The following is a 121,896-nucleotide window of genomic DNA, read 5'->3' as shown; positions in this document are numbered from 1 at the left end:
CTTTGCCATATGAATCGGTGGGGGGGAAACCAGAGCCAAGAGCTTTCTAACCACACCTCCAGGTCCATGGTTTGGGACTCTGCAAACTCTTATGGATGACACTTTCCTTTCCCCCAAACAAGGGATTCCTCTGCCTCTAAGTTCGAGTCCAATGCGGGGGCAACTTCCCTTCTACCTGGAAGAGGCAAGTCCATACAGCCTGGCTTAGAGATGCCACCTCTTTATTGACTGGGGCTGGCAGCAGAGGGAGCCAGTGAGCCAAGAGGAGCGCTCACTCCCGCTCCCCGGGGCTCTCAGCCTGGTGATGGCTGCGCTGGTGAACGAGTAGGAGGCGTCTCTGGCCAAACGCCTGGCCACAGCTGGAGCAGCGGTGCCGCGCGGTGGCCTGGCTGCCCGGCGCAGTCGGGGGGTCATGGCACAGGCGATGGGCCGCCAGTTTGGAGGGGAATGAAAAAGCCTTGGGGCAGTGAGGGCAAGGATAGGGGCGGGCGTCGGTAGCATGGTGCGTGTGGCGGTGGGCCGCCAGCTTGGAGGGGTAGCAGAAGGACTTGGGGCAGTCGGGGCACGGGTAGGGGCGGGCGGGAGCGTGGGTCCAGAGGTGGGCTGCCAGCTTGGAGCGGTGGCCAAAGGCCTTTGGGCAGTGCGGGCACGGGTGCGGGCGGGCGCCACTGTGCGTGAGGCGGTGGGCGGCCAGCTTGGAGGGGTAGGAGAAAGCTTTGGGGCAGTCGGGGCACGGGTGGGGGCGGGCGCCGCCGTGTGCCAACCGGTGCGTGGCCAGCTTGGACGGGTACGAGAAGGCCTTGTCACAGTCGGGGCAGCGGTGCGGGCGCTGGGGCGGGGGTCTCCGGCGGGGTCGGGAAGGCGCCCCCGTGGAGGCAGCGGGCCCTGGAACAGACTGGCTGGGCTTCTGCGGCGGGCCCTGGTCGGGAGCTAGGGGACAGGAGGATTGGTGGGCTCCAGAAAGCAGCCAACACCCTGAATCTAGACCAGACTCCCCCTCGTCCTTGACATTCTAGTGTATCTGGACAACTCCAGGGTCATACTGAGGTTCCCCAAATGGCTTGATCCTGCTCCTCACCCACTGCCATGCATCCTCCTAAGGCAGGCTCCAAAAAGTTACGTCGCTGGAACCTCAGACCTAAGCTTTCCCAAAGCCAGTAAAGTGTCCGTTTCCAGTATCCTCCCAAATGATAACCCTGAAATCCTTACAGAGGATCACTGAGGTCCCCCAAAGACAACCTGGATGATTCCCCCAGAACGTTGAGTTTTGGGGATCCGAAATGGCTATCACCCTGGGCCCTCAAACTATCACCCTAAGGTTCCCACAATATGTGACTCTCTTGGCTCCAATTCCTGGAGAACGACCCCCACCCCAGGTGGAGACGCCCTCACCTTCTCCTTTGGTCACAGGCTCCTTGTCAGCGGGGCTAGGCTCGGCGCCCCCGGCCGCAGACTCCGCCTCTCGCTCCAGCATCCTGCTGGCCCAGAAACCTAGAGGGAGGGCCTAGGGCGGGAGAGGGGGCGACGCCGGGGGTTATCAGGCTGTTGGGGATAGGACTGAGAGCCCATATTCAGGGGTTAGTTTGTTCAGGAGCAGGGGCTATCACGTCGGGTCCTAGAAGGCGAGGGTGGGTGGAGCCTAAGGGCACAGTGGGCGGGGTTACGCAAACCCGACCCAGAAGCAGTCTAGTTTGGAACCTAGTCCCTGCGATTGAGCTTTCCAGCGGAGTGGGCGGGGCCTCCACAATTTTAACTCCCAGCCGCCCCGGGCGCGGAGCAGGCGGGGTCTAAGCCCAGGGTGGGCGGGACCGGCCGCGGATGGGTGGAGCTATACAATTAAGACTTGAAGTCGGTTGCTCAGCAACTCTGTCCCAGGGGAGGGGCCTACGCGCTCAGTGTGCGGGAATTCACACCCAATAGGTAGCTTTACCCGGCTCTTGGCTCAGTCTCAGTTCATTGACGCCGCGTGCACTGCCTTTTCAACCCCGGAGCTGGAGACGTGGAGAGGAGAGGGGAGACCTGGAGGAAGACACAGAAAGGGCGTGAATCGTGTGTTGCGATCCAGAGACTCATAATGGACTTCTCCTTCGAGGTCGCAAGCGTCCGAGCCTTCACGCACCCCTTGGGATCATGGCATTCGGGCATCAACGCACCCTCCCAAGGCTCAGGCGCCAATGCAGCCCCCTCCGGAACCTATGCATCAGGACCCCAATGGGTCCTTCTCCGGGAACTGTGGCGTCCAGGCCCCACTCCATTTCCCGAAGACCCAGGTGTCTGGGTCCGAACCCCTGCCCCCTCACCTGCGGACGGCCCCTCCCTGGGGGCGGGGCTCCGGGCCCCTCCCTTGGCGGCCGTGGCCACTGCAGCGCTGCCTTCGGAAGCTGGGGAGCTGCACCACCCGGCGCGCGCCCAGCGACGGGAGGGAAAAGGAGGGAGCGCGCGCGAGCTGCTGGGCCCAGCCTCATTTCCATCCCCTCCTCCCACGCCGGGCCGGTGGGGGCGTCAGTTCGCATGCGCAGTCGCGGCCCGCGGGGGCGGCTGCGGAGGAGATGGAGTGGGTGGGTGCGCCAGGCCCGCGAGTTGGCGAGCAGGCGCAGAGCTAACAGGCCAAAGGACCGGAGCAAAGTGTCCTGCGGCTTGCGGGGCCTACGGTGGCTGACTGGAGTCAAGCACATGCAGGAGTTAACGCGGGGAAACCTAACTCGGAGATCACTGAGACAGCTTCCTCTTTTTACGTTCCCCTTCTTTTCGAGAATTCCGCTGGGAGCTTGAGTTCCGTCTCTCGAATCAGTTTCAAGAACCCGCTTCCTATTCTCTCCTTTAAGGCATTGGCAAGGAAAGGGTAGCCATTTCCTCGAGAGAGGACGGAAGCGATACTCCGAGCTCAGAAGGAGCTGATGCCCAGTGAAAGTCACAGCGTCCGGCACTTTTCGCCGTTGGGTGATTCAGGATTCTCAGCCCCTCGCCCCCCAGTGCTAAGACCCTGGGGCAGGGAGGGCGGCAGTGTCCACGTTTCTCGGGCCCCCGCGTTCCTGTCTGGAGCTCCTGATGCTAGGCCCAGGGTGGCTTGCTTGGCACCATTACGTGACGGTGCACCTTCCCGCCCCGCACAGGAATGATCGTGAAGTGCCCATAAACTATGCCCGCATGGGTGGGTCTTCAGTTTGATAATCCACAAGATCTGGCAAACCCTGGTAGTCATGGGAGTTATAAGGAAGGATTATTTGGGCTCATTTCCCCACCCACTCCTCCCAGGTGATTTTTGAAGCTATACACCAGGCCTCCTATTCCATAAAAATCTTTTTATTATGCTTGGTTTGTTTGAATCAGTAGTTAAACAAGATCCACACGTTGGATTTGTTTGCTGTGAGTTTTCAGTCTCTTCTTTAGCAGGTTAAAGAAGAGGTTCATTTTGAGGTTCATTAAAAGGTTCATTTAAAAGGTTTAAAAGGTTACTGCATGGAAATGGATCATCGGGAGGCAGAGTGGGAGACAAGTTAGTGAGGCGGCTGTTATATATTAATTATATTATTAACTTAAAAATAATATAATTTTGTAAACATTATCATTACAGCATCTGATCTTTTATATCAGAAATTGTCCTGAGTGCTTTATGGATGTTCATTCATTTAATCCTGACAGCAGTTTTCTCAAGAGGAGGTGCTACTATTATAAAAATGATGCACAGTGGGACTTCTCTGGTCTAGTGATCTAGTGGTTAAAAAGCTGCCTGCTAATCCAGAGGACATGGTTTCCATCCCTGGTCCAAGAAGAGCTCACATCTTTCATAGTTGCTGTGAGACAGCTAAGGCCATGTGCCACAACTAGTGAGCTGGTCCTCTAGAGCCTGTGCACTGGCAACTAGAGAGCAGCCTCCACTGGCTGCAACTGCAGAAAGCCCGTGCATAGGAACGAGGACCTCATGCGCCCCAAGGAAGATCCAGCACAGCCAAAAATAAGAATAAATAAATTCCTTTAAAAACACGAGGCACTGGGACTTCCCTGGTGATCCTGTGGCTTCAACACACCATGCTCCCAATGCAGAAGGCTCAGGTTCAAACCGTGGTCAGGGAACTAGATCCCATGTGCCGCAACTAAGAGTCTGCATGCCAAAACTAAAGATCCTGTATATTTCAACTAAGACCCAGAACAACTAAAAAACAAACAAACAAAAAAAAAGAGGCACTAAGACTTATTCAAGCAGAAAGAAGCAGGGCCAAGATTTGAACCCTTGCAGCCTAACCCTGGAATCCATGTAATTTATGTTCTTGCTTTGCTGCCTCTGTGACTGGGGCAGAGGGTATGATGATGGAAAAGTGATCTGATTGGAGAGGTTAATTCAACAGGGCTTAGTAATGAATGGAGAGGAAGTAGTAAAAGGAGGAAGGAGTCAAGGATGATGATGAAATAAGGAGAGCCACCTCCCTGGGAGCACAACACCTAGAAATTGTTCCATGCCGTGTGATCTGCCAAACTTTTTGCAAGCGTGCACTCATTTGATTTTTTTCTAAATTGAAATATAGTTGCTGACAACAGTATATAAATTACAAGTGTATAGTCTGATGATTCAGTTTATTGAATATAAAGGTTGTATTCCATTTATAGTTATTATGAAATATTGGCTATATTCCCCATCTGCACAATATATCCTTGTAGCTTATTTTACACCTGATAGTTTATACCTCTTAATCCTCTACCCATGTAATGCCCCTCCCCCACTTCTTGCTCCCCACTGGTAACCGCTAGTTTGTACTTATCTGTGAGTCTGCTGCTGCTTCTTTTTATTGTTGTTGTTACATTCAGTAGCTTGTATTTTTTAGATTCCACATATAAGTGATATCATGCAATATTTGCCTTTTTCTGTCTGATTTATTTCACTTAGCAGAATGCCCTTCAAGTCCATCCATGTTGCTGCAAACAGCAAAATTTCGTTCTTTTTTATGGCTGAGTAGTATTCCATTGTATATATACACCACATCTTCCTTACCCATTCCTCTGTGGCTGTACACTTAGGCGGCTTCCATATGCTGGCAATTGTAAATAATGCTGCTGTGAACATTGGGATGCTTGTTATCTTTTCTTAGACCTTTACAGTGAGGGAGGAACTATTTTCAGCCACAATTTACAGATGAGAAAACAGAAGCGCAGAAGAGGTTAAGTTTTGAGCTTGAGGTCAGCAGCTGGGGAGAGTGATGCTAGTTTCTAACTCTTAGGACACCTCACAGCTAACTTTATAAAACTCCCAGAGAGCGTGCATTCCTTCAAGGGACAAGCAACAGTCTAGAGATCCTGCAAGAACAGTTAGGAATGGGCCCCAGGGCTGAGGAGGTTTTATTTGGGGGATCCTCACAGTAAAGTGCCTGAGGGTCCCTGCTTTCCTGACCTCTCTCTCCCCTGAGCACCTGGCCATCCCTGTACCTCTTGTTGTTTTAAGCCTGATGTCTGCTCCTCTTTCCCCACCAACCAGACTGAGGACTCACCTCTGCATCTCCAACTTCACCCAGCTTGAGCCAAACCTTCAGGACACCTCAATGTGAGGATAACTGAACCAAGTTCTCTCTTTGAGTCTGAGCCTGTCTTTCTGCCTGTTTCTCCCTTCTCTGGGTGTTTCCCTGTTCTGACAGGCTCTCCTTCCTGTACATTTCTCCCGGCTCTAATGTTCCCTGCTCCCCACATCTCTTCCCATCTCCACAATCTTCTAGAATCTCCAAGTATGTCTTTTTTTGTTTTGTTTTGGCTGTGCCATGCATGATCTTATTCCCTGAGAGAAAAAGAAAGTGAAAGTCTCTCAGTCGCGTCTGACTCTTTGCAACCTCAGGGACTATACAGTCCATGGAATTCTCCAGGCCAGAATACTGGAGTGGGTTGCCTTTTCCTTCTCCAGGGAATCTTCCCAACTCAGGAATCAAACCCAGGTTTCCCGCATTGCAGGCGGATTCTTTACGAACTGAGCCTGACCAGGGATCAAACCTGTGTCCCCTGCAGTAGAAGCAGAGAGTCTTATCCCCTGGACAGCCAGTAAAGTCCCTCCAGGTAGATCTTTGTGACCATATTCCTTTTGACCCACAGCCCATTTCAACTCTATGCCTCTCCATGTATCTCTGAAACTCTCCAGATCTCTCTCTCTCTCTCAATATCACTGAGTCTCGGCATCTTCCTTGTTTCTGAGTCTCTCCCCTCATAAAGTCCATCAGAAACACACTAGGAGTCTGGCAAAGTTGGCTAAGGGGAGAGGACCAAAGAGGGAGCACTGGCTGTCTCCCCAATCACAGGGAGAATTACAGTCATCCCTCAGCATCTGCAGGATTCTCCAGTGGCTCAGCAGTAAAAAACCCACCTGCAATCCTGGAGACACAGAAGATGCTGGTTCGATCCCTGGGTTGGAAAGTTCCCCTGGAGGAGGGCTTGGCCACCACTCCAGTATTCTTGCCTGGAGAATCCCATTGATAGAGGAACCTGGTGGGCTACAGTCCATGGGGTCATGAAGAGTTGGACGGGATTGAAATGACTGAGCATGAACATGAATTCAGTATCCACGGGATGGGGTGGGAGTGGTTAGTTCCAGGAGCCCTCTTGGCTACCAGAATGGGGAATGCTAATGTACCTCATATAAAATGATGTGATGCAGTTGACCTCTGAATCTGTGACCAAGTGATTTAGACCCTCTAGGTGAGGGTGCGGTGCCCTATTCTCGCTATTGATATGATAAGCTTTCAGACTGCCCAAAGAGCAAACTTTCAGACTGCCCATGACTAGACGTGTTTCAACTCTAGGTCCTTGGTGTAAATGAACAAAAGCCATTTTTAGAGGTTCACATTCCAAAAGAAGCCAAATGATTTCCAACCCAATTTTGCAAAGCATCTTGGAAATTTATTTATTTATTTGGGGCTTTCTAGGTGGCACTAGTGGTAAAGAACCTGCCTGCCAATGCAGGAGATTAAGAGATGAGGATTTGATCCCTGGGTAGGGAAGATCCCTTGGAGAAGGAAATGGCAACCCACTCCAGTATTCTTGCCTGGAGAATCCCATGGACATAGGAGCCAGTCCATAGGGTTGCAAAGAGTCAGACATGACTGAAGAAACTTAGCAAGCATTTATTTATTTATTTAGCTGCACCTAATGGCTTGTGGGAGAAGGCAATGGCACCCCACTCCAGTACTCTTGCCTGGAAAATCCCATGGACGGAGGAGCCTGGTAGGCTGCAGTCCATGGGGTCGCTAAGAGTCGGACACGGCTGAGCGACTTCACTTTCACGTTTCACTTTCATGCATTGGAGAAGGAAATGGCAACCCACTCCAATATTCTTTCCTGGAGAATCCCAGGGACGGGGGAGCCTGGTGGGCTGCCGTCTGTGGGGTCGCACAGAGTCGGACACGACTGAAGCGACTTAGCAACAGCAATGGCTTGTGGGATCTTAGATCTGTCAGTAATGAAAGTGCCAAGTCTTAACCACTGAATGGCCAGGGAATTCTGGAAAATTATTTTTAAAATGATTTTTTCCTGGGAAGAGGTAAACATTCCTGATAAAATAATTGAATTTTAAATAAACTTTAATTGGATAATATGTTGTTCTGGAACCGGGCACCCACCCAACAGCCCCTCAGGACACTAATGACCTTGAACCAAACTTTTTTGTTTCTAAAAATGAGTGTCCAACCGCCTGGTTTTCCTATAAAATGGCCCCAGAGCTATGAGTCTATTGGGGTCTCTTATTGGATTTCTACTTCTCCAGAGAAGGAAGTCTGTGCTTCTCCCAGTGTACGTCCCTTGACCTTTGAGTATCTCCCGGTGTTTTTTTCTGATTTTTAAAAAATTTAATTTTTACTTTATATTGGAGTATAGTTGATTTACAATGTTGTGTAAGTTTCAGGTGCACAGAAAAGTGATTCATTCACACGGATACACACACCCATTCTTTCCAGATTCTTCTCTTACATAGGTTATCACAGAATATTGAGTAGAGTTCCCTGTGCTATACAGTAGGACCTTGTTTATCTATTTTATATGTAGTAGTGTGTGTATGTTAATCCCTAAGTTATCCCTCCCCTCAGCCTCTCCCCTTTGGTAAGCAAACATTTGTTTTCAAAGTCTGTGACTCTGTTTCTGTTTTGTAAATAAGTTCATTTGTATCATTTTCTAAGATTCCACATATAAGTGATAGCACATGATATTTGTCTTTCTCTCTGACTTACTTCACGTAGTACGATAATCTCTAGGTCTATTCATGTTGCTGCAAATTGCATCATTTCATTTTTTATGGTTGAGTAATATTCCCTTTTATTTATGTACCACATTTTCTTTATCCATTCCCCCAGCTGATGGACATTTAGATTACTTCCTGTTTTGGCTGCTGTAATGGTGCTCCAGTGTATATTGGAGCGCATGTATCTTTTCAAATTGTGGTTTTCTCTGAATATATGCCCCCGGAGGGGGAATGCTGGATCATATGGTAGTTCATTTTTATTTATTTATTTTTTTGAAGTGAAGAAGTGAAGTGAAGTGAAGTCGTTCAGTCGTGTCCCACTCTTTGTGACCCCATGGACTGTACCCTACCAGGCTCCTCCGTCCGCGGGATTTTGCATGCAAGAGTACTGGAGTGGGTTGCCATTTCCTTCTCTAGGGGATCTTCCCGACCCACGGATCGAATCCAGGTCTCCCTCATTGTAGGCAGATGCTTTTTTTTTTTTTTTTGAGGACCCTTTATACTGTTCTCCACATAGTGGTTGTAACTCTTCCAACAGTGGAGGGTTCCCTTTTCTCCCCACCTTCTCTATCATTTATTGTTCACAGACTTTTTGATGATGGCCATTCAGGCCAGTGTGAGGTGACTGTCTCCTCTCTTGAGTCTTTCCAAACTCGCCAGCCTCCCTCTGCTCAGCCCCGGCCTCGGTCCGTGCAGTCGCGGCTCCTTTAAGGCGGGCCCCGCCCCGCCCCGCCCCGCCCCGCCCCGCCCCTCCGGAGGTCAGCCAGCGGAGCACCCGGCTTCCGCGGGCATTCGTCCTCCGCTCCGTCCCCACTCTGCCTTGGGCACGATGGCGGGGTCTGCATTGAGGGTCGCCGGCCGGCGGCTCAGTCAACACACAGGGTCTGGAGCCCCCGTTCTCCTACGGCAGGTTCGCTGTGGCTGGACCCGGGAGCGAGATTACTGGGTCCTGAGCGGGTGCAAGGGCGGAACTCCTGGGTCCTTTAAATTCGGAGAGATACCCTGGCCCCAATCCTGGATCTTTGAGGAGAGGGTGTGGGGCTAGACTCTAGCGTCCTTTAAAGGGCCGGGGGCGGGGGGCGGTTCTGGAATCCCCCGGGCTTGGGGCCGGAATCCTGCTTCTATTTCAGAATGGGTGACGGGGACCCAGATTTGGGAACGGATGGATGTTGGGATTCATTGGTTTAGACAGAGTAAGGTGCAGGGGTCCCAGACTCCTGACTCCTGGAGTAAAACGGGTCTGGAGTTTCTGGGCCGGGATCTTAGGAAGACAATAGAGTTGAGGCCTGGACTCCTGGGTCCGCAATGAGTGGAAGTCCGATTCTGCGCTCTCAGCTGTACCCGCCTCCCTTCCCAGATGTTTGAGCCCAAGAGCTGCACCTATACTTATCTTCTGGGGGACCGAGAGTCCCGGGAGGCGGTTCTGATCGACCCGGTTCTGGAGACAGCGCAACGAGATGCCCAGTTGGTCAAGGAGCTGGGGCTGCGGCTGCTGTATGCGGGTCAGTGTGGAGCTCCAGAGGCCTGAGGGCGCGGGGCCGTAGCTTGGAGCTGGAAGCCGGAGACCCGGACTCCTGGGTCTCAGGGCGGGCGGGGGCGGGCTGGGGGGCTGGGGGCCGGGAATCCCGGGTCCTCTCTGTGCCCTCCCGGACCTGGCCCTCCTCTCTCCCCCAGTGAATACCCACTGCCACGCGGACCACATTACCGGCTCCGGGCTCCTCCGGTCCCTACTTCCCGGCTGCCAGTCTGTCATCTCCCGCCTTAGCGGGGCCCAGGCTGACTGGCACATTGAGGATGGAGACTCCATCCAGTTCGGGCGCTTCGTGAGTTGGATGCTGGGTCTAAGAGGGTGGTGGCCTGGACATCTTGGGCTAAAGGGAAGGGGGTGGGGGTGGAGGCCTGGGCTTCTGAGACCTGGGGTAGGAGGGGCCGCCAGGCCTGAGTTCCTGATCGCTGAGTTTCTGTCTCTGGGAGGAGGGCGCCATAAACCCAGGTGGAAAAGTGGGCCAAGAGTCTCTGGCAGGTGTGTCTCTGACTGAGCCCCTTAAGTCAACAACACTTAATGAGTTTTCTGTAACCTTGGAGCAACTCCTTTGGCCTTCAGTTCAGTTCAGTCGCTCAGTCGTGTCCAACTCTTGGACTGCGACTCCATGGACTGCAGCATGCCAGGCCTGCCTATCCATCGCCAGCTCCCGGAGTTTGGCCTTGGAGTCTCATAATATTTGACTGGGAGCTGGAATTCCAAGGTTACCGTTGAGGGAGAGACCCAGCCCTGTCTTCCTAGAATCACTGATGGAAGAAGGTGCATCCAGTAGCCCAGAGCAAGGACTAACCAGGGTGAGGCAAGAGAGGTGCCTAGGGTGCAACATTTAAGGAGGCGCTCATTCTCATGGTTGTGCAATGGCAGGGCTGGCACCTTCGAGTGGGCGCCTCCTTAAATGTTGCGCCCCTTTAGGAGCCTGCTTGCCTCACCCTAACCCCAGACCGGTATTGCCTCACACAACAATGGTCTGGAGGTTCCTACCTCCTTTCTTTGCTCTGAGCAAAATCAGCAGGGTTCCAGCCAGAATTTCAACCCTGGGCAATATGGTGGGTGAGGAGGGTGTTAGGGGGAGTTGCCCCCAGGGGGAAGGGGAAACAGCTGGCAGAACTGTTTTCTGATCAGAGTTGCTAAAGACTGAGGAGAGTGTGGCTGGCTTTGTAGACAGAATGTTAGGTGACAGGGTGAGGACTTTGCCTCCAGGTTTTGCTGAACAAGGTCAGTTTATCTGAGTCAGAGGATTTTGTGGAAACGCGGTCTGTGTGTGGGATCGGAAGGTTTATTGTTCCTTTTTAAATTTAATTTTTATTTTATATCGGCGTTTAGTTGATTTACAGTGTTGTGTACCTGATTTTCAGGTGTACGCCAAGTGATTCAGTTACCCATTCTTTTTCAGATTCTTTTCCCGTATCGAGTTATGACAAAATATTGAGTAGGGCTCCCTGTGCTATACAGTAGGTCTTTGTTGGTTATCTATTTTCTATGTAGTAGTGTGTATATGTTAATCCCAGACTCCTAATTTGGGATCAGAGGCTCCACTGGTTACAGCCTCTTTATTTCAAGTCTTTTCCTGGAAGGAAGTAAAAGTATCAGACATTTATGTACACTGTATTTAATAGGCAGGTGCTAACAAGCATTAGAGGGGTTAGAAACAGTTGGAGTTATGTGTCAAGGTGAGTCCTTTGTTATATTGGATGAGTGATTAATTTTCAGTTAATCAGTGTGGAAGGGTTTAGCTATGGAAGATAGTTTTAGTGCTTTTCTTTTTTTGGTTGTGTGGAGCAGCTTGCAGGATCTGAGTTCCCTGATCGGGGATTAAACCGGGACCACAGCAGTGGGCTTTCTTTGTGGCTCAGCTGATAAAGAATCCACCTGCAATATGGGAGACCTGGGTTCCATCCCTGGGTTGGGAAGATCCCCTGGAGAAGGGAAAGGCTACCCACTCCAGTATTCTGACCTGGAGAATTCCATGGACTGTATTGTCCCATGGGGTCACAAAGAATCAGACAGGACTGAGTCACTTTCAGTTTCACTTTTCACAACAGTGGAAGCATGGAGTCCAAACCACTGGGCCACCAGGGATCTCCCAGTGCTTGGTTTTTTTAAGCAGCTTTATTGATATAGTTCACATACCATCCAGTTCACCCATTTAAGATACGTGTTCAGTGACTTAGTATATTTGGAGTTGCACATCCTTCACCAGAATTCATTTTAGAATATTTTCATCACTCCAGAAAGAATTTTCTGCACCCCTTAACTGTCACCCCAGTATGTTCTTCTTTCACTAATCTGCTTTCAGTCTCTGTAGACTTGCTTATTCTGGATATTTCATAGAAATGGTGTCATATAATATATGGTCTTTGTGACTGTAACACCATAATTTTTCAAGGTTCATCCATGTTGTAACATGTATCCAGTGTTTCATTTCTTTTTGTTACTGAATAATATTCCATTGTATGGATATATCACATTTTATTTACTCAGCAGTTGATGGAGAGTTTAACTGTTTCCACGTTGAGGGTATTGTGAATGATGCTGCTGTGAATATTCATGTACAAGGTTTGTGTGGGTGTATGCTTTCATCTCTCTTGGGTGTATACATAGAATGGAATTGCTGGATCATATGCTAACTCTGTTTAACAGTTTGAGAAACTGTTATCAGAAACTATTACTCAGGGCTTCCCTGGTGGTCCACTGGCTAAGACTCTGCATTCCCAATGCAGAGGGCACAGTCTCAATCCCTAGTCAGGGACCTAAATCCCACATGCTGTAACTAAGAGTTCACATGCCTCAACCAAGATCCAGTGCAGCCAAATAAATAAATTTAAAAAAAAAAAAAACTGTTACCCAAAGTGTCTACACAATTTTATTTTTTTCAAATTGATCTTTTAAAAAAATGTGTGTGTGTGTTAGTCGCTCAGTCATGCCCAACTCTTTGCAACCCCATGGACAGAGGGCTCCTCTGTCCATGGAATTCTTCAGGCAAGAATAGTGGAGTGGGTTGCCGTTCCCTTCTCCAGGGGCTCTTCCCAACCTAGGGACTGAATCTGGGGCTCCTGCATTGCAGGCAGATTCTTTGCCGTCTGGGCCACCAGGGAAGCCCTTAAATAAATATTTTTTAAAATATTTGTGGCCCACAGGCTTCTCTCTAGGTGTGGCATGTGTACTGGAGCTCACAGGCTCAGTAGTGGTGGCCCATGAGCGTAGCTCCCCTGAGGCACATGGGAGCTTAGTTCCCCAACCAGGGATCAAGCTCACATGCTCTGCATTGGCAGGCAGATTCTTAACCACTGGACCACCGGGGAAGTCCTGACTGCACCATCTTATGCTCCCATCACCTGTGTGAAGGTTGCAGTTCCTCCACATCCTCGCCAACACTTTTTATTATCTGTCTTTATGATTATTCAGCATTTTTGTTTGGTTTTCATCTGAGTTCTTTATAAACCTTTGGAGATGGACACTTTTCTTCCCCTCTCACTTCCCGCCCCTTCACTTTAAAAATTTTAATTGTAACATGTATATTATAGTAACAAGGGCTCATATTATACATGTGAAGCCTAGTAATTTTTTACATATGTCTAAACTGGAGTATCCACTGCCCAGATCCAAATCATGCCCACCGACCCAAAAGTCTTCCATGTCCCCCTTCCTGGCCATTGACAGTCACATGAAGGGACCATTCTGATTTATTTAATCATAGACTAGTTCTGTCTGTTCTGGAATTGATAGATAGGGATACATGTGTACTCTTTGTATCTGCTTCCTTCACTCTACATATGGTTCTATATAATTGTAGTTCTTTCCTTTTGTGTTGTATAGCAGTAGCTGGCACACTTTTTCTGCCCAAGACCAGATAGTAAATCTTTTTGGTTTTGCAGGCCACATGATCCCTGTTGTAACTATTTAATTCTCCTGCTGCTGTGAAAGCAGTCACAGACAGTGCAGGCATGAATAAGCACAGCCGGGCTCCACTGAAACCTTATTTATGGCCCCTGAAAATTTGATTTCAATAATTTCCAAGTGTCATGAAATGCCATTCTTATTTTGATTTCTTTTTTTTTTCAACCATGAAAAAGAAAAACCATTCTTAGTTCCCAGGGCTTATAAAAGGAGGTGGCAGTCCAAATGTGGTGCATAGTTTGCCAGCCCCTGCTGTAGAGCATTTTACCATGTGAATTGATGGCAGTTTATACCTATTATCCTTTTGATGGTTGATTTCAGTTTTGGCCTATTATGTATCACACTGCTTTGAAGATTCTTGAACATCACCCTCAATGGTAATGGTGGGCATTACCCTCAATTCCAGGGAGTGGTCTTTCTGGGTCTTAGAACTGGCACATATTTAATTTTAGTAGAAACCACCAGTTTTTTTTTAACTGGCTGTAGATTTTATATTCACAGTGGGCCACATTTGGATGGTTTCATTGTAGAATGGACTTTCTGTTTTATTAAGTAATGATTGAGACTTAAACCTCCCAGCAGCTCCCATGAGGGGTGGCAGATTCTGAAAGTTAGTCTTTCCTGTTACATATATTGATGTAGCTTCCCTGATAGCTCAGTTGGTAAAGAATCCACCTGCAATGCAGGAGACCCTGCTCCGATTCCTGGGTTAGGAAGATCTGCTGGAGAAGGGGTAGGCTACCCATTCCAGTATTCTTGGGCTTCCCTGGTGGTTCAGCTGGTAAAGAATCCGCCTGCAATGTGGGAGACCTGGGTTCAATCCTTGAGTTGGGAAGATTCCCTGGAGAAGGGAAAGGCTACCCACTCCAGTATTCTGGCCTGGAGAAGTCCATGGGGTCGCAAAGAGTCAGACATGACTAAGCGACTTTCACATATTGATGCAGAGAGGGTGCTGCTCAAGATACTAATCCCCAGGTCCCACTTAAGAGATTCTGATTTAATTGTTTGAGGCAGACACCAGAAATGAGTATATTTTAAAACCTCACAGGTGATTCTCATTTGGCCCACCTGAGGATTTCAGTGGTTCTTCCTATTTGGAATGAAATATTGTAGAATAAGTCTGTGTGCTGTGCTAAAGTCGCTCAGTCATGTCCGACTCTTTGCGATCTCATGGACTGTAGCCCACCAGGCTCCTCTGTCCATGGGATTCTCCAGGTAAGAATACTTCAGTGGGTTACCATGCCCTCCTCCGGGGGAGCTTCCCAACCCAGGGATCAAACCCAGGTCTCCCACATTGCAAGCAGATTCTTTACTGTCTGAGCCATCCGGGAAGCCCAAGAATACTGGAGTGGGTATTCTCCAGGGTATCTTCCCAACCCAGGAATCGAACTGGGGTCCCCTGCATTACAGGTGGATTCTTTACCAGATGAGCTACCGGGAAGCCCCAGAACAAGTCTAACCCCCCCCCCCCCAACATTTTTATGAAAAACTTGGAGCATACATAAAAGTTGGAAAAACATTGACAGCCTACACCTCTATCTATCCATCACTTCATCTTATTTTTTTAAATTGAAGTACAGTTGGTTTACAGTGTCTTGTTAGTTTCATGTGTACAACACAGCGTCCATCTTATTTTTTGATGCATTTTTAAGTACCTGGTCCCCTAAGCAGAACAAATAAATCTAATTTTTTTCGCAAAAGAAAGGAAGAAAGTTTATCTGATGAAACTTCAGAGTATTTAGCTACAATGGAAAATGACACTTTAGATCTTTAAGTTGAGCGGGTATAGAAACAGCAGTTGGTTATACCATGACCAAGTGCTTTTTATTTTATTTTATTTTTTTTCCAAGTTCACAGTCCCAGCTTAAAAATATGGAACGCTTCACGAATTTGCGTGTCATCCTTGCGCAGGGGCCATGCTAATCTTCTCTGTATCGTTCCAATTCTAGTATATGTGCTGCCGAAGCGAGCACACCAAGTGCTTTTTAAATAACGGAACAGAGAAATGAACTTGGGAACCAAATGAGAAAAGGCTAGCGCTTACTTGCCACCAGGGGGCAGTGCGGGGGCATGGGAACTGCAGGCGAAGGAGCCTCATGCTTGCCTGCATCTCTTGTGTTGAGTTTCGCTGACGGGAGCAGGTTTTGTAAGGCACCACATCTGGAGGAAGGGCTTCCCAGGTGTAATCCTGCCTGACTTCAGAGACTAGGTCATAACAGGCAGTTGGTGGCGCAATGGTAAAGAACCTGCCTGCCAGTGCAGGAGGCATAAGAGATGTGGGTTCAATCCCTGGGTGGAGAAGAACCCCTGGAGAAGGGCATGGCAACCCACTCCAGTTTTCTTGCCTGGAGAATCCCATGGATAGAGGAGCCTGGCAGCTGCAGTTCATAGGGTCGCAAGGAGTCAGACATGACGGAAGCCGACTTAGCATGCACACGTCTGCAGGAAATAGGCGAAAGGGCAGCTGTGGAGCTGTATTACGCCCTTGATGCATCATGAACGGGAAGAATAAATTTTTGAAAAGAATGTGGGGTTAGGCAGGTCCCACAGAATCCCTGCAGAGGATTACTCAGGTTTCAGGAACAGGTAAGGCTGGGCTAGGTCACCATGCTAGCTGCCCCCACCCACAACTTTTTAGTTTTAGTATTTTCAAAACTGTAGTAAATCAAAAGAATAGTACAGTTAATAGTCTCATACCTTTTCCCTGATGTTTACTGGTTGCTTACATTTTTACTAAGTTTGTTTTATTTCTGTCTCTTGTGTATATATTAATACACAGTGGCTACCCACTCCAGTATTCTTGCCTGGGAAATTCCATGGACAGAGGAGACCTGTGGCTACAGTCCTTGGGTTTATGGAGGGCCCTAAAAGCTCTTGTTTACCTGGATTCTGTCTGTTAATATTTACTGTATTGGTTATATGTCAATCATATCTCAGTTTTAAAAAGAAAACATAAGTATTCCGATGTGCAAAAAACATTTAGTTTTTCAGAAGTTGAAACTGAGACTTTTTTAAAAAACACAAGAATACACAATCACCCAGCTGTCAGAGTGATGACATCATCACAAGTCACGTAGCTTCTGGAAAACTCCACTGAACTCTCATGGGAGTGAAAAAGGACAGAAGACCTCTTCACACCATTGTGAAAATAGTTTAATAGTTTTGATCTTGCAAACCTTGAGGATTCTCTCTATGACACCACCTTGAGAACCATTCTTTTAAAAAAATCTGTCATGTCTAACAACATAGACAATGTTTCTTAGATAGTTCTGAAATCTAGCCCATGTTCAAATTTCCCCAGTTTCTCAGGAATCATTTTTATAGCTATTCTTTCATTAAATAGGACCCAATCAAAGTTCATACATGGCATTTGGCTGGTATGTGTATTTAGTCTCTTTTAGTCTAGAACTCAATGTACATGAGTTTGAGCAAACTCTACGAGATAGTGAAGGACAGGGAAGCCTGGTGTGCTGCAGCCCATGGGGTCTCAGAGAGTCGGACACGACTAAGCAACTGAAAAGTCTAGAACAGTTTAATAGCCTTTCTGCCTCATGACATTGACTTTTTAAAAAAATCAATTAATTAGTTTTCGCTGCAATGGGTCTTCCTTGATGGGCGTGGACTTTCTCTAGTTGCAGTGAGCAGGGGCTACTGTCTAGTTGTGAAACTTGGGCTCTAGACTGTGGGCTCAGTAATTGTGGTTCACAGGCTTAATTGGCCCTCGGTATGTGGAATCTCCCCAGAGCAGGGATCGAACCTGCATTCCCTGCATTGACAGGTGAATTCTTAACCACTGGACCACCAGGGAAGCCCCGACATTGACTTTTGAAGCTCCCAGCCTGTTGTCTTGCAGAATGTCCCACTTTCTGGGTGTGTCTGGCTGTTTCTTCCTGGTGTCATTTAACTTGTTCTTCAACAACTTCCCTTTGCTATTAACTGAAGTAAAATGCAGATTATTTCTGTATTGGATGACGTGAAGTGAAGTGAAAGTCGCTCAGTCGTGTTGGACTCTTTGTGACCCCATGGACTCTACAACCCATGGAATTCTCCAGGCCAGAACACTGGAGTGGGTAGCCTTTCCCTTCTCCAGGGGGTCTTCCCAACCCAGGGATCGAACCCAGGTTTCCCACATTGCAGGCGGATTCTTTACCAGCTGAGTCACCAGGGAAGTCCTATTGGATGATAATAATAATGAATAACTTAATAATAGTTAATAAAGATTGAGTGTTTGTTTCTCACTTAGCATTGTGCTAAGCTCTGGAAGTACATTTTCTCAGCGTGTAGCTCACAAGACTTTGAGAATCGTATATTACTTCCTGGAAGCAGAGAGGTGGGGCCCATGGCCATTGTTGAGGTGTGTGCTCTGTTTATGGAAATACCTACTACATAATCAATGTGTAGCATAATCATGCTGAAGCATAATCATGCTTCAGGCTGTAGTCTGTCTGCTGTCAAGCCTTCTTCTTTTTTAGAAAGTTGATTTAGTTTTGGCTGTGCTGGGTCTTCGTCGCTGCATGGGCCGCCCTCTAGTTTCAGTGCTCTGGCTTCCCATCGCAGTGGCTTCTCTCGTTTGCAGAGCACAGGCTCTAGACGCGAGGGTGTCAGTAGTCCCTGCACATGGATGGGCTCCATAGTCTCGACTCCCAGGCTCTGAGTGACTCACAGGCTCAGTAGTTGTGGCACATGGGCTCCATGGCATGTGGGATCTTCCTGGATGAGGAATCAAACTCATGTCTCCTGTGCTAGCAGGAGGATTCTTCACCACTGAGCCACCAGGGAAGCCCTTCTCTGAGTCTTTTTTTAAAATTAGAAGCTACAAATATACATTTTTGAGAAATCTTCCAAACGTTAAGGGTCAACAGCAAATTCAGACTTTTAATAACTACTGAGCAGTCCAGGCAAAGCATTACTATGGCTGAACCTGGTTCTTGACCCTCCACTGTGTCTTTTCTGACAGATAAATCTCATTAAACCTTCCTAACCACGTAGTGGGGATTCCCTGATAGGTCAGGGGTAAAGAAGCCGCCTGCAACGCAAGAGAAGCAAGTTAGATCCCTGGGTCGGGAAGATCCCCTTGGAGAAGGAAATGGCCACCCATTTCAGTATTCTTGCCTGGGAAATCCCATGGACAGAGGAGCCTGGTGGGCTACAGTCCATGGGGGTAACAAAGAGATGGACACGACTTTGTGACTAAACAACAACATCCATGTAGTGAGATCAGAAGTATTTTCCCACTTTACAGAGAAGGGAGTGCAGAGAGGAAAAGTGACTTGCCCAAAAGTTATACTGAGAAAGTTGGCTGAGCCAGGATTTGAACCCAGGAGGCTTGGTGGTTCCACTAGATCAGTATTTTAGAATTTTAAAACATTATTATTATTATTTATAAAATAGAAATTATCGTATGTCAGGCATTTTTAGTTTTTGATTGTGCCACTTGGCTTATAGGATCTTAGTTCCCTGACCAGGGATCAAACCCCGGCCCTCGGCAGTGAGGGTGTGGAGTCCTAACCACGGGACTGTCGGGGAATTTCCTGAGCATTTTAAAAAATGCTTTACGTACATGAAATAATTTAATCTGTATAATAGCCCTATGAAGTGGGGACAATTATTACCCCTATTTTATAAATGAGCAGAGAAGCCCAGAGAGGTGAAATAGCTTGCCCAAGGTCACACAGCTAGTAGTAGCAGAGCCAAATTTAGAGCCCATGTCATCTGGCTCCAGGGACTGCTCTTAACCACTAATCCATGCGCTTTCACTGAGAGAAATATTTTTCACCTGGGGTCAGCACTGAAACCTCAGCTTCATGAAATACCACTTACCTTCCCGTGTACCAGGCACTCCGAGATTCCCCCCTTTATCCTACCCCTCTCCACTTCACTCTTTACGTCTGCCCTGCTTTTTTGTTTTTGCTCATGGTTCTGTCTGTGAGATTCATTCATATCATCATGTGTAGTTAGCTTATTCTCATCCCGTGCCTCAGTTTCCTCATCTGTAGAGTGGGGACAGGAATGATACTTACCTCGTAAGGATGTGTGAGGTCTGAGAGAATTCAGTCACGTCAAGTCCTTAGAAGAGAGCCTAAGAAGGAAAAGGAGTCAGTCAGGCTGGTAAAGAGTAGGCAGACCAGACTGATGGGAGAAGAGGGAATGGCAGGGGCAAAAGAGTGTGGAGAAGCCTGGTGTTTTCTGGAAATGACTCTGGGATTCAAAGCAGCTGGGGAAAGGAGGATGTCATAGGACATGGGGCTGGAAACGTGAGCAGGCACCAGAGCAGGGGCTGAAGAGCTGGAACTCTGTCCTGGGGCCACTGGGAGCCTGGGAAGGCTTTTTTAATTGTTGGATTGAAAAACAATTATTTTTTTTTAATTGGAGGATAGTTGCTTTAAAATATGGTATTTGTTTCTGCCATATATCAACATGAATCAGCCATAGGAATATATGTGTCCCCTCCCTCTTGAACCCCCCCCCCCGCCGCCCCCAGGAAGGGTTTTGAGCAGAGAGGGACAAAATTGGATCTGGGTGGTAGAAAAGCTCCCTCAGGTCATGTAGGAGGTAGATTGGAGGCTGGTAGGCCAGGGAGGAGGCTGGTGGTTGGCCCAAGCAGGCGAGGCCTGGGATGGACAGGATTATGGGGGTTGATAGAGATGGTAAGTTCTAGATATTCCAGAGAAGGAAAAGATAAATAGGGAGGCTGACCATTAGCAAAGCCACCCGTGACACAGACTTGGTCATTAAGGGCCTAGGAGATTTTGATCCTTGTGGCAAGCAAGATTGTGTTCAATTTATATTAAAATTTTGTTTAATTTATACACATCACATAATTAATATGCCATATACTGTTGACTCTTGAACAACTCAGGGAGTTAGGGGCATTGACCCTCCCCACATTAAAAAATCAGGATATATCTTAATACAGTCGGTCCTTCTATCTGTGTTTTCTCCACATGCATGGATTCACTAAGCCAGATTGGGTAGTACTGTAGTATTTACTACGGAAAAAAAAATCCTCCTATATATGGACTTGCACAGTTCAAATTTGAGTTATTCAAGGGTCAACCATATATGCTCTAACTGTTGCTTAGTTGCTCCAATTCTTTTGCAACCCTATGGACCCAGCCAGGCTCCTCTGTCCATGGGGTTTCCCAGGCAAGAATACTGGAGTGGGTTGCCATTTCCTTCTCCAGGGAATCTTCCCAACCCAGGGACTGAACCCAGGCCTCCTGCATTGCAGGCAGATTCTTTACGGCTGAGCCACCAGCATATAGGGAAGCCCCTATATACTCTAATTACTGGTTGTTTACAACTCACGCCCTTCTGATTGGCCAATACCCATGTTATTTGTTGGTGGTGGTGTTCAGTTGCCAAGTCATGTCCAACTCTTTGTGGCCCCAAGGATTGCAGCACGCCAGGCTTCCCTGTCCCTCACCATCTCCCAGAGTTTACCCAAGTCCATGTCCATTGAATTGGTGATACCATCCAGCTATCTCATCCTCTGTCACCCTCATCTCCTTCAGTCTTCAATCTTTCCCAGCATCAGGGTCTTTTCTAATGAGTCAGCTGTTTGCATCAGGTGGACAAAGTATTGAAGCTTCAGCTTCAGCATCAGACCTTCCAAGGAGTATTCAGGGTTCATTTCCTTTAAGATTGACTGGTTTGATCTCCTTGCTTTCTCAAGAGCCTTCTCCAACATCACAGTTCAAAAGCATCAATTCTTCCGTGCTCTTCTTCTTTATTGTTCAGCTCTCACATCTGTACATGACTAATGGAAACACCATAGCCTTGACCATATGGACCTTTTTCAGCAAAGCAATGTCTTTGCTTTTTAACACACTGTCTAGGTTTGTCATAGCTTTGTTATAACCAAAGTTAAATATTTTGAACATTTCTCCTGAATATCCATCCCCTTTTTTAGTTCAAAAGATTTCTATGCTTTTTGTTTAAAAAATTCAGAGAGTATGGAAACATACAAAATAAAAAGTGAAAGATTATCCCTCCACTAACAAAAGGCAATATTAATTTGAGGGGCCAGGGGATGTGATTTTTCCCACAAGATTTTGCAAGATTTGTAATTTCCCTTTGCACTTGTTTTGCATTGCCCATATACCCTATTGCAGATGAGCTAAGAAGGTGTTTGGCAGATAGAAACTGAAAAAACCATACAGTGGCTTGAACAGTTTTACTTTTTCCTATAACAGGAAATTTGGAAGAAGGTAGTTATTCTCTGATTTGGCAGCACCATCATTTGTGGGATTGATTAGCTTGGCTTTTTTCCTTTGTGGTTGCAAGATAGCTGCTGCACCTCCAGCCATCACATCTTGTATTCAGAGCCAGATGACGTGGAATGGGCAAGTGCCGGTCCCTTTTTATCAGGAAGGGAAAAGCTTTCCCAGAATTGCTCAGGATACTTGCTGAGATCTTATTGGCCAGAGAACTGTGCCAGAGGCCACCCAAGCTGTCAGGGAGACTGGGAAAGTGCTTCTGCCGGGCACACTGATGCCCCAAACCAAACTGGAGATCTGTGAGTGGGGAAGGTTAAAACAGATATCGGGTGTGGATATAGAGTCTGCACATAGTGTCCTTTGATAATTAGCAGATGAGTGTCCTGGACAAGGATGCTCACTGGTGGCAGGAGCCTCTATTAAGAAAGGAGGAGTGATATGTGAGTGGAAACTAATCTTATAAGTGATTGTTAGATCACTGGGGTAATGATTTTTTTTCTGACAGTTGCTTCACTGAACTGAGTGTGGGAATTTAGATAATCAGGGTTCCCTGGCTGATGTTTTTGTGCTCATGTGTCGGTTGTTCTTAACAGTAGAGCCTTAGTAGTGGCCTTGAGAGGTCAGAAAATATGTGCTTTTGAGATGTTGCTAGACGCTGCTTAGCTGCCTTCTAAAATGGCTATTCTGAGTTGTTCTCACATCCCAGAGGATAAAAGGGTTTGTCTCAAACACCCTGAGCAGCTCTGACAGTTGCGAATCATTGATAAATGAAAAATAAAGGTTTTACAATTTAGACTTCTCTCTCCCTGTCCTTTTTTAAAGGGAGATCAAACATCTTTTCAGATGTTTTTTGACTGTTTATTTCCTCTTCCCTGAACTGCCTGTTCTTTTATTTAGCCATTTTTCTTTGGGGGTTGTTATTGATGTTTAGGAGCTGTTCAGATATTCTGGTTTTATAACACTTTCTTATACATGCTGCTAATATTGTCTTTGAGTTTTTTTGTTTTGTCACTCTGATTTTGTCCTTTTCTATAATGAAGTTAAACTATGTGGTCCCTGTTTTTCCTTGCGGCCTCAGGATTTCCTACTGTACTTAGAAAAACCTTTTCTACCTCAAGATTTTATATATATACATATATAATATATATATAAAATGCATAATGTTATATAAACATTAATATAATATGTATCTATAACTATAGATCTATTCTTTTATATTTCCTTCTAGAATTTTTGTTTTTTTTAGTGTTTATTTAGTTTATCCTGAATTTTCTGTTTTATTTTTGATTACAAAATGACATGTTCACTGTAAAACAGAAAGATAGGCAGAGTCTAAAGAAAAAATATTTTGAGTTAATTAATAAATTTTTAAAAATAGACATTGTATAAGTTGCTTTGTAACTTGTTTTTTTGCACTTACTGCCTAGTAAACATCTTTTCATGTCATTAAATATTTGTATATAGCATCATTAAATTTTATTTCAGTGACATAATTTTAAATCACTGTTTAGTATTTCATATTTACTAGTGTGCTTATCTTTTTCTTACTGATATGCAAGATCTGTTTGTACATAAAGTATCCTGACTACTCTCTGGTATGTATGTGCTACAAAAATATTTTGCCAGCGTGTTGATTTCCTTTAAATTTTGTTTATGGTGTTGTTGTCATTCTGAAACCTCAAGTTTATTAAAATTCAAACCACTGATCTTTCCCTTAATGATTTATGCTTTTTAAGATGAATATTCTCTAACCAGAGATCATATATCGGGTTGGCTAAAAACTTCATGAATGAACTTCTTGGCCAACCTACTATTTCTTTGTATGTTTGTTGTTGTCCTAGTTTTATGATTTTATTTCCTTGTTTTAAGTTTGTAATTCATTGCGGGTTTACTCTGGAGTGACGTTTGAGTCTAGGACCTAACTTACATTTTTTTTTTTAATCAAAAAAAGGTTATCTAAATGTGACCCTGGGATGAGATGGGAGCATCTGAGGCCAGTTTTACCATGAGAGTAAAACCATTGGCTTATTGGTAACTCTTTGTACTTTCCTTCTCTGCCAGGCCTTGGAGACCCGGGCCAGCCCTGGCCACACCCCTGGCTGTGTCACCTTTGTCTTGAATGACCACAGTATGGCCTTCACTGGAGACGCCCTGCTTATCCGAGGGTGTGGGCGGACAGACTTCCAGCAAGGTCACAGGCCCTTTTCCCTGACCCAAGATTTTAGTATGGTTTTATGAATGCCAGGATTTTAAGTGTCCATTGTAAGAAGGAATGAACGAATGTTAGACTTTCAGGGGATCAGGATTAGACTCAAGGAGTTTAGCTGCTAGGAGGTGGTTAGATTCAGTGGTTTAATTGCTAGGGGGTGATGTTACATTGGGCTTCCCTGGTAGCTCAGCAGTAAAGAATCTTCCTGTCAATTCAGGAGACTCAGGAGGTGCAGGTTTGATCCCTGGGTCGGGAAGATCCCCTGGAGGAGGAAACTGCAATACACTCCAGTATTCTTGCCTGAAAAATCCCACAGGCGGAGGAGCTTGACAGGTTACAGTCCATGGGGTTGCAAAGAGTTGGACACCATTGAGTGTCGCATGCATGATGTTACACTTGGGGTTTAGCTGCTGGGGGCAATTACATTAAGGAGTTTCCCTGTGGGAAGGGTGTTTAGTTTCATAGTGTCAGGGTTCAGCTGCCCTTTGAGTATGTGTGTGAATGGGATGGACACTAGATTGGGAGGATTCAGCCACCTTGCAGGGAGAGGCTGGAAGAGAGAAAAGAGACAGCATTAGTGAGCTGGCTGTGGGTAGCCACGTCCCCAGGCTGCTTCTTGCTTCCTCTTTCCTTATCTTTCCATCTCTGTCTCTGTCTCTTTCTCTTTGAAGCTCCTAATCTTCCATTTATTCATCCCCAACACAGTCATGAGATCAAAGGCTGAAAGAAAAGATGGCAGAACATTATGAGAGGTTTGCTCCTGTCCCATCTTAGGACTCAGAGCTTCTTGTCAAAACCATGGCTCTATCCTCCTCCTTGACCTCATGTCTTCAAGTTCTTACCTTCTCGTCCACTTTCCCTGCCCAGAATCCCTTCTTAGCATCCTCAGAGTGAGGGGACTTGGTGCTTCAGGGTCGTATCCCAACCTTCCTTACCATGATGCTGAATTCTTACCATTCCCCAAGTCTTTGCATGTGCTGTTCTACTTGCCTAGAATTCCCTTCCCTCTCCTCCTCTACCCAAATGGCTACTGGCAGAAAATGAGGGAGAAGGTTTAGCTACAGTGATTTTTATCCTCCTGCCTTTTTCCTGAAGGGAAAGGGTTTGGAAGCTTCTCTCCATCTGTTGCTCCACTGACCTCTGACTTTTCCTTCTCCAGGCTGCGCTAAGACCTTGTACCACTCAGTTCATGAAAAGATCTTCACTCTTCCAGGAAACTGTCTGATCTACCCTGCTCATGATTACCACGGTGAGGGCTTCCTGGAGGAGGTGTGGGATTTACATATCTTAGCATTTGAGAGGGAGCATTGAAATGCTGTAATCCTCTTGTGGCTTGCAGACTACAATTCCCAGGAATTTCTCTGGCCAAAAAGATCAAGTGCTGAGGTGTACTGAGGGTAGACGTGGAAAATATAATGCTTAGAATTCCAAAGGCGTAAGCTTTCCTGGGACTTCCTTATAGAACTTAAGGAACTGGGAAACTACATTTCCCATAGTGCCCATTGGTTAGGGGGAAAGCAATCTGTTAGTCCTGGGCCAGAAAGGTACCCTGAGGCCTCCTGGGAAATGTAGTTCTGGGAGGCCAGAGGCACTGGACAGTTTGACATTCCTCCCCACTCCCTTGGCCATTAGGGCTCACAGTGTCCACTGTGGAGGAGGAGCGGACTCTGAACCCTCGGCTCACCCTCAGCTGTGAGGAGTTTGTCAAGGTCATGAACAAACTGAACCTGCCTAAACCTCAGCAGATAGGTGAGTGGCTGGGGATCTGGACTCCTGGATCTGAGGGAGGAGGGAGCTGGGGGTCTGGACATCTGGGTCTGAGGGAGGAGGTGCTGAGGGTCTGGACTCTTAGTTTCTCAAAGAAGAAGAGCTATTAGGATGCCTGGGTCCCCAGTGGGGCAGAGGGGAAGCAGATGGTCTGCTCGGGCCCCTATGTTTCACTCTTGGCTTCTTCGTTTCAGACTTTGCTGTTCCAGCTAACATGCGCTGTGGGATCCAGACGCCCCCTTCCTGACCGACCCTGACTCTCAGGGGCTCACAGCTCACATCTATTAAAAATGCACTAGGTGGGGTGAGGGGAGCCTTGCCATCACTGGGGCCTCTCTCCTCTTCCCCTCCCTTACTAGCCCCCTCAAGCTTCTTAAATAAAAATCTTTTTTTTCTCCTCTGAATCTGACTTCTGTTTTCTGGGGGAACCAGTGGGTTTCTGGGCTGAGGTATCTGTAGTTAGTTCTGATCCCTGGAGAGGTCAGGGAGCAAGACAGGATAAAAGTCCCGGGAGCCTGGAAGGAGGAGATTTTTGTAACTTGTAAGAGAGAAGCAAACAGATATGTGGGGTAGGGTTTCTCAGCTCCATGCATTCGAACAGTTTTCAGTTTAAACCACTTGCCCCGTGAGACCCAGAGTAAAGTACTTCAATTCTCCCAGCCTCAGTTTCCTGTCTGTAAAATGGGAATAATAGAAATAATAATAGGGTGTTGTGATGATCCAATGAGTTCATATACATGAAGTGCTTGGCACACTGCCTACACAGCAGATTTCCTATCAGTGTTAACTATTATTGTTACTATCTTTCGGAATGATCTCTCAGGGACTTCCTGGCCTGAGTGACAGTAAGCCTAATGGTCAAGACTATGGATTTTTCCAGAGAACCGATACGGTGCTCACATTAACAACATGTAGACTCTGGGTACACTTGCCCCCCTCAGCCTCAGTTTCCTGACTATAAAATGCAGATAGTAATTTCTCTGTAAGCTGCTGTAAAGATGAAATAAATTGATGTGTATAAAATGTTTATACTTTATATAGGCAGCTCCTGACATCCAAAAATCGTTTCTCACATAGCAGTTATTTTCCTGTTTTTGCCCAGAGAGGAAAGGGTCTGGCTGAGACCTTTAACCTCTGCCCTCCACCCAAAGCAAGGTGGGGGGACCACACTTCCCGCTGTCTCTGGGCGGGCCTCTGACTCAGCTCAGGGCACCCCCTCCTCTTGTCCAGCTCCCCAAACCGGTTGGGGCCCTTCTAAAGTGCTCATTAGAGGGGAGAGGCCCCTACCTCCATTCCCCTCTTCCTCTCAGGATTCTCAGGGACTGGGCATTAGGGAGGCGCTTTTACACAGGTGACCAAGGCGCCTGGCCCCCCGGGGGCAGGACTGGGGGCGCCGGAGGCAGAGCTGGGGGGTCGTCATGCTGGGTTTTCCTAGGGTGGGGCCGGTGGGGCCCGGATGGCCCGATCCCGCGGCTGCGGGCGGGGCAAGCTGGTCGCTACCTCCTCCCTCGAGAGCTGTTGGACCTGTTGTCCCCCCGTCCTCCACTTCCGGGCTGCTGGGGAGGGGGACCGAGCAGCCTGTCTCTCCTCCCTCTTCCCCAGCCACCTGTCCAGTGGGCAGAAACTGCTGCGCCGGAGCGCAGAACGGAGCGCGCCGAAGCCTGAGCTGGTGAGGGGGCCGGGGCTGTGGGGGTCGCGGGGGCTGGAGCTCTGGAATCTCGGTCCCGAGGAGCCGAGAACTCAAGGTTCCTGGTTTGTCCAGAGAGAGGGAGACCAGGAGACCCGACTCTCCGATCCTTGGGTGAGGCGGCAGGGGCACGGCTCCCTTACACAGCTGGGTCAGAACTGAGACTACGGGGCTCCAGAGAGGACAGGGCGGAACCCAACTCCTGAGTCCGCGAAGCAGATGGTGATAGGGTCGCTCTAAAGTGGTCCAAGGGGATAGTCCGGGGCGGGTGGGAAAGTACAAGGCTCGACACCTGGATAGCAGGGAGAGGCCGGTAGGGGGCGTACTAGGACCCGGACTCAAATTCCGGTCCCGCCTCGTGGGGCGTGACGCCCTCGGAGCCACGAACCCCGCCCCTAGAAGCTCCAGGCCCCGCCTCTGGAATGTTCAGTCCCATCCTTTGAACTCTCAGGCCCCGCCTCTGGAGCGCTTTCCGGAGCTTTCGGGCGGGACGCGCCGGCCCTGGGCCACGCCCCCAACGCCTCCGGAACCCCAGGCCCCGCCCACCCGACGCGAGTTCTCAGCGGCCATGGGGACGCGGAGCAGCCCGGACCTGGGGGCCCCGCCGGCGGCGGCCCCGGAGTGCGACACAGAGGTCCGATCTCAGGGGGTTCCCAAACCCCGGGGGCACCCCAAAGACTCCCGCGAGCGGGAGGCGCCCGAGGCCCCGGCAGAGCTTCCAAGCGGCCAAGGAGCTGAGCCCCAGGCGAAAGAAGAGGAAGAAGTGGGAGAAGGCAGCAGCACCGAGAGCAGCCACGATGCGGTGAGGGACCTGGGGGCGAGAGTCACGGGGCGGGGGGGACCCCGAGGGGCAGACCCGAGCGGGTGACAGAGACACAGAGAGCCAGGTATAGGGAGACCAGATAGAGACCCAGAGACAGGGAAACGGGGAGACAAAGATCCAAAGGAGTCAAGGGACCCTCGAGACCAGAGACAAGAGACTCAGAGAGCTGAGGATAGACACAGACAGAAACCCAGAAACAAAGATGCTCAGAGAAACAGAGACAGAGAAACCTTGAAACGGGGGATATTCCGAGGGAGAAAGAAAAATAGCGATTCGCAGACAGAAGACATACTGAATCAGGAAGATGAAGCCCAGGGAAAAGGGGAAAAGACTCAGAGATCCCGGGAGAGAGAAAGAGATGCAGGACCTTCGAAGACGTGAGGCCAAGAGAATGGGAAACAGCGTCCTTGAGTCGGCTCTGTGCCCCCCTCCCCAGACTGCGGGCCCCTGGGCCACCTCCTGGGGCCGAGCGGTCATCGGACCTGCACCCTACCCGCCTCGGATAAAAGAGCTTGGTGGCTGAGGGTCGCTAACTCAGATCCCCCACCGCCCCCACTCCAGGGACCTATTTAGTGATGCAGGGGGCGAGTCCTCCCCAGCTGACTAGCTCTCTCCAACCTCAGGCGGAGGCTCCGTCTCCAGTTCAGACCCCGGCCACGCCCCCCGCACCCTCTCGGTCTGGAGAAGCGGTGCGAGGGGCGGCGCGGCGGCTTCGCGCGCAGCAGCTGGAGGCACTGACTCGCGTGGCTTTGATGGAGCAGCGAGTGAAGGAGTTACAGCGTCAGAGGAAGGAACTGAGGATCGAGGTGAGGCTGCAGGCCCCAACCCCGTCAGGCCAGGCTTCCAGTCCTTTACAACCAAGGGAACCGAGTCTCAGGCCTCCAGCTCCATACTCTCTCCGAATCCAGGAGTTCGGATTCCCAGGTCCTTCGCTCAGACCCAGGCGTCCGCGCGCCACCGCCCCTTCCTTACTCTCAGACCCAGGCCCCTGGGTCCCAGCTCTTGCCTTCTCTCTGCAGATGGAGGTGGAGGTGGCCCTGCTGCGGGGTGAGCTGGCTGGGGAGCGAGTGGCCGCTCGGAGGGAGGAGGAGCAGCTTCGCGAGCTGCTAGGGCAGCAGGTGGACTCAGAGAAGGGCGGCCAGGAGCAGCGGGAACAGGTGTGTTTGCCCGGCTGGATCTTCATCGTCGGTTCTCTTCCTTGTTGGACAGACACTCCTGTGGTGCTCCTGGGACCTGGGGCCGGGGTTACACCCGTGTTCTCCAAGCCATGATACTGGGGTTGGGGGTGGGCAGTGGCAGGGACCTATGCCTCTCTCTGTTTCCCTCCTCCCTCCCTCCTCTATGACTTTGGGGCCTGACTCACTGGGGCGTGTTCTTTGCCCCATCTCTCTTTGCTCTTTAAATGTCATTTTGTGAAAAATGTCAAACCAACAAAAAATAGCCGGTTGCCATGTGGTGCGCTTCCCAGTTCAGCCGGGATTAATCCTCTTTTCCTGTTTCATGTCCTCCTGTTGGCTTCCCTGTCCCTAGATTTGAAATCCAGTACCAGACATCATGTTGACAGTAAATACTTTAGTTCTTTAAGAACTCCTTTAAGAAAACATTACCCCTATGTCATTATCACATCTGAAGAATTACCATCTCATCTCCAGTCAGTTTCCATGGGTCCCAGACTGTCTCAAAAACAATGGTTAACAGTTGGCTGTTTGAATCAGGTTCCCCAAAGGCCAGTATATTGTAATTGGTTGAAACGCATTGTGTATGCTGTTTCTCCTCTAATGGTCCTTGCCTACTGTTTTTTTCCTCCATACTCTTTGTTGAAGAAACCGAGTCCTCTGTCCCATGGTCAGTATGTGACTAGTTGCACGCCGGGGGTGTCCTTTATCTTGTTTCGCTTCCTGGAAGCAGGTGGTTGATTAAATGTAGAAGATGGATCAGATTCAGACATGCTGTGGTGCTTCTTGGGCACTGGGCCAGGGGGATGTTGTCTCTGAGTCTCCAGATCCCAGTGAGGTCACTCTGATTCCTTCCTAATAGTTATTTACCTAAAGGCTTTAACATCCACTGGTGATCATTGCTTGACCAGAGAGTGTTGTAGGTTGGAAAATGGTAACTTTGTAATTCTATCAGTCTCTCTCTTTGCCCTTATCTTACATGTTGGAATTTCCTGGGGTTGGATCCTGAGTCTTCAGTTACCTCAAAGAGCCTGTATTTCTCCCAGCCCCGATTTCTCTCTCAAAATCTAGACCTATGTGTCCTGATTTCTAGGATATTGGTTCCTAGATGCTCCTTCTTCCCCTAGGACCTGGGTTTCCAAACCCCAGCCCCTCCTCCCTCAGACCCAGGGCTCCAGGTCCCCACCCCTCCTGCCTTAGATCCAGGAGTCTGGCCCCTTCTCATTCACCATATCCAGTGCTGACCTCAGCACCTCCCTTTTGCACACCGTCCCATCTCACCGTCCCTTTGGTCCCCAGGCCAGAGTCCTGGGCCTCGCTCTACACGCCTGCTTATCTCTCACCCCAAGCCTGTCAGTCACCACATCCTGTTCTTTGTGCTCCCTGAATCTCTCTTGCTAGTCTGTCTCCTTTATATCTGCCCTGCTTAGACCTCGGGCGAGGTCACATTCTTTTTTTTTTTTAATTTTTATTATTTATTAATTTTTGGCTGGACTCGGTCTTCGTCGCTGCATGCAGGCTTTCTCTAATTGCGATGAGCAGAGGCTACTCTCTGGTTGTAATGCTGGGGCTTCTTGTTGCTGTGGCTTCTCTTGTTGCGGCACTTGGGCTCTAGAGTTCAGGCTTCAGTAGTTGGCCTGCAGCATGTGGGATCTTCCCAGACCAGGGATTGAACCCATGTCCCCTGCATTGGCAGGCAGATTCTTAACCACTGGACCACCAGGGAAGTCTAAGATCTCATTTTTATTGTCCAGAGGACTCAGGAGCTGGTCTCAACCTCTCAAACCTATTGCCCAGGAAGGAGCTGGTCTCAACCCCTCAAACCTATCTCCCAGAGGGATGATTCCATACCCAGATCCTACTCCAGCTTTTCAATCTTTCCATGACTCCTCGCTGACCCCGGATAAGGGTTCCTCAGCCTGGCGGTCCAAACCACACCTGAGCTCCATCTTGTCTGCTTTTCCACTGTCATCTCTCACCTGTATTCCCCATCTCTTCCCTCCCTCCCACCTTCTTTCTTCTCGACCACAGTCTGCCCCCTACACTTCCTTTACTTTTCTTTTCTCTTTTATTAAGTATTTATTTATATTTATTTATTTGGCTCTGCTGAGTTTTAGTTGGGGCACGTGGGATTTTCGATCTTCATCGTGGCATGCAGAACCTTTTAGTTGTGATATGCAAACTCTTGGGTTTCCCTGGTGGCTCAAGTGGTAGAGAATCCGCCTGCAATGCAGGAGCCCCAGGAGACACTGGTTTGATCCCTGGGTCGGGAAGATCTCCTGGAGGAGGAAATGGCAACCTACTCCAGTATTCTTGCCTGGGAAATTCCATGGACAGAGGAGCCTGGTGGGCTACAGTCCATGGGGCTGCAAAGAGTCGGACCCAACTGAAGCAGTTTAGCACGCAGCACGCCTGCAAATTCTTCCTTGTGGCATGTGGGATCTAGTTCCCTGAGCACGGATTGAACCCAGGTCCCCTACATTGGGAGCTCAGAGTTTTAGCCAGTGGACCACCTGGGAAGTCCTTCCTGTACTGTTCAACTTCCATTCATTTGCACCATGCTGTTCCCTCAGCACAGAAAGCCCTACCAGTGAAAAAAAAAAAAGAAAAAAAAAAAAAAAGAAAGCCCTACCAGCCCCCTCTAGCTCCCCAGGTCTCAATGGTCCCTGGTTATTGTGGCTTGCCGGGGTCCAGCCCCAGCAGGATCCAGGGGAACCCTCAGGATGAACGGCGTTGGCGAATGAGAGAGAGAGAGAGAGACCAGACCAGGATATGTGGCAGAGTCTGGCAGTTGCTTTATTTTTTACCATCACCTTTATACCCTAAGTTGGTACATTTCTAAGGGGCAGATAAGCACACAGACTTAGTTTAACATCACATCAGCTTGTCTTTCACGAAACTAGGTGTGCCTGTATATTTTTGTTTATGAGAGTCTTTTCCCACAGATTTTTTGTACATTATCTTCTGGCCTTGAGGTTAGCAGAAAACAGAAAATTGGCAGTCTCATGGTACAGCAAGTCACAACATAATAGAAATACAATCCTGTTAACATAAAAGTCAGTCTTTTTGCAGAAATTCTCAGCTAAATTTATCTAAAAAGTTTAACACACAAAGACACTGCGGCTCTGGTGAGGCAGCCCCTGTTTAGCGCTCTTGGTTAAAATTAACAATTATCTTATTGTTTTTACACTAGGGCTAAACTCTCATTTTACTATATCTTTAACTATATTAACAATAGTTTCCACTGCACAACCTCAGCACATTAACATCAATCAAACGTTGATCTAATAACCACTTTTAAAACAATATTTTTTGTATTCTCTAATAGGGCTTCCTCACCCCCCCAAAGGGCTCTGTGCCTATTAGGGCCCTTTTTATGGTTAATCTCTATGTATAATATCTTTTGGCTTTCAGGCCTGTTGACAATTTATGGCTTGCACCTGGTGCAACTTTAAGCAACTTTAGTAGCCGACCCTGTCTTTTTTGTGGTTAATCTATTTTCTTTCTATTAGGTGTCATCTCCAAGGGAGCTAGATAGGATTACAGTTTTTACAGAACAGAAATGCAAAGGATTGCAAAAGCAGCAGATATGGCACAAAACAGGCTCTTAGTCCAAAAGTTAATTACCTGCAAGAAGTCACCAGCTAATCTCTATCTAAACTATTTTCTATTAGGCACATATGTGGCTGTAATATTTGTGGGGCTTTTCTCACCCCACAGAGGGACCTATGCTTAATAGTTTCTTTTGTTAGCGTACTGTGCTTAGGATGTTTAGAACAATCATGAGCGTTTTTTGCAATGAGAGCACACATTTATCAAACAAGCCAGAATGCCAGCAAAAGGGTTTAAATTGAAGCATTTCCTTCACCCCTGGCCCCTTCATAGGGTACCAGCGTCCAGGAGATTTATTAATTAGCTTTTAAGTTGGTCTTCATTCAGTGAAAGAGGAGCAGGAGAGCTCTCGGCAGGCAACGCAAGAATCCGCAGCAGGGCGAACAAGAACAACAGCAGAAAAGGGGGGAGGATACAGGGTGGGGTAGAGGCCGAGGCCAACCTGGAGGGTCCCTTATCCTAGACAGCCTTGCTTGTCAGGTTTTTTCCTCATGACCTTGTCATGGATGGGGTCCTGGTCGGCCTTGCCTGCCCGGTATTTTCTTCATGACCTCGTCACGGGCGGGACCTCCCATAACGGCTCCCGGCAGTGGCTCATCTTAAAATCTTCACATCCAGGAAGACTAGGTTTACCCTAGTAGAAACTGTTCTCCCCATCCTGGGTTCCCACAGAATCTGTGTTTCCCTGCTCTGATTGTCCCAGACTATAGCTGGCTGTGTCCTCTGCTGGAGTGTAGGGCCCAGGTCCGACCCCCTTCTGGGTCCCCAGTATCAATCACCAAATCTGGATATGTTTAGCATTCATTCCCTCATTCATTTCTTTTTTAAAAATTTATTGAAGAATAGTTGATTTACAATGTTGTGTTAACTTCTACTGTACAGCAAAGTGATTCAGATATATATATATATATATATATATATATATACTTTTTTTTTGCCATGTTGCTTAGCATGTGGGATCTTAGTTCCCTGACCAGGGGTCTAACCCATGCCCCCTGCAGTGGAAGTATACTGTCTTAACTACTGGACCGAGGGGAAGACCCCTCATATCCTTTTCCATTACATTTTATCACAGGATATTGAATACAGTTCCCTGTGCTATACAGTAGGACCTTGTTTGTTTATTTGTTCTCTGAATAATAGTTTGCATCTGCTAATCTCAAACTCCAAATCTATCCCTCCCCCAGCCTACCCCAGGCAACCACAAGCCTGTTCTCTATGACTGTGAGTTTGTTTGTTATGTAGATTAGTTAATTTGTGTCAAATTTTAGATGCTACATATGATTATTATTCTATGGTATTTATCTTTCTCCTTCTGACTTACTTCACTTGGTATGCTCATCTCTAATTCCATCCATGTTGCTGCAAATGGCATTATTTCCTTCTTTTTCATGGCCGAGTAATATTCCATTGTATATGTGTACCACATCTTTATCCATTCAGTAATATTCCATTGTATATGTGTACCACATCTTTATCCATTCAGTAATATTCCATTGTATATGTGTACCACATCTTTATCCATTCATCTGTCCCCTCCTTCATTCCTTAAAAACCTGTTTACTTGGTCTGTTCTGGGCGGGCCTGTACAGCATGAACCAGAGAGACAGGGTCCCTGCCCTCATGGAGCCAACACCCCAGACTTGGAGCGGGGGACACCCCAGGCCAGGAGGAGCTTGAGATCTGGCTGGTCTGGCCCCGGATAGCCTCTGTTTCCCTCCCTGTGTTCAGGCCGAGGCTAAGAGCCTGGTTGCTGTTGATGCAGGAACAGAGGCGGCTGAGCCAGGAGCGGGATCGTGTGGAGGGTCTTCGCCAAAGACTCCAGGAGGCCCAGGAGCAGCTCGACTCGCAGCCCGAAGACCAGCATGAGCGGCTTCTGCAGGGAATGCAGGAGGTAAGGGTTCCCTGGGCCTGCTCAGGGACCCGGTATCCAGGCCACTCAAGACCCAGCCATCCAGGCCCTCAGTCCCCTCCTCTTCCACCCACCTCGGAGCTCAGGCCCCATCCCCCTTACCCCCAGGACTCCGGAGTCTGAATCCTCAGTCCCTCCTCCCTTCTTGCCCAGGAGTCATGGCTCCAGGCCAGGACTAAGGGTCCAGGCCTCCAGTCCTTTTGTGTTCGCTCCACAGATGAGGGAACAGCTGGACGTGGCCCAGCGTGCCTACGAGGACCTGGAGTTCCAGCAGCTGGAGCGGGAGAGCCGGCGGGAGGAAGAAGATCGGGATAGTCCCGGGGCCGGCGCGCTAGACCCCAAGGTCCAGGAGCTCCAGGCCAGCGTGGCGCAGCACAGAGTGAGTCGGGCTGGGCTCACCCTGCTCCCCTCGCCATCGCCCTCTGGCTCCTCCATGCGCTCATCTCGTCTCTACTCTGTCCTCGTGTCCCCACTGTGTCATGTTCTTCAAAACAGCCATGGTGGTCACTGATGTTTATCGAGCATTGACCATGTGCCGGGCATGATCCTAAACATTTCATGAATATTAAGTCATCGAATCCTTACAACAGTCCTGGGAGACAGGTCTTCATATCTTTCCCCCCATTTTCTAAATGAAGAAACTCAGGGTCAAGGTGCTCCAGTCTTTTCCAAGGTCACTTAGTTCCCAAAGGATCAAACTGGGATCTGAACCTGCTAGGTCTTCGCCACTACACTCCCCGTGTCTCAGCCCTCATCTCAAATGATGCTCCCACCAGTCCTCTCTGGGACCTTCACTTCCAAGGGTCTGACAAGTCCTGCTGGAAAAAGCCACAAGTTTGACTGTATTTTGGAGAAGGAAATGGCAACCCACTCCAGTACTCCAGCCTGGAGAATTCCATGGACAGGGGGCCTGGCAGGCTACAGTCCATGGGATCGCAAAGAGTCGGTCACGACTGTGAGACTAACTTTCAACTGTTGACTGTATTTAATACAAAGGTTCCCAGAGTTTCGGATTAGACAGTTCCGATGTGGGTCTCCTTTCCCCACCTCTATTTCTGGACGTTTTTCCTGTCACTCTTTCCCCATTCCTGTCTCACGGGCTCTGTCTGTTTCTGTCTCTGTCTCTCTTCTATTCTGTATCTTTTCCAGTTTGTTTGTCTTTCCCTTTCTCTCTCTCTTTTTTAGTATTTACTTTAGTTGGCTGTGCTGGGTCTTAGTGGGGGCATGCAGGATCTTCAGTCTTCATTGCAACATGTAAGATCTTTTTAGCTCTGGCATGTGGGATCTAGTTCCCTGACCAGGGATCAAACCCGGGCCCCCTGCATTGCAAACCAAGCGTCTTAGCCATTCTACCACCAGGAAAGTCCCTTTCTCTCTCTGTTTTTGGCAATGTCGACTTTCTCCGGGTCTCTGTCTTCCTCAGCCTCTGGATATGGGAACCTCCACCCCTCCAGCTCACCCCAGGTCTCTTCTGGGCCCTCAAAGGGGAGAAGGGCACTAGCGAAGGTTAACTCTGAGTCCCCCATGCCCTCCCAGGCATCCAGATGCCAGGGTCTCTGTTATGGGGTGGAGCAAACCCCAGGCTCTCAAGGAGGGCCTGGTTCTGTGGGTACCAGCCCGGGACCCAGGGGCAGCTGAGTAACCTGGGCCCTGGCGGGTGCCCTGCAGCGCCGGATCCAGGTCTTGGAGGAGCAGCTCAAGTCGCTGGGGGAGCAGATGGCTGCTGAGAGCCGGGGGCTGAGCCGGAAGAAGGAGGAGGCCCTTCAGGCCCTGACGCAGGTCAGTTCACTGCAGATACCTGTCTTACATCTTCACTTCCTGCTGGGGCACACCCTTGCCTCGCCTGCACCCCATATGTCCCCTGAGGTGTAGAAATTGCTCATGTCTTGCCCTCCCCAGGAACGGAGCCGACTGCTCGAGCTTAACTGTCTTCAGGGAACCCCTGGCGGGGACTTCTCTGAACCCAACCAGGCCCTCACCAAGGTATGGAGATTTCATGTGCCTTTCAGCCCTCTCCTCCCTCAGATCCAGGAATCTAGGCCCCCCACCTCCATTCTCCCTTGGGATCCACCATTCTCAACCCCTAATCCCTTTTACCCCTGGGCCTCAGGAGTACAGACCTCCTCCTCAGAGAACTAGCAGTCTCTGCCCACAAGTCCTCCCTCCCTGAGACCACATTCCCCGCTCTCTTGGGACCTTGAGCCTTTCCTTTTCCATCCAAGAAATGGGCTGGCTCTGGAGGCCTGGGCCAAAGCATCCTTGCAGCAGGCATCCATGCTCTGGAGGCCAGAGCATCCTTGCAGTGGCCCTCCACCCCACCCCTTCTCCTGCAGCTCCTCTTCACACAGAAGACAGACCGCCAGTTGCTGGTTCTCCAGGATCCCACTGCCAACACGGCCGCCGCCACCTCTTCCTGCCTCTTCTCTGTTCACAGCTCCCTCCAGGTGCCCCCCCACCCCCACAAATATCTCATCACCCGAGGGGTCTCGCTGGTCACTGTGGCTTTCTCTGCTGTGGGCATGGGGGAGAGAGGGAGGGAGAGGGGAGGCTGATCAAGCCGTATTTTTAACTTTCACCAAGCTCCAGCTTTATTATTCTTTTTCTTTCTTCTGCCTAACATCCTACCTCTCCTCCCCTGGAGAAACAGAACTGGGCCCACCCAGGTGTAAATTTTATTTAGTTAGTTTTTAAAAGATTTATTTGTTTATTAATTTTTGGCTGTGCTGAGCCTTCATGGCAGCGCTCAGGCTTTTCTCTAGTTGCGGTGAGCAGGGGCTACCCTTCATTGTAGTGCCTGGGCTGCTCATCGCGGTGGCTTCTCTTGTTGCGGACCACGGGCTCTAGGGTGCATGGGCTTCGGTAGTTGTGGCACATGGGCTTAGCTGCTCCTCAGCATGTGGGATCTTTCCGGACCAGGAAACGAACCTGTGTCTCCTGCACTGGCGGGTGGATTCTTAAGCACTAGATCACCAGGGAGGCCCCCAGATGTAAATTTTTAAAGCCACCCGACAGAGCATATTGATAAGCAGTTCTCCTCTCCCCAGCCCAATGAGCCCTGGCCCTCCTCCTCAGAACCGGGCATCTATTTGTTTCTTTTTCTTTTTTAGTATTTGTATTTATTTATTTGGCTAAACCTGGTCTTAGTTGCAGCATGTGGGATCTAGTTCCCTGACCAGGGATCAAACCCAGGGCCCCCCTGCATCGGGAGTGCAGAGTCTTAGCCAGTGGGCTACCAGGGAGGTCCTGGTAGCTATTTGTTTCTTTCTTCCAGATTTTCTGAAAAATGGGGATTCCAACTTATGAATGGGTTAAAACATTTATTGAATATGTTGCTACCAACTTTAAATGAAATAGAGTAGACAGTGGCAGTGCTGTGCCCGGACGTAGGGCTGAATATTTGATGAAAACTGTTTTGTTTCGATTGTATGGATGTGGGGTCAGCGCTTAGAAAGGGTGAGCGCTTGCTCTATCATGTAAATGTTTTTTTCAAAAACGTGTGTATTAGCTACTAGTTGGCTTTTTTTTTTTCTAACTCAAGATTGTGGTGGACATTTTTTCTTTTGATATATTTAGAGGTGCCTCTTCCTTTTCAATGGCCCTGTAATAATGATATAAACAGTAACAATCATAAAGATGGCCAAAATTTGTGAAGCCTTTTTTTTTTTGTAGAGTCTTTATAGTGTGCCAGGCACTGTTTTATTTTATTTTATGAATTAAAAAAAAATTTTTTTTTCTTTTGGCTGGGCTGGATCTTCCCTGTGGCCCACAGGCTCAGTAGTTGCTGGGTGCGGGCTTAATTGCACCTAAGAGGGTGCAACTCACTAAGAGGGTGAAAGTTGCTCAGTTGTGTCTGACTCTTTGCAACCCCATGGATGAAAAGCCAGTTCCTTCTGACCAAAAAATAAAATTTTATATTAGGTGCATATACAATTTCATACATATATAACATATATTATTGAATTATGTATTCATGAAACATATAATTTCTGGCTCCTTTGTCCATGGAATTCTCCAGGCAAGAATACTGGAGTGGGTTACCATTCCCCTCTTCAGGGGATCGTCCTGATCCAGGGATCAAACCCTAGTCTCCCATACTTCAGGCTTCTTTACCAGGGAAGCCCATTTGAAGGTGAGAAACAGTCAAATACTGACCGTTTGACATGCTTCAACTTAATATATTTTATATTAAAAGTATATGTTTCATGAATATATAATTCAATAATATATGTTATATATGTATGAAATTGCTTATGCACCTAATATAAAATTTTAGTTTTTGGTCAGAAGGAACTGTAGCAGTGGGTCCTATTATTGTCCCACTAAGGTAAAGGGTTAACAGAGCTTTTGTAACTTTCTAGCTGGAAGCCTGATAAAGGAGGATTGTCAGTTCTGTTGCCAGGCAACGTGCCTTAGGGTAAATATGACCCTTATAATTAAATTGCATATCTATAAAGACTTGGTGGGAAGCCCGGTCCCTTCCTATGGAGTCCTTACCTGAGTTAGTGGCTTCCGTGGACACGGAGCCTCTAAGGCCAGGTGGACCCTGTATCCACCGGCGTGGCTCCCACACCCACCTTGCACGTGGGTGTCACCAAGTGTCTGGCCCTTGGATACTGGTGGCCGTGCCAGGCACTCTTCTGTGTGTTTTGCGTGAGGTCGGTGTAAGAATCTTTGCATCAGCTGCGGCAGGGCGGCGGGACCTCGCTCACTTTACAGAGGGGGAGTTGCCCTGAGAAGAGACGTGACTTGCCAAAGTCACACACCCAACTAAGCGGCAGAGCTCGGTGTGAACCGAAGCTGCCTGATTGCTCAGCCTGTGCCTTTCAGAGACGAGGGTTTCTCAAGGAAACTTCAGAACCCAGGTGGGCACCTGGTTAACACGAGCTCATAGGCAGTGACGAGGGACCCCAGGGATGACGAAGAGCTTGTTTGTACGTGCTTGCTAAGGTCGCTTCAGTTGCGTCCAACTTTGTTCAATCCTATGAACTGTAGCCCGCCAGGCTCCTCAGTCCATGGGATTCTTCAGGCAGAAATACCGGAGTGGGTTGCTATGGCCTCCTCCAGGGGATCGAACCTGCATTTCCTGAGTCTCCTGCATTGCAGGCAGATTCTTTAACCCCTGAGCCACAGGGGGAAGCCCCACAAAGAGCACAGGGAGTGTTTGTTTACGCAGCCAGAGAAACAATAGGCAAGCAGATAAACTTCAGGGATTAACAAATCACTCCTCCTTGCCCCTGCCCCTCTCTCCCTCCAAGTCCTATTAAATCCTTCTCAAATTCCACCCCTTCTTTCCAGGATCATGTGATGCCTAAGAGTACTGACTCTGCTCGGATTCCAGTACCTATTGTGCCACTTCCTAGCTGGTTGACCTGAGATATGGCTCTGTGCCTCAGTTTACTTAGCTGCGAAATGGGAATAATAACAGCATTCATTGGTTAATGCATTAAAGTACTTAGTGTGATGCCTGGCACATAGCAGGTGCTTAGTAATTGTGGGCACCTGTTACTCTGGTTATATAATGATTGATATTATTATATTTTTTAATGAGGGAAGACCAGCCTTTTTTAAAAAAATTCATTTTCGGGCTAGTTAGTTGCAGTACTCGGTCTTCTCTCTAGTTGCAGCTTAAGGGCTTCGTTGCCCCGCAGCATGTGGGATCTTAGCTCTCTGACCAGGGATAGAATCCATGTCCCCTGTATTGGAAGGTGGATTCTTAACCACTGGACCACCAGGGCAGTCCTCGGTTGATATTGTTATAATTATTATAATTCTTATTCCACCCACTGCCACCCTCATTTCTGGTTTTTGTGACCTTCTACCATCCTCCTCACTGATTTTCTCCATCTTAGTTTTTGGCTCCCAAACAACAGCCAGAGTGATCTTCATTCCTCCTACTTCAGCCCTTCCCCACAAAAGCCTTCCGTGGTTCCTCCAGGCTCCGTGGTGTGGCCCGCGAGTCCTTGTGTGGTCTGCCCCCTGCCCACCTCTCACCACCCCCTCCCTGTACTGACTGTCTGGCTGCAGGGGCACTGACCCCCCAGCACGCCAAACCTGTTGCTGCCTCAGGGCCTTTGCACTTGCCGATCCCGCCACCTGGAATACCCTTCACCTCAGTCAACCCTGGCCAACTCTTATCCTTTGGGCCTCGGGGTCAGTGTCCAGAAGGCTGTTCCTGGTCTTCCAGTTGCAGGTGATCCTTTTTTATATTACCCTTTTATAACCCTCTTTTGTAACACTCTTCACTCACAGCAACGTCAGATGATACGCATCTTGTATGATGACTCATTCAGTTCCTTGGGGCTTCCCAAGGTGGTGCAGTGGTGAAGAATCTGCCTGCCAGTGCAGGAGATGCAAGAGACTTGGGTTCAACCCCTGGGTTGGGAAGATCCCCTGGAGTAGGAAATGGCAACCCACTCCAGTATTCTTGCCTGGAAAATTCCACAGACAGAGGAGCCTGACAGGCTACAGTCCATGGAGCTGCAAAGAGTCTGACACGACTGAACACACACACATATATACATGTCACTCAGTTCCATGAAGACAAGACTTGGATCTCTTTTGCCAGTGTGTGTTAGTAGCCTGCCAGGCTCCTCTGTCCATGGAATTCTCCCAGGCAAGAATATTGGCGTGGGTTGCCATTCCCTTCCCCAGGGAACCTTCCCAACCCAGGGATGGAACTCTGGTCTCCTGCGTTGGCAGGCAGATTCTTCATAGCCTGAGCCACCAGGGAAGACCGAGTCTCTCTTCCCTACATGCTTCCTCAGTGCCAACAATCTGAGTTCTCTCAGCTGGGAAGTGCTGGGAACATCAGTTGAGGGAAGGGAAGAGTGAAGAGCCACAGGAACTTGGGGCTCCCTTTCATCTTTTTGAAGTGGTTTGAAACTTTCCTGACTCCCAGGGCTTTTAGAAGCTTAAATGGGTCTGTGGTGTGCCACAGACACTCTTAGGCAAAGACTGAGCACTTGATAAATAGTGGTTATTATTTTTATTTTTCATTTTTTATCTTTAGAAAGAAGCTGCATGGCATGTAGAATCTTATTCTCAAACCAGGGATTAACCCTGCACCCGCTGTAGCGCAAGTGCCGAGTCTTAACCACTAGACCGCCAGGGCAGTCCCATGGTTTTGTGTTTGTTTGTGTGTGTGTGTCTGTGTGTCTGTGTGCTCAGCTGTGCCCGACTCTTTGTGACCCCATGGGCTGCAGCCCGCCACGCTCCTCTGTTCATAGACGTTTCCAGGTAAGAATACTGGAGTAGGTTGCCATTTCTTACTCCAGGAGGTCTTCCGGACTCAGGGATCAAATCCACGTCTCCTGCATTGACAAGCAGATTCTTAGCCACTGAGCCACCTGGGAAGCCCAGTAGTCCCATGGTTACTATTTTTAAAAACGTTTTAAAATAATACAGACATAGAGAATCACATCGAGCACACGCACAGCTTAATGATTATTAATGGGAACACTCGGGGTGACGGCCCCAAGTGTCATCAGGTCACGACATGCCCCCGCTCAATGGTGACCCCTATCGGTCTCCCGGAGAATAGCCACTAGCCTGACGTTTATCCTAGTCTTCTTACAAAGTTCCACCAGTTCAGTGTCCATCGCTAAACGCTATATTTCAGTTTTAACTTTTTGTGTGTGTGACTGTGGGCTTCCCTGGTTGTTCAGACGGTTAAGAATCTGCCTGCAATACGGGAGACCTGGGTCCGATCCCTGGGTTGGGAAAATCCCCTGGAGGAGAGCATGGCAACCCACTCCGGTATTCTTGCCTGGAGACTCCCCATGGACAGAGGAGCCTGGCGGGCTACAGTCCATGGGGGTCTCAAAGAGTCGAAAAGACTGAGCGACTAAGCACAGTGCATCTCTTTCAAATCTCCTAGAATCCACAGACTCCCATTTCTTTTATTGTCCCTCTTGAAATTTGTCTGGTGAATAAACCAGGCATTTGCTCAGTAGAATTTCGCAAGCAGGGTTTGCTGATTCCATCTGTGGGGGCCAACACCACCTTGCTCTGCCTCTTTATTTCCTGTAAAGTTGGATGTGGGGGGCTGAGCAGTTGCATGATTGGCATTTTGGCAAGTCATCCTGGGAGCATGTGTCTCTTTTTTTGTGGCATCCATTGATTGATTCCCTGGAGGTCATGGAAAATCTCTTCTGTCATTACTTCTTCATTTATTTTTATTTTTAAAAAAATTTAGTTAAAGAAATCTTTAAAAAAAAAAAAACAGTTATTATTTTTTGGCTGCCCGCTCAGCATGTGGGATCTTAGTTCCCTGACCAGAGATGGAACCTGCACCCCCTGCATTGGAAGTGCAGAGTCTTAACCACTGGATTGCCAGGGAAGTCCTCCTTCTTCGTTTATTAATTGAAAATTTTTTTCTAAAGAGGGACTTGCCTTCATTGATTATTTGGTTACCCAGGGATATGATTTTTGTAGGAAAAGAAAGTGCTTGACGATTTCACTTCATTCACTTACCTTCAAAATAAAGAGTTGGTTCTTTTGGTGACCAATTCGATTTTTCTTTTAGTATTAACTCGTGAATTACATATATTTGATGAGTTAAGATCTTTAGCAGTGAGCATACATATTGGTGGGCTTCCCTGGTTGCTCCTTGGTAAACAATCTGCTGGAAATGCTAGAGATGCAGGAGACTTGGGTTTGATCCCTGGGCCAGGAGGAGGGCCTGGCAACTCACTCTAGTATTCTTGCCTGGAGAATCCCATGGGCAGAGGAGCTGGCAGCCACAGACCATGAGGTTGCAAAAGAGTCTTATTCAACTGAAGCAACTTGGCATGCAAGATGTGTGTTGGTGCTCAAATTATACAACTTATTTATTCTTATTATCTTTTGTTATCCAAGCAGAGTTTTTGCTGTTTTTTTAAAGAAATGATTTCAGTTTGCTTTCTTTGTTACTCTCAAATAAGTTTATTTTCATTCGGGGGGTAGTTTTTTTTTATTATTTTATTTTGAAATGATTTAAGACTTACAGGAAAATTGCAGGAGGAGTAGAAAGAATTCCTGTGTACCTGTCACCCAGATTCTGTGACTAACAGGTTACCACATTTGGCATTTGCTTTATCATTCTCTGTCTGTACACACACACCCACACACACAGTTTATTCTTTTCTGAAGCATGATTCTTTATCCCTAAATGCTTCTACTTTTTATCATCTGAGGTCAAGGCCATTCCCATATGCAACCACAGTACACCGATCACATTCAGGAAGCTAACATTGAGACAGTACTATTCAAGTCCACAAATGTTATTCATATATATATATTTTATTATTTGGCTGTGCTGGGTCTTCATTGCTGCTCTAGGTTTTCTCCAGTTGTGGTGAGGGGGTTGCTCTGGAGTTGCGGTCTTCTCATTGCAGTGTCTTCTATTGTGGCAGAGCATGGGCTCCAGGGCGCATGGGCTTCAGTAGTTGTGGCAGGAGGGCTCAGTAGTTGCAGCTCCCGGGCTCTAGATCTCAATAATTGTGGCACACAGGCTTAGTTGCTCCCTGGCATGTGGGGTCTTCCTGGATCAGGGCTGGAACACATGTCTCCTGCATTATTAGCAGGCGGATTCTTTACCACTGAGCCACCAGGGAAGTCATTTTGATTTTATTTCCTTTCTTTTTTTAAATTCATTTTATTCTTCTTTTTTCCCATTTTTATTTTTTAAAAAGAGCCAAACGGACCTCCATAAAGTTTTTTCCAATAAAACAGCCCTCAGCCTTGTGGGAGAACATCTGGGTTTCCCACATCTCCACCAATACAGTGGGCTTTAAAAAAGAATAAAGAAAAACAGTTTTATGTAGATCTATAATTCACCTACCCTACAATTCACCCATTAACAGTGGTTTTCAGTGGTTTTCAGTGTAGTCATAGAGTTGTGCAAACATTACCATCAGCAATTTTAGAGAATATTCAGGAGGGAATGACCATCCACTCCAGTGTTCTCGCCTGGAGAATCCCCATGGACAGAGGAGCCTGGTAGGCTACAGTCCATGGGGTCACACAGAGTCGGACACGACTGAAGTGACTTAGCACGCACGCACAAAGAAGCCCTGTACCCTTTAGCCATCACCCCTCAATTCCCCTCTCCTCCCAGCCCCCGGCAACCACTGTCTCTGTGGGTTTGCCCATTCTGATCAGTGCACTGTGTGGTCCTTTGTGACTACTGCATTCACTCAGAATTGTGTTTACATTGGCTTTCTGATCCGTGCCAATGAGATGGTGGTTTATTTTTTTACAAAAAATATTTATTTATTTGGCGGCGCCGGGTCGCTCGGGGATCTTCGATCTTCACTGGGGGCATGCAGGATCTTTAGTTGCCACCTGCAAACTTTTAGTTGCGGCATGTGGAATCTAGTTCCCTGACCAGGGATTGAACCTGGGCCCCTTGCATGGGGAGCACGAAGTCTTCACCCTTGGACCACCTGGGATGTCTCAAGATGGTGGTTTTCCTTGGTGGTTCTCCGATCTAATGGTGGAGACTGAGCATCTTTTCCTGTGTGCCTGGGCTTTGTGTGTCTTCAGGGCTCCATTGGCCTCCAGAGGACTGGAAGCCTGTCCCGGAAGAGGGGAGAGAGAGCCAGTCAGAGAGGCTGCCCCCGGCCTCTGTCCCTCCATTGTACTGGTGAGTACCAACTTCACCCCACGTACCCTCTTCTCCCATCACCACCCTCCCTGCGCACAGGATGGAGAAACCTGGATGCCCCTGTTGGGGGAGAGAGGGAGAGACTTAGACCAGGAAGTATCCCAGCCCCTAGCCCTGGCCTTTCTCCCCCCAGGACCCCTGGAGGCCTCGGCCCTTGCGCCTGAAGCCGGAGACTCCGGGAGACACCCTCTCTATCAGCTGCTGAACTGCGGCCCCAGGAACAGGTGAGACGTCAGGGAGAAGGTGGGGAGATGGGGGGAGGAGACTGGGCTCCTCTCACCGGCCCCGTCTCTGTTCCCTGCTCCCAGCTGCAGGGCCCTCTACCCAGACATCGCCCGAATGGAGCAGCTCCTGCAGCAGGCCGTGGCGGAGAGGGAGCGGCTGCTCCAGGCCAGGGTGAGACCCAGCCCCTCCTCCCTCGGACCAGGAACGCAGTATATTTCCCCCACTTCTTACTGGTTTGCAGTCTCGGTGACTCTTTCTGCACCCACAGGAAGGGACAAGAAGCAAGGAAGGTTCCTCGGGCCCCCCTGTACCTGCCATCATGGTGAGTCTCGCCCCTGCCCCCACTTCCCCTGGCCTCTGCCCTTTGACATCTCACCCTCTCCTGTCCTCCAAAAAGTGTCCTGGGCTTGGCAAGGGAAGGGGAACTCTAAAGACCTAGTTTCTCTTCCCATCAGGGTCATCTGAATCCATGGTATGTGGCATGCTCAATTTTCTGTGCCTCGGTTTCCTCTTCTGTAAGTGGGTGGTGGTATGAGGGCAACCACAAACTGGGACTTTTAAATAGTATTTAAAATTTTGTTTTATTTGTTTGATTCTTTAAAAAAACCTTTTTACTTAAGAAATATTCAAGCATATTGTTCAAAGGTTGACTAGATTGATAACCTCCAATGTGCCCACCATGCAGCTCATGACCATTGTTTAGTCAGTCAGTCGCATCCTGCTCTTTCGTGACCCCATGGACTATAGCTTGCCAGGCTCCTCTGTCCATGGGATTCTCCAGGCATGAATACTGGAGTGGGTTGCCATTTCCTACTCCAGGGGATCTTCCCGACACAGGGATTGAACCTGCGACTCCTGCATTCGCAGGCAGATTCTTTACCACTGAGCCACCAGGGAAGCCCTCCATGTCGCTCCAGTGATTATCAATATTGAATCTTATTTTACTTACTGACTTTGCTGTACTGGACCCACACCTACTTCCCATGCTGCAGTAGAATATTTTAAAGCCAATTCCACATATTTTATCATTCCCTCCATACATCATTATGTACCTACAATATATATATGTGTGTGTGTGTGTGTATATATATATTTAATGTAAGTTCCACTGTCATAGCTTATGAAATTATTACTAATTCTGTAACATTCTAATACATGGTCCATATTAACATTTGGTGAGCACTTCCTCTCTAGAAGCCTCAGTTTCCTCCTCTGTGAAATGGGGACAATAATGGGTTGTTTTGGAGAGGCAGTGAGGTGATCATGATCACTTGGCACAGTGCTGGCCACAGAGCAGAACTTCAGTACATGGTGATCACTTAGTGTTACTGTGTGGAGTTGGCAGGATGACCCAGTGGGTGCCCTTTTAACCACCCCTTCCCCTCCTGTGTGTTCCCCAACCCCTTCCCCCACCCCCTCCTCACTCTCCTTTGTTTCCATGCAATTTGTCTCACCTCTATTTCTCATCTTTTTTTGCTTTGGCCTTACTTCAATGTTTTCAGCCCTCAATACTCATAGAGTGGTCCATGGACCAGCAGCATCGGCATCCCTGAACTTCATTCCTCTCCAGACCCCCACCCTGGAATAACTGAATCCCAGTCTGCACTTTAACAAAATCCCTAACTGTCTCCAAATTGTCTCCAAAATATATTTTGATAGTTGGTTATTCAAATCTGGGTCCAAACAAAGCACACACAGTGCCTTTAGTAAAAATGTCTTAAATCTCTGAGATTGAGTCCTCCCTCCCTGCTTTAAAGAAAAAAAAGTGCCATTTATTGGGGGGGAAGAGTCATTTATCTTGTGGAATTTCTCACACTCTGAATTTAGCTGACAGCTCCTCATTAAGCTTTTATTTCTACCTATACTAAGAATATGAATACTTTTTTGTTACAACATACACTTTATTTATTTTTTTGGCCTCCCCGGGTGGCATGTGGGATTTTAGTTCCCCATCCAGGGACTGAACCCGTGCCCCCTGCAGAGGGAGTGCATAATGCCAGCCACTGGACCACCAGGGAAGCCCCTCCAGCAAACACTTCAGAATTTGGGGAAGTGAAATTCTCCTCACCTGGAGGCACAAGTGTTTTCTGTCATGGAGGAGACTTCGAATCTGTGTTTATACTTTCCCACATACGCTGATCAAACTGCATTTGGTCGATTTATGTTCCTCACAAACAAGTACATTATTCCCAACCCGTTTCTGGTTCTCTCAAACATTAGGCCTTTCCTTATTCATTTCAATCCAATATTTATGGAGTGCCTATTTATGGTGGCCTTCCCAAGTGGCTCAGTGGTAAAGAATCCGCCTGTCAATGCAGAAGATGCAGGAGATTCAGGTTCCATCACTGGGTGGGGAGGATCCCCTGGAGGAGGGCACGGCGACCCACTGCAGCATTCTTGCCTGGAGAATCCAGGGACAGAGGAGCCTGGTGGGCTACAGTCCATGGGGTCTCAGAGTCGGACGTGACTGAGTGACCGAGCACGCACTGTGTGGTAGACCCTGGTGACAGCAGAGTGACAATCCCTGCCTTTTGGAAGCTGGCATTTAGCAGGGGAGAGAGACAGAAAGCAGCATCAATAAGTAAAATTAAGTAAAATAAGTAGCATGTCAGGTGCTGATAAGAGCCGGGAATAAAATAAAGCAGGAAGGCTGGTGGAGCCTTCCGGGTTGTCAGGCATATAAGCTCTGCCTCATTAAAAATGAAACACTCTTGCTGTGTAGCACCATCATTTATTAATCAGTCCCCTGCTGACTGCATTGTCCCCCATCCCCACCCCCTCACACCTCGAGCTGCCTTCCTCGGCTGTCCCTGGGGTTTGCGCCTAGGGGTGGAATCACCAGGTGACAACAGCCAGTTCATCCAAGAAACATGAGGAGGGTGCTGGGATTAGGAAAGCCAAGACTTGGGCAGGCGTTCCCTGGAGGTGACATGGGTGGACAAAGGTGGAGTTGCCAGTCCCAAGCCCATCCCTGCTCTCCTCGCCTGGGGCCCGGCTCCACCCATGTCCTACCTGGGTGACCTCGGTGAGTCACTTCCTTTTTAAGAGCCTCAGTTTCCTCCTCTGTGAAATGGGGACAATAATGGGTTGTTTCGGAGAAGCAGTGAGGTGATCATTTGACACAGTGCTGGCCACAGAGCAGACCTTCAGTACATGGTGATCACTTAGTGTTACTGTGTGGAGTTGGCAGGATGACCCAGGGGTTCCCTTTTAACCACTCCTTCCCCTCCTGTGTGTTTCCCAGCTCCCGCCTCCCCCCTTCTCTCCCTTGTCTCCATGCAATTCATCTCCCCTCTATTTCTCATCCTTTCTTGCTTTAGCCTGACTTCAGTGTTTTCAACCCTCAATACTCAGAGAGTGGTCCATGGACGAGCAGCATCAGCATCCCTGAACTGAATCCCAGTCTGCATTTTAACAAAATCCCTTAGGGGTCTGCTTGCATGCTGGAGTCTGAGGCCTCAGTGTGACCATGGGGATCATATGCCATTCTTGGCAGGAAGTATTTGAGAAGGATAGGTTTAATCAGGCTAGACCTTGTAACAGTAGACACTTTGATTTCCTTCATTCTGCTCCACATTATGGCCACCTGAGATGAGCGCTCTGCCTGGGGAGTCCTGGCTTGTCAGCTCTGGCTGTGTGACTTGGGCCTAGTGACTTAACCTCTCTGAATCTTGGTTTCCACATCTATAAAATGGGGACAATGATGTACCTACCTCCTGAGGAGAAGGGGGGCAAAGAGATTATAAAGTTTTTGTTTTTTTTTTTTAGCACAGATAATAATCACCAATTTCATCACAGCAAGAATGCTCTCTAACATACAACAATAATAATGGAATCAGCACTTTCATTATTAATCACTCACTGTTTTACAGATACAATAGATGAGGGCTTACTGGGGTTTATCACTTCCCTAACACATCTCTGGTGTTTCAAGGTGAGCGCTAAGGTCAGGAAGACCTGGCTTCGCATCCCTGCTCTGCCACTTAGAAGCTCTATGTGACCTCAGGTGGATTATTTCTCTCTGTACTTCAGTGTGCTAATCTGCAGAATGGGACTCATAGTAGCCTTGACCCAAGAGTGGCCATGGGGAGTTGAGGAATGGATGCTGGTAAAGCCCTGGGCAGTGCGTCAGTCAACCGGAGTAGCTGTCAGAAATACCATCTTAATCGTCGTTGCCAAAGTTAAAGGCTGTGCTGGTCCTTACACTTGAGCTGGTCCTTACACTTGAGCTAATCTGACGAGCTCCCCTCCCGGGTCCAGTGTGCAGACTTCCCCCTCCCAGCCCTTGACCCTATGACATCACAGCCCCCTTCTCTTCCCTCCCCAGGCCCCGCCCACACCCCCATCCATCCCTGCTAGCCCTCCGGTTTTGGATCTCCGGCAGCACCTGGAGCGCTGGGGCCACAATCCGGAAAACTGCCCGCACTTACGGGTTTCCGGGGGCTGCTGCCGCGGACCCCTGGTGAAGATGGGTGGCCGAATCAAGACCTGGAGGAAGCGATGGTTCTGCTTTGACCGCCAGGCCCGCCGCCTGGCCTACTACGCGGGTAAGCCCAGCCCCGCTGCCTTAGGTGCCTGGGCCCCCACTCCTGTGAGAGACCACTCCAGACCTTCGCCCCAGACACCTAGCCGCCCCACCCCCAGGTCTCTTCTCTCTTAGGTCCATTATGTGTCTGGACCCCCCAGTCACTTCCTCCTTTCGCCACCCAGTCCTCACTGGGTATCACCTGTGCACCATTCTAGCTCTCCAGCCCCCGGTTTCCCCATACCCAGGAGAAGCATTATCAGTGCCCAGCCCCCAGATCTATTCCAAGCCTCTCCTTCTTCTCTTGGGTAATCAATGCTTCTGAACCTCTCCTTGAGTCTCCACCCTTCTCAGGGGCCAAGGGACTTGGGGACCTAGGATTCCAGCTCCCCAGACCCCACCTCCCAGCCTTATCCAGTCACCACACCAGTTTCCCATTGACATTCACTCACCTCCTAACCACAGCGCTTTAGGGACCTTCAGACTCTATCACCATGCTCCTCACCCCAACCCCAGTCTCTGGACTTGGGCTCAGAGACTCCTCTCCCCCTTAGTACCCTCCTCCCCACCCCACAACCCATCTCTCACTGGCTCTGTTTCTCTCTCACCCCGCTCCATCAGACAAGGAAGAGACCAAGCTCAAAGGTGTCATCTACTTTCAGGCCATCGAGGAAGTCTACTACGACCACTTACGCTGTGCCTTCAAGGTGAAGCCCCTCTTTGGTGCTGCCCTGCCCTCATGGTTGGAGCCCCACCAGTCAAATCTTAGCTTATCCCCTGGGGAAGGGCCACCCACAGCCCCTGTTGTCAGGGTCCTCCATCCAGCACAGGAAACCAAGCAGGTCATTTCACTGCAGGGCCCCAAAATTAAGAGCTCAGTCTCTGGCTCTCAGCCACAGTTATTTTTCTTGGAACAAAAGTTTGAGAGCAGAAATTTGGCAAACTCAGAAGCCAAGTCAAGAATGAATGACTGAACTGGGCAAGGTGAGGACTGAGGCTGCCTGGCAGCATTGAAAGGAGAGGATCATTTCTTAGCATCTTCTCACAATTGCCAAATGGGAATGGGTCCCACGGTGTCATATCAGATTTATTTTTCCCCAGAGAATTCTGGAATTGGAACGTTTATAAAAGCACAGTGCCAGAAACTGATACAATGTTTAGAGAGCTCTGGAGAGTAACTGTGGCTTTTTAGAGCTTAGGTTGGAATCCCAGCTGTGGGACATCAGAAATGTGACTTCCATTCTCCAGCCTCAATGTTTTCACCTGCAGAATGGGCACTCTTCAACCTATGTCTCCAGAGTTGAGGTTGAAGACAGATAATGGACATAAAGGGTTTACTTAATTCGGGGTTGGCAAGTAGGTACTCAGTAAATAGGTTGTAGACTAAATTTTTCCCAGTTACAAACCAGGGAGACCTAGATTTGGAAGAGAGGAAATTTGAATGCTTGTATTTCTAATATATGGACTTCCTAGGGGTCTCAGTAGGGCTTCCCTGGTGGCTCAGATGGTAAAGAATCTGCCTGCAATGCAGGAGACCTGAGTTTGATCTGTGGGTTGGGAATATCCCCTGGAAGAGGGCATGGCCACCCGCTCCAGCATTCTTGCCTGGAGAATCCCCACGGACAGAGGAGCCTGGCAGGCCACAGTCCACGGGTCACAAAGAGTTGGACATGACTCAGAGACTAAGCGCAGCACAGGGGCCTCAGTGGTAAAGGATCTGCCTGCAGTGCTGGAGACCCAGGGTCTCCTGCAGATTCCTGGATCGGGAAGACCCCCTGGAGGAGGAAATGGCAACCCACTCCAATATTCTTGCCTGGGAAATCCCTGGACAGAGGAGCCGAGCCTGACAGGCTACAGTCCTTGGGATCACAAAAGAGTCGGACACGACTTAGCGACTGAACAACAATTTCTAATACAGGAGAAAGTGGAGCTGGGGGGTTGGGACATGGGTTCTTTAAATTCCTCTTGTTCCCATAATTCTCAGCGCCTTCCTGTGTTAATCCATTTAACCCTCAAAACTCAACGAAGTAGGTAGCATCATTTAGGAGGACAGATCCGCATACATTCAGGGAATTTAAATTACTTACCCAACCCTACACAGCCTGTAAATAGCAAGGCTGGAATTTGAACTAGGGTGGAGTCATATCTGTTCTGTTAAACCACCTCCACTCCGCTACTTATTCCAGAGCCCGAACCCTCGCCTAACGTTCTGTGTCAAAACCTACGAACGCCTTTTCTACATGGTGGCTCCCAGCCCAGAGGCCGTGCGCATTTGGATGGACGTCATTGTTACAGCGGCTGATGAGAACCACGCCCCCTGATTGACCACACCCTCTGGGGGGAGTCTCAGTGAAGCCCCGCCCCCCGCACTGCTTCGAGGCCACGCCCACTGCCGGGAAGCCTGGGCCCGCCCATTCGTGACTCTCCGGGGAGTTTTGTGGGTTTGATGGCTTGGCTGGTCTGAGCCGCGACTTTCCCCGGGCTGCAGGTGCCTTCTCCGGACGGGAAGCCAGCCCCTCGGGCTCTGCCCCGGGCTCGAGGAAGATTGCGGGGGTGGGAAGGAACTATTTATTGTTGCTTCTGTGATACCGAATTAAACATGGAAGAAAACAGTTTTTCTGAGGTTCCCAGCACAGACATACGGAACCCCTCGACCGCTAGGCAAGGCATCTGAGTTACGGGTACCCAAGACAACCAACCATCCCTCAGCTGGTTCTACACTTAAGGAATGGAGGTCTTCTTCAACCCCATGGTCTTGGATGGTAACAGGGGGTGGGTGTAGAGAGGCGTGTGGCAATTTTGTTTTTTCAGTTTGTGGGTCCGCCTGCTTCCACCCTTTTGGCCCTGACTGGGCTATTGGCAGTTTCTAGGAACTCCTAGGCTCCTGCCTTCCAGGCCTTGGCACATGTTATTCCCTCTGCCCTTCCCTTAACCAGCTGTCTCCTTGTTCTTAGTGTCTTGGTTGGATTGTCACCTCCTACAGGAAACCCTTCCTGACTTCCCCACCTGAATCAAACACACCCTCTTCTTTGAGCTCCCCTGGACTACAGTCCATTGGGTCACAGAGTCGGACACGACTGAAGCAACTTAGCAGGCACGCACGCACGGTCCATTCCTGAACATCCTGGGTCATCACTGGTGATGGCTCTATGTCCCAACAGACTGGGAGCTCCAAGAAGGCAGAGCCAGGGCTGTCCTGGTCATAGCTGTATTCCCAGCACCATAGGGCACATTTCATTCCATGAAAGGGAAAAAAAAAAGTTATCCTTTCATCTCTCAATCTTGGTAAATAATATACCCAATACTCCCTTTGCTAAGTCACCTTTCCCCACTCCACTCTACTCATCATTTAGGTCATAACTCAGATGGTTCCTTCTCCAGGAAGCCTTCCCTGATTCTTCTGAGTCAGATGTTTCCTCAGGGCTTCCTGTCCCAGCCCTGATCATTCTGCCTGCACCTTCCCCCTGGAGCCTTGACTACTCTGGGTCATCCATGCTGATGAGTGTGTTTCATATGCTGGGCGGGGACTCCAGGAGGCAGGGGTTGGACTGTTTGCATCACTACTGAGTCCTTGACACACAAAGGGCCCATATGCAAAGTAGGTGTTGAGGGAATGTCTGATGGTTGAATAAATTGATGAGAGAGATGCTGAGGATGGGGCGGTGGTCAACAGGACAGATAGAACTTTTCATCCTTTAGGTCTCACCCAAGGTGTCCCCTTGGAAAAGACCCTGATGCTGGGAAAGATTGAGGGCGGGAGGAGGAGGGAGCGACAGGATGGCATCACAGAGTTAATAGACATGAGTCTGAGCAAACTCCAGGAGGTAGTGAAGGACAGGGAAGCCTGGTGTGCTGCAGTCCATGGTACGCAAAGAGTCGGACACGACTGAGTGACTAAACAACTACAACAACAGCAACAAGGTGTCCCCTCCTTCAGGAAGCTCTCCTTGATCCCTGATGGGTGTCCACAGTCCCTTGGGCTCCCCAGGTATAACCCTGATCCCTTTAGCTGTCCCTGTGTGGAATAGGCCTTTTCCTCCCTTAAACGTCTCTGGAACTAGGCATTCAATTCCTCTGGTTCCCATCGCCTCCAGTCCTGGGTGTCCTGTCCCAGGATTCCTTAAGGATCCAGTTGTCCTCCTGAAGCCCCAGAATACAAACAACCCAAACCCCAGGCCTTTGGGGACCCCAGCTGTTCCTTGGCCTCTACCTCCAGGTATGAGATATCTGGATCTTTGGATTATTTCATCCCTCAGCCTGTCTGCAAACTGGGTCTTCTTACCGGGGCTGGCTTCCCAGGCGTGTGACTCATGGGGTTGACAGTTCCCTGCGTTCAGAAGAGCTCTCTTGGATTTAATCATCTGCGATTGCCATCTGGAAATTCTTAATTTTGCATTTGAATTTGCATTTTGGAAGTGAAGTCTGAAGGGACGTGAAGCTTGATCCGGGGCGGGGCAGGGGGGGTTGGGGCCTCGGCTCAAACAAAGCCCCACACCTGTCATCTCCCGCCTCCCTGGGACAGGTTCTGTCTGCCTTCCCTTCCTCACTCCTGCACTGTGACCTCTGCCATCCACCAGCCCCGGCAGGGGCCTGGGAGCCCACGGGAGAGTCAGACACTTGTGCCTCCTGGCATCTCAGGTGGGGCACAGCAGCGGGCAACTGGTGGAAGGGGAACCCAGCAACCAGAATGCTTTAGTTGTGGGGCAGGGTCTCTAGACACCTGTGAGGGTCTGTGCTTGTCCCATGAGTATTCCGTGCACAAGGGAACATGACATTAGACATTAGACCAAGGGAACATGACATATGGGGTTGGGAGAGACGGAGAAAGAAAGGAAAGTAGCATTTATTTAAATTTTTTTTCTTTGGCCATGCGATGCGACATGTGGGATCTTAGTTCCCAGATCAAGGATGGAACCCATGACACCTCCTGCAGTAGAAGCTCAGGGTCTGGACTGGACTGCCAGGGAAATCCCCAACATTTCTACTTTAATACCTTTCATTACACTCTTTCCTGCCCTTTGAACCAGGTCCCCATATTTTCATTTTGCACTGAGCCCCGCAAATTATGTAGCCAGCCCTGGCTCTGACCCCACCCTGGCTCTGACCCCACCCCTACTCTGATACATCCCAGATGGAGTGGGTCTGAGGGAGGCTGGGAACATCACCGGGCCCAGAGCCCACCCTTCCCCAGGGGACAGGAAACCCAGAGTGCAGATGGCCCCAGGCTTGTCTGACGCCCTGGCATGACCTCCGGAGCTGGGAACCTGGTGCCTCCATACTGACCCCTCTGTTCATCTCTCGGGAACAGATTCTAAACCTGTTTGCATTGACCCCTGTGGAGGAGAGCTGGGGAGAGTCATAGTATAGACCCTGCATTTAAACCTCCCCCTGTTCTCTGGTCACAGGCCACGTTGCAGGGGGTGGGAGGGGGCAGGCTGTCAGCACCCAGGATGCGGGCAGGCCTGAGCAAGAGGAGACTCCCCACCCTGGGTCCCACTCCCTCCCAAGACGCCAGCTCTTCTGGTCTGGCCAGTTGGGGTTCCTCCCTGAAACTCTCCCACGCAGCTGGGCCCTGCAGGGCCTCCTGTCTGGAGCACACAATAATAATTGTATTGTCACCCTGCCTCACTCCATCCCTCAGGAGATAGGGGGTTTCAGACCTATTTGGCAAAGGAGGCAGCTGAAATTCAGAGAGGGAGATGGTGTGGGGGGAGGTCACAGAGCGAGAGGATGGCAGAGGCAGGGGTAAAATTTTAGTCTGTCCGACTCCAGACTTGAAATTTTGTCCACAGCCTCGATCCACCACGAAAGACTCTCCTCTCTTTATTTTAAGACACCTCAGAGGCTCAGAGAGGTGAAGACACTTAGGTAGGATCACACAGCGAACCATAAGTGGGGCTGAGATTCCAAGGCTGGGAGACAGGGAGGTAGGGGTAGCGCTGAATGACTTCACAGGCACTCACTTTCTCTCTCTGAGCTGCGGCATGATGCCAAGTGACCCAGCCTAGGTGACTGAGGTGCTAGTCATTGCTGGTGGTGTGTGTGTGGGGGGAAGTACCCCATGGGGTCCAGGGAACGGATAAAATTTTTATGAACACAGCCGCTATTTTCCTGCCACAGGTAAATCTCATCATCTATTAGGAGAAACAAAGTAAGATTAAAGCTGCAGCTTTTAAATAATAATAGAATATAAATGACATAATATACATAGTCACTTACGTTAGTTTATATATGGGGATGTTTAGTCACATTGCGGTTTGCCCAGAGTTCTTATTTGTTTCTGTGTTCAGACGTGGGAGGCAGTGGTCCTGACTGTGTCTCACTCCATCACGCTCTCAGTGCGGGCCTCATCTGTGTTGGGGCAGGGGTGGAATGGTGCACACAGGCCTCCAACTCCCAGTCGTCAGGGTTGTTGCTGTCTTTCTCACCCGGGAGACTGCCCTGCTCCCTCCCGTGTCTCCGGCCTTCCTTTTCTCACCCCTATTATAGTCTTTTTTACAGAGGCCACAGTGGCATTCCACTCCGCCTTCATCCCTTTCTTTTTTTTTTAACACAGTTATTTTTTTTTCTTAAGATTTTTTTGGATGTGGACCATTTTAAAGTCTTTACTAAATTTGTTACAATATTGTTTCTGTTTTCTGTTTTGGCCATGAGAGGTGTGAGATCTTAGCTCCTCAATCAGGGATCAAACCCACACTCCTTGCATAGGAAGGCAGAGTCTTAACCACTGGACTGTCAAGGAAGACCCTCCCCTTTCTTTTTGTAAGAATAGTGTACACACAGTAAAGTGCATAAATATACAACATATGGTTTGTTGATTCTTTACATAAATGTTGTTACATGTGTAACTGCCATCCAGATGAAGACAGTAGGGGCTTCTTACTATAATCTTTTGGGCAATACCTTCCTAAAATAACCCCGATTTCTATCACCACTGATTAGCCTTGCCTGTTCTAGGACTTCCATAGAAATGGAGTCACATGGTATCTTTTATTTGTTTAAGACTTCTTGAGCTCAACATAAAGTTTTCGAGATTCACGTTGCTGCCCAGGCCAGTAGTTGACCTATTTTCATTGCTGGGTAATTCCTTGGGTTTAGTGAATTCATTTCTTGAGAAGTTTTTGCATCATGTGCCAGACTGACAGATCAAAAAGCAAATCTGATGGTGTCCTACAGATATAGACCCCTAGAAATATTCTCCAGCTTTCTCAAAGTTAATTCAGATCTCTCTGCGGGGCTTGGCATGCCTGGAACAGTCTGACCCCTGCCTGGGTCTTCTGCCTCAGTTTCCCTCTCCCTCCCCTCACCTCCTGAACTCCAGGGGCACTGCTCTCCTCTCTGTGTTTGAATGGTCCATGTTGCTTCCCACCGAGGGCTTTGCACTTGCTGCTGTCTTTGCTTTGCCACGTGCTCTGCCCCCATCCCGGCCTGCTTCACTGTTTGAACCTCCAAGTCTTTAAGATTATCAGGCAACTCAGTGATTTACATCTCCAGGGATGCTTCACTGATCAGCCCCCTAATTGTAGACGCCACACCTCCTTTTAGCTCCCTCCACTTCATTGCCTTGGCCTTGGCTTCATTGCCTCCACTTCATTGCCTTGGCTGGAAATAACAATTTGGATGATTATTTAATTCATATCTTTCTCCCCCATCAGAAAGTGACCTCTGGGAGGACCAGCACTGGTTCTGTTTAGTCTCCAGCATCACCCAACCCCAAACCTGCACTCATTCAATATTTACTGGATGCTGAGTGTTGAGTAGACCCCTTCTGTGAGCCTCAGTCCTCCCCTCTCTCCCCCGCCTCAGACCCCAAACACACAGACTTTCTCCTGGGAACTGCCAGGGAACCATGACTCCCGCCCTTTCCCTCCTTGGCAGCTGTGGGTGACGACGCGCCCAGGGGCGGGGGTCACGCCCCACAGCGGACGCTGATTTGGCCCGGTTGGGCAAGGCTAGGGTTGCCTGGGGGGAGGTTACTCATCCCGGGCTCAGGTAAGAGGACCTGGGTTGGGAGGCGGCACACCTAGGGGGGAAGCCGAGAGAGCAAGACGGAACCATGGACCCCGCCAGGAGAGCAGGTTCCTGGGCAGTGATCTGGACTACTGGCTGGCTGCTCCTGCTGTCGCTGCTGCTTCCAGAAGGTGAGTCTGTTGCCAGAAGGGGGCGGAGGGGGCACAGTGGGAGCTCTAAGGAAGAGTCTCCCCTCCACCTCACCCCTCAATGGAGAGGGCTGCTGGAAAAATCTCCTGTCCTGAGCAGAGGGAGCTGTGGGGGAAATTCTTCCACCTGAAACAGGGGGATTGTGGGAAAGATCACCTGCCTCGGTGGGGGAGGGGGTGCTCTAGGAAGGATTTGCTACCGGGGACAGAAGGGACTGTGGAAACTTTCTTCCATCCTGAGTAGACGTCGGGGGTTGGATGGGGAGGGATGTCTCACCGAATGACTTGACTGTGGGTAAAATTCTCCCGTCCTAAGTGGAGAACTGAAGGAAGGAGTCCCCCCATTTAAGTCAGGGATCCCCCACCTTGGGCATAAGGGGCTGAGAAAAAGATACTCCCCCTGTAGGCATGAAAAGGACACAATGTATCTCCTGGTCTCAGATTTCCGGCTAGGTTTTCCTTATCCCCGAGGAGGGCATGAAATCCACTCCAGTATTCTTGCTTGGAGAATCCCTTGGACAGAGGAGCCTGGTGGGCTACAGTCCAAAGGGTAGCAAAGAGTTGGACACGACTGAAGCGACTTAGCACGCACGCATTTCCTTATCCCTGCCCTGGAAAATGATGTGCTGTACAGTTGCACAGGGGCGGAGTGGGAAGGACTATTTCTTCTCTGGGGAGGCGACTTCAGTTGGGGAGGCTCAGTTCTATTTGCCTCTGCACCCCCAGGAGCGAAGGCCCTGGAGTGTTACAGCTGCGTGCAGAACGCAGATGACGGGTGCTCGCCGCAGAAGATGAAGACGGTGAAGTGTGCACCAGGCGTGGAAGTCTGCACAGAGGCTGTGGGGGCTGTGGAGACTAGTGAGTGGGACCTCCTCGTCCTTGCGTACCCGCTACCAGGGCCTCCATCCGGGCCCCGCCTTCTAACTTTGGCCACACCCACTCGAACGCATGCCCCTTCCCTTTCAGTCTGCAAGGGCCTGGGCCTTTCAACACACCCACGCCTTTAGGGCTTAGAGAGGTGAGGACTGAGCGTTGCGCAGGGGTGAGGTGACCTGGGAGAATCCAGATATGGGACCTCATCTCCTTCAAGGGCACAGTCTGGCTCACTGAGATCTCGCTATCGCCTTCTGGCCCTTCCAAAATCCTCTCCACCCCGACCAAGCCTCCCCCATCCAATGGGGCCCTTGTGATGGAGACCCACCCTGGAGATACTCTCCCAGGGTCCCAAGGCTGAGGTTCCGGGTCTCTCTGACCCTCCCTTGTCTGAGGTCGCAGCTCCTAGGAGGCTCCATCTGTCTCTGATCCTGTGCCTTTTTCGTCAGTTTCAGGTTCCTTCTGATGTTGCTTTCCGGGTGAGACTCCCTGTGGTCGTGCCCCTTCTTATCTCCACTCTTACCCCATCCCAGCTTTTGTGTACAGCATCTGTCAGCTTTTCTGTCCCCTCATACTCAGAGCTCTCAAGTCCGTTGTTCTTTCCCCTCGGATCTGCTCTTTCTGAACCCCCACTCCCCTGTGCTCCCGCCCTGGCCTGCCTATCTTCTGGGGCGGATCTATTTCAGGCCCCGCCCACAGGCCCCGCCCCTCTGACCCCCGCCCCCTCCCCTCTTCGCAGTCCACGGGCAATTCTCGGTGGCAGTGCGGGGCTGCGGTTCGGGACTCCCCGGCAAGAATGACCGCGGACTGGACCTTTATGGGATTCTGGCCTTCATCCAGCTGCAGCAGTGTCCCCAGGACCGCTGCAACGCGAAACTCAACCTCACCTCGAGAGCGCTCAACCCCGCAGGTCGGTGGGGGCGGAGCCGCAGGCCCGGGGGCGGAGCCACACCTGGGCCGAGCAGCTGGGGGCGGCCGCAAGCAGGAGGAGGGAAAACTCCGCAAGGACTGGGGGCGGGGTCACGCCCTGGGGGCGGGGTTAGAGGCCGAGCTGCGTGTCCGTCGAGGGGCGGAGACGTGGACTTGAGTGACCCCGAGCAGGTCAGTGCTTCCTGAACCCCCTGGACCGCTTCCTTCCTCCTCGCCCCCCTCGCAGGCAATGAGAGTGCCTACCAGCCCAACGGCGTCGAGTGTTACAGCTGCGTGGGGCTGAGCCGCAAGGAGTGCCAGGGCAGGGCGCCGCCCGTCGTGAGCTGCTACAACGCCAGCGACCATTTCTACAAGGGCTGTTTCGACGGCAATGTCACCTTGACAGCAGGTGAGCGGAGCTCCAAAGCACCTGGCCTGCACGGGTCGTGGTAGCCTTTTCTGAGGCCTCATGGGTGGTAGGTAATAGCACCCTTTACCCAAAGGGTTCCCCCACCTTCAAGCGCCTTCTGGGAACCGTAGGCCTAAGTTGGTGGCTTGTCCTAGAGCATCATGAGAAATGCAGTCCTATTCCCAGGATATCACGGGAATAGGAATGCTTTTATCCCAGAGTTTTGGAGGAAATATGTTTTCACAGAGGCTTGCCAGGTGCAGAATGGGAGGATGTGCAATGGGAAATGTATTTAAGTCTCCAAGCTTCTGCCCAGGCATCATGGGGAATCTAGTCCTTAAAACTCAAAGGTTAGTGTCTCCTAATACTTTGTCCCACCCCGAAGTATTAGGAGAGATGTGGTTCAGCCTCCAAGTCTCTGCCTCAGGGAACCATGCGAATTCTTCAAATCCCATCCTCTGCGAGGTGTATTATGGGAGATGAAGACCCTGATGCTGGGAAAGATTGAAGGTGGGAGGAGAAGGGGATGACAGAGGATGAGATGGTTAGATGGCATCACCAACTCAATGGACATGGGGTTGGTTGGACTCCGGGAGTTGGTGATGGACAGGGAGGCCTGGCATGCTGCAGTCCGTAGGGTTGCAGAGTCAGACACTACTGAGCTACTGAACTGAACTGAGTTCTGACTCTTAAGACTGAATTTTGGCAAGGGTGGAGTCAGGGGAGGAAGAGGGAGGCAATGCTCTTCTCTTTCCTCCTGTTGAGAGGTGTTGTATCCCAGTTCAAACCTTTCTTCCAAAGCATTGTGGGACTTGTAGTTCATTCTACACATTTTTCCTCTTAAGTCCTATGGGAAATGTGATCTACCGAATACAAAAGACAGTGGAACAGTGTTTCTCAAAGTGGGGCCCCAATGGAGACACGGGGATTAATGGATGCAGAGCCCTTCCGTCACCTGTTTTGGACGTTCTTGATCTCGTGTTGCCCCTAAGTTTCGTCCTGGCTGTGCCTACCCCCTCCCCCCCACCATGGACCTACCCATGTCTCTCTCCTGCAGCTAATGTGACCGTGTCCTTGCCTGTCCGGGGCTGCGTCCAGGACGAGTTCTGCACCCGGGATTCGGCAACAGGCCCAGGGTTCATGCTCAGCGGCTCCTGCTGCCAGGGGTCCCGCTGTAACTCGGACCTCCGCAACAAGACCTACTTCTCCCCTCAATTCCCACCTCTTGTCTTGCTGCCCCCACCTCGGTCCACCACCCTGGCCCCGACCAAATCTGTCAGTACTTCCACCTCTGCCCCATCCTCCACCGTCACCACCAAAGCTACCCCAGTCTCTACCAACACCCGTTCCACCACTGAACCCATTGCCCCAGCTCGAACCAACCAGACTTCTCCACAAGAGGTGGGACGTGAGACCTTCCAGGAAGAGGAAGATAGCTTGGCTGGAGGTGCTAGTAGCCACCAGGACCGCAGAAATATGGGGCAGTACCCCATAAAAGATGTGCCCCATAGTAAAGGCTCTGCGGCTCCTTGGGCGGGATGGGTGACTCTTCTGTTGGCTGCGGCTGCTGGCGCCCTACTATGAGCTTCTCCACCTCTTGCCCTACTTCCTGGGCCCTGGATACCTCCCTTTCCGTTACTTCTTTTCCCACTTCCTGGACTGGGCTGGCCCAGCCCCTGTTCTCCCCAGCTTTTGCTGCACTGGTTTGCGGCTTTGGGACACAAAGTTACCGTTGTATATATATACATATCCTGCCGGGATGTTCTAGCTTTTTGAGGGCAGCAGTTGTATCCCCTGCATCTTTGTCTCTCCCTGGTGTCCTGATGCTTAGGACGGTGGGAAGTCAGAGCCGTCCCAGGGAAGGAGGGAGAGACGGTGATAAGCTCTCTGCTCTCTGTTCCAGCCAATCTGGAATAGGAGAGGTGGGGGGGTCATGACTCTGCATGCCCCCCATGCCCATCCATCTTTGTGGGAATCATTTTTTTGGCATCTTCTCTTTTCTAGACTGTGAGCTCCTCAAGAGCAGCGCCCGTGCCTTATGTCTTGGTCTAGTTGATGTCTGGCACATAAAGGCTTCAATAAAAGTTTGATTACTTTGTATAGTGTTTTATTTGTTTTAAAATTTTAAAAAAATATTTATTTCTTTATTTGACTGTGCCTGGTCTTAGTTGTGAGGGATCTTTGAGTTTCAGCACATGTGGTCTAGTTTCCTGACCAAGGGTCAAACCTGGGCCCTCTGCCTTGAAGGAGTCTAAGCGTGCGGAGTTTTAGCCCCTGGACCACCAGGGAAGTCCTGTGTAGTGTTTTATAGGAGTTATTCCTAGTTCACTGCTGACACCAGACTCGTGGGAAGTTGAGCTAGGGTGGGAATGCCAAGACCAAGATAGAGAAACTGAGATCCAGAGTTATAGCTCCTGGGGGAAGTCGCGTTTGAACACCTTTCACCTCCTGAGTTGAGCAGTGCACATAGGCTGGCCCACCCGGTGAGAAGGAGACCGGGTAAGACCACTGAGCAGTGTAGAGGAGTGAATGGGACTGTGAGCAATGCTTGGGAGCAGAGAGGAGTTTTACCTGGGTAAAACTACCTTTTTACCATGGGTTTACCTACCTTGCTATCTGGTTTCTTAAGAATCATTGTATAACATGGGGAATATAGGCAATTTTTTAAATAACTGTAAATGGAAAGTAACCTTTAAAAATTATATAGGAAAAAATAGTCTCGCTTCATGATGAAAAGAAAAAAGGAATCATTCAGTGCTTGGTCAGGCATCCCACCTGTCCGATGGGCTGGCAAGTGCTGCTGTCAGCCTTTGCTTCCTGTTGGGAGCTTGGGGCCTGAGTCTCACCACTGCCTTCGCCAATCAGATGAAGGGTTGGGGGGCCAGCGAGGAAAAGCCTGGCTTGGGAAGGAGAAACCCTGGCAGGCTTCCGGACTGCCTGACGGAGGGGGACCGGATGTACGGAATAGTGAGATAGTAATACTGGGAATTCGCTGGCAGTCCTGTGGTTAGGACTCCGTGCTTTCTTTCTTTTTTTGACTGCACCGCATGGCATGTGATTCTTAGTTCCCCAACCGGGGATTGAACCTGTGCCCTCTCATTGAGAGTGCAGAGTCTTAATCACTGGACCACCAGGGAAGACCTAAGGATTCTGTGCTTTCACTGCAGAGGGCCGGAGTTCAATCCCTGGTGGGGGAACTAAGATCCCAAAAGCAGTTTGGGGCGGCTAAAAGAAAAAGAAAAAGTAATATTGCTGATATTACCATTCACAATAGGGAGTATGTGAGTTAATAAAAATAGTAAATAGTGATTATTATAACAAAATAGGGAATAAGAGCCTGAGCAACAAATAATACAAGTATCAGTAATGGTAACTATAGTTACAGGAATATTGGTCCTTTAAAAGAGTCTTACCAGATGCCAGTCTTGGGCTAAGGTTGTGGGCATCCATCTTCTCATTTAATTTTCCATATACTTCTTAGATGGCATGATTTCGGGAAATGCAGGCTAGGAACGGCAAAGTAATTTAAACCACAGCAAGTCATATATTTATTATGTCCCAGGTAGTGGTTTAAGGGCTGTACTTGGATTAACATATTTAATCTAACCAACCATCCTGTGAATTAAGTATTGTCGTTCAGTTGATAAGTCATGTCCAACTCTTTGTGAACCCATGGATTGCAGCACACCAGGCTTCCCTGTCCCTCACCGTCTCCTGGTGCTTGCTCAAACTCATGTCCATTGAGCCAGTGACACCATCTAACCATCTCATCCTCTGTCATCCCCTTCTCCTCCTACCTTCAATCTTCCCTAGCATCATGGCCTTTTCCAATGAGTCGGCTCTTCACATCAGGTGGACAAAGTATTGGAGCTTCACCTTCAACATCAGTCCTTCCAATGAATATTCAGGGTTGATTTCCTTTAGGATTGACTGGTTTGATCTCCTTGCAGTCCAAGGGGCTCTCAAGGGTCTTCTCCAGCAGCACAATTTGAAAGCATCAGTTCATTGGTGCTCAATCTTCTTTATGATTCAGCTCTCACATCTGTACATGACTGCTGGAAAAACCATAGCTTTGACCATGTGGACCTTCGTTGGCAAAGTGATGTCTCTGCTGTTTGAATTAAATATTAATGAATTAAGTAGTAATCATCTGCTTTTTATAAGATGAGGAAACTAGGCCCAGAGAGGCCAAGTAACTTACCTCATGTCACCCAGCTAATAAGCAATGGAGTTCAAGTTTGAACCCAGGCTGACCAGCTTTATAGAGCATGATCACAAGCGCTGTAACTTTCCCCTCAGCTTAACTCAACTTTAGATAGACTTTTCCTGCCTCTAAGCCACTTTACTCCCTCTCACCGTCATCCCTTCCAGATTCCAGACAGCCTAACCACAGATGCCCCGACCTCCTGTTTCTTAGAGCACGTACTTTAGAAGACTTGTCGTCATAAATTCTTTGCCCTTTTGAGATGTGTGCGTGCGTGCTAAGTCACTTAGTCATGTCTGACTCTTTACAACCCTATGGACTTTAGCCTGCCAGACTCCTCTGTCCAAGGGATTCTTCAGTCAAGAATACTGAAGTGGGTTGCATATAAATCTCTAAAAGCCTCTTGCCAGTTTTACAACCCAGGAACTGTCATTAGAAAGGACCTGAGATCTATCTCTTTTAAAATATAAACATCAAAGGAGACAGTACGTCTGTCTCCCAGTTTCCTGACTTCAGTGGGGGCCTTTCTCCAAGTTGTGACACTGCTCCTTGTCCTGAAGATGCAAGACAGTTTGCTTTTCCCTTGGGTGAAGACAATTAGCAAACAGAGATGACCTGCCACCCCTACTTCTCACCCCAGTTCTTAAAAACTCAACTGCCTGTGTTTCAGCCAAGTTGAGTTCAGACTGAATTCTAGCCTCTGTCTCTTAATTGGAATGCCTTTTTTTTTTTCCTTCTATTTTTTGACCATGCTGTGAGGCATGTGAGATCTTTGTTCCCTGACCAGGGCTTAAACTGTGTTCCTTGCAGTGGAAGCACTGTGTCTTATCCACTGGACCACCAAGGAAGTCTACCTTATTGGAACATCTTTTTTTTTTTTAATTACTATTATCTAATTTTATTTATCTTTGTATTTATTTGGATGCATTGGGTCTCTATTGCTGCATGTCAGCTTTCTCTAGTTGCGGCGAGAGGGGGCTACTCTTCAATGCAGTGCTTGGGCTTCCTGTTGCGGTGGCTTCTTTTGTTGCTGATCGTGGGCTCTAGGGCACATGTGCTCGGTAATTGCGGCTCCTGGGCTCTAGAGCACGGGATTGATAGTTGTGGCCCCCAGGCTGAGTTGCTCCAAGGATGTGGGATCTTCCCAAATCAGGGATTGAACCCACATCTCCTGCATTGGCAGGCAGATTGTTTACCCCTGAGCCAAGAGGGAAGCCCTGGAACACCTTGAAATGAAGATTGTTAACTTATCCTGTGTGATTTCCGCTTTGACAAGCAAGACCTGCTAACCAGCATGTTACACTCTTTAGAGGTAACTCTGAGTCTCTATTTTGCCGTCTGAGTAGTATAAGCCAGAGGACTCCTGAATTTCTGAGGGTGTTGAAACTGGAAATCATCCTTTTATCACCTCTCATTCTGTGTGGGGGGGTGGGGGGGGCGGGAGTTTTCTAATTTTCAGAGGAAGTTCCAAATTCAGAAAGTGCATGCTGAAGGATAATATTTTTCAAAAAGTAAAATCAGTTCTTACACAGATCCAGGATGTCCAAGATTTTATTTAACTCTTTTATGAATGAGAGGATCCTTACGTAAAATGTTACAACCAGTTCAAAGGAGAATTCCAAGAGCATATGCATATAGGCGATCAGAAATGCTAAAAGAACTGGTCAGTATCCAGAGAGAAATAATCAACTGTAATCTGCCAGGCAGGAATCTTTTGCATTGCTATCAGTTTATATCATTTTAGTATTACTATCATAGTTAAAAATTTTTTAATTTGTTTTGATGTGGACCATTTTTAAAGTCTTTATTGAATTTGTTACAGTATTGCTTCTGCTTTATGTTTCGGTGTTTTGACTGCAAGGCATGTGGATCTTCCCTGACCAGGGATCGACCCTGCATCCTGCTCCCCTGCTGCATTGGAAAGCAAAGTCTTAACCACTGGACTGTTAGTGATTAGGATAACAGAAATTTATTGATTCACAGTTCGGACCATTGCAAATGACTTTTGTCTGGTAAAGAAAATAATTTCTGACAGAATGACTTCTGCCCAGTAAACAAGAAAGCCCCAGAGAGTAAGGTTTTATAACCCTGTAAGACAAGAATTCATTTTCAGTCTAATTTTTTAAAAAGTTTTTAATGTGGACCATTTTTTAAAAAGTATTTATTCGATTTGTTTCAATGTTGTTTCTATTTTTTTGTTTTTGCTTATTTGCCATGAGGCATGTGGTATCTTAGCTCCCCCACCAGGGATGGAACCCGAACCCCTGCGCTGGAAGGTAAACAGTCTTAACCACTGGGCTGCCAGGGAAATTTCAGCATTCTTTCTTTTGTTGACTAAATATGCTTCCATCTGGTCTACAGGCTTTTATTTATATATTTTTATATTTGACTCTGCTGGGTTTTCTATTTGACCGTGCTGGGCACTCCGGCACCTTTTTACAGTCGGGATTCCGGCCCTCCCTGGGCTGGCTATGCTCCCCAGGTTCCCTACAACCCGAGGTCCCCCACACTCCCCAGGTTTCCCCACAGGAAAGCTTTCTCTAGTTGCAGCAAGCGGGGCTACTCCTCACTGTGGTGGTTTCTCTTTGTATCCAAGCACTGGGCTCCAGGTGTATGGGCTTAGTAGCCTCGAGGCATGTTCAGTCCCTGCTTTTGAATTAACTGTATTCTTTGCATTTAAATCTCAGCTCTGTTACTACTCTATACCAATCTTCTTATCATTTGTAAAGTTAATATCTAAACTTTATGGAATTTGGGCCCTAATCAATAATAAAAAAGAAGACATATCCCTATTACCTGCAGAGACTCAGATAATCCCTGAGTGGGTCTATTATATGTGGTTCCCCTTTTATCTTATTTCTAAGTTTTAGACCATCATGGCCCAACAGAAGTATATTGCAAAACACACTTAAATTACATATGTAAATAACAATTTTCTAGTATTCAAGTTAAACAGGTAAAAAGAGAAGATCCAATTCATTTTTATATGATCTTTATAGTTAAAAAATATTTTACAGTGCATACATATTTAATGTTATCACAACAAAACAGTATCTCTTCTTATACCATATTCTGAATAGCAACAAAAAAATGAAAACCTAAATCCAGTCTTTTGAACCAAATCTAGGGCATCAAAATGCTTTTTCCTCATAGTCTTATGTGCACACTATTTAATACATAATAGAAATTCTATTATAACAAAAACAAGAGTGAACATTAAGTGTATTTGTTGTGTTCTCTCTTACCTGTGGCTGGCTTCCCAGGTGGTGCTGGTGGTAAAGAGCTTGCCTGCCAACGCAGGAGACATAGAGACTCGGGTTCAGTCCTTGGGTTGAGAAAAATTTCCTGAAGAAGGGCATGGCAACCCATTCAAATATACTTGCCTGGGAAATCCCATGGACAGAGGAACCTGGTGGGCTACAGTCCATGGAGATCTCAAAGAGTCAGACCAGGACTGAGCAACCAACAGCTTAACTTTTCATTATCATTTAAATATATAATCAATATGAAAGCATTATTCATAAGATATTTTGGGGGAGGTTGTACTAAGTTTTCGGAGTCCCATGTCTATTTTATGCTTATGTTACATTTCAGTTCGCACTAACCACATTTTAAGTGCTCAATATCTAAAGCTTTAGAGCTTTGTATAAATGAAGATATATTGTGTATCCTTTTTGGGGTAAGGCTTCTTTCACTCATTGAAATATGGTATTGTCATGGTTTGTTTATTCATTCTTCTATTGCTGGACACCTGTTTCCAGTTTGGGGCTATTATGTATAAAGCTGGTGTGAGTGTTCTTGTATATTTGTTTTTGTGAACACAGGCTTTCATTTCTCTGGCATAAATATTGAATGGAATTGCTGTGTTCAAGGATGGGGGTATATTAAGTTTAATAAACTAGCAGACCCTTTTTTCAAAATCGGTTATCCACTCACTGCAGTGGAAGTGTGGAGTCTTAACCATTGGACTGCCAGAAAGTGAAAGTGAAAGTCGCTTAGTTGTATCCGACTCTTTGCAACCCCATGGACTATACAGTCAGTCTATGGAATTCTCCAGGCCAGAATACAGAATACTTTCCCTTCTCCAGGGGATCTTCCCAACCTAGGGATCGAACCCAAGTCTCCTTATTGCAAGCGGATTCTTTATCTGCTGAGCCACCAGGGAAGCCCTAGTCCCTAATCATTCCGAGTAACTTTTCACTAGTGTGGTATCTAAGAGGATGATGGGAGGAGCTTCGTGGAGCGTTGAGAAGAAATAAAATAGGAGAGCATGCAAGTATATGGGACCAGAAAAGTCTAGGCTGATTTCTAGGCAGAATTAAGGGCCCCCTGAAGGTTATATATCACAGATTTAAAGTCAGAATTTTCAACAGGGTAGAATGATTTTCTTCTAGTTTGAGAGGAAGGTAAAGATGGAGTTGGTCTTATGGTTGTCCAGGGGAAGGATGGGGAGAAGGGATAGTTAGGGAGTGTGGAATATAGTACGGTACAGACTGCTCTATTTAAGATGGATAACCAACAAGGAGCTACTGTATAGCAAGTGGAACTCTGCTCATTGTTTTGTGCAGCCTGGATGGGGGAGGAGTTGGGGGAGAAGGGATACATGTGTATGTATGGCTGAATCCCTTCACTGTTCACTTTATTGTGAAACTATCACAATATTGTTCATCGGCTATGCCCCAATATAGATAAAAAGTTTTTATAAAATGGAGCTGGTATTGCTAAGTGGGGACTCTGAGATGAAGCCAGGAGGCCAGTAAGGAAGTGTGACTTCTGCATGCTCAGCCTGGATGGAATCTGATCTTTTGATCAGATCACCTGCCAGAAAATCAAGATACTTATCACACACTGCCCTAAAATGACTCGTGACCATCTGTCTATTTGTTGGACTTCTACCCTAAAACAACTTGTGATTCCCTAAGGACAAATATTTTCTGACTCTCGTTAGAGTCAATCACAGTTCTCGCCAGGCAACTTTCACCAACCTCGTGGCTTTTTGTGTTTATGAGCCTCTGGCTTTTTCTCTTCCTCGGAACTCTTTTGCCTTAACCTGGTCCGTGTCTCCCAAACTGCAATTCATTAAACCACCAATAAACTCTGTTTTTAAATTTGCAGCCTCCTGCATTCTTTTTTGGGGGTTGACACCAGCTCTGGTCACTTACATCACTCTGGTACAAGCACTGAGTGGGTAGAAAGTTGGGTATTGGCTGATTGCCTTACAAACAAGATCAAGTCAGGGATTTGAGAGTATATGCAAAAATGTGATTCTGAGGCTGAAGAGTAGAATTTAGGGTTGAAAGGGAGGGACTTTAGGACCTGAGGGGCATGACAGACAATCTATTCATTTGTTTAACGTATTGTGGGTTAGGGTTAGGGTTAACATATTATATTTAATACTTACCATGGGTAAGGCATCATGCTGAGTGGTGGGGATATAGCTTTGAACAAGAAGTCATGGTTTATCTGAAAAAGAATATAGATATAGATATATGTGTATCTGAATCACATCGCTGCACACTTGAAACTATCACAACATTGTAGAGCAACTATGCTTCAGTTAAAAAAAAAGAATGCCAGAATAAATCCAAGCATGTATACTTAACATACATGTGCGTGTATGTGCTCAGTTGCTCAGTCGTGTCTGACTCTTTGCGACCCCATGGACTGTAGCCCACCAAGCTCCTCTGTCCATGGGACTTTTTTCTCTAGCAAGAATACTGGAGCAGGTTGCCATTTCTTCCTTCAGGGGGTCTTCCTGACCCAGGGATCAAACCCGCATCTCCTGCATTGGCAGGCGAATTCTTTACCACAGAGCCACTTGGGAAGCCCACTTTATATATATATTAAGGGGGATTCCCTGGCTGTCTGGTGGTGAGGGCACCACATTCTCACTGCTGGCATCCAGGGTTCAATCCCTGGTCAGGGAACTAGCTACCAAGAAAAAGTCACGATTCCTGCCCCTGTGAGGTGGAATATGGTTGAGTGGTTAAGAGCTTGGATTCTGGAACCACACTGCTTGTGTTCAAATCTTGGTTCTGCCAGCTAATATCAGGACCACTTGGGCAAGTTATTCAACTTCCCTGTGCCTCAGTTTCTCCATCTTTAAAAGAAAAGCAATCTAGAAGTAAGGAAATACTCAAAGAATGATGGGGATGTCAGAAGGACACAGGAAGACATCTTAAAGAGGCTTCTTATGACCAAATCTGGAACAAACTGAACATCAGATTAAATAAGGATAGTAAAGGATTATCGGGCTTCCCTGGTGGCGTGGTGGTAAAGAATCCACCTGCCAATGCAGGAGCCTTGAGTTCGATCCCTGGGTTGGGAAGCTTCCCCTGGAGAAGGAAATGGCAACCCACTCCAGTATTCTTGCCTGGGAAATCCCATGGACAGAGGAGCCTGGCGGGCTACAGTCCATGGGGTTGCAAAAGAGTCGGACGCAACTTAGCCACTAAACAACAGCAACAAAAAAAGGATTATAATCCACTGAATGAACAAGAACTCATGACTACAGACTGATTTAAAATAAATAAAAAGGAGCAAAAGCACATTCTTAGAGTTACAAATTAAAGAATGATGTAGAAGGAATAATTATCATTATAAAGGTCACCATTTCACAACCTTTATAATGACAATTCAAGCAAGATTCAACCATAGATACTGTGATATTGTGATTTATAATAAGAAACCTATATTTGTCTTCATCCTGGTTTCTGATGCAGAGCTCCTAAAATGCTTGGAAATTCCTAAGTGATAAGAGTGGTAAAAGAGTCTTGATACTTATAATAAACCCCTTTTAACCACACCTGAGTTTATGCTTACCAGGTGACTTTTGGAAAGCACCTAAGGATGGGGGCTGGTTTGATTGATTTGATTTGATTTGATTACTGGGGAATCAACCATGTAATTAGAGAGGTTGGCATTTTCAGGCCCTCCCAACCCCCATCTCCCAGGAAGAGAGAGGGGCTGGAGGTTGAAATCAATCACCAATGGCCAATGATTTAATCAGTCACGTCTGTGTAATGAAGCCTCCACCCAAAACCCCAAAAGCCTTAACCAAAACCCCAAAAAAGATGGGGTTCAGAGAGCTTCCGGGTCAATGAATTGTGGAGGTGCTAGGAGGATGGTGTGTCTGGAACTCCCCCGCCCCCTCCTGGTACCTTGCCTTGTGCATCTCCTCCTTCTGACTCTTTCTGAGTTCCATCTTTTTGTAATAAACCAGTAATCCAGTAAGTAAAATGTCTGAGTTCTTTATTAACATTTTTTTAAAGTTGATTATGTTGTATTTTCATTTTATTCAGTTCAAGACATTATCTTTTTTTCCCCCCTTCTTCTATTTTGGCAGCACAGCATGCAGGATCTTTGTTCCCTGACCAGGGATCAAACTCAGGCTCCCTGCATTGGGAGAGAGGAGTCTTAACCACTGGATCACCAGGGAAATCCCTCTCTGAGTTCTTTGAGTTGCTCATTAACCAACACCAAGGAGAGGGTTGTGGGAACCTCTGAACTATATAGCCCGTCAGTCAGAAGCACAGGTGACAACCTGGACTTGTGACTGACATCTGTAGTTGGTGGCGGGAGGGCTGAACTGAGCTTTTAACCTATGGAATCCGATGCTATCTCTCAGTAGATAATGTCAGAATTGAGTTACTTGCTTGTAGTGTTGGAAAAAACATACAGGTTTAAACTAGTGGATTTAACCCTCCTACACTGTTGGTGGGACTCTAAATTGGTACAGCCAATGTGGAGAACAGTATGGAGGTTCCTTAAAGAACTAAAAATAGAACTATCATATAACCCAGCAATCTCACTCTTGGGCATATATCTGAAAAAAAAATCATAATTCAAAAATATACATGCACCCCAATATTCATTGGGGCTGTTTACAATAGCCAGAATATGATGTCATATGATATTTGTCTTTCTCTGACTTACTTCACTTTAATACAATAATTTCTAGGCCCATCCATGTTGCTGCAAATGGCATTATTTCATTCTTTTTATGGCTGAGTAATACTCTGTTATATATATATATATATATATATATATATATATATGTTACAGATGCAAACACTGAGATACAAACAAAATTAAGTGCTTCCTCAAAGTTTCCCAGAACAGAAATTTGGACTCAGGGAGTCTGATCTCAGACGGTGCCCCTTAAAACAACTAGTTCACACATTAGGTTTTGGGGGACGCAGATGGGAAAGCCCTGCCCTAACTTCTGCATCATACCATTTAGTGCTATGCTATTCAGTACGGTAGCCACTAGCCACCTGTGGCTACATATATCTAACTTATTTTTAGATTCCACTTCCTGTTCTTTTAAAACTTTATTTGTTATTTTGGCTGCGCTAGGTCTTCACTGCGGCCAGTAGGCTTTCTCTAGTTGCGGTTGAGCGGGAGTTAATCTCTGGCCCCTGCGCTCCAGCTTCTGATTGCGGCGGCTTCTCTTGTTGCAGAGCACGGGCTCAGTCGTGGTGCTAGGGCTTTGTTGCGGTGAGGCATGTGGGATCTTCCTGGACCAGGGATCGAACCTGTGACCCACGAATTGGCAGGCAGATTCTTCACCATGGACCACCAGGGAAGTCCTGTCCCTACATTTAACTTTAAATCATTAAAATTAAATAAAAAATTTAAGTTCAATTTCTCAGTGCTCTTTGAGTGCTCAGGTAACCCCCTGTGGCCCTTGTATGAACAGACATAAAACTTCCCATTATTACAGCTGTCAGTGGACATAAGCAATAAACAAACTGTAATAGGAATAGACAATTTGAGTTTTTGTTTGAGCCAAGCAGAGCAATAACCCAGGAGACACAGATTCCAGAAGCACTTGAATTGTGTTCCGCTAGACTACAAAATGAGGGAGGCTTGTAAAAGCAAAAAACCACAAAATTACATAAATTGTTTGTCAAGAGTCAGGACTGGAGCTGGCGAGAAGTAAGGGTGCTGTTTAAGCAAGGATTGGTTGGGATCCAAAGTGGGTTGCTTAGCTACAAACTGGAGTTCTTGAGACCATAAGGTTGCAGCTGGCAGCTGCTAGTGGATATTGTTTTGAAAATAGCTGGAGGTATCCTCAAATCCGGTACAGTTCAAAAAATGCAAGTTCTCAAGTGATGCAGGAATGTGAAACCACATCCGCAGTGGCCACTCAGCTCCATTTTTAATGACTGAACCACAGTTACGCCATTTGAATTTTTAAATGCGTTTTCTTTCATGGTTAAAACAGATGAACTTCTTCTGATACGCCACAAAACTTGCTGTTCTAACTAGCATAAAATTTAAGTTAGCTTGGGAATTCCCTGGTGGTCCAGTGGTTAGGACTCTGTGCTATCACTGCTGAAGGTCTGGGTTCGATACCCGGTGGGGAACTAAGATCCCACAAGTTGAGCAGCGAGGCCGAAAAAAGAGAAAGTTTGTTAGCTCATATATAAGCCAGAATGAGTTCCCTGAATCTCAACATGTGAAAATTTCTTCTGTCACAGCACTGGACCCTAGTGGGTAAGATGGAAAAGGTGTATAATTTCAGTCCCCACGGCAGAGGTGATGTTGATGAGCACTGGGGCCCGGTTAGAGGGTGTGTTAGCAACAGACTGGGGAAAAATTTAGCCAGTTGGACATTTCCTCTCCTCACTCTTAGCTTTAATCTTTATTATTTTTTTTTCCAGGCTTTTTTCATCTGCCCCCATATGCCTGTTATTTTTTCCTACCCTCCACCCTCCCTCTGACATGTCTATCATCAGCATAAACTCAGTTGTTAGTCTATTGTAATTCTAATTGCTTTGATCCATATCATGATGAATTTCCAGTGGGCTGAATTAGAATTATTTTTGTGCTAGAATCGTGCCTCTCCTTGGTTTGCTTTAGGTTGCATGCGTGCTAAGTCACTTAATTCGTGTCCATCTCTGTGTGACTTTAGGGTCCTCTGTTCATGGAATTCTCCAGGCAAGAATACTGGAGTGGGTTGCCATGCCCCTTCCAGGGGATCTTCCTGACCCAGGGATCAAACTCCTGCATTGGCAGGCCGGTTCTTTTCCACTAGCACCACCTGGGAAGCCCTTCTTTAGGTCGGGTAAAGGAGGAAGATGAATGTGGAGTTTGAGGTGGAAAGATCTAGTTTGTATTCTATGTTTATTACCTATGTGGATTTGGGCAGGTGACTTTACCTCTGTGAGTCACTGTGTCTCATTTTGTAAAATGAAGATCATCACATGTGCTTCCTAGGGGTTAAAGTGAAAGTCGCTCAGTCGTGTCTGACTCTTTACAGTCCATGGAATTCTCCAGGCCAGAATACTGGAGCGGGTAGCCTATCCCTTCTCCAGTGGATCTTTCCGACCCAGGAATCAAACCAGGGTCTTCTGCATTGCAGCCAGATTCTTTACCAATTGAGCTATCAGGGAAGCCCTCTTAGGGTTAGCATGAAAATAGTGAAGATTAGGTCTGTAACAGCCCTAGGTGGGTAGAACATTTAATGACTGGTAGCTGCTGTCATTTGCAGACGCTTTGCTTTCTGTGTTCTGCACTTGTAATTCTTCAAGGCGATACAAACATCATGTGGCCCAGAATGCCACATTCAGAAGCAAGATCTGGGGTTTCAAGTCACTGGATTAGAAATTTACAAGGTGGGACTTCCTTGGTGGTGGTTAATACTCGGAGCTTCCACTGCAAGGGATGGAGGTTCGATCCCTGATTGGGGAAGTTCCACATGCCAGAAAAAACAAAAACAAAAAAGAAATTTATAAAGTGGGAGTTTACAAGTGCCATCAGGAATCACGGCCATGGATTGAAACCCAAGTTGGAGTTTGTGGGCTTTATTTACTTACTACCTTGTTAGTTTATATGAAAAATCTTACAGTGTGACTTCAATGAATGAAAAAAAGTGAAAGATGCTCAGTCATGTCTTTGTCCACCCCATGGACTGTAGCCTGCCAGACTTCTCTGTCCCTGGGATTTCCCAGGTAAGAATACTGGAGTGGGTTGCCATTTCCTTCTCCAAGGGATCTTCCTGACCCAGGGATCCAACCTGAGTCTCTTGCATTATAGGCAGACTTTTTAACTATCTGAGCCCCCAGGGAAGACCGTGACTTCAATAAGAACACACTTAAATGTGGTTGTTAGGAAAAAATCTGATATGATGTGCTCTAGCATATAATTAAAGAAAATCCAGAATATCCCAGTCCCTGCTTTTGAAAAAACAATTGTCAAGCCCTTGCAAGGCAATCTCTAGATTCCACCCTGTCCAACAGAACCTCCAGTGACCATGGAAATGGTCTGTAGCGTATGTTGTGCCTTGTGGTAATGATGAGCTGCATGTTTAAAGGCGGTGAACGAGAGACATCAAAGTTTTTTGTTTAATTTGAATTAAATTTAACCAGCCACTGTGGCTTATGACTGACTACCATGCTGGACAGCGAAGCTTTCGTTCGACAGCCTGAGTGCTGGTGAAAGTAGGAGGCTTGTTCTTGTAACCGGGTTGGATGAGCAAACAGTGGTTCCTGGTTTGGGATCTAAGCACTGACATCATTTCTCCCTGATTATGCAAGTCTGTTCTTGAGAACTAGTCTCTGCTTTCAGAATCAGCCTGGCCACGCACTGGCCATTTAGTTTCTCTGAGCCTTGGTTACCCAATCTGTCAAATGAGGGATAATCATATTCCTTTTGCAAGGCCTTTTGTGAAGGCAGCCTAAAATTCTAAGCCAGCCCCACCTTTTCTTGGCTGCGTGACCTTGGGCACATTACTTAAACTTTTTTAGCTTCAGTATCATTACCTTTAAGATGGGAGTGAATGTTACCTTCCTCCTAAGATTGTTGTGAGGATTAAGCAGTATTTGTTAAGTACTTAGAACAGTGCCCAGGGCATGATACAACCTATATATGTATTTGCTCTTATACTAATAATATGCTTGTGGACAAAATTTGTAGGTCAGGAAATCAATTTAGTAAGTCTCCACCAGTGCTTTTGGAGTCTGTTTCTTTTCTGTGTGTCTTAGAATTTCTTTTTCCTGTGTTATGTTAACCATTTATAAAACCATATTTGATATTACCTTTTTTTAAAAAACTGAAGTTGATATACAACATTTCAGGTGTACTTCTTGTTTTCAGATTATTTTCCATTATAGGTTATTACAAGATAGTGAATATAGTTCTCTATGCTGTACAGTAGGTCCTTGTTGTTTATATTTTATATATAATAGTGTGTATCTGTTAATCCCAAATTCCCAATTTATCCCTCCCCCCATCCCCTTTGGTAACCATAAGCTTGTTTCCTGTGTCTGTGTGTCTGTTTCTGTTTTATAAATTTATCTGTATTAGTTTTTAGATTCCACATAAAAGTGATATCATATAATATTTGTCTTTGTCTGGCTTACTTCACTTAATATGATAATCCATTCACTGTTATACTTTTAAAAATTTATTGAGGTATATTTGATTTATGTGTTATATCTTTTTAAGCAAGACTATGTTTTGTTTCATGATGCATTTATTTCAGTTTCACAAATATGTTTTGTACTGTTTTTGGTGTCAAATACATTTCTTACCCCAATGTGTTCAAACAAATTTCAAAAGCACTGCTTTGATATTTTTAAACTGGAAAGATCTCACAGTTGCTGAAAAGTTGCAACTTTTATTTTTATTTTTCCTAAACCTATAAGAATGAGTTGCCAAACTTATGCTCTGACACTTACAGATATTTAATGTGTTTCCGACAGACAGGATCATCTCTTACATAACCAAAGTATAACCTCAGAAATAAAAACGTATTAGCAGTGATGAATTACTACCATCTAATCTTCATGCTGGGATGTCCCAGGTGGCTCAGTAGTAAAGAACCTGCCTTCCAATGCAGGAGACATAAGAGACTCAGGTTCTATCCCTGGGTCAGGAAGATCCCCTGGAGAAGGAGATGGCACCCCACTCCAGTATTCTTGCCTGGAAAATCCCATGGACAGAGGAGTCTGGTGGGCTACAGTCCATGGGGTCACAAAGAGTCAGACACGACTGACCGACTGAGCAGTAATTTTCATGTCCCATTCAAGTGTCCCCCGTTGTCCCAGTAATGGTGTTTGCAGCAGAGGTCCCACTATAGACTCCTGCAGTGCATTTTGTTATCATGTCTCTTTTGCTTCCTTTAGTCTGGAAAATTTTTTCATTCTTTCCTTGACCTCCGTGACGCTTGTGAACATTACAAGGCCAGTTTTGGCTAGGATGTCCACAAATTTGTGTTCATCTGATATCTTCTCCTGATCAGATTCTAGTCACGCGTTTCCAGCAGGAGGATCACAGAAGTGATGTTAGGATCTTACATCCATCAGGATGTTGATGCCAAGGTGGAGCCTTTCAGCCTTCTCCACTGTAAAGTTACTCTTTTCCTCTTCGTGATTAACGTGTTTTCCAGGAAGGTCTTTCGGGGTCATGTAAATACCCTGTTCCTTGTCAAAACTCTCTATGTATTCATTTATTTAGCCATATCAGGATAAACTCATAGTGTCAAAGGACTGTAATCTATTACAATCACTGTTTATTTTGATGTTCCAGTTGTTTCCAATTTGACCTGTGGAAGCCCTTTCCAGCTGGTCCCAGGTCATTTTGGCCTGTTCCTGTCATCCTGTTTTCTTCTTTTTTTCATTTTAGAAGCTAAGTGATTTAAAAAAAAAATGTTTGTTTTTTTTTTATTGGAGTAGAGTTGGTTTACACTGCTGTGTTAATTTCAGGTATAAAGCAAAATGAATCAGTTATACACACATATGAGTGCATCCATTTACTAATATATATATATATATATATATATACACACACACATGAGTGTCTACATTTACTTATATATATATACACACACATATATTGGGCTTCCCTGGTGGCTCAGTGGTAAAGAATCCATCTGCAGTGCAGGAGATGCAAGAGATGTGGGTTCAATCCCTGGGTTGGGAAGATGCCCTGGAGGAGGGCATGGCAACCCCCTTCAGTATTCTTGGCTGCAGAATCTCATGGACAGAGGAGCCTGGTGGGCTACAGTCCATGGGGTCCCAAAGAGTCAGACATGACTGAAGCGACAGAGCACGCACATACACATATGTATATATACACATTTATATGTATATATGTACATATATTAATAAATGTATGCCTATAGATCCCCTGGAGAAGGGAAAGGCTACCCACTCCGGTATTCTGGCCTGGAGAATTCCATGGACTGTATAGTCCATGGGGTCGCAAAGAGTCGGACACGCCTGAGTGAGTTTCACTTCATTTCATACATGCCTATGTACACACACACACACGCACACACACTCTTTTTTAGAATCTTTTCCCGTATAGACCATCAGAGTGCTGAATAGAGTTCCCTGTGCTAAACAGTAGGTCCTTGTTAGTTATCTATTTTGTGTATCCCATCATTCTTTACACGTTCTTTTGCTTCCTGGCACAGCAGGGAATGGCAATCCACTCCAGTATTCTTACCTGGAAAATCCCACGGACACAGGAGCCTGGAACGTTACAGTCTATGGGGTAGCAAGAGTCGGACACGACTGAGCGACTAAGCGTACACACACACAGCACGCCAATATAGGCTCGCCTTATGTTTGCTCTGTCCCAGTTCTAGATGTGGTCTTTATTCCGAGAAGCCCTGATCTATTTCACTGGAGAGTGACATTTAGAGACCAAGAGTTTGAAGTTACATGTGGTCACTGCTATTGGCTCTTACTGCATCCAGGCCCTCAGTGGGCAGAGGTAGGGAATGTGTGTGTGTGTGTGTAGATATAGGTTACGGCGGCATTCTTACATGAACCATTTAAAGAGATAGAGGAAAACAACAGAATGGGAAAGACTAGACATCTCAAGAAAATTGCAGATATCAAGGGAACATTTCATGCAAGAATGGGCATGATAAAGGAAAAAAAAATGATAAGGACCTAATAGAAGTAGATGAGATTAAGCAGAGGTGAAAACAACACAAAGAACTATACAAAAAAGTATTGATGGCCTAGATAACCACAATGGTATGGTCACTCACCTAGAGCCAGACATCCTGGAGTGTGAAGTCAAGTGAGTCTTAGGAAGCATTACTGCAAACAAAGCTAGTGGAGATGATAGAATTCCAGCTGAGCCATTTAAAATCCTAAAAGATAATGCTGTGAAAGTGCTGCACTCAATATGTTAGCAAATTTGGAAAACTCAGCAGTGGCCACAGGACTGGGAAAGGTCAGTTTTCGTTCTCGTCCCAAAGAAGGGCAATGCCAAATTATGTTCAAACGACTGTACAATTGTGCTTATTTCACATGGTAGCGAGGTTATGCTCAAAATCCTTCAAGTTAGGCTTCAGCAGTACATGAACCAAGAACTTCCAGGCATACATGCTGGGTTTAGAAAAGGCAGAGGAACCAGAGATTTACATCTATATTTCTTTAAAAAAATGTTAACTTAAAACATACAGATATGGGTTTCTTTATTCAATCTTTGATGAGAAGCCTAGGCTTTTCTTTTTGAAAATTTTTATTGAAATAAAATTAATTTACAATAGTGTACAGCAAAGTGATTCATATATACATACATGTGTTTATATATATAAACAAATATATATATATATACTTTTATATATTCTTTTCTACTATAGGTTATTACAAGATATTGAATATAGTTCCCTGTGATTTACAGTAGGTCCTTATGGGTTATCTACTCCATATATAATAGTGTGTATATTTTAATCTCAAACTCCTAATTTATCCCCTCCCCTCCCCCACTTTCCCCTTTGATAACCACATGTTTGTTGTCTATGTCTCTGAGTCTATTTCTGTTTGGCAAATAAGTTCTCATCTGTATCATTTTTTAAGGCTTCACATATAAATGATAACATATAATATTTGTCTTTCTCTGTCTGCCTTGCTTTACTCAGTATGATAATCTCTAGGGCCATCCATGTTGCTGAAAATGGCATTACTTCATTCTTTTTTATGGTTGAGTAATATTCCACCCATATTTATTTCTACACCTGTCTTTCTATATTGAAAGTCAGGAGTTTACACTATCTCCAATTCCAACCCAGCACTATGGGGCTCATCCTGGGTTTCCCCATTTACATCATTGTAGCTTACTTTTCTGGCGGTGAAAAATCTGGCTCCTGGTGCTCTTGATATATTTCCCTATTTGCTGGATCCTCCTGAGAGTAACCAGTCTCCTATGACTGCCGCTGCCTGCTCCTCTGGGCCCTGGGCCAGATTCCCTATTCCATTTGAGCCCAGACACCCTATTCCTGGCTACTCCAACCCCTCTTCCAGACAACTACTTGCTTGTGCTGAGGAAGGGAAAGGAAAGGAAGAGATCGATGGGTTTAAAATAGAATAGGGACTTCCCTGGTGGTCCAGTGGCTAGGACTCCGCACTCCCAATGCAGGGGGCCTGGGTTCGATCCCTAGTCAGGGAACTAGTTCCCACAGGCCTCAACTAAGAGTTTGCATGCCCCAACTAAAGATCCTGTGTGCCGCAACGAAGACCTGGAGCAGCTAAATAAGTATTTTTAAAAACTTCCTTTCCTTATAAAATAAATAGATTATTGTTTCGCTCTTCCAATTTCTACTTAGAAGCTCCTAGCTATTCTTTCCTTTCCCTTTCTGTTTCTTGTTATTAATACTAGGTTGCACGTAAGTTAAGTGTTCTTTTACTGAACTGGACATAACTTAAAAATCTTTTTAGGAAAAAAAAAATCTTCTTAGTGTGATGCTCACTGTAACAGAAGTCAGAGAAAAAAGGAAAAGGAGGAGAAAGAGGAAGAAGATGAAGAGCAGCAGAATCTAGTTACATAAACAACAGGGGGAAATGACACAGCCTGTGTGTGTGCTGTGCGCGTGCTCAGTCGTGTCCTACTCTGAAACCCCCTGGGCTGCAGCCCACCAGGCTCCTCTGTCCATGGGATTTTCCAGGCAAGAATACTGGTATGGGTTGCCATTTCCTTCTCCAGGGAATGTTCCTGACCAAGGGATCAAACCCATGTCTCCTGCACTGGCAGGCAGAGTCTTTACCCCTGAACCACCTGGGAAGCCCCGACATCATCTCATCCCTGTATTTTTCCCAAGGTTGGACCTTTGAGGTCCCCGTTTGTGCTTGAGAAATGGATTTCAACATCAGGCAGGGCTTTTTGGGGTGAGGTGGGTGTGACGGGGATAGAGGGAGAGACTGCCCGAACTGGTCTTGCTGGTTTCTCTTCTTCTCAAGTTTGTGTTTTTAATGAAGGGTTCATTTAATGTCAGTTACATAAATGATACACGAATACCTTCTTGCTGTAAAAACATTCAAACAATGTATAGAGAGAGCAAAAATCCCTTTTGAGAAACGGTCAGTCAACCAGTGACAGAGGGAAGAATTTGGAAGGCAATGTGAAAATGTTTTTCAAAATGACGAATGCCCATCACTTTTGACTTGGCAGTTCCCCTCCTAGGAATTTATCTTACAGGCATAGATCATGTGGCCAGCACGAGGTCTGCCCAAGTGATATTAATTACAGTAATGTTTGTAGTGGCAAAAACTAGGAATCTCCTAAGTGTTTATTAAGAGGGGGCTGGTTAAGTTAATTATGGTACATTCAGACCATTTGATGCTCTAAGGGCATTAAAAAAAAAATGAGGCACATATAGACTTTTGTAAGAAATTAAAACTGTGTATAGAATAATAATGCAAATATTAAAATAGAGTCCATGGCTAAAGGGGGAAAAAAAACACAAGGCACATCCTATGTATTAGTCTGGAGAGACCTTGAAGATAATCTCAAGTTAAAAATTAAAGTAAGATGCAGAATTGTGTGCCACCGTGGTGTTAAATGGGTTTCCCAGGTGGCACAGTGGTAAACAATCCACCTGCCAATGCAGTAGACTCTGGTTCGATCCCTGGGTCAGGAAGATCCCCTGGAGGAAGAAATGGCAACCCACTCCAGTATTCTTGCCTGGAAAATCCCATGGGCAGCAGAGCTTGATGGGCTACAGTCCATGGGATCACAAAGATTCGGACACGACTGAGCACTCACACATCGTGTTAAAAAAACGATCCATGTGTGAACACTTGTATATGCCTAAAACACCTCAGGAAATTCACACAAGGCAATAACTAGTTTTGGAATGAGCGTGGGAGATTTTCCCATCCTTCCTGATGCATCCTTTCTATCCTTCCTGTGTCTTTTCTGAGCCTCAGTTTCCCCGTTTGGAAAGGAAGGGTCATGACAAGGGACACTGGAGTTCTTTTTCTGGAGTTGGCACAGAATGGCTCTTAGTGAGAGGACTTGTCACCCCCCTACCTCCACCCCCCAGTCTGGGGCTTCATAGAGAACTCACTGCAACTTTCTGCTTTATCTGGTGATAAAGAGACACCTGCACCTCACTGTTTATAGTATCATTATTTCCAGTAATGCCAAGGCATGGAAGCAACTTAAGTGCCTATTAACAGGTGAACGGATAAAGAAGATGTGGAATATATTGGAATATTACTCAGCCATAAAAAAGAATGAACTATGCCATTTGCAGCGGTATGGATGAACCTAGAGATTATCATAAGTGAAGCATATCAGACAGAGGCAAATATTATATGATTTCACTTAAATGTGGAATCTAAACTGTGACACAAATGAACTTATTTATGCAATAGAAACAGATTCAGATATAGAAAGCAAACTTATGGTTACCAAAGGTGGGGGAAGGGTAAATTGGGAATATCGATTAACAGACACAGCCTACTATACATAAAATAGATAACAAGAATTTTACTGTCTAGCATGGGGAACCATATTCAGTATCTTGTACTAAAATTGAATGGAAAAGAATAGAAAAAAAGAATATATGTGTGTGTATAATGGAATCACTTTGCTGCATACATGGAAATAACATAGTGTGTGAATCAACTATACTTCAAAAAAAAAGTCAGTAGCATTTGCAGCTATCAGTCTGCAGTCAGATGCACAAGGGGATTTTCTTAATTTTTTGGCAATCTCTGGCAAGTAAGGGGCAAGATAACCCAGTTCTTTCCCATGTCTCTGCATTCCCACGTTCACCCTCAGGCTTGGGTGCTACTGTGGGTTTCCCCTCCAGGAGTCTGAAGAACCATCAGTGTTTCTCCGCAGAGACCTCTGGTGAGTGAGGAGTGGGCTCCTGTGGGCTGTCACCCACCCAGCCTAATAAGTGACCTGCGTCAGCCCATCTCAGTTCTACATGGCGGGAGCTCCACTGCCTGGTCCAAAATCCTGCTCCTCCACCCTTGGGTGACTTTGGCTGAGTCCCTCATCTTTCTGTGTCTCGGTTTCCTCATCTGTAAAATGGAAGAAGACATCCTAATTAGCTAATGTGCCTAGACCTGCTCTGTCCAAGAGGGTAGCCACTAGCTATCCAGCCCTTTAAATGTGTATGTTCTCACCAGAGGTGCCCTCTCAACGTAAAGTAGGGACTGCATTTGGAAGACCTCCTATGTGTATGGCTGAGCCTGATCACAGTGCCGGGTGTCCCGCTGTTCGCGCTCTCCGCGCTGTTCACTGAACCCAGGGTAGGCAAGGGGAGAGTTAAGAGGCTGGAAGAAAATGCAAGAAGTAGTTATTTATTCACTCCTGGCTGGTATAGCAGCCCTAGCAGTAGATCGCTGTATTTGCTCCTCTCATGGCTGACCCAACAGACACAGCCCTGAGGCAGCAGTAATGCGGCCCCTTTCTAGGTGGAGTTCACGTATCCCTTCAGCCCGCAGTAGCTCATGACTAAGCAAGTACCTCATGATGCGCATGTGCAGTGCTACAAATGCTCTCAGCTGTTACAGTCATTATTTACAAAATGTGGAGCCAGAGAGCCTGAACACGCTATCTTAGCTAACTTGCTCTTTCCGCACAGTATAAAAAAATAAAAGAATGTACAGTAAATCATTCGTAATTTTTATGTTGATCACATTCTAAAATGATAATATTCTGAATGTGTTGGATTAAAGTATGATTTATTTCACCTTTTTCTTTTTGCTTTTTTTAAATGTAGTTACTAGAAAATGTAGAATTACATTTGAAGCTCACCATTATAGTTCTGTTGGATGTGCTGGTTTAGAAAAACTGGGGGCACCTGAACATTAGCTGCTACTTCAAGTAGCCCTCAGAGCCCATTTTTTGTTCTGACAGTCACTGATTGGTTTTCTCCACAGCTTTATTGAGGTATAATTGACAAAAAGTGTATGTGCTTACAGGGCACAAATGATGTTTTGATATACATATACTTTGTGAAATAATACCACAATCAGGCTAATAGTGAAGGACAGGGGAAGCCTGGCATGCTGCAGTCTCTGGGGTCGCACAGAATCAGACATGAGTTAGCAACTGAACACCACCACCACCTCATGTAGTCACATTGTGTATGTGTGTGTGTGGTGATCTACTCTTCAGCGATTTTCAAGTAAATAATACACAGCATTAATTAAAGTCACCATGCTGTGTGTTCATTCAAAAACTAAGATCATGGCATTCGGTCCCATCACTTCATGGCAAATAGATGGGAAAACAATGGAAACAGTGACAGACTTTATTTTCTTGGGTTCCAAAATCACTGTGGATGGTGACTGCAGCCATGAAATTAAAAGACCCTTGCTCCTTGGAAGAAAAGCTATGACCAACCTAGACAGTATATTAAAAAGCAGAGACATTACTTTGCCAACAAAGGTCCGCCTAGTCAAAGCTATGGTTTTCCCAGTAGTTATGTATGGATGTGAGAGTTGGACTATAAAGAAAGCTGAGTGTGGAAGAATTGATGCTTTTGAAACTTGGTGTTGGAGAAGATTCTTGAGAGCCCCTTAGACTGCAAGGAGATCCAACCAATCTATCCTAAAGGAAATCAGTCTGGAATATTCATTGGAAGGACTGATGCTGAAGCTGAAGCTCCAATACTCTGGCCATCTGATGCGAAGAGCTGACTCATTGGAAAAGTCCCTGATACTGAGAAAAATTAAAGGTGGGAGGAGAAGGGGACAACAGAGGATGAGATGGTTGGATGGCATCACCGACTCTATGGACATGAGTTTGAGCAAACTTCGGGAGTTGGTGACGGAAGCCTGGTGTGCTGCAGTCCATGGGGTCACAGAGTCAGAATCGACTGAGCAACTGAACTGAACTGAACTGATGCTGTATGCTAGATTCCCAGAACTTAATCATCTTATAAAAACAAGCTCATCCCCTTTGACCAATATATACCCATTTTCCTGATGGTTATTTTTGATTGTTTTTTGTTGGTTGGTTGGTTTTTTCATCTTTTAAACATTTATTGAGTGTGAGCTGGGAAACAAGCAGATACCGATCCCAACCCTCAGGAGATTTGGGGGTTTTGTTTTTGTTTTTTAATGTATTATTTATTTATTTATGGCTGTTCTGAGTCTTCCTTGCTGCTCTGGCTTTTCTCTAGTTGCAGAGGACAGGGGCTACTCTCTAGTTGTGGTGGGTGGGCTTCTCATTGTGTGGCTTCTCTTGTTGTGGAGCACAGGTTCTAGGGCACCCAGGCTTCAGTAGTTGTGGCTCAGGGGCTTAGCTGCTTGCTGTGTGGCGTGTGGGATCTTCCCTGATCAGGGATGGAACCTGTGTCCCTTGAAGATTTTTTACCACTGAGGCACCAAGGAAGCCCGGTTGGTTAGTTTTTAGGTTATGAAATTAGGACAGATGGCCAGCATTTACAGAATTCTGTCTGATTCTTGAATATCTCTCAAATCTACTCATTTCTTCCCTTTCTACTGCTTGAGTCTGGGCTACCTCTTCTCTTGCCCGCTCCCGCTGTTCTCCAAGATTCTGTGCTCAGGTCTGCTTGCGGTCACCAATCCTGGTCCCAACAGTTAGTCCTTCCTTACTTCTGGGCATCTGGGAGGATCACCCTTTCCCGCCTTAAAGAAACACGTGGCCACGTGACTTGTTGTGGCCAATGAAATAAGAGCGGAAGTGACGCGGGTTGCTTCAGGGCGGAAGCATTTAAACTGACATACGTCTCCATTTTCTGTGTCCTTGTCGCTATGACCACCAACCTTCCAAATGGAAACGCTTTTGTCAGCCAGGGTCATAGTGTGAGGACGACGAGGAACAGAGTGAGGAATGATGCTCACAAGGAGTAAACCTTCTTTGAGCCACTGAGTTCTGGAGCAAAACCTCCGCAGCATAACCTAGCCTATCCTGACAGATGTGTTCCTCACCCACTTCACTTGCCCTGCAGTTGGAATCTTTTGCAAATCAGGCTGAGTTCACTGTCTATCACCCTTTCATGACTCCTAGCACTGTCAGGAGACGGTCCAAGTGCTTTTTGTGGCCCTACCTACCCTTCTACGTAATGCAGACTCCTTCCTGCCCCTTACGCGTCTCCCCCACCCTTATTTACATTTGTATCCTAGTTGTCCTGAACTTCTGTTTACCGGAAGCATTGTAGTCTTATGCTCACTTTCTGGTTTTTCTGTGTGCTAGTCCTTCTACCCAGAATGCTTTTCCCGGGGCCTTCCCTCTCTCTCTCTACCTGGCTGACACCTACTCCCCTTTTAAGACTCACCTCAGATATCCTCTCTAACAGGAAGCCCTCTCTGACCTCCAGTCTGGCTCAGAGGCTTCTTTTGGAACACCCACAGCCCCTGGGCTTCGTCCATAACTGTTCTGATCACTCTAGATTATCTCTATCTGAGGAACAAGTCTGTCTCCACCACTGGAGCCCCTTGAGGGCAGGGCTGGGTGCAGAGGAGGGTTTCAAGAAATGTTTGTTGAATGAATAATAAATATATTCAGATGTTAAATAGAGCTCTCTGTCACAGGGTTTCTGAGAAGTGAGGCGATATCTCTTCTGCTATTTTCCCTTCATTTCTCTGTGGGAGCCTTTCTTCTGATCCAGCACTTGACAGCTGGCATATTTCATTCCTGAATACTTCAGGGAAGTGGCTGTGGTTTCTGTGGAAAGTCCCAGAGAAATTCTTGTTTTCTTGGATCCTCTAACCAATTTCTTTGCTGAAGCCACCCTCATCAGCTTTTATTTTTACATTTTCCCCAACCTTTTTAATGAAAATTTTCAAACACAGAAAATCTGAAATAATTTCACAGTGAACCCTCATCACCTAGATTCAACGATTACCATTTAATGCTATTTGCTTTATCACATGTCCACTCACCTCTCTATCCGTTACTCCCTCTGATTTTTCTTTTGCCTTTCAAAGTACACTTCTCTCTCAATGCTATCCCATGTGTAAAAATAGAGTGTTCAATATTTATTTTCTGTTTTATTTTACTTTTTTAGATTTTACTTTTCATATAGAGTTTAAATACACCAAAATACACAATCTTAAGCACTCTTAGACTTATGACAAGCATGTAGATCCATGCTAACCAGATTCCTATCATGAATCAGAACCGTACCATCTTTCAGAGGGTTCCCTTGCACACTTTCTGGGTCCATTTCTGGGTTTCAGAGAGGAGTAGGGGAGGTAGGGGTAATGTGGTGGAAAGAGGGAGGCCAGACTTTGAAGACCCTCTTAGACCATGATGAGTATGTCCACTAAAAAAAGATGTACAACTTGAGAGTTGTGAGTTAAGTTTTATTTGGGGCACAATGAGGACTGCAGCCCAGGAGGCAGCATCTCAGATAGCTCTGAGAGACTGCTCCAAAGCAGCAGTGGGGGAAAGTCAGCATATAAGGTTTTGGTGAAGGGGGAGTTCAATGCCATGGAACACTCATTTTACAAAAGTTTTCTGTTAGTCATGAGGATCTGATGTCACCATGAAGGGTTTCTCTAGATATGAGGAGATGCAAGGATTGAGATCATAAAATCTGTTCCTAAAAACATTCAACTATCTAAAGACCTGTCCCACCAGGACAGGTGCCTCATTCCACCCTCAACTCCCTCAGGGGTTGTTGAAGGTCAACAGCTAGAGGCAGATGGCAAATGTCTTTTTTGTTCAGTTGTTGGGAGTGCTCTTGGTAAGTGCCAATTTGTAGTTGACAAGTAGTTTAATAATAAGATTAATACAATTGATGGTGATGATGATAATATACTGGATATTTTTTGTTTGCTCTCTTCAGATCCACTATGATAAATGTTCGGAGGTTAGTCACTATGGACTACCCTGGGCTTTTTTTTTTTTTTTTTAATGTTATTTATTTGGCTGTATAGGTCTTAGTTGTGGCATGTGGGATCTTCAGTCTTCATTGTGGCATGTGGAATCTCGAGTTTTAGCAACTCTTGGTTGCGGCATGTGAGATCTAGTTCCCTGACCAAGGATTGAACCTGGGTCCCCTGCACTGGGAGTCTGGAGTCTTAGCCACTGGACCACCAAGGAAGTCCCACCAAGGGCTTTCTTGACCTCTAGATTCCTGTTTGGGTTGGCCAATGGGGACACTGACAAGAGATTGAAAGGAGGGGTGTTTATGTCTCCAACACCCTGCTTGATGTGGGAGTTGCCTCCAATTGGTTGTATCTTTCTGCCCAAGGTCACAACTCCTGTCTGGGGGTCCACTTCACACACATCTGTGTTCTTCCAGGCCTGGGGGTAATCAAAACTCCCATCTTTCTTGCCCTGAAGTGCTGCACCACCCTTGTGGTCTCACTGCTCCACCTTTGTAAATAGTCTTTTTTTTTTTTTAATTGATTTTTTAAAATTGATTTTTAGTTGATTTAAAGTATTATGTTAGTAGTCCTGTCTGACTCTTTGCAACCCCATGGACTGTAGCCCGCCAGGCTCCTCTGTTCATGGGGTTCTCCAGGCAAGAATACTGGAGTGGGTTGCCATTTCCTTCTCCAATGCATGAAAGTGAAAAGTGAAAGTGAAGTCGCTCAGTCGTGTCCAACTCTTAGCGACCCCATGGACTGCAGCCCACCAGGCTCCTCCGTCCATGGGATTTTCCAGGCAAGAGTACTGGAGTGGGGTGCGATTGCCTTCTCTGTTGTATCTGTTACTACTCCTAATTTATCCCTCTTCCCCCTCCCTTTCCCCTTTGGTAACATAAGGTTGTTTTCTGTGTCTGTGACTCTGTTTTGTATGTAGATTCATTTGTATTGTTTATTAGATTCCACATATAAGTGATATCATATATGTCTTTCTCTTAGTTCACTTAGTATGATAATCCCTAGGCTCTTTATTTTGCTGCAAATGGCAATATTCCGTTCTTTTTTTGTGGCTGAGTGATGGTAAGTAGTCTTTTTATTAAACTCGCACCAGTCACTCAGTTTGGATTTGATGTCTGTTTTCTGCCCAGACTGAAGGATGCAGTAGCTAGCGGAACTGAGAACATCCTAAGAGACACTGTTCCAACTTTACAGGAAACACTCTGTTTAATTCACCCAATGACCCCATTGGGGTCGTTGAAGAGGTGGCAAGAATACACAGAAGAACTGATACAAAAAAGATCTTCACGACCCAGGTAATCATGATGGTGTGATCACTCACCGAGAGCCAGACATCCTGGAATGTGAAGTCAAGTGGGCCTTAGGAATCATCACTATGAACAAAGCTAGTGGAGGTGATGGAATTCCAGTTGAGCTATTTCAAATCCTAAATGATGATGCTGTGAAAGTGCTGCACTTTCACATATGTCAGCAAATTTGGAAAACTCAGCAGTGGCCACAGGACTGGAAAAGGTCACTTTTCATTCCAATTCCTAAGAAAGGCAATGCCAAAGAATGCTCAAACTACCGCACAATTGCACTCATCTCACACGCTAGTAAAGTAATGCTCAAAATTCTCCAAGCCAGGCTTCAGTAATATGTGAACCATGAACTTCCAAATGCTCAAGCTGGTTTTAGAAAAGGCAGAGGAACCAGAGATCAAATTGCCAACATCCACTGGATCATCAAAAAGCAAGAAATTTCCAGAAAAACATCTATTTCTGCTTTATTGGCTATGCCAACGCCTTTGACTATGTGGAGCACAACAAACTGTGGAAAATTCTGAAAGAGATGGAAATACCAGACCGCCTGACCTGCCTCCTGAGAAACCTGTATGCAGGTCAGGAAGCAACAGAACTGGACATGGAACAACAGACTGGTTCCAAATAGGAAAAGGAGTACCTCAAGGCTGTATATTGTCACCCTGCTTATTTAACTTATATGCAGAGTACAGCATGAGAAACGCTGGGCTGGAAGAAGCATAAGCTGGAATCAAGATTGCTGGGAGAAATATCAATAACCTCAGATATGCAGATGACACCACCTTTATGGCAGAAACTGAAGAAGAACTAAAGAGCCTCTTGATGACAGTGAAAGAGGAGAGTGAAAAAGTTGGCTTAAAGCTCAACATTCAGAAAACTAAGATGATGGCATCCAGTCCCGTCACTTCATGGCAAATAGATGGGGAAACAATGGAAACAGTGGCTGACTCTTTTGGGAGGAGGACTCCAAAATCACTGCAGATGGTGATTGCAGCCATGAAATTAAAAGACGCTTACTCCTTGGAAGGAAAAGTTGTGGCCAACCTAAACAGCATATTAAAAAGCAGAGGCCTTACTTTGTCAACAAAGGTCCGTCTAGTCAAGGCTATGGTTTTTCCAATAGTCATGCATGGATGTAAGAGTTGGACTATAAAGAAGGCTGAGCGCCGAAGAATTGATGCTTTTGAACTGTGGTGTTGGAGAAGACTCTTGAGAACCCCTTGGACTGCAAGGAGATCCAACCAGTCCATCGTAAAGGAGATCAGTCCTGGGTGTTCATTGGAAGGACGGATGTTGAGGCTGAAACTCCAATACTTTGGCTACCTGATGTGAAGAGTTGACTCATTGGAAAAGACCCTGATGCTGGGAAAGATTGAGGGCAGGAGGAGAAGGGGACGACAGAGGACGAGATGGTTGGATGGCATCACGGACTCAATGGACATGAGTTTGGGTGGACTCCGGGAATTGGTGACGGACAGGGAGGCCTGGTGTGCTGTGGTTCGTGGGGTGGCAAAGAGTCGGACACGACTGAGTGACTGAACTGAACTGAACGACCCCATGGAGAAATAGAGATCTGGAGAGGTGGTCTCTAGTCCAGAGTTTCAGAATGAATTAAGTGGTGGACCAAGGATTTGAACCGACAGGAATCAAGAATAAGTCGGAGCCATTGTGGGAATTTTAAGCCAAGAAGTCAGGTTAGTGTTTTGAAAACGCCCTCTGGTGGCTGGGTGGAGCACGGTCAACTAAATTAGCATCTACAGTATCTCTGGTTTGAGTTGGGGGTGTAGCTCAGTGGTAGAGTGCGTGCTTAGCATGCACGAGGCCCCGGGTTCAAACCCCGGCACCTCCATTTAGGAGTTCTTGCTTACTAGGAGCCTTGGAGAAGGGCAGATAAATCCACCCAGGTACTCACTGTTTCATGAGAAATCCCCTGAACATTAGCTCCCTGGCTCTGCAGAGTACTCCTGTTTTAATATTTGGCTCATTCAGTGACATCATTCAACTAAATTCTGCTGTGGACACTGCCCGGGTTCCAAGATGTCTTCTTGAAGGAGGTGACATTAGAGCAGAGCTTTAAAGGACAAGTAGCCAAGGCCTGAGAGAATCCCCCTTGTTCTGGGAAAAGGGTGCAGCCTGGCCAAGGAAGCTGGGGAAATAGGTCAGGACCCATTTGGGAAAGTACCCTGTCTTTGGGACTTCGTCTTGTAACTCAGTTTGGACCCGCAGATTCCCATACCATTTAGCTTCTGCTGTAACAATGCTGTGTAACAAACCAGCCCTGACCCTCAATAACATTCATTTAGCTCACAAGTTTGTGGTACCAGGGCAATTTAGGCTGAGCTTGGCTGAATGGTTTTCCTGGGCTCAGCTGTGCTTACCCACAAGTCTGTCTGGGGCGGAGTGGTGGGTGGGGGGTGTCAGCTGTTGGCTGATCTAGCCTGGTCTCATGGCAACAAAAGTACAGGTTGAAATGGGTGGGGGCCCCTTAATTAAGACATAGGCTGGAGATTGGCGCTCTGTCACTTCCAACTCATTCTGCTGGTGAAAGCAGGTCACACAGCCAACCCAGAGTCATGTAACTACAAAGTTACATGGTAAAGAGCATGAATACAGGGAGGGGTGAGCAACCGGGGGCCAACAGTTATCATCAGCTCAAAGATCTTGGGCTCTGCTCCCCGGCAGGAGACATCAGAGCTTATCTGTGAAAGAACCCCAGAGAGCTCCCCATGTCATGGCTCTTTGCAGAAAACTCTCAGGCTCAGGGTGGACAGGGTTTTCATGGGGAAGGGAACAAAATAGAGAGAATGGCAGGGGGAAGAAGCTGTTGTGTCTGCATTTCTCGTTTGGGTGTGGCTGTCTAGAGGAAGCTGGCAGGAAGCTTGGAAGGCATCCACATTTGCTGGTTGTTGAAGAGTGAATTCCTCACTTGATCATATCATTGCATTATCTGTTTTCTAAAAATATTTATTTGTTACTTATTTTTATTTGGCTGCCCTGGGTCTTAGTTGCAGCCTGAGCAATCTTTTACTTGTGGCATTCGAACTCTTAGTTGCAGGATGTGGGATCTAGTTCCCTGACCAGGGATTGAACCTGAGTCTTAGCCACTGGCCCACCAGGGAGGTCCCTGCATTATCTGATTTGAGGTTTTTAATCTAAATGTATTAATTCAGATCTATCTATTTATCAATTATACATGGACCATGTTTTTCTGAATTTTTGTCTTTAGCTCAATGAAGGCTTGCTTTGTAAATAAAGGTGCAGATGAGGGTTTCCTGCATCCTAAGATCTTTGGAGTCATTTCGAAATCTTTCCTCCTAGTTCTTGTGTAAGCTTTGGGCTCTGCAAACCCGCATTCCTTCCTGTGTGCCCTGCGGAAGCCACTTAATCATTCCAGCAGTTCCCTATAGTCAGATTATGATTACCTCCATTTGACGGGCGAAGAAAATTGAGTGGTTTCCACAAGTAAATTTCCCAGAACTTTTGCTGCTTGTAAAAATGATTGGACCCAGATGATTCTAGAACTTCCCTGGATTTTTTTTTTTTTTTTTAAAGCGAGGCTCGCCGGGCTGTCAGCCGCAGAATGGAGACAGCTGTCTGGGCACAGAGGCCGGACCGGGATGCAGGCACACTCCCGTCTCTCTGACACCACAGGGTGTAGGACGGAGGGGCTGGTCTCCTCTGTAGCTGTCATTCTGACCAGAACTGCGGGTGTGGGTTTTTCCTGTCTCTTGGTCTGGAGTAGCCTCCCTATCCTCAGGGCTCATAGACTTTGAGAAAGTCAAGTCCGGAATGACAGCAATCCTTTTACAGCTAATCTGGCAAACCCAAGCCCAAGTCTTTCACATTTGGAAGCTGTATCATGCATGCATTTGGGCTTTCCAAGTGGCCCTAATGGTAAAGAACCCGCCTGCCAATGCAGGAGACATGAGACTTGGGTTTGATCTCTGGGTCAGGAAGATCCCCTGGAGGAGGGCATGGCAACGCACACCAGTATTCTTGCCTAGAGAATCCCACGGACAGAGGAGCCTGGCGGGCTGCAGTTCATAGGGTCACAAAGAAGCAACTTAGCACACAGCACACATCATGCATCTGGAGTATTAATTAATTTCCCTGTGTTTTACCAATCAGAACTCAAATTTGTTGATCCTTATCTAAAGGCAGTGGGAGGTACATGGGGAGGTCCTGGCCACACAGAGATATTATTCTGGCCCTGGGCAAAGGACCTGGGTTCGGTGTTGGGCTTTTGTAACACTGATGATGTTCCAGGCTCTTCCCACTCCTCTCACTGCACCCAGCTTGGAGCTGGAAGGACATATTATCAGCTCACACCCTGGCACCCTCAGCCTGCGCCCACCAACCTCCCGGGAAGGCTGCCCACATGCAGGGACAGCCCAATGATTAGAAAGTGCTTCCAGACAGAGTCTTGAACCAGGTTGAGTTCTGAGAGTCCCATATGTCCAGTTTTTGGCAACTGCAAATATTGCTGCCAGGGACATTCTTGTCAGAGTCCTTCAGTGGACATACCTATATATATATATAGGTATATATAGAATACTGAGAAACAGTTATATATATAGCAGAATATATAGCAGAATACTGAGAAATAGTTTTCTCAAGTATTTGTATACACTTACTGAATTTTGAACCAGGTGATTGTATTTACTGTTTAAATAAAAAAAAAATTGAGATGTGCAGCTACAAACACCACCAAGTTGCCCAGACGTTGCTTACATTGAGTGTATTAGTTTCCAGCTGCTGCTATAACAGATGACCACAATCTTAGTGGCTTAGAATAACACAAGTTTATTATCTTACAGTTCTGGAAGTCAGAAATCTTACTTAGGTCTTCCTGGGCTAAAATCAAAAGCCATCTTCTTTCAAGAGGCTTGAGACTTCCCTGGTGGTCCAGTGGCTAAGACTTCATGCTCCCATTGCAGGGGGCCCATGTTCAGTCTCTGGTCAGGGAACTAGATCCCACATGATGCAACTAAGAGTTCGCATGCTGAAACTAAAAATCCCACATGTCGCAACTAAGATCTGGTGCAGCCAAATACATAAATATTTTAAAAAAGAGAAAAAAGAAGGAGGCTTTAGGAAAGAATCTAATCCTTGCCTTTTCCAATTTCCAGAGGCTGCCTGCATTCCTTGGCTCCCAGCCACATAACTCTGATTTCTGCTTCTTCAACACATCTCCTTCTGACTCTGACCCTCTTGCCTCCCTTGTATAAAGACCCAAGTAGTTACACTGGACCTTTCCTGATAATTGTCAGGATAATCTTCCCATCTCAAGATTCTTGAGTTAATCACACCTGTAAATTCCCTTTTGCCACACAGGATCACATAGTCACAGGTCCTAGAGATTAGGACGTGGACATTTTAGGGGGGCATTATTCTATCTCCCCAGCTTCCCAAGTGGCACTAACGGTAAAGAATCCACCTGCTTAATGCAGGAGACACAAGAGACACAGGTTCAATCTCTGGGTCTGGAAGAACCCCTGGAGTAGGAAATGGAAACCCACTCCATTATTCTTGCCTGGAGAACCCCATGGACAGAGGAGCCTGGTGGGCTACAGTCCATGGGATCACAAAGAGTCAGACATGAGTGAAACAGCTGAGCACATGCATACGCCATTCTATCTCCCACACCAAGCCACACAGTTTTGGCACCTACAGAAAGACTTGTGTAACCCTCTGGGTCACGGATCTGAATCAGCACTGGCTGTGGTGGCTGTGAGTGGGCCATCAGGCTCTGGCAAAAGAACGCAGAACCCAAATGGCATCTCCCACTTGGCGAGGCTCTCCATATCCAATTGGTCCCTGAAGAAGCGGGTTGCCAGGTCTTCCCCTATTCATCACTGAGATTTCATCTCAATATTATTCCGATAATGACTTTGAGCTCTTCTTTTTTTTTTTTGGCCACACTGCCCAGCTTATGGGATCTTAGTTCTTCGACCCGGGATCAAGCCTGTGCCCCCTTCAGTGGAAGGGCAGAGCCCTAACCACTGGACCACCAGGGAAATCCCTGAGCTCTTCTGTACAAGGTGATGTTCCAAGAGCTTCATGAAGACTAAGTCATTTCACATGCACGGACAACAACAACCACACTACAAATCATGATTATTCCACTGTACAAATGAGGATACTGGGGCACAGAGAAGTTAACGAATATTTCCAAGGTCACACAGCTAGGAAATGACAAAGCTGGGATTCAGTCCCTTGTTTTGCAAGAGCTACAATCCTCTGTAATGAGGCCAGCATCAACGCACAGCATTTCCACCCTAGGTCTATGCTCTCCTTTCTGGAGCACGCAACCCTCCACCTCCAGGAATATTTCTAAGTGAGCAACTTCATCTTGGGTTGGTTTTCCCTCCCAGAGACTTGATCAGAGTCTTGAGGGAGGAGAGAGCCACCTTGTGGTGAGACAGGGCATCTGAGAACCGGGACCCCAATTCTCCATGTGTGCACTCCACCGGACCAGTCCTGCATTCTGGTGTTTCAGGTCTTGAATGCACCAACATAGTAGTTGTTTATTCTACTCATTAAATTTTTTTTAATTTACATTTTCAATTATTGTATAACCTCGAGCACAAAACTGAAGTGTACAGCTCGATATATACATATACTTATAAATATAAAATGGACTGTAGCCTGCCAGGCTCCTCTGTCTATGGAATTATCCAGGCAGGAATATTGGTAGCCATTCCCTTCTCCATGGGATCTTCCAGACCCAGGGATTGAACCTGGGTCTTCTGCCTTGCAGGCAAATTCTTTACTGTCTGAACCACCAGGGAAGCCATATTATATATTATTAGATCAATATACTATACTATACTATATAATATATTATAATAACATATTATATAATATATAAATAATTTATAATAATTATTTATAATATTTATATTATTTATTTAAATATTTATAATTATAATATATTATAGTATAATATAATATATTATTATATTATTATACTATGTAATATTATTGTATATACTATATTGTTATAATATAATAATATAATGTAATATATATTTATATATAATATATAACATATATATGTAATATACATAGCATATATAATAATATATATTGTAAATATATATAATATAAAATAAATATATATTATATTATATAAGATATATTTATATTTATTTATATATATATTATATTATATATAATGTATTATATATATTATATAATATATAATATATATAATATATATAATATATATAGTATCACAAACATATATTATATTTATATTTTAATATTATTTTAATATTTAAAAATTTTAAAAATATATAATATATATTACATATTTATATTAATAAATATAAATATATCTTATATAATATAATATATAATATATATTATATATAAAGTATCACAAACATATATTGTATTTATATTTTAATATTATTTTAATATTTTAAAAAATATTTTTAAAATATTTTAAATTTTTAAATTAAATTTTAAAAACTTTTAAAAATATAAAATATTTTAATATAATATTATATTATAAATATTATATTTATATATTATAATATGTTATAATTAAATTATTTATATTAATTTATTGTTAATAATGAATTATTGATAATTTTATTATTGATTTATTTTATATTAATTTATAATTAATTATAATTATATTATAGTATAATAACATATAATACTATTATATTATATCATAATATATATATATGTTCATTCATGTCACCACCACTGAGGTCCAGATATCAAACATTCTAATCATTCCAGAAGGTTTCCTTGTGCCTTCTTCCAGTCAACACCCAGGGGTGACTTTCTCAGTTCTATCACCATGAGTTGATACTTATATAAAAGGAATCATTCAGTTATTTAGTCTTCTGTCTCTAACTTCTTTCACTCGACATTATGTTGTGAGATTCAACCATGTTATTGCATGTAGCTGTACTGTTATTTTTTAAGTTGTTGTGAAGGGAATTCCCTGGGGGTCCAGTGGTTAGGACTTGTTGCTTTCACTGACAGGGACCCAGGTTCAATCCCTGGTGGGAATAATAAGATCCCCCAAGCTGTGAGGTGCAGCCAAAAAAATATATATTTCTGTGAAGCATTTCATCTTATGAGTGTAACCACATTTATCTACCCAAGTCTATTGTTGATGGACGGCTTCCCAAGTAGCACTAGTGGTAAAGAACTTGCCTGCCAGTGCAGGAGATATTAAGAGATGTGGGTTCGATCCCTGGGTTGGGAAGATAACCTGGAGGATAGCACAGCAACCCACTCCAGTATTCTTGCCCAGAGAATCCCATGGAGAGAGGAGCCTGGAGGGCAGTCAGTAGGGCCCATAGGGTCCACAGGGTCGCAGAGTCAGACGCAACTAAAGCAACTTAGCACACATGCACACATTGTTGATGGATATTGGGGTTGTTTCCAGTCTTTAGTTATTATGAATAAAGCTGCCATGAACATCCTTGTCCATGGATATATGCGCTCATATTTCTTGGGTGTATACCCAGATGTGGAATTACAAAGTCATAGGGCAGACACATGTTAGTCTCAGTAGGTCCTGCCAAACTTTTTTTTCCAAGTGCTTACTAGTATTTTTCAACTCCACAATGTAATTTTTTTTTTTTTTTCTGTGACATGTGGCATGTGGGATCTTAGTTCCCTGACCAGGGATTGAGCCTAGGCCCCATGCGGTGGAAGCTCGGAGTCTTAACCATTGGACCACTAGGGAGGTCACCTATTATTTCTGTCTTTTAAAACGGGTCAGAAACTTGAGCCATGTGTCTTGAGACATGCTGAAGAAATCAAAACACTGCTTTAAAATTTTGTCTTGAACGAAGTTTGCTTATTTCTGACTAGTTTCCTCCCTTGTTTGAAAAGTTGCCAAGGTAATATATTGTTTTTTAGTTTGTATTTCCTGGGTTTCTAGGGAAGGAAAAGTAACATTTTTTTCCAATCTGCTACCACACTAGATAATTTATTTGTTGTTGTTGTTATTCAGTTGCTAAGTCATGTCCAACTCTTTGCGATCCCATGGACTGCAGCACTCCAGGCTTCCCTATTCTTCACTATCTCCCAGAGTTTGTTCAAGTTCATGTCGATTGAGTCAGTGATGCTATCTAACCATCTCATCCTCTGCTGCCCTCTTCTCCTCCTGCCTTCAATCTTCCCCAGCATCAGGGTCTTTTCCAATGAGTCAGCTCTTCCCATCAGGTGGCCAAAGTATTGGAGCTTCAGCATCAGTCCTTCCAGTGACTATTCAGGACTGATTTTCTTTAGGATTGACTGTTTTGTTCTCCTTGCTCTCCAAGGGACCCTCAAGAGTCTTCTCCAACACCACAGTTCAAAAGCATCTATTCTTCAGCGTTCAGCCCTCTTTATGGTCCAACTCTCACATCCATACATGACTACTGGAAAAACCATAGCTTTGACTATATGGACCATTGTTGGCAAAGTGATGTCTCTTGCTTTATAAAGTGCTTTCTAGGTTGATCATAGCTTTCCTTCCAAGGAACAAGCGTCTTTTAATTTCATGGCTGCAGTCACCATCTGCAGTGATTTTAGAGCCCAAGAAAATAAAATCTGTTACTATTTCCACTTTTCCCTCTTCTATTTGACCTAAAGTTATGGGACCAGATGCCATGATCTTAATTTTTTGAATGTTTTTAAGCCAACTTTTTTACTCTCTTCTTTCACTTTTATCAAACAGCTGTTTACCTCCTCTTCACTTTCTGACATTTGAGTGGTATCGTCTGCATATGTGAGGTTGGTGTGAATGAATGAATGAATGAATCCAGACTGTGATTCATTCAGCCTGGCATTTCACACCGATGTACTCTGTATATAAGTTAAATAATCAGAGTAACAGTATATAGCTTGTCTTAACTCATTTCCCAATTTTGAACCAGTCTGTTGTTCCATGTCTGGTTCTAACTGTTGCTTTTTGACCTGCATACAGGTTTCTCAGGAGACAGGTAAGGTGGTGTGGTATTCCCATCTATTTAAGAATTTCCCACAGTTTGTTGTGATCCATGCAATCAAAAGCTTTAGTGTAGTCAATGAAACAGAAGTAGATGTTCTTCTGGAATTTCTCTCTATGATCCAAGGAATGTTGGCAATTTGATCTCTGGTTCCTCTGCCTTTTCTAAACCCAGCTGGTACATCTCAAAGTTCTTGGGGGTACTGCTGAAGCCTATCTTGAAGGATTTTGAGCATAACCTTACTGGCACGCAAAATGAGCACAGTTGTTCAGTAGTTTGAACATTCTTTGCTAGTTTGAATCTTTATGGGTAATGCCACTGTTTAAAGACCCGGGTCCAAAAAAATAATAAATAAATAAAATAAAGACCTGAGTCCACCGCTAGAGGGCACCACCCTACCGGGTGAATTCACAGAGTTCTGCTCCAGGGCTCCTCATTTAGGTGCAAACCTGTAGACTGCAGGGTGAAGACCCTGCCTCTCTTCCCTTAGGATAATTTTTTTTTAAATCAAGACTTTATTTCCTAAGTATCCCATCCGGATTTAGCACCTAAATTTGAACCCTGGAGGAACTGTGAAGTGGCCGAGGACACCTTATGGAAGTATGATGGTGACCAACGTCATTGGATAAATAAATATTTCCCGAGTACCTATTCTGTTCCAGGCACTCTTCCAGTCACTGGGGCTACAGCAGGGATGGAATAGACAGACATCCCTGCTCATGTGGGGCTTGTTTTCCCAGGAGGGAGATGCTAAATACTGTAAGCAAGTATGACATGTAATGGCTATGGGTACGAAGGAGAGAAAACAGGTGGGGGAAGCAGGAGTGCCTGGGTTGGGGAAGATGGTGGCAGTTTTATTTTATTTTTAAAAATAACTTATTTTATTTTTTATGTTTATTTATTTGACTGAGTCAGGTCTCGGTTGCTTTTTTTGTTCCGTAATAATGGTAGTGCTCAGGCTCATTTGCTCTGCGGCATGTGGGATCTTGGTTCCTTGACTGGGGATCAAACCCATGTGCCCTGCATGGAAAGGCAGACTCTTTTTTTTTTTTTTTTTGGCTGCACTTAATCTTAGCTGTGGCATGTGGGATCTAGATCCCCAAACAGGGATCAAACTCGGGCCTCTTGCAATGGGAGCGTGCAGAGTCTTAGCCACCGGATCACCAGGAAAGTCCCTGCAATTCTAACTAGGGGGGTCAGAGAAGGTCTGCTTGAGAGGGGGACCTTTGTGTGAAGACGTGAAGGAGGTGGAGGCATGGAACAGAAGGAACAGCAAGTGCACAAGTCATGAGATGGGAGTGTTCCTGGTGCCTTAGAACAGGAGGCAGGCTGGTGAGGCTGGAAGAGAGGGACCCCAAGGACCTGACTTAGGAGAGGAGGGCAGAGAGAGAAAAAGGTAGTGCAAAGAGTGTGGGACCTTGCAGGCTGCTGTAAGAACTTGGACCTTGACTCTGTTTAGACTTTTTTTTTTTTTTGGCTGCACTTCTTGTCTTGCAGGATTTTAGTTCCCCAACCTGGACCCAGGCAGTGAAAGCGCTGAGTCCTAACCACTGGACCACCGGGGAATTCCTTAGGCTTATTTTATTTATTTGTTTATTTTTGGCTGCACTGGGTCTTCATTGCTGCGCATATGGACTTTTTCCAGTTGCAGCGAGCAGGGGCTACTCTTTGCCTCAGGGCTTGTGATTCTAATTTCAGTGGCTTCTCCTGTTGGGAAGTACAGGCTCTAGAGTAATTGTGACTCACGGGCTTAGTTGCCCCACAGCATGTGGGATCTTCCCGGACCAGGGATCGAACCTGGGTTCCCTGCGTTGGCAGGTGGATTCTTTTTTTTTTTTTTTTTGACGAAGCAAGAGATTTTATTGGGAAAGGGCACCCGGGTGGAGAGCAGGAGGGTAAGGGAACCCAGGAGAACTGCTCTGCCGCGTGGCTCGCAGTCTTGGGTTTTATGGTGATGGGATTCGTTTCCGGGTAGTCTTTGGCCAATCATTCTAATTCAGAGTCTTTCCTGGTGGCGCACGCATCGCTCAGCCAAGATGGATGCTAGCAAGAGGGATTCTGGGAAGTGGATAGACACGGGGTGTTTCCTTTTGACCTTTCCCAAACTCTTCCGGTTGGTGGTGGCTTATTAGTTCCGTATTCCTTATCAGGATCTCCTGTCATAAAACAACTCATGCAAATGGTTACTATGGTGCCTGGCCAGGGTGGGCGGTTTCAATCAGTGTGCTTCCCCTAACAACTCCCCCCTGAGAGACTTCATACTCAACATGCTTCTTGGGAATTGGGGCGGAGGTCTCTTTCTTCTGTAACTTCTTCCTGCTGCGCCTGGGCGTAGGCCTGCCTAGCAGAGCAGAAGTCTCTCTATACCGGACCTAAGTTGGGGTGTTTTATATCTGAAACCAGCTTTTACTCTTGTAATAACAGCAACTTAGTTTGAAACTGTCAGCGCCTCTCAGAGGTAAAATAGACAGGGGCCAAACAGGAAACCTAACAGGATGGTCATCACTGGTCCCCAGAAACAGGAGGCACTGCTGGGGTGATTGGCTGGTGGTCAAGCAACAGAGCTGTGTTCTAAGAATCTTATGTTTAGTCTGAAGTTACCATCCTCCACCTGGGTGGGGGCTCCAGTTCTGTAGAAGAACTCAAAAGACATTGTTATGCATATTTCTTTGAGTAGGAACTAGGACCCATCTCAAGGCTGTACCACCATTTGATTGTTTTCCCTCTGTTTCTGTATTTTTTCTCTTCCCTGACTAGCAATTGTTTGAATCTACCCTTTGGAACTCAGGGAAGGTCAAGGAGGCTGAATAAAGCCTATATTTTACAGTACAGCAGATCTGTACTCCAGAGTCGCCACCCCGCAGAGTCCTGTTCAGTTTTATTTAGGGAACAGGGCAACTATGACTGTGATAACTTTTTGTCAAAATGGGGCATAGGACCGCCTCAGCTTGGAGAAGAGACACTGAATTGGAAGTATTCCTGAGTTCCAAGTCTTAGATCTGAGCCTTGTATGATTAAAATCTCAATCCCTTGGTCTGCCATTTTGTTGTAACATACCCAGTTAGTAGTAGCTGGAGAAGGGATAACTGGAGTTTTAATAGACAAAGTAAATCTATTTCTTTTAGAAGAATAGGCCTGAAACCCAGTCTGGACCTGGCACTTCAGGGAGACTTGTAGCCAGGTGGCCAGTTGCCTAGTTTTATAAAAAGTAAGGTAGAAGTTACTAGCTTCCAGCAGACATTGTTTTGAGACTGGTGGCATCTAAGCCTGACATGACTCAGAAAACTCAAGTGTTTAGCAATACAATGTCTAATCTGAAATTACACCCATAGTAACACCTGGTTATTTCCCAGGATGTCTGAACCATAACTGAGTACTCTATTTTGACTTTTAATTGTAAAATTTTTTCTTTAATAGCCAAAGCAGATGGCACCATTAATGACGTCAGTGTTTCTCTAGGTATGAGAAGATGCAAGAATTGGGACTTATAAAATCTCTTGAAAAGATCTAACTATCTGAAGGCCTGTTCTGCCAGTTTTTCCCAGAGCACGGAACACCTCATTCTTGATCTTCACCCTGAACTCCTTTCAGGGCCGTTGAAAGTCAGCAGTTGCAGTGGCCATGATATAATCTCTGTAGATGTAGATGGCAAGTGTCAATATTCAGTTGGCAGAGCCCCTTTTTGCTCATAAACTTGACCATGATTTTGAGGGGGGCATTTCATGACCATTTTATCTCATGGTGCTGAGAATGTCCATTCTCAGGTTTGGCAAAGATTTTGTCGACCGGCCTCTCAATGTGCTGTTACTGGATTAGGCCATAAAACAGTATCTAAAATTCTCTGGACCACCTGTCTTACTAGCCTCTTGGTCCAGGAAAACATTCCCTCTTGTTGCTTTTTCTCATATCTAGAGTTACACTGTCATCATCATCGATTTCATAAGGAACTATATATTATTTTATCAGAGGCCTCAGTCACACATTTGGCACTGTAAGAAATAGCAATTCTGTAAAACAGGTGAAATACAAAGAACATAGCCAGCAGTATTAGTAAAGTCACAAGTAAGACCTAAGAGCTTCTATTAGATGTAGCCCAGTATATCCCAGGTCGTCTGACTTAGTCTACTCTGTACGAATCTTTATCTTTCAGGGAAATTATACATTGGCACCACCATCTATAAGGCACATAGCCCAGTTTTCTAGTGTTACTAGACTGATTATCTTTAGTATGATTTAATTGTTTTTAACACAGAGGAGACTTTAAACCTAAATTACCATAGCCTAGTGTTATCTATATAAATCTATCTCATAATTGTGGGAGATTTCTTTTTCTTTTGTTAAAACTTTTTTGTTGCTCTGATTGAGCTTGAGGAATAGAAAAAGGCTCAAATTTATAGCCAGAGTCAGAGTAGGCATTATTAATTGGCCCAGTGAGGGGATCCCGTCTGGTAGTATCATAGTAACCTGAATATGACTATAATTTTTCCAAGTAAATTTCCTCAGGGCCAACCAGTTAGAGTCTTGTAGTAGAGAAATTTACCAAGGTAACCCAGAACTAGATACAGGTAATTGGCCACAAACCCAACAATTGGATTGATTTTTAAAACTAGCATAGTATCAGGCCAAAGGCATTTGATTTATATACAAAGGTCTAAGAAGTCAAGAGAACACTATAAACGATCATACGAATCAGGTCCAGTATCTTGGACAAGCTGTCTACCTCTGATGTCGTTGTCTTCTCATCCTGGTGTAGTGTAGTTTCTCTTGTTTGAGCATCATTTTAAAGTGAGATCAGGTCAGCTGTCTTCTCTATAGACCAATCCAGTGAGGGGCCTTTGGAAGTGGGAATTAATCTAAGAGTTAATTTCCCTTCAGTTTCATTGTGCATGAGCTAGTCAAGAGTACCTGATAAAAAGTCCTTCCACCCAGGTTGGAGACAGTCTCTTAAATTATGTCTTTTGCCAGTCCTGGTTGCAGGTCATGAGGCATCTGATCTTCGTCCAAAGATAGATTACTTGAGACAAGCGGTCGGGGCACTCTGGCCAGTTGTCCGCGTCAGGAGGAGACCAGGGACAAAAGGGTCCCAGTTGCGGCCGCTGGGTCTGGTCCACTGGCAGGCAAGCTGGACCCTGAGTACCCCGAGTGGTCAGGATGTCAATCTCAGCAAAGAAGATGTCCCTTCGTGGTCGCCATTTGTTGCGGGAAGGGGGACCCCTTCCAGGGCCCGAAACTGGGCTCTTGTCTAACACTCGGAAATGAATTGTCCGAGGAGACACATGCTGACAAAGCAAGAGATTTTATTGGGAAAGGGCACCCGGGTGGAGAGCAGGAGGGTAAGGGAACCCAGGAGACGGCAGGTGGATTCTTATTCACTGTGCCACTAGGGAAGTCCCCTAGACTTATTATTTATTTATTTATTTTTCAGAGATTGGAGAAAGATTTATTGCAGGGCCAGACAAGGAGATGGGTGGCTTGTGCCCCTCCCCCAAACCCCAAACTCCCTGGAGGCCTTTCAGCAAAGCATTTTTAGTGGCCAGGTGAGGGGGTGTCCCAGGGTATACAATCAGCTTGTGCACAATTCTCTGATTGACTGATGGTGAGCGAACAGAGTCGTGTCACAGGGATTAACAGTATCAGTCCTCAGACTCCAGTAGACCCAGGGTCAGTGTCATCAGGTAATCAACACGTTCCATTTGGTGGGGTTTTTATTTCTGTAAAACAACTCAGGAAATGTGCACCAGATACTATTATCTAGGTACTTCCGAGAGGAGCTAAAGCAGAGGACACGGGGAAAGGGCCTGCTCCCCCTCAAGGCCCCATAGTGTCCTCCTTGGTTATAGAAGCAAAAGGTGAAGGGTGATTTAACAAATTTTAAACTTGATATGCAAAAGGCTACAGCCAAATATACAATGTATCTTTTTTTATATCAGTACCTTTGCTCATGCTGTTTCCCATCTGAAGCATCCTCTCTGGTTATATAATTCTTATACATACTTGAAGGCTCAGTTCTAGACTTAACTCAAAAGAGCCTTCCATGACCTCTGTAGGATCCCTCCCTCCCTCCTGCTGCATAATCAGATGGGTAATCCATGCTCAAAAAGATTAGACTTATTTTTTAAAAGGGTCTACTCTGGCTGCTGTGTTGAAAATAGAATGGGATTGGGGAAGGGGTAAGGTTGCAACATAGAGATCACTACAATAATCAAGGAGGAAAGGGTGGTGAATTGGACCAAGGAAGTAGCAGTGAAGGTCATGAGAAATGGTCAGATTCTAGAGGAAGTCTGATGGTTAGATATGCTAATCTACTGGGCATAGGTTAGGAGAGGAAGAGAGGAAGGTCAAGCATAGCTCCGGTGGTGTGATCTGAGTAGCACACTTAGAAAAACTTTTATTTTGGATGATTTCAAACATATACATAAATAGACAAAAATAGTATAGGAAACTCCCCAACCTGGACCCAGGCTGTGAAAGCACTGAGGCTTTCACTTCCACAATTGTTACCTTATGGTTAATTTTATTTCTTATATGCCTCCACCCGTCTCTATCCCATGTTACACTGAAACAAATGTCAGACTTCATTTCATTAAATTTGTAAATCCTTTATTATATTTATTTCTTCAAAAATATAAGCTCCCTGCCTTTGTTTGTTCTTTTTAAATTGAAGTATGGCTCATTTATAACATTGTCTTAATTTCTGCTGTAGAGCAAAATGATTCAGTTACACATATACACTGTTTTTCATATTCTTTTCTATTCTGGTTTATCACAGGATATTGAATATAGTCACCCGTGCTATACAGTAGGACCTTGTTGCCTATTCATTCTATATATGATCATTCACATCTTCTAACCCCAGACTGTTACTCCATCCCACCCTGCCTTTCCCCTTGGCAGCCACAAGTCTGCTCTCTCTGTGGGTCTGTTTCTGTTTTATAGCGTGTTAATTTGTGTCATATTTTAGATTCCGCATATAAGTGATATCCTATGATATTTGTCTTTCTCTTTCTGACTTGCTTCACTTAGTATGATAATCTCTAGGTCCATCCATGTTGTTGAAAATGGCATTATTTCATTCTTTTTTTATGATTGAATAATACTCCATTCTCCCTGGAGTAGGAAATGGTAACCCACTCCAGTATTCTTGCCTGGGAAATCCCATGGATTGAGGAAAGTGATGGGCCACAGGAGGCTGATGGGGTCACAAAGAGTCGGACCCAACTTTTCGACTGGACAGCAACAACAAAGGGACAAAGTAGTTGATTAAACTGTGAATCCCACTTGGGGATTGTAAATAGAAAAAATATGGGAGACCCTGTAAGTTATGATTACTCAAGAAAGCAGGTTTGTCCAGATATGTTAAGCTCCCCTCCCTTTTAAAATAAACATGCCACCAGAAATTATTAAATATTTATTATAATATAAAATATTATATTATTAATATTATTGTACACAATGTGATTATACAATATCAAGAGTTGGTTCTCACAAAGACCACCAGAGTCTCAGTAGCGTCACAAAAGGGAAAATTAAGTAAGGCTATTTGGGATGAATTTTTCTAAGCGAGGAAGTAGCTAAGATTAAGCCAAGATTATGGCACAATAATTTAGGGTTGGTGAACACAAGGAAACGACAATCTTGCAACAGGCCTTGATAAGCAAACTTTTGTGTAATAAGTGAACTCATTGCCTACATGAGCGATCTGTTATCCTGAAAAAGGACCTGTTTGCCCAGGTGAATAAACTGTTTTCTTAGATAAACTGGTTTGTATGAATTTCCTGGGGGTAAATAATGAGTTATGTATTATTTTACAGACATCCTTCTGGGTAAGATTTTCTTGGAAGAAACCATTAAGTCATGTTGAAATGCATAGTTTCAAATGCATTGTCTAAGAGAATTTAAAATACCTCATGCAGGTTAAATAGCCAATCAAGGAATGGATTTCCTTACCTGTCTCATAAAAGTATTTTTCCTGAGTTTTACATACTGCACTTGATTTTGTGTGTTTAAGTTTCTTTTGGAGCTATAGCTTCCTTTCTCTCTCTCCTTTTATCCCATTAAAATTATTTTTAAAAATTTATTAATATTTATTGCTGTGGCTATGCCAGCTCTTAGCTGGACCTTTAGTTGTGGCACACAAACTCTTAGTTGTGGCATGTGGGTTCTAGTTCCCTGACAAGGGGTTGAACCTGGGCCCCCTGCATTGGGAGCTTGGAGTCTTAACCACTGGACCACCAGGGAAGTCCCAAACTAAAATTAATTTTTGACAAAGCCAGGTCACTATCATTCAGAGTTTCTGCAGCCTGGGTTTTGCTGATCATATCCTGTGCTGTTGTTTAACATGCCCCTTTGCCCCGTGAATTCCCTTTTACTTAGCATTTAGAACTGCTGGTCTAGGCCACTTAAATAACTCTGGCAGACAGTGGGAAGGCGACAGAGTGAGAAGCACCAGGAGTCTGTCTCTCCAACCTAGACAACAACTGCACCGGCACAATCTGTCGGATATAACTATTTTGGAGGGCTTCCCAGGTGGCTCAGTGGTAAAGAATCCGCTGGCCAATGCAGGAGATGCGACTTCAATCCCTGGGTTGGGAAGATCCCCTGGAGGAGGACATGGCAACCCACTCCAGTATTCTCTCCTGGAGAATCCGGTGGACAGAGGAGCCTGGCGGGCTACAGTCTATGGAGTCGCTAAGAGGCGGACACGACTTCACCGCACCAGCGTCTGTCGACAGGCTTCACTTCCAGGGGAAGGCTTGATGTAAATTGTGGTTCATTTCAGTCAATTGCACAGTAGCAGCTACTCATCCACCACCCCCACCCACGCGACAGGCTGCCATGCCTGTGTTCCTGGAGCAATTTGCCTGCTTGCCTTCCAGATAGCGGAGATCTGTGTTCTGATCGCTGCTTCCCCCTCCACCCCACCCCACCACCTATTTCAAAAGACTCTTTAATATTTTCTTTTCCATTTGAGCCTGTTTTTTCCCAGTGTGACTGATAAAAATCATTTTAAGATCCACTTGTGGGCTGTGAACCCCAGTTTGAAAGCCACTATTCTAGGCTTTCATGATCACTCGCTTGAACTACTGCAGTTTCTTCCCAGCTTATCTCCTTGTCTCCTGTCCAGCCTCCATGCAGTTACCTTTCTAAAAGGGACAAACCTAGGGCTTTCCTGTTGACTCAAAGGTAAAGAATCTGCCTGCAATGTGGGAGACCCAGGTTCGATCCCTGGGTCGGGAAGATGCCCTGGAGAAGGGAATGGCTACCCCCTTCATTGCCGGGGAAATCCCATGGACAGAGGAGCCTGGCCGACTACAGTCCATGGGGTCACAAAGAGTTGGACTTGACTAACACTTTCAAATACACAACACTCAACACTGCACAGATGAGACTGATAGCAGTGTATGAGCCACATATATTCACAGTCTGGGGGAGGAGGACATAGCATATCACGTGGGCCACCCAGGGTTTGCACTTAGGTGCAGAGTGAATAAGCAGGAGGCAAGATTTGTAGTAATAAGAGGTGGAGGTGTCCCCTGGTTCTTTTCGTTTGATGGAAAAATCCAGTCTTGAAAATTCATGAGGTTGATGCAGGGGGGTAATATGCATATAGATGAATCCCTGGGAGATGTTTGGGACTTTCTGATTAGTATCAAGAACATTCAATCTGTAAAAGAGAAGAACTCATTGTCCATCTCTCCTGCTGACTGGATAACAGCCCAGATCACGGGACCCAGTGCAAACACCCAAGGAACTTACCATAATACCCTCCAAGTCCAAGCATGTTGTTGCAAATGACAACATTTCATAAAAATGTCTGAGTAGTATTCTATTGTATATACAGCCCACATCTTTTTTATCCATTCACCTGATGGACATTTAAGTTGCTTCTGTATCTTGGCAACTATAAGTAATGCTGCTGTGAACACTGGGCTGCAAGTATCCATTGTTGGCCATCCTGTTGGAATGAAGAGGTATATCATTGAGGTTTTCTTTATGTCTAATGATACTGAACATTTTTTCACGTGCCTGTTGGCCATTTGAACATATTCTTTGGTGAAGTATCTAGTCAATCTCTTAGAAGGAAAAGAAAGAAAGAGTTAGTCACCCACTCATGTTCTACTCTTTGGGACCCCATGGACTGTAGCACACAAGGCTCCTCTGTCCATGGGATTCTCCAGGCAAGAATGCTGGAGTGGGTTGCCAGGCCCTTCTCCAGGGGATCTTCCCGACCCAGGGATCGAACCCCGGTCTCCTGCATTGCAGGCGGGTTCTTTACCATCTGAGCCACCAGGGGAGCATCAGTCTCTTAGCTCAATTTTAAATTGGGTTATTTTTCACTTTATTATTGAGGTGTAAGTGTTCTCTACATGTTCTAGTACAAATTCCTTATCTGACACCTGACCTGCAAACACTTTTCTCCTATTCTGCATAGGAGAAAATTAAAGCATAAACAGTTTAATTTTATAAAGTCCAATTTATAAACATTTTCTTTTGTTGTTCGTCCTTTTAGTGTTATATGTAAGAACTCATTTCTTAACCAAAGGTCTTAAAGATTCAATCTTATATTTTCTAAGAATTTTATAGTTTCACCTTTAAAAATTAAGTCTATGGCTCATTTTGGCTTAACTTTTGTGCATGGTATGAAGAAGGTACCCAGCTTACTTATTTCGCATACAAATATGCTTGTCTCAGCACCACTTGTTGCAAAGATTATAATATTATTCCTGCCATGTTGTACTACCTTCTTTTTCTTGGCCGTGCCTGGCAGCATGTGGGATCTTAGTTCCTTGACCAGGGTTTGGACTCCTACCCCCTGCATTAGAAGTGTGGCGTCTTAACCACTGGAATGCCAGGGAAGTCCCACATTGACCTATCTTGATATGTTATTGAAGATCAATGGCAAATGTGAAGGATTAATTCTGGACTTTCAATTAGATAGAGTTCCTTGATCTAAAAAATAAAGAATAACAATAAGGTTCATTTTTTTCTATAACTTAGTCTCTACTTGTCCTTTGTCTTAGCTGGTGAGACCTCATATATCAGACACATCTGAGATGTGCTGAATTTTTGGTTTGTTTTTGGCAGAAGCGTCAAGACGGGTTTTATTTTTATTTTTTTTGTTTATGTCTTGGCTGCACCACACGGCATGTAACATCTTAGCTTCCCCACCAGGGATCGACCCTGACCCTGGCGGTGAAAACACCTAGTCCTAACCACTGGATTGGCAGGAAATTCCCTTTTAGATTGGTTTTAAATCTTTTTTTCTGCCAATGCTGTAGACTTTTCGTCACTCCTCAGCTAGGAATGCGTGTGTGTATACGTGCATGTTTGTGTATATGCTATGTGTACTATTGGTATATGTATGTGTATACGCATATGCTATGTGTATAATTTGGGCCCTTTTTCACTTGTGTAAATTCAGTGCCATGAACAAGTGTGTGAAGGGTATGAGAATGGATGTTCCCCAAGGGCAATAGTTCCTTGTAATCTACTCGGAGAGGCAAAAAAGGAAGCTTCTTTGCTGTTTCTCTGGGACCAGGAGGGAGGATCCTCTGATTCCCATTAACTGCATTGCTCTTACAATGCACCAGTTTCCTTTTCTAAATTTTTAATCTCTATTGGTTGATTTTGGCGGTGCTGGGTCTTTGTTGCTGTGTCGACTTTTCTCTAGCGGTGGTGAGCAGGAGCTACTCTCTAGTTGCGGTGCCCAGGCTTCTTTCTCATTGCTGTGGTTTCTCTTGTTGCGGAGCATGGGCTCTAGGGCCCACGGGCTTCAGTAGCAGTTGTGTGTGGGCTCAGTAGGTGCAGCTCTGGGGCTCTAGAACTCAGGCTCAATATTTGCGACACACAGGCTTAGTTGCTCTGTAGGGTGTGGGATCTTCCTACACCAGAGATGGAACCAGCATCTCCTGTATTGGCAGGCAGGTTCTTTATCACTTAGCCACCAGAGAAGCCCCTGATTTCCTTTTATTTGTTTTTAATTGAAGTCTTTTTCATTAAAATACTTTTTATGTTTTAAGTTTAAAACATTATTTATTTTATGTCCTGGTTTCAAGTGAGGCTCTGTGTCTCTGGACTGAAATCACGGAGGACAGATATTCTATCAACACAGCCTTCCTGCACAGTGAATGAAATGTCTGTGTACCTCTTCCCTGAATGGTGAAGGGAAGTCCATCACTAGGTCTCATGGATTCCTTAGATAGGCACTGGGTGTTTTTAACCAGGATAAAATTTAGTGATCAGGACCTTTCAGGCCCTTCATTATTTCTAACATGCATAAATTTAACTTTCTTTCAATCAGGCCCAGTTAGTGATGGACATGTTTGTCTAAAATTCCTGTTTGTTTTAAATAGGAGAGTGGTCCTGTTGATAAACACCAAGGACGTGTCAGATTCTGTGCTAGTACTGAGGTCAGGGAAAACACGGTCCATCCTGACCCTTCTCCAAATTACAGCCCCCCCGTGGGAGATGGGCAGTTTAATTTTAAGGAAAGAAAGGATGAACTGGAAAGACATAATCCAGACTGCTTATCCTACGGCGTCAGAGAACAGGTCCAGGAAGGAACACCATTTCAGCTAAGTTGGGAAAAGACAAATCTTTTATGATAAGCAGCAGTCCTCCATACCTTCTGGGACCCTCCTTCCCCCACCTCAAATCTTACCACCAGGTCTTCACCTGTCAATCAAGCCCCCAGGAGGGACAATTGTGATGTGTATTGATTTTCCATCGGGACTCCAAGGAAGGGAAAGGAAAACAAGAAGATCCTGCCTGGTTAACCTGAGCACGTTGAGACCCTCCCAATAGATCCACAGGTTTCTTTGTGGAGGAGAAAACAAAGACCACACCTGCAGAGAAAGTGTTTATTGATTGGACCCACGCACAGGGGGAACATGGTGGAGATGCTGGGAAAGGATTTCACCTGTCTTTCAGAGTATCACCTTCATGCTTGACAGTTCTTGATTTTCTTCACTGAGGTTTCAAAGGCTTGACTGCATCCACGGCCACGGGTGGATGCGCTGGACGGTAACTGAGCATAGTTTTGGGGTCAGTGTTAACGAGTCTATTTTGCTTCTCAGTCAGTCCCATGGAGGGCAAATGTCTCTTTCTCCTTTGCTCTCTGCTCTTCCTGTCTCAATTCTGCTATCTTGCACCGTGCTCCTAAGACTCTTGTCCTGTCTCTGCCCCTCTCTCACCTTCTCTTCCACCTTGTCTTGGCACCGATCCTCTCCAGATCCTCCTCCTTCCATTTGTCATCCTGCAAACTCTCTTTCTCCTTCCTTCTGGGACTCTCCTCTCTCCATTGTTTGCATTTTGCCTTTGTCTCTTCCTCTGTTTCCATCTTTTGTCCCCTTTCTCCTCTTCATCCTCTCTGCATGTTTCTCTGCATGAACCTCTGCTCCTCACTCTTCCTTCTGCATCTTTCTCCCTCATCCCCTCCCTCCACCTGCCTCCTCTCTCCTCACTGGGCATCTGATTCCACCTCTTTATCCAACTGTGTCTCTTCCCTGCTCACCCCTGTCTCTTCCCACCCTTCTCGGACACTCTTACCTCTTCTTATGGCTAGCAATACTTCCAAGCTTTATCCTGGTCATAGTTTGGAGAGACTGAGCACCAATCCCGCAAAAGACTTCCAACTCTTGTGCAAGTCTCATATTTCTTGCCTCCAAAGATAAAGGGAAAGACACACTTGGCATAGTCTGAAAAATAGAAGGAATGGGTGAAACATTAATTGCGGGAGGGTTATTTTTAATCATATCAAGAGAAAAGGGGGCTTCCCTGGTGGTCCATGGTAGAGAATGCCTTGCAATGCAAGGGACATGGGTTCAAATCCTGGTCTGAAAGATCCAGCAGGTGGAGGAGCTGTTAAGCCCAGGCACCTCAACTACTGAGCTGACACCCTGCAACTACTGAAGCTTGTGTGCCTAGAAACCTGTGCTCCCCAACAAGAGAAGCCACCGCAATGAGAAGCCCACACACCAACGGAGAGTGGACCCCACTCACTGCAACTAGAGAAGAACTGGGCACAGCAACAAGACCCAGAGCAGCCGAGAGAGAGAGAGAGAGAGAGAGAGAAAGGGACATGAATGGAACACATGGGGCTGGGTCAGGAGACGCCTGAGACTACCCTCTCAGTTCAGTTCAGTTCAGTCACTCAGTCGTGTCCGACTCTTTGCGACCCCATGGACTGCCTCACGCCAGGCTTCCCTGTCCATCACCAACTCCCAGAGCTTGCTCATCCTCGTGTCCAAGGCTTCCCTCCAGGGGACAGTTATGGACTTCCCCCTTCATCTAGGAAGCCAGGTGCTTCTCGCATGGGGACAGGCTGCATGCTTACCTTTCTTAGTGCAGTATTTCCATCTTCCTGTGTAGTCTGCATCGAGGGAACACCACGGGAATATGGAACCCTGGAATGTGCAGTCGAAATGCTTTTTGTTTCCATAGGTGAATGGGAAAACACATTTTTTATCTGAAGGAAGAAAGACATTGTTCGCTTCCTTGGCACTTAGGGTTTCATGATGTCTGTGGTAACTCTGGCAAAATCTCCTTTCACGTCTGCCCATCACCCCCAAGCCTGCTCTGTACAGAGCCCCTGCTAAGCATCGGGGATGTCAAGGTCAGTGTGGTGTGGTCCCTCCCTCAGGGACGAGGAAGGCTTCTCTAACTTTGGGAAGTTTCTACTTTATTTATTTATTTTTGGTCAGTGAAGAAAATTTTATTTAGAAATATAAGCCTGTCTATGTGCTGTTCTGCACTTAGTTGCTCAGTCACGTCTGTCTATAGATACAGAGAAAGTGATATAAAGAGTGACTACTAAGTTGCTTCAGTTGTGTCCGACTCTTTGAGACCCTGTGGACTGTAACCAGCCAGGCTCCTCTGTCCATGGGATTTCCCAGGCAAGAATACTGGAGTGGGTTGCCATTTCCTTCTCCAGGGGATTTTCCCCACCCAAGGATCAAACCTGTGTCTCTTAAGTCTCCTGACCTGGAAGGCAGGTTCTTTACCACTAGCACCATCTGGGAAGCTGTAAAGAGTGACTAGTCGACATGTTAAAAAGATATAAATTGGGAGGTTTTGTGTACTGATGTGAATTTGGGGGAGTTTCTACTTTAGCATCTGCCACCAGCTCTGAAGCCTGGACCCTGTGTTCAGAGTCCAGTCCCACCATCTACAGAATGTTCGCCCCCGATGCTGGTGTGGATAACCCCTGGGTGTATGTGTGTGACTGAGAGGGTAACATTGGCCCGTGCTTGTGACATGTCTTGGAGGATCCCCATCACAGTTGCCCTGCCACACACGTTAGTTTGTTGTATTGGACTGTTCTTATGTTGTCATTCTCTTCCCTTGTTGATTGTCTTGGGTATCTGCGCCAGGAACTCTACCTTCAGCTGATTCAGCAGAAGACTTGTCTCCGGTATGTTCAGTAGAAACACCGTTGTTCTCATCTGGCAGAAAAGCAGGAGAAAAGGAGACCGTTGGAGCAGGAGCAGGAATGAAGCAGGGTCAGGGTTTGGTGGGACAAATTGAGAGAGTAGTGTGAACATATACCCACCACTGTGTGTAGAATAGATAGCCAGTGGGGAGCTGCTATATAACACAGGGAGCCCCGCCCAGCCCGCTGCTATCAACCTAGAGGGATAGGATGGTGGGGGGTGGGGGGGAAGTTCAAGAGGGAGGGGATATATATATATATACACACATATATATACACACACACACACACACACATATATATACACACACACACATATGCATATGTAAGTGTGTGTGCGTGCTCAGTCACATCCAACTCTTTGCAATCCCATGGACTGTAGCCTGCCAGACTCCTAAGCCCATGGGATTCTCCAGGCAAGAATACTGGAGTGGGCTGCCATCTCCTCTTCCAGGGGATCTTCTCAACCCAGGGATCAAACCAGTGTCTCCTGCACCTCCTGCATAGGCAATCGGATTCCTTTACCACTAACCCCATGAGATGCCCATGTGCATATATAAATATGTATGTATATATGTACACACACACACACACGCGCACACACACACATATATATATATATGGGCTTCCCTCCTGGCTCAGATGGTAAATAATCTGCCTGCAATGCGGGAGACCTGGGATCAATTCCTGGGTTGGGAAGATCCCCTGGAGGAGGGCCAGGTAACGCACTCCAGTATTCTTGCCTGGAGAATCCCCATGGACAGAGGAGCCTGGTGGGCTACTGTCCATGGGGTCACAAAGAGCTGGACACGACTGAGCGACTCAACACACACACACACACACGCATATCTCTATATATATGCACCTATGGCTGACTGGAGACGCTGTATGACAGAAACCAACAAAGCACTGTAAAGCAATGATCCTTCGATTCAAAATAAAAAACCAAAAACGTGATAACAGAAAAATAACAACAACCAAAAAAGAAAAAAGCAGGGCCACAACCAGAATATCATCTGTAGTGGGACCTGCCCTGCATCTCTAACTTTTATCTTCTTTTATATTTTGAAGTCCTTGTTTACCCTGAACAGGTAAACTTGCTGCCTAGAAGGCTAACACAACAGGTGAGGGAGACTCTGACACGTTCTCACTGCTTGCCTGTGGACCCACGTGGATTCAGCTACAAAGCAGAGACACTGTTGTAGCAGACAAGTCATAGGACCTGCCTGGAGACCACACTGTCCTTCTTGTTTCCCACAACATCACGGAAAAAAAATCTGCATGGACTTTTCGGCCAACCCAATATTTCAAACAGTAAACAAGGATATGAAAACTCTTCATTTGAACAAGATAACCAACTCTGGGAGTAGGTTGGCTTCCCTGATGGCTCAGATGGTAAAGCGTCTGGGACAGTGCAGTGGAGACTGAGGAATAACGCAGCTCCCAAAAAGGCCTTTGGCTTTACTGCCAAACTCACCTGGGTTTCAGCGTCATAGAGTTGGTGGAAAATTAATAAAATGTGAAACCCTTCATAGCGTCTTGCCCTTGGGACATACTCAAGAAATGGGAGACACATTTGTTACCACTATTATTATTACCATGACTTTTACACATCAGTCCATGTCTGGGGCAGGATCTCTCTCACCAATTCTAGCCCATCTCCCCTCTCTCACCTCCATTCACGGGGACCAGCTGTAGAAACACAGACGCACCAGCCCAAATCAGAAAGAGCCCCAAACACGGAGCCATGGTAGGTTGCTCTCCTGTGGCTGACCAGCATCCATCTGCTCCTTTTATAATCAGTGACCTCAACATCCCTTCAACCTGATAAGAATCAAGCTCACCTGGAAGGGGTTTGATCATTCCCCAGCCTGAGAGCATGAAGTTCAAGTTTATCTCTCAGATGGAAAATACAGGACATTGGCTGTCAGTTTAATGTCTCCAAGCCTCAGTGGTTTGAAATGCTCTGAAAAGGAGACCTAGGTCCAGTGGTTATGAATTCAATGAAGCAGCAGTGAGCGATAGCAGGAAGCAAGATCTTAATTCCCTGTCCAGGAATTGAACCTGGGTAGCCTGGATGAGAACCAGGAATCCTAGCCATCTGACAGCAAAGGCTAGATTCCAGAAGCAATTTTTCCCTGGATCTTTGCTCCCAGTGAAAAATGCATTTGTCACGGAGGCAAAAATTTTGAATGCAAGTACAAAGTTTAGTGTTAGAGACATAGTACAACTACAAGTGGGACAGCACATGGAAAAACAGTTTAGTTAAGATAGAAGCAAGGCAGAGATACACAACCAGAGAGAAAGAGTGTGGGTGTCCCTTTTAGGGAAGAGGAGCGCAGCAAAGAGACTGTAAGGTCACTTACATAAGTGAGTTCTTCTGGGAGTGTGTTTATCTTTAGCCAATTACCTGGTTTCTTTTTCTACACCTAACCTACCCTGGGGCCCTCCCCTGGGTGCTCGTGTACCCCCTCAGCCAGGATGGATCTCAAGTGAAGGCTTCTGGGAGGAGCAAGACTCATTATGGCCTCCTGTTACCTCCTGACTTTTGACCCACAAGGAGCCTTTCTGCTCACATAGAGTGACTCACTTGTTCCCAACAGTGGAGCGTTGGGAGTGTGGTGATCCCTTAATCCTTTATTCAAACAGGGCTTTTCCCCTCTTTGTCCTTGCCTTGATTATTACCTTGACAATTGCCATGAACATTACCTTAAGGTGTTTACAAGAGACAAAGACTGACTATTAACCTTGTTTCTATGGTTACTTCCACTTCTGAGAGCAAAAGGAAGTTGCTAAGTGCCTTAACCGGAGCTCATCTATCCCTTATCTCAGAAAATGCTAACAGTTCTAAGTATCCAGCCTGAAGCTCACTTCTTCATATCCCATGGAATGCAAACAGGAGGCTAGCTGTAAATAGCCTGGAACTCATTGATCTCCTGCCTGAGTTAAGGCTCCATGCTTCCACTGCAGGGGACATGGGTTCAATCCCTGCTCAGGGAGTTAAGATCCTGCCAGCCACATGTTATGGCCAAAAAAAGAGACAAAGACACTACTGACTTCCCAGTTGTAGAGACCACTGATAGTCTGTGGTGTGAACTGTTTTAGAGTCAGGCACAATATCTGTTAGATTTGCCTAATCAACCACTTAAAGCAAGCAGAGTGCCATGTGACTCTATAGATGATACTTCTGGATATTTTGGGGGGAGAGGGGGACTAAGAAACATAATGACTTGGTTGGTTGCTCCTAATGTCACCGTACTAAATGGTGAAAGAAGAAGGTGAGCTCAGGAATTCAAACTTTCAGCCCAAGTGCTGCCTAAATGACTTGAGAGTTTCTTGACCCTTTTCTGCTAGAGCTGCATGGCTGAAATCTGGAAATCAAACATAGAACCTCATCTTTCCACTGACAGATTTGGCAACTTGATTGCAATGCAAGTTGAACCCTCAGCCTCTCTATATGCCTACATTTGTTATTGTTTCTTTGTTTCTTTTGATCTAGCTTTGTGTCATGGGGATTTGTTAATTTTGAGACCAGAGATGGAACCCCAGCCCCCTGCAGTAGAAGCCTGGAGTCTTAACCACTGGACCACCAAAGAAGTCCCTGTCTATCGTTTTAATTGTCCTTAGCGTATAGGATTTATGATATAAAACTTTATTTCTTTTTTTGGTCTTCCCTGGTAGCTCAATGGTAAAGAATCCACCTGCCAATGCAGAGGACACAGGTTCCATTCCTGGGTCGGGAAGATCTCCTGGAGAAGGACATGGCAACTCATGCCCTTATTCTTGCCTTGGAGATTCCAAGGTCCGAGGAGCCTAGAGGGTGACAGTCCATGGGGGTCACAAAAGAGTTGGACACAACTTAGCAACTAAACAGGAACAAGAACGGCAACATAGCTGCTTAGCTGTGTTAGCTTCCACTGCCTAGAAAAGTGAATCAGCCATACATACACACATATCCCCTCCTTTCTGAGTTTGAGTTTCCCTCCCATTAGTCCCTGTCTTTACTTTGTTTTTTTTTTTTTTTAATGATTTTCATGTATTTCTTTGTTTTTGCCTGTGCTGGGTCTTTGCTACTCCAAGAGCTTTTCGCAAGTTGTGGCAAGGGTGGGGCTATGCTCTAGTTCCAGTGTTCAGGCTTCTCATTGGAGTGGGTTCTCTTGCTGTAGGGCACAGTCTGTGTTAACACAGACTTGGTACTGGTGGCATACAAGCTTAGTTGCTCCAAGGCACATGGGAATCTTACCAGATCAGGGATCGACCTCAGGCCTCCTGCACTGATAGATGGATTCTTTACCAATGAGCCACCAGGGAAACCCTTCCTAGCATCTTTGATGTTAAAAATAACTTCTTGTGGAATTCCCTGGTGATAGAATGGTTAAGATTCTGCGCTTTCACTGCCCAGGGCCCAAGTTCAATCCCTGGTCCGGGAACTATGATCCCACAAGCACCACGCCAAAACAACAGCAACAGCAGCAAAATAAAACCCACCAACAAAAAACCCACCCAGAATAAAACAACAAAAAACTCTTGTTTTAGATGAAAGCCTAGGCTCAATGAGAAACTTATACCAGACCTGAGAGACAGAAATAAATGGAGAGAGAGAGATAGAGACAAAGAGGGTGGGGGAGAAAGCAAAAGGAGAGAGAAGGCTTTTTTTTTTTTTTCAAGTTGGGGTGTGGGAACAGAATCAGTGAGAGGCATAGCAGATTCCCAGTCTTAGGAGGAGGATGGAGGTATGCAGGCTGCCAGAGAAGTGGACCATTGACTCTACCCCTTGCTGTTCAATAGTACTGGTAGGATCAAGAAGGAAACAGCCATGCTGTTCCGATCATCCTCTGTCCAGCCTACCGTAACTATTAGAAAAGAACCAAATACACAACACCCAACACGCACAGATGAGGTTGACAGCAGTGTATGAGCCACGTATATTCAGTCTGGGGAGGAGGACAGTGCGCATCACGTGGGGCCACCCAGGGTTTGCACTTAGGTGCAGAGTGAATAAGCAGGGGCTGCAGACTTATTATTACTACAAAACAGGCTTTGTAGTAACCAGAGGTGGAGGTGTCCCCTGGTTCTCTTGGTTTGAAGGAAAAATCCAGTTATGAAAACTCATGAAGTTGATGCAGGGTGGTAATATGCATGTAGATGAATCCCTGGGAGATGTCTGGAATTTCTGATTAGTATCAGGAACATTGAATCTGTAAAAGAGAAGAACTCATTGTCCACCTCTCCTGCTGACTGATCAATAGTCCAGACCATGGAACCCAGGGTGAACACCTAAGGAACTTTCTTTTTCTTTTTTTTTTCCAAGGAACTTTCTTATATTCTTGTTTTGTAACTTTTTATTTTATTTATTTTTTTTTATTTTTTATTTTTATTAGTTGGAGGCTAATTATTTCACAACATTTCAGTGGGTTTTGTCATACATTGATATGAATCAGCCATAGAGTTACACGTATTCCCCATCCCGATCCCCCCCTCCCACCTCCCTCTCCACCTGATTCCTCTGGGTCTTCCCAGTGCACCAGGCCCGAGCACTTGTCTCATGCATCCCACCTGGGCTGGTGATCTGTTTCCCCATAGATAATATACATGCTGTTCTTTCGAAACATCCCACCCTCACCTTCTCCCACAGAGTTCAAAAGTCTATTCTGTACTTCTGTGTCTCTTTTTCTGTTTTGCATATAGGGTTATCGTTTTGTAACTTTTTAAAGCATATATATTTTTTCTTTTTGTTTATTTATTTGGCTGCTCCAGGTCTTTTAGTTGTGTGCACAGGCTTAGCTACCCATCAACATGTGGGATCTTATTTCCTTAGCCAGGAATTGAATCCGAGTACTCTGACACTGAAGCTGAAGCTCCAATACTTTGGCCACCTGTTGGGAAGAGCCGACTCATTGGAAAAGACGCTGGTGCTGGGTAAGATTAAGGGCAGGAAGAGAAGAGGGCGACAGAGGATGAGATAGTTGGATGGCGTCACTGACTCAATGGACATGAGTTTGAGCAAACTCGGGAGGCAGCGAAGGACAGGGAAGCCTGGAGTGCTGCAGTCCATGGAATTGTAAAGAGTCACACAGGACTTAACTACTGAACAACCCCTGAGTTGCAAAGCAGATTCTAAGCCACTGGATCACCC

General features: G+C 46.2%; 5 protein-coding genes and 3 non-coding genes across 10 annotated transcripts; 5 read left to right on the top strand and 3 right to left on the bottom strand.

Moving 5' to 3' along the window:
- Positions 1-204: 204 nt before the first annotated feature.
- On the bottom strand, positions 205-2,350 carry ZNF575 (zinc finger protein 575). The gene is made up of 4 exons (XM_043437235.1): positions 2,301-2,350; positions 1,931-2,019; positions 1,393-1,504; positions 205-930 (listed from the first exon to the last, which is right to left on the bottom strand). The coding sequence occupies exons 3-4, from the start codon at positions 1,472-1,474 to the stop codon at positions 272-274; spliced, it is 741 nt and encodes a 246-aa protein (XP_043293170.1). The 5' UTR covers positions 1,475-1,504; positions 1,931-2,019; positions 2,301-2,350; the 3' UTR covers positions 205-271.
- A 6,606-nt stretch (positions 2,351-8,956) lies between these two features.
- ETHE1 (ETHE1 persulfide dioxygenase) lies at positions 8,957-26,242 on the top strand. Of its 2 annotated transcripts, XM_043436222.1 has the most exons (7): positions 8,957-9,113; positions 9,561-9,705; positions 9,878-10,026; positions 23,924-24,053; positions 25,231-25,320; positions 25,704-25,820; positions 26,033-26,242. In XM_043436222.1, the coding sequence occupies exons 1-7, from the start codon at positions 9,033-9,035 to the stop codon at positions 26,083-26,085; spliced, it is 765 nt and encodes a 254-aa protein (XP_043292157.1). In that variant the 5' UTR covers positions 8,957-9,032; the 3' UTR covers positions 26,086-26,242. The 2 variants fall into 2 exon arrangements, with proteins under 2 accessions (XP_043292157.1, XP_043292158.1); XM_043436223.1 differs by lacking the exons at positions 8,957-9,113; positions 9,878-10,026.
- On the bottom strand, positions 15,510-15,616 carry LOC122421880. Its single transcript, XR_006263681.1, has one exon. It is a non-coding gene; the product is annotated as a U6 spliceosomal RNA (small nuclear RNA).
- Positions 26,243-27,378: 1,136 nt separating the features above from the next.
- On the top strand, positions 27,379-53,057 carry PHLDB3 (pleckstrin homology like domain family B member 3). Of its 2 annotated transcripts, XM_043436220.1 has the most exons (16): positions 27,393-27,507; positions 27,977-28,327; positions 28,972-29,154; positions 29,368-29,505; positions 34,901-35,029; positions 35,265-35,426; positions 36,716-36,826; positions 36,947-37,030; positions 37,381-37,491; positions 45,572-45,671; positions 45,826-45,916; positions 46,001-46,088; positions 46,186-46,239; positions 50,245-50,464; positions 51,064-51,149; positions 52,629-53,057. In XM_043436220.1, the coding sequence occupies exons 2-16, from the start codon at positions 28,094-28,096 to the stop codon at positions 52,761-52,763; spliced, it is 1,926 nt and encodes a 641-aa protein (XP_043292155.1). In that variant the 5' UTR covers positions 27,393-27,507; positions 27,977-28,093; the 3' UTR covers positions 52,764-53,057. The 2 variants fall into 2 exon arrangements, with proteins under 2 accessions (XP_043292156.1, XP_043292155.1); XM_043436221.1 differs by lacking the exons at positions 50,245-50,464; positions 51,064-51,149; positions 52,629-53,057 and adding an exon at positions 46,399-46,621 and having other exon boundaries at positions 27,379-27,507; positions 46,186-46,340.
- A 5,361-nt stretch (positions 53,058-58,418) lies between these two features.
- LYPD3 (LY6/PLAUR domain containing 3) lies at positions 58,419-62,890 on the top strand. The gene is made up of 5 exons (XM_043436200.1): positions 58,419-58,583; positions 59,328-59,459; positions 60,214-60,384; positions 60,631-60,792; positions 61,850-62,890. The coding sequence occupies exons 1-5, from the start codon at positions 58,499-58,501 to the stop codon at positions 62,374-62,376; spliced, it is 1,077 nt and encodes a 358-aa protein (XP_043292135.1). The 5' UTR covers positions 58,419-58,498; the 3' UTR covers positions 62,377-62,890.
- An 18,449-nt stretch (positions 62,891-81,339) lies between these two features.
- On the top strand, positions 81,340-81,412 carry TRNAG-CCC. Its single transcript has one exon. It is a non-coding gene; the product is annotated as a tRNA-Gly (tRNA).
- Positions 81,413-92,142: 10,730 nt separating this feature from the next.
- Positions 92,143-92,214, top strand: TRNAA-AGC. The gene has a single exon. It is a non-coding gene; the product is annotated as a tRNA-Ala (tRNA).
- Positions 92,215-113,301: 21,087 nt separating this feature from the next.
- LOC122421244 (seminal plasma protein PDC-109-like) lies at positions 113,302-117,509 on the bottom strand. Its single transcript, XM_043437117.1, has 7 exons — positions 117,434-117,509; positions 116,404-116,465; positions 115,927-115,957; positions 115,711-115,773; positions 114,666-114,797; positions 113,879-114,027; positions 113,302-113,357 (listed from the first exon to the last, which is right to left on the bottom strand). Exons 1-6 carry the CDS (start codon positions 117,507-117,509, stop codon positions 113,891-113,893), a joined length of 501 nt encoding a protein of 166 aa, XP_043293052.1. The 3' UTR covers positions 113,302-113,357; positions 113,879-113,890.
- Between the last annotated feature and the right edge of the window lie 4,387 nt (positions 117,510-121,896).

The sequence above is a fragment of the Cervus canadensis genome, chromosome 18 (genome assembly GCF_019320065.1).
Source record: "Cervus canadensis isolate Bull #8, Minnesota chromosome 18, ASM1932006v1, whole genome shotgun sequence".
In the NCBI taxonomy this organism is placed as follows: domain Eukaryota; kingdom Metazoa; phylum Chordata; class Mammalia; order Artiodactyla; family Cervidae; genus Cervus; species Cervus canadensis.
The sequence above is the reverse complement of the archived record's forward strand: the minus strand, read 5'-3'. Positions and strand labels throughout refer to the sequence as shown.

Excerpts from the sequence above, each read along its gene's own strand:
- ZNF575 (XM_043437235.1), bottom strand. The coding sequence starts at position 1,474 with ATGCTGGAGCGAGAGGCGGAGTCTGCGGCCGGGGGCGCCGAGCCTAGC. Across the intron at positions 931-1,392 it reads GCCTGTGACCAAAGGAGAAG|CTCCCGACCAGGGCCCGCCG; the intron begins GTGAGGGCGTCT and ends CCTGTCCCCTAG.
- ETHE1 (XM_043436222.1), top strand. The coding sequence starts at position 9,033 with ATGGCGGGGTCTGCATTGAGGGTCGCCGGCCGGCGGCTCAGTCAACAC. Across the intron at positions 9,114-9,560 it reads CCCCCGTTCTCCTACGGCAG|ATGTTTGAGCCCAAGAGCTG; the intron begins GTTCGCTGTGGC and ends CTCCCTTCCCAG. Across the intron at positions 24,054-25,230 it reads GCGGACAGACTTCCAGCAAG|GCTGCGCTAAGACCTTGTAC; the intron begins GTCACAGGCCCT and ends TTCCTTCTCCAG.
- PHLDB3 (XM_043436220.1), top strand. The coding sequence starts at position 28,094 with ATGGGGACGCGGAGCAGCCCGGACCTGGGGGCCCCGCCGGCGGCGGCC. Across the intron at positions 35,030-35,264 it reads TTCTGCAGGGAATGCAGGAG|ATGAGGGAACAGCTGGACGT; the intron begins GTAAGGGTTCCC and ends TTCGCTCCACAG. Across the intron at positions 45,672-45,825 it reads TCTGTCCCTCCATTGTACTG|GACCCCTGGAGGCCTCGGCC; the intron begins GTGAGTACCAAC and ends TTCTCCCCCCAG.
- LYPD3 (XM_043436200.1), top strand. The coding sequence starts at position 58,499 with ATGGACCCCGCCAGGAGAGCAGGTTCCTGGGCAGTGATCTGGACTACT. Across the intron at positions 58,584-59,327 it reads GTCGCTGCTGCTTCCAGAAG|GAGCGAAGGCCCTGGAGTGT; the intron begins GTGAGTCTGTTG and ends CTGCACCCCCAG. Across the intron at positions 60,385-60,630 it reads GAGAGCGCTCAACCCCGCAG|GCAATGAGAGTGCCTACCAG; the intron begins GTCGGTGGGGGC and ends CCCCCCTCGCAG.
- LOC122421244 (XM_043437117.1), bottom strand. The coding sequence starts at position 117,509 with ATGGCTCCGTGTTTGGGGCTCTTTCTGATTTGGGCTGGTGCGTCTGTG. Across the intron at positions 116,466-117,433 it reads GCTGGTCCCCGTGAATGGAG|GGGATCTTCCCAACCCAGGA; the intron begins GTGAGAGAGGGG and ends GCCCTCCTCCAG. Across the intron at positions 115,774-115,926 it reads CGGGCTGGGCGGGGCTCCCT|ATGAGAACAACGGTGTTTCT; the intron begins GTGTTATATAGC and ends CTTTTCTGCCAG.